This window comes from Falco rusticolus, chromosome 2, assembly GCF_015220075.1.
Source record: "Falco rusticolus isolate bFalRus1 chromosome 2, bFalRus1.pri, whole genome shotgun sequence".
NCBI classification, from domain to species: Eukaryota; Metazoa; Chordata; class Aves; order Falconiformes; family Falconidae; genus Falco; species Falco rusticolus.
In genome coordinates, this window is record NC_051188.1 from 117,415,974 (window position 1) to 117,560,152 (window position 144,179).

The following is a 144,179-nucleotide window of genomic DNA, read 5'->3' on the forward strand; positions in this document are numbered from 1 at the left end:
AAGGATGTTTTTGTAAGAGAACATTAATAGGCCAGAGTGTTAATGTTTAATTAAAAATAACATTAATATTTCTATACCAATCCTACGGGAACAGGGAAGGGTAAGGTTAACCCACAGAATAAAGCATACTTTGCAGCATCTACTGCCAGATATGAACAGTTAGATTAGTTTGATGGTTTAAGGTAATGAAAGAACATGTTGTGAGCTTGGAAGAGGTTACCCAGAACAAGATCCTGGGGAATCGGTCTGTTTTGCTGTTGTTCCCACGCTGTGTGGAACCAGGTCCTGTGTCTGCAGCCACAGGGCATAGATTTTTCTTTCCTGGAGCACTTAGCTGTTGTGAATCCAGTTTGTTAAAATTATCATTTATTTTCTTTTTTGGTTGTTTGGGTTTTTTTCTGTGCAAGCACACAATGTTTTCTAGAACTTCAGTGAGGCTGCGAGAATGCCAAACCTAATGAAAGCACATTTAATTAGGGAATGTAGCTTCGATGAAAGAACACTTCATTGGGGCATGGGCTTTCTTCTGCTGGGACATACCCTATTGCCACAGTCACAGATGCTGATGGAGAAGGAAGGGCAGGGGCTGCAGAAAGCGGCTGGGCTCAAGGGGTCTCAGTAAAGTGGCCTCTTCTGCCGCTGCTGGAGGCTGAGTGCTGGGCTGGATGGAGCCCTGCTCCAACCGGCAGCTCTGCCTGCTCTCCCGCGTCCGCCGTGCGAATGGCTGGGACCTGAATTTGCCCTGGTCCCCACCACTGGCTGCAAGGTCAGGGAGAAAATTTGGCAGAGAAGGGGGGCAGGTGATGCCACCACGTGGCATCAGGGATACAGAAAGTAACATACCCTGGGAACAAAATTGGCAGATGGCTCTTCAAAATGGTGTTTCCAGCGAGAAGGACATACAGAATGGGAATTCTGCAGCCAAAAGGATGGGGAGACCCAGGTGGCCAGGCTGAGGTCTGGCTCCTGCAGACTGTGTCCCCGTGCAGGGGGTGTGGGGTGACCTCTCAGACCTCTTACCTGCAAGGCAGCGCCTCCAGCTCCGCTCAGCCCACCGTGCTATCTGCTGGGGCTGGAGCTGTCTAATTTCTGTTGGGGAAGGCGTCTGCTGTTCACACTCACCACGGTGAAATTTCTGCTGGCAGTCATCTGTCTTCTCATCAGCCCTAATTGTCTTCATCAGCTTCTTTGCTTTTGGTAAGAAAAACTGCTGTTCTCTTCACATTGCACCTCGTGTAATATCTAGGGGGAAGTTACATTACTTTGCGCTGAGCTAACACCCCACCACGGCTGAAAGGTGAGCTCCTACCCCCGTGCGCCACCTGGGTGGTCGTCTGATCCTTTGCTAATTCACCTAAGTAATAGAAAAATAGCCCTGAACAGGTAGTAAACACCAAAACAAGTGCTTGACAAGAGCCCAGTGGAGGAGCCAAGATGCCCTGGCAGGTAGAGGAGGAGGTACAAGTGGGGGAAGGACCTTTGCAGTGGCAGCTGCTATAGATCCCCTCAGCCCCAACCATGTGAAGTGACCTTGATGTCACTCCTTGCTTGCTGTGCTCCACGGTGCTTCAGCAGAGGCAGGGAGGTGTTCTTCCCATCCTTCCCCTGACAGGGAGGATGGAGCTTCATCCGAGCTGGGGGAACCAGCCCTCCTTCCATTTATTTAGTGGAACTTAGAAACTTCTGAAGCCACATCAGTGTTTTGCTGTCTCCAGGGCTACTTAGTGGACAACTAGCTGCCACCATGTGCCACCGGGCTCCAATCTAGATAGAAGTCACCCTTACCTGCCCAGATATTACATTTTCAGGTCTTCTCTGGAGCCTGGCCTGAGTTGAAGACACCGCCCCACCCCGAGATCAATCGCTGCGTTTCTCTTCCCACTTGCCCGTGGGGAAGAAGCGATTGGGCTTTGGGGGTGAAGCCGGCAGAGATACTTAACGGCATGAAAACCCTGCAAAGAAAACGGCACAAATCCCTCAAGCGTACATGCCATGCAGCTGCAAGGCAACCTGCGCTCGGCTCTTCCACCGACCCTCCAGCGAAGCATCCCAAAACTACCAGCCGCATTTACAGCCCGTCACAGGTGAGCATAACGCTATTTGAACCTGAACTGTGGGCGTTTCTCAGGTCAGAAGCAGCATTCTGGCCCTTCTCTAGTTCTTCTTTTGCATTTAAAACACACCTTGGTTGGCATTTTGTTTGATACAGCATCAACGCTCACAAGGTAAAGCCTGTTCTCAGGTCTGTCTGACAGATTGTCCTTTTGCGGTGAGACACTCCCCGGGTCCGGAGACTTGAGTTTGGGATTTGTGACTGACAGTTGCCAAACGGTGCCTGCACAGCGTCAGGCTCTTCCCCTTTCCTCCTTCTGCCCCCACAGCTGGGACAGCTGACCCCAAGGATATCCCAGACCATATGGCGTCACGGGCGACAACAAAAGCTCAGAGAAAAGGAGGAGGAAGGGGATATGCCTGGGGCAACAAGTAACCACCACAGTGCTGAGGCCCCCGCTTTCTAGGAAGTGGCTAAACGGCTGCCTGCCACTGGGAAATAGGGAATTAATTCCTTATTTTCCTTTGTTTTTCACACACAGGTTCTGCTTTCCCTATTAAACTGATTTTAGCTCGATCCAAAAGTTTGCTGGCTGCAATCAAGCCAGCACACCAGGCCAAGGGAAATCTGAGCTAAACCGGGTGGGACTCCATGGATCAGTCAGCGGATAATGTATCTTTTCTTGTTGGGAAAATACACCGGGCGTGCCTTTAGACAAACACTAAACTGAACACGTAACACAGACTGTAAACACCACAGCAAGGAGCCACTCGGAGAGGGCTCTGGGCTAGAGACAGATCGACCTTCCAAAACATTTAACTCCTTGGCACTGTACCACGTGGTCGCTGGTTTTAATTGCTTTTACCTCTTTTAAATAACGAGTCTAAGAGGCGTCTTTTATTTCTCTTTATTCTTAGGTCAAACGATATCATCACTGAATCGAAGAACGAGGTTACTGGTTGAAATACAAGTGCAGCGTGAGACAAATACAGAAGATAACACTCTGCAAATAAATTAATACAGAATAATTGTCTTTGCATAGTTCAGAAGTGAAAAGTAGGAGGCAGCAGTGCGCACGTGCTGTGAACTGACACACACCACCACGAAAACCCAAGTTCCTAGATGAACTCTGGCAGCTGCAAATAAAACAAACCAAACCAAAAATACCCCAAAACCTTAGAGAGCGCTAACTATTAAAAACCAGGCAGAAAGGGAACTAATGAGCTTTTTTTTTTCTTTTTCTTATTTTTTCTTTTTTTAACAGACCATGCTGCAGAAGGAGTGCTTTCTCTACAGACAGAGATGCTTTTAGATAATCTGCCTTGGCATCCCATAGCCTGTCATACCCGACTGTGATGCTCCTTTGTTGCTGCCCATCTGAAGGCCTATTACGTTCTGTCCCTGACGAAGCTGCTCTTCTGAAAATCCTCGTCGATTCTGCTGTGCTTTCCTGTCCAGATGCACACAAAAAAAGCAATGTACACACATCCCATCATTCTGCGTACGCCCAGAAGATCATGAAAAGCAATCTGAAACTGGCTTATGTTAACAGACGTGCCCCCTGTAATGGAATATTTCATTTGCACCATCCCACGGGCTGGACAATACTGGCTGGGGTAATTCTTTCCTGCAGTTAGTTAGAAGTCACGCTCTAGTCAAACCTACAACACTTCAGGTTTTCACCGTACCGCTTCTTCCAGAACCCCAGGGGACCTCCCCAGCAGCCCTAACAGGTAAAATATTTATGTAGTGCTGCATATGACACACATGATAGGGTTAATTTGTGTTAAGCCCTGTATCTCTTAATAGCTGTAGTTCATGGGATCTTATCAATGAGACGCTTACCTGTGCTGTAATGCAAGTTGATGCCCATCTAGAGCAACAGTACAAATTGGTATAATTTAACTCAGTGGAGTAAATAAGAGCTGAAGGTACCCAGAGGAACAACGGGTCAGAGAAGTGACTTGCTCATTTTCCCAGGGCGAATGATGGTTGCCCGCAGCAAACAATTGCTCTGTTGCCACTTCTAGATGTCTCTCCTCTAAGCAATAGACTTTCCCTTTGCACCTGTGTCTTAACTGTCGGACAGTCCTTTATCTTCTGTCAAAACATACTGACCACTTTTGTTCGGTGTCCCTGGTCTCAAAAGCCCTTTGAATCAATGAACCTTTGTTGGAGTTTAAAAGGAGCCTCTTTTCCCTGAGAACAGCACTGAGGGCCAAAGCAGCGGTTAAGAAGCAGCACAAAAGTTTGTACCCTGCTGCCTTGCGAGAAACTGTTCACCCTGGATTAATCTTCAGTTACACAAGGTGGGAAACCCAAGTAATTTACAAGGGAGAAGGATCAGCCTGTGGCTACCAAATAAGCTGTAAGAGCTGGCGGAGCCCCTTACTGGGGGAGGCTTTCAGTCCACCGGACTCAGCTCCCACCCAGTGCCCATCTTTCTCCCTGCTGCATCTGTTTGTCCTGGGATCAGGTTTCCCTGCGATATGGCATCAGTTTCAGTTCCCCTTTTCCTCCCCACCCCACCGCTAGATGAGAATGCTAGATTAGGCGCCTGCTGTGATTGAAAACCATCAACACGATCCTCTCGGTGAGGGTCCGATCCTGTACTGTGCTGAGCATCCTGGCTCAAGTCCAAAAGAGCACTTCAACTCTTCACTAGGCTCAGGGTGTCCAGGACATCACAGAAGAACCCATGTTGGTATGAAAGCCCAGAAAAGCAGAAAAGTGAGAAAAATCCGCAGGAAACCAGTACCGACCTGTCATTTTTCTGGACGGGTCTCCAGGGTTAGTGTATAGACGAGCCGGGGGCTTACAGGAGCCCGTGGCAGCCTCTGAGGTGCCCCAGCGCTTGCCAGAAAGCACGAGGTTGGGAGGGGGCACGCAGAACCGGCGGGGGCTCAGACAGCAGCCCCCTCACACCGCTGCTTAATTTCTTCTCCAGAACACATACACAGGCACCCAACTACTGCCAGGATCTCCATCAGAGGATGTTTTCAGAACTACTCCTATTACCTAATTGAATCTCAGGTTCACTGTCTGCCTTTATTTTAATTAAAATCCCAGGAACACGGTCTATTATTTTGTTCTGTTTCCTGCTAGAATTTTCAGCTGCGTTGTGGAGTAATTCCACAGAAAGTTGAAAAGTAACTGAACAAAGGAAAAGAAAAAAAAAAAAAAGAAAGAAAAAAGAGAACTGCAAAGAAGAAATAAAAAGAGAGACTAAAGGAAAGCCTGGATATGCTAATACAAGTTGATTACATATACAGTTTGGATCACATGGTGTAATTTTTATCATTCTAAGGACGACATTTAGTACATGATGGTCAGACAGGCAGCACGCACTTACGTTTTGCTTTTAGACAGATGGAAATGGCCTTAACTGAGACTGCAGAAAAAGAGGTGAGGGCAAGTCTGTTCTCAGTATTCTCACTACATCAGGTTCTGTCTGGCCTGTCCGCCACCACCTGGCATCCCCCTGCCCACAAATCGAGCCCACCAGAGCTGTTAATTTTTTGTGCCGACTTTACAGCAGTGCTCACGGTTGCCAGCCCGCAAGGTAACAGCCGTGGCCCCAGGAACCTCACCAGGGTGTGCAAGGAGCAGGGGGTCGGGCCTGGTGGGACCGGGTATGGGAGACACTGGCAATGGAAAGTTAAACATTTTGGCTCAAGTGTGGGGGTATCTCAAGCACTGTAGGTCCCTCCATGGACATCCCTGTTCCCTTTAACTTTGCCTTCTTTCAGGAATCAGCCTGAAAGCCCTGACTCATTAACACTGGGTGGCAATGAGAGGGCTTGGTCTGCCTAGGGGGATGGGTAAGCTACTGAGAAAACAGCTCCTGGTACACAAGATGGTATTTCCTTATAGAAATAACCTCAGTTTTCCTTAAGGCGTTGGCTATAAAATGGTATTTCAGGGGCTGCAATAGTATGGACTGGCTATCCAAGCAGTACGGGCAGGACAAACAGCGAGAAAGGAGGTGATCACATCTTCATTTATGCCAACAAAAACTGTTCCCACCACAATTAAGGGTCCAGATGAAAATTAATTTTTCCATGTAGGCCTTTTGTTTTCATTACATAAAACAAATAAGCCTGTCTGGGTCATAGTGACTTCATGTCTGGTTTAGATTAAAGCATGTAACTAGATTTGAACCCAACTTTAAACCCAATTGTATTCTGCAAATACAAATCTATTTGTGCACTATACTAAGTTAATTTAAACTAATTCTGTATAAAGAATGCATAGGAGTTTGCACTTATTCACCTAAAATTCAAGTCTCCCTTAGCCTCGCTTAAACCAGCTCAAGGTTTAAGACAAACCAAGCAAAGTCGGCTTTACTTCTGCTGAGCCCCACCTAGAGCTCAGACAATTCAAGGAAAGCAAAGACAAGCAGCAGCACTCTCTTCGTTAACGTGCCTCAGACATTTTGGCAGATGGATGGCAGAATCCATGTCAGATGGATGGCAGAATCTCATGTCAATAATATGCCTGAGGGGCAGGAGGGCTAACTTAGGAGGATTTCCTTTTCTTCCTGTCCCTGCTTCTCAGCCTCCCTAGCCAAAATAAATGGAGTTTTAGAGCACATAAACAGCTTTGCCAAGACAGAAAATTCTTCACAGATAACTGGTACTCCCCAAGAAAAAAGGTGACTAGGAAATGAAATCATTTTTTGTTTGATGAACAATGGAAAGAGGCTCATGCCTCCTCTCTGCTCAGTAAAGGGGTCACTGTACGGGGTTTTGCAGACACCCGCGACGGGCTTGTCTTCATTAGTCTTTCTCTCTGTTATCTGACGTGAGGCAAAAGTACACTTTTCCTGCCAGCCACTCTTAGGACACACAAATCTGCATGGCTGCTGCCATTTTCGTTCCCTTTTCTTCGTAAATGGATATAGAGGATTAGCCGAAGCTGCTAAACAGATTACTGTCATCAGAACTGAATTTCCTAAGTATTGTTGCTCTCCTTCTAGTGAATAAAAGTCAGGGATAACATCAGTGGGCAAGAAAATCACGCCTTTTCTTCAGTGATCAGCGTGGGCCCCTCACACAGCAAGACGGATATACCACAAAGGTGCCTGGAGCAGGACGCTGCACTCCTCCCCGGGTGCTCTGCTGAAAGCCACCCACCCAGCAGGGTGCCCCCACACAGATGTCCACACCAACAGAACCTCTAAGAGCCTTGTTCAAAAGGGATGCCTCCAGGAGGCAGTCAGGGCTGGAGCCAGGGGCAACGTGCTCCTTCGTCCTGGTACCAGCAGTGCCGTCCTGGCGCTGGGGCAGGCAGGACACGTAAGGGTGGTGTGATGGGGCTACATAAGGAAAGGCTGCGCTGCGCAGCTCCCACGGGGCTCCTCCCCAGCAGCCCGGGGGCTGTAACTTTAGGCTGACAAGATATCATAAGACGTGCGCCTAGCAGTAATGCTGGTAACTGGGAACCAGCGAAGGGTAGAAAATGTTGCTGCCTGATTAGGTCTTTGCTTCCCTCCTCTAGACTCTGTAGAGAAACCCCCTCCATTACAAGGAAACTTTGGAAAGACTCTTCCCTTCCTTTTCCAATAAATTTCCTTAAAGCATAAAAGGCAGACGATATTACCAGTTTCCCGGGAAGACAGCTCTGAGCAGCTGTGCTTTGGACTTTACCTGTGAAACCAGGATGGGTCCCCTTTGTAGCAGCCGTCATCCTTGGTGACTGCCAAACTGCCTAGAGCCATTAAGGTTCTCTGCACTGCTGCCATGTCCTTCCCTAGAAAGCCAGACAGAGAAATTAATATAAGAAATCCTTGCACAACAAATTGCTTGGCACAATGATAAACAGTCTTATCCAACGTATTAATAAACTCCCTCAGCTGCTCTGCAAAAGTGCATTAATAACATTATAAACACTATTTTACTGTTGCTGAAATGGAGTTAACTGACATGCAAGATCTTATTAAAAGTCATCAAAGGGACAGCTTCAAATCAAAACTTAACAATTCAGACATTTCCAGGTTTCCAGGCCTCTGGCTATTTTAGTGCCTTCCCCCATACTATTTTAAATCCTTCTAGATAATCCTTTTGGCAAAATCCTCTCCTAAGAAGAGACGATTTTTGTGTACAAAGAAGGGTAATATACTCAGTAAAACGTGGCTGGAGGAGAACTGTGTGTTAAATAACAGTGCTGTGTCTCTAGTTTCTTCAGCTGTAAACTGGTAAAAATGATCCCATCATTTAACTCCTGGCAATTCCAGACAGTCCGTGTGCTAACAGAGCTCACAGCAGTCCTGGAGAGCTCCTGTGCAGGTAACTCGTATCAGTCCTTCCCAGTTTAACCATCAAACCACCTCCCAGATCCTTCCTACCAGCTTCCTTTCTCAGGCTGCCAAAAATGGATGCTCTGCAGCTTTGTACCTTCGGTTCCTGCCATCCAGGCCAATGTTCTTCCACTTCTCCCCTATGCTACCTCGCTTCATCTCGCGTTTCAAAAAGTTAGGGCTCATCTCATCTTTGGCTAAGTCAAAGTTACATGTTCGGCCATCACTAATTGTTTAGGTTCCCTCCATAAACAACTGTGAGAGAAAAGCTTCTGAGGGGATGATTTATCCCACCTGCACTCGGTGAGGTCGCCTGTCACTTGCTCAGAGACACGCCTTCCACACCGCTGAAACCTCACCAGGTTTGCAAGAGCGCACCTTACACCTTCGAAATATAAGGCTCATTTTCTATACAGCTTTGCATTTAAAAAATGGCATCCCCTCCTTCCAAAAGGAGGACAATAAATAAATTTTCCTTTTTGGACAACATCTTTTGCTGCTTCCTTCAGTGAATTAAAAAAAAATAAAAAGAACCAAGCAACACACACCCCCCCAAAAAAACCAACAAAGAAAACCCCATCAAAAAAACAAACAAGGAAGACATGGAGATTTTAAAAAAATTAAGGTAGCTCCTTTTTTTCTTGGTTCTTCCCTTGGCATTTTGTCACCTGGTGTAAAAAGGGCAGGGAACATAAAGACATCACAGTCAGACAGACTAACTCATTACCCAATCCAGACATATCAATTTTCGGAAAACTTTCTAGCAAAAATGAGTTGCAGCACGTATTTCCAATTGTGTAAGGTGGTAAGTTGCTGGAAATCTCTTTTTGCCTCTCCCTTTGTCTGAAATCCTTCCGTGTTTCTATGACTCCCCTCCTTTTCATTCTCTTCCAGTTCCTCCTCTTTCCTAAAATAATTTCTCTAGTTAACAGATCTGATTTCGACTGTAAGTTTTTCACATGGGAAAATAAGTAATTCATAAAAACATGAGATACTAGAGACATGATGATGATGATAACAGATTTCAAAAATACCTCCAGTGGACCAATACTAATGAAAATCACTGTAGGCCAGCTGAGTGTCTAGGGGAGCGAGCACTGCACATTTGGTGTTTATGTTTATGCATCACCCTGATTACGGGCAGATGCAGTTCAGGACTTTTGGTTCATACAAACCTAAACGTGTAACGCACCGGCTGAGGTGAGGAAGACACCCTAAAACTGAAAACATTTAGCAGCTTCCAACTGTAGCTGTCATACAGCCTATTAAAGCTTCTAGCAACCCTATCTGCAGGGGACCGTTTGCTCCGAAAACCAATTGTCAGCCATCCGGAATCCTCGTTTTCCTGTATTTGGTAACACAAACTGCATTAGATGGGGTCCTCGCTTAAGAGGGCAGCTGAAGACCCGACATCGCACACGCGCACGTACACAGGGGCACATGGAAGAGCGCGAGGCAGCAGCACTCCGAGCTCCCCAAAGCAGCAGATGTACCATATGCTGTAACAGATGCCACATACAACGTCCTTGGGATGCCTCCCATATAACGAGGAGCGCGGTGACTGCCTGGGATGAAGAGGGATGTGAAGAAGGATTTAAAAGCGAATGAGCTGAATAATGATGGCAAGCACAGAAAAAAAAAAAAAAAAAAGAAAAACGAAACAAAGGACGGGTAGCAAACTATGACGATCAGCCTCGCAGAGCCATCTGGCAGCTCCCCCCGCTCTGCACTCGGCTCTGCTTTATTTGTCAGTGGTGAGTGGGAGACGCTGGAGGGGAAAAACAGACCGAGTGGGAGCCAAGTGCCACGTGACAAAACAAAGCCACGGCTACGGCCCTGTGTCACACAGCCTCCTCGCTGCGTATGAGGGGTGCTGCGGGTGGGAGAAGACCCCAAAGCCATGTGGTCTTATGACATCTGCCCCCTCCCAGAGAAGGGTGCGAGGGGCTCGATGGTCAGCGGAAAAATTTTACATTTCCAGGGAGAAAGTCACCTAACGCTGCAGCCAGGTGACAGAAGGGATCATACACACTCCCCGAAGCCAGGCTTGACTCTGGCATTGCAGAAAATTGCGGTCAGTGCCTCTCCTCAGCTCCTTCATTGACAGCTACGTGGGCTGCCTGCCCGGCCCCCAGCCTCAGCCTCCCTGAATCACGCTGCAGGGACCCACGCCGACAGCGCTTCTCCTGCATCTTCAGTATCCTCTGCAGCGTGCTTTGAATAGCACAGCCTCGTAGAGGATCTTGGCACTGCCTGACCAAGGAGGAAGGGACCTCTGCTCGCTCCTTGTGCTAAGCCTTTCTCTTTGGGGGAAACCTGGCTGGAAGGCTGCCTTCTCCAGGTCAAGAAAGGGGAAGGTTCAAACCCAAAGATGGAGAATTGATCTGCGTCGTATTCCTGAAATGCCTTTCTGTAAAGGTTGAACAAGTACCCAGAGGTACAGCTGCCTCTTGCCTGCCTGGAAATATACAGGGGAGAGATTTGTAAAAACCACAGTGAACACAGTATCTTAGGCATGGATTAGGGAAAGCTGCTCAGCATTTATGTAAGAAAGGACCAAAAGAGAGGTGATACTTCTCCTGGACCAAGAAGTCACAGAGATGCAGAAAAATGCACCAGATGGACTGAGTGAGTTTGAAACAGCCAACAGCAGATTGCATCCTAAAACATTTTCATTAATCATTACTAAGAATTACAAAGCAAAAGCTCTAGGAAAACAATTAGTGCCAGAGAAAAGCTGTTTTTCAGTCACACATACTTTTCTTTCCCTATAAACATACGTTGACATCTCTTTCTAAAGAGGTTACGGTGTGAGGTATAGGAGTGCTGTAATTAGGAAACTGTGAAAAAGAGACTGTCCTTTCTGTCCAGCTAATGCATCCAGGTTCAGACAATTCAGCCCTGAAGCAGCACGGATGCCAGAGGTCAGAGCTATGGTTAGACATAAAAAGCTTGCAATGACTCACTGCTGGAGAGACATACTGTTTCATCTCAGCACTGAAATGAGCAGCAGGACGGATGAAAAGGGAGTGGGAAAGTGAGGAGACACAGATTAGTTTCGGGAAGTCCTAAAATAACAGCGGAGAAGAGTCTTGTATGTCTCCTTCCTAGGTTCCCGTCTTCTGGAAGTTACCAGCTTTTTTTCCTTACATCTGTTGAAAGAAGGTGATGAGTGAAAGGAAATGAGGAGAGAGCCACCATCATTAGGAGCTTTTTGTCTTCAAAGCAAGGCCTTTTCATTGTAAGGATCGTTGTACCATACTTGCATTTGCATGGTGTGAAGCCGTTATGAAATGCAAAAGACTGCAAAGAACAGCATCTGCAACGAGCTATTATCATCCCTTACAAGATAGATGGAGCTTCTCTTTCAACAATCTGCTAGGCTGCCGGCAGGAGGGTGTTACTCCAGGGAAGCAAAAATCCCTTAAATTTAAGACATTTAAAGGGAGAGCGGATGAAACACTAAAGACTGGATGGGAAGAAAAAATCCTGCCCTTGTGCCCAAAGGCAGGACTTGTCAAGCAAATCCTGAAAACCCTCAGAACATTACAGATCCCAGCAACTCTGGCAGTCAGCGTACCCTTCCCTTCTAACCCACGCATGAAGAGCTCCCCAGTCTCCCCCTCCTCGAGCTGTCCTCCAAAGCAGTAAGCTCTTCCACGTATCCTGACGAATAGACGCCACTATTTTTGCTCCGTGTGTGGTCCCACACAAACTACGCTGACCAGTTTTCCCAGTGGCTTGTTCTCTTCTCTCCACTGTTTCATGCTCACGGCAGATCCTGACCCTTTCACTACCCTGCAGCTGTCCCCGCTCTGAGCCTCCACACAAAGCGTTCTGCATCACCTTGCCCGGAGAGACGCAGGGTATACAGTGCCTTTGGTTAGAGCACCGGGAAGGGATGCAGCACCACAGAAGTGGGCAAAACCAGCCACTCAAATGCACAAATGACTCAGCTCTTCAGGAACTAGAACGCTCAGTTTCCATTTTGAGCACGGGATGGAGATGGCCTTCACCCGGCTTTAGTGCAAAACCCCAGGGGTACTCTGGATTTTTTTGCTGTTGCCATAGTGACCTTTCCTAAAAGACTGTATCCTTAGAGAGAGATGCTCAGCTAACATGGTGTTAGCAGTGAGTTTTGCTTCTTGCTAGTCATAAATGAGTCCTCATAAGCTTCACAGAGGCATAGATGCTCCTGGGAATGCATTTTATAGCTCTAATTTAAGCTTTGCTTATAATTTGAAAACAGCAATAAAATCTCCTCATCAGAAAATAAAGGGTTTCTATATTTGCTATTAGAAGCCATTTACTTGGAAATCATTAGCATTTGTTTTATTAGGTCTGTGGATTTCTATCAGAATGATGGGCTTTGGGGTAACACATGAGCCTGGAAAGGGCTCCGGCTGCCCTCAGGGTAGTATAAATCCCTCAGAGGAGATAACGCATCACCGGAAGAACATGGTAATGAGGTAAGGCAAACAGAAACAAAAGATGATTACATTAAGGAATATGCCTTAGACAAAATGCACTGTTGCAATACGTCAAAGCAAAATAAAATGAAGACTGCAAGCTGTCTTCCAGTTTATTACTTTTACCTTCCCATAAATCCACTGTCTGGAAAATATCTGTTGTTCGTACTCCGTAGATTTCAGCAGCTTTTAAGAACTGAGAAATTTGCTCCATCTGCTTGAAAGCCATTTTTGATTCAGAGATCTTTGCAATGGGCTCATTTCCCTTTGGATGCAAACTGTTTATTAACTTGCATAACAGCTGAGAGAGAAATTAGAGAGAGAAACAAAATTACAAAGCAGTTACCAAACTGGAAGTCAATTTCCACACGTGAAATGATGCTGCAAAATGCTTTTGACCAGGTCAGTTTCTGTCAGGGACATGATTTCTTCAGTTGAAAACAAAGAAGTGAACTGATAATAATAAAAGTGTATTATAAATGCATTAAAGCTTTCATTAACTGATGGCAATAGCCCGACCAGATAAATCCTAATCTGCTAGAAACAACAAAGCAATCACTGGTAAAGGTTATATAACAACTGACAGAGAAGAAGCCACAAGCCCGAGCCAAAAAAATAAGCAATATCAATTGAAATATTGTTAAAGTCACTTTGGCAGAGATTCAATGATTAGCGTATTCTTACAGCCCACTGCAAACAGCAGCATCTGCCTGTTGTTCAATAAACCAATGGAATATAATGTTTTAGCTACAGAATTATTCCGAAGAAGAAAACCGTTATGACATAACCCAATCCTTCAGATTTTCTGTCTCTCTTCGCCTTTCCCTGTAAAGACTGTTTGTTTCTTAAAGAGAAAAGTATACTTTTAAAACAGATCTCATTTAACTGTATCAGATGCTGAAGGAATGAGTCATACTCATATGTAACATGCATGACTCATAAGAATCAGAAGTACCGTGCACTCGTAAAATAATTATCTTCTGAGATTAGGACTCCTGGTCAAAGGGAAATAAATCAGATGCTGATATCTATTTCTGCACTGGCTATGAGTTCTGACCAGTTTAGCTGCATCAAGACAGAAAATAAGGACACTGTGCATATAGACACATGCAAGTACGTAACTGGACAAAACACTTACCGTTCCATCCATCAACCAAGTCTGAAAATGTTGCCTTCCAGGAGGAGGGTGCTCTATCTGCTCTCCACACTGTACAACAATCCAGTTCACCAGCCTAGACTCTAATTCCGGGTCATATTTCTGTTCAATCTTTTCCTGAACTTCTCGGCTTAAGCCATAGCTTGGTCCTCTGTTAGCCATCTCTGGAACGAAAGCAGAACTTACTTGGTGGGTAGAGTCCTGATCTGCGGCTTTGAAGTACGCACCGGAGAATTAAATATTAAAAGAGTGAGCAGCCTGCCCTATACGTTAGGCAGTTGAACAGATGTTCATCAACACTGAAAGTAACTGTATGGCACTGGTTATAACTGTTCTGCAGAACAGGGGAGGGATCAGCGAGGGAATATCCTTTTCCAAAAGCACAAATCAGCTACAACATTCTTTTAAAAAAAAAAAAGAAGGTAAAAAACAGCAGCCCCCCCCCCCAAAAAAAAACAAAAGCAGCAAAGCAAGATTTAAAACACAGCAGGTTTTAAAGAGAAGCTTCTGCTATGATGACAGAGAATACAATAAGAGTTCTCAGATCAATGTTAAAGCTGCCTGCAAATCCAAAAGCACTTTAAATTTGCCTACCTAATACTTGCTAATAAGGAGGAGGTTGTACATGGGCACTCGAGCAATCCGATTAAAGATGCAGTCAGGGTCTTCCTCAGCTGAGATGCAGGGATGGATATCCAGCGACCAGCAAACCGAAAAGCCTTGATGAATTTAAGAGACGGAGGCTGCCACAATGCCCTGCTGCTGCTGCAGCATCGTGGTTTGAAGAACAGTGTATTGATTTGATTTTCCTCACATATGAGGAGGGTCAAAGCAGGGGCGTTGCTAAGAGCCATTCAAGGGGCCTGCCTACTCAGTCACAGCCTGGGGATCCTGTTTATGTCACCCATCTGCAGTCTGTTTTCATGCATGTTTCCTCAGCCCCGTGCTGTTCACACTACAGCCTCAGTTTTACTCCACCTAGTCTGCATCAACCCAAACTGCAGCAAGCATCCCAGTGCCAGATAGTTAGAAACACAAACAGAGGCACTTCACCAGCTCTGTTAAAGGAAGGTAACAGAAATTACTACACATGTCGTTTGTTTTTAATCACAAAGCAGGAGCAAAACCTTTTTCTCCCTGTTCTGCATCACAATGCTAACAGGCTTAGAGCGTGAAAAACAACGTCTCCTCTTCCCTGTTCAAGTGCTGATAAAAAGTTTCAACAAGGGGGCAACAGGAGAAAAAGTCAAGGAAGAGAAGGCCGGTAGCAGAATATTATTATCACCCTATCATTAGTATATATTAGGCTATCAAATAGCGCAACAGCGTCCCAGGAAAGCCACTTGCACCACTAAAACAAAGGGGAAATCACCAAAAACTAGCAAACCTACAATAAAAGCACAAGGATCGTATTTTCTGCTGGGATGAGTCAGCATACCTTCAGTGACAGCAAGGGAGCTATGCCCATGTACGGCAGCTTAAATTTTGATTATACCACTGCAGTGGTGGGAGGGGAGAGAAGGCAAGTTAAGACAAGAGACTCTTCTTCTGGTCTGACTTGTACAGATTTCTCCTTTATGAAATAAAATCATTTTGCTCCTCTCCGAGTTGCACCAGACTTTCTCAAACATCTTTTGTCCATGCTGTATTATCCACCCTGCTACGAAACAGTTGCCTTTTGGCAAATGATTCATGTTCAGCTTAATATGACAGGAGGTTAATAAACCTGAGGTGGATTCACAATCAGCTTTGCCAACAAAAGGCCGCCTGCTGCATTTAAAAGGAAAAGGAAGAGGGAAAGGAATACAGCTCCTTGTGTATTTACCTGATAATGGTCTCTTCATCCATTACTTTTCCATTTTAAGACCATGAATTCTCAGATTTATATTGCTTTGGATGCTGCTGGGCTCGAGCAGACTCAAGAGATGAAAAATTTAATAGATGACCTCATTTATTGTTGTCCTCCACAGACATTTCATTTAGTGCTTTCTCTTCTCTGCACTGGTAGTTTAAAAACCCTATGAAACATCAGATTACATAACTCGGAGCATGCTACGTGACAGGGCCACCACTCGAGCACTTTCCGTCCCAGCGAACGCGCTGTTGAAGGCACAGCAAACGCACAAGGCACTGAGACTGCGAGCCAGGCCGAGGGGTCAGAGGAGGACTACGCTGCAGCTGCAACAGGGAAAGGCAGTACGTGAGCTGGACGTCCTTTCCATTCAAGCAACTGTTACGGGCCAGGCCTTACACTCTTCGGCCAGTGCCACAAAGAATAAGAAGCTTTATTTTGCACTTTCAGATCTTTTTGCGTTCTTCTGTTTGGAAGGGAGCTACCTGGGTTGCTTGGCTGTTTCTGGTCACACCAGGGCGTGCAGTGCTCACCGGCGATGAGATTTCATGAAAGCCACTTACCTTTGCATCAGCCTCTGACCCCCTTTCCTAACTTGGGGGCAGGAACAGGTAATTTAACTCTCCTAAACCGCAGAGCAGAGGTCTTACCCTTCACAGATGTTGGCTACACGACCTGTTCTCCAGGCACCATTCCATACTGTGAAAGCTGAAAGGCAAAGCTTGTCCAACGGTATCAATTTTTAATAAGTCTTCGAAAACCAGGAAAGCTGCAGAGGATTGGAAAGATGCCAGCTCCCCACCAATATTTCCAAAGTACCCGTAATCAAATCATAAGCCTGCCTCTGTGCCATCAATCCTGGGAAAAACAATGGAATGATTTTTTTTTTTTTTTAAAGTGATAGTGTTGATGCAATTTGCTAAAAGCTCTGTAATACATTAGAGTAGGCTACTGCACGACACATTAACCAGGGAACGAAACTGATTCTGAAACAACATGACATATTAAAGAGAATAAAGCTGGCTAACTAGTAGGTCCTACAGCATGACTGTAACTGAAAAAAATCATTAATGATTGTACATATTTTTATTCAGTTTGTACACAAATGTGTTCCCAGCCCCAAACCATTTAATATGTTATTAGGAGTCACAAAAGAGATGTTCAGACTCCTAAGAAGACTCCAGCTCATGCAAGCTGTGATGAGTAAACAACAAAGAAAACTCCTTGAAAGCAGGCAAAAACGTGTCTCATGGCAGCCAAAGCTAGCCACAAACAGAAAAGTGCTTTTTAGAACGTAGCACTCTGTCCTACAGAAAAGCAGATGTTAGAAAAAACCCGAGAGTGTGATGGAAGATAAGCAGGTGGGCACAGATGCTGGGTAAAACACTGCGACTGGGAGGCTAGGCTAAATAAAACGTGGGAGGTACAACAGCAACGGGACTATCACACCCAGTTCTGACAATCAGTCTCCACAAGAAAGTGGTGAAAGAATGACGGAAATTCAGATAGTCGCTCCAGTAACCGGAGGATTGAAAATGAGTCTTTACAGTAATCAATTCAGAAGAATTATCTGTTTAGCTCACCAAAACCAGAAGTTAAGAAATGGCAAGCCCGTGTGGCCACAAAGCCAAGAAGAACTGAAGAAACTCAAGCTTCTTCTGCTGGACACAAGCATATTAAAGCCTGATGGCTAGAAATGTGATGTGGGAGAAAGGGGCAGGTTTTCAGCAGCAAAGGTACTACCATTAGAACACTTTATCTACTTGCTTCCGAGGGGTTTTGTGCTCTTACTTTTCTTGATAACGCAAGATTGGAACTTATGACTAAAAATAAGAGATGAAGCTTGAATTCTTGAGGTAGGATTTCATGCTCGCAAGCACTATGGCTCATCTTAAGCTTTCAGATAACCACAACATTACCCTACAAATATAAAATTTTTGTAAATCTATAAACAAACGCTGCTTACAACAACAAAACCGGTATTAATTACCTCACTACCCATTTAGAGCCAGGGTAACTCGACAGCTTTCAATGTCTTCCAACTGGAACAGAGAGGGAAAAGTAAAACTTATCCTGCTACGGAGCAACCCTTAACCTTTTCATTCGCTGTTTGGCAATTCACTCCTTAGAAAGAGCCTGGCAATTCAGCCACCCCAAAGCACCATTTTTCAAAGTACGCTGCGTCAACTCCCATCAGACAAAGCTATCCAGCAATTAGAATAACTGGGAAGTCCAGGCTCCATTTCCATGGTCCACCACAGGGCAATAATGGACCTTTCATAATTAAATTTTTAAAAAATTACAACATTTTCTAAAGCCATAAAACTGTTCACAGCACCTCCCTTCACAAGGAAACTTCCGAAGGGCTCCTGAAAGGTACTCCCTGCACACAGGCCTGTGTCATGATGTCACATTTTCTAGAGCTGCACAGAGGACGCCAAGGTTCGACACAAGCTCAGCGCAAGTACAGGGCCTTCTTCAGGGAGCGGCAAGGCCATGTAAGTGCTCTGCAGACCCTTTGTTTTATTCACAGCCTTGCTCTGTCGTAAGATCCCTGGAGATGTTCTACGCAAGAGAACCAGTCAGACTAGGGGGAAAAAAGCAGCCAGTGGAACACTGCCATCTTTTAACTCTGCAAACCAGAGATATCAGAACCAGGAGACAACATGCATTTGAAAAATTCTAACTTCCCCATCGATTTGAAATCTAAAATCTAAAAAGACAGAAAGTGCTAACTGAAGCAGGTATCTTCTCTTCAACCTGCAAAAGGGTTTCTTTGCCAGCTCTGAAGATGTTAAACCCCAAGCAAGCACGTGGTTTGAACACCTCAAAATTAGGATTAAAAGCGAAGTAATTCACGAAGGACCTTCCCGTTTGTGGGACTGAACAGAATGCGCTGACACTGCGGTCTGCAGACCAAGGCAGCTCCTAAGGCTGCCATGACCAGAAGTGCTCCTGAGATGCCAAAGTCATTGACCACCTTCCAGGCAACCTGCCAGCAGAAGCAGTTACCACTCACCACTGGAAACCAATTCCTGTGGATATAATTGCCAGCATTCCTGATATTCAAGATGACCTTTGAGGTAAATTGTGCTTTTTAATTCTCAGGATCTTTTAAGTCTTGTGCTGAATTGACAGACTCATTGAAAGCAAACCAATGCATGTCATCGTATCAGGTTTTTTATCTGTCCCCAACAAAAACAATACCTTTTGAGAATTACTTTGGTTTGAAAATTACGCATTGCAATACACATTTACCAGCAGAACAGAAAAGTAGTAACACCATTATTTCACTGAAACATACATCAAAACAGATGGCAAGATTTACAAACAAACAAACAAACAAGATCAAACCCCCTAACTAAATGCTGCTTCTTATGACTAGGAAGTTAATTTTGCTGTCAGGGACTTTTTTCAATAGCTACTGTCCTTCGGGACTAGCACACTCCGGCACACTTTCTGCCAGTAAGCCATATTCAACACAGAACAAAATCTTCAACCAGGAAGATTCTCCTAAGGCCCAGACCCGATGCCAGGCAGCCCGTGTCCTTCAGGGATTGCTTTTCTAGGACCAAAGTCCAGGCAGGCCATTAACATCGCTCCAACCTTTAAGTGTGCTACTGTCGGCATACCTTTGCCACAGCTACGAGCACCTGCTTCCACCCTGACAGGCAGCAGTGACCTTCTCATGTTGCCACGTGGGAGGCAAGCGGACAACGTGGTACAGGTCAGAAGGCCCAAAAAGAACGCAACCTTCCACGTGCTAGCCTAAAAACATTTTAATTTTGTATTTCAGTTTCAGGACCAAGTCACTGGAAGTTTTAGCAGCTGTCATGTGCTTTTCATTCCAAATATAAATGCAGAGTGAGTTGCAGCTTCTTGCCAAAACCAAATCAAGACACTGCAGCCGGCTAAGAACATGTCCATTCCTCACCCGTGAGCAGATCACAAACTACAATTACTGTGTCGTATGGAGGATGCCCATTTCTCTGTAATGGAATAGAAGCATTGGACCATACAGCGTACATACGCAGGACGTGAAAGACAGAGTACAAGGTCAAGTCTGCAACTAGACTGCAGCAGGTCCTGTAATTTCGATTTATGCGTAACACGGCCAACGCTGTAACTAACGTTCTTCCGTTCAGGGCATATAGATAATGAAGGGAGATGAGGTCCTACAGTTACAAAGTAAATCTCAGCTATAAAAACTGACCTACGAGCAGTGAATCTGCGCAGTGTATTTTTTGACTGTCATCTCTGTCTCCTCTTCCCAACCATTACAGTAATCTCTTCCCCCAGAAAACACCTGCCAGGAGAAAAGCGACAGTGGCATTAAAACCATGTGCGTAGCAAGTTGCCTGCTACCAAACAGAATAGCTGAGCAGCCCCTGCCTTTCCTGTTCCTGCTTGGCAAGGGTGGAAGGGCAAGCATGTGCAATCATTTTGGTATTTCTGTATGCATTCCTTATGCAGCTGTTGAATTTTCACCAAGCTTTAGTGAAATTCTACATTCTCACACATCTGACTGAGTTTGCACATCAGCTCAAAGCAGAGATCGCTGATTTTAGAGACAGGTGAAACATGTAACTCTTCTAATTCCAGGGGAGCCTTTAACATAATTTTTTAGCATTATAAAAAAAGAAATAATATCTGAACGGGCCTCTCTAAAACAGCACAGCTGAGTAACTTAAAACCAAGGAAGTTCAAACCTCATTATTCCCCAGGACATTATTTTCTCTGCCACCTCCCCCCACCCCCCAGAGAAGGGGATAGCAGTCAAGAAGAAGCAACAAGCACAGACCTAATGCAGCGCTCTGACCAAGGCACTGGTTCAGAACACGTTGTCACTTTGTACTGCAGTACCACACTTCAGCAGCTGCTGACACACAGCTGCTTGAAAGTCTCTCTCTAAGCACGTTTTAATTTGGTATGAAAATATGGCACCATAAATCTTGTAGCCCCATTGAATAACAGTATGTCCAAGAGAGCACGTAATCAAAATTAACATAAAAATGAAACAGCAGGAGGCAGTTCTTGTAAGGCCTCTCCAGCTACTTTTCTTTGTGAACACTGCTTTGTTTGCATGTAGTGTTGAGGCAAGACAAAATAAGTTAGCTAAACTGAACCTACATGAAACACTTAATAGCATTTAACAAAAAAAAAAAACCCCAAAAAACCAAAGCCACCCAATCCAGCTGAAGTGTGTAATATAAAGCCAAATGAGAAGAGACAGAACAAGTAGAATACTTGGCAAGATAAAAATACCTGTCTATAAAACCATCTATAAAGTACAGCTTAATATACACAGAATAAGAGCACTTGTTTGTTAGGAAACAAGTTGAATAAACTTTAGAGACTCTTTCAGCGTATACTGGTCTATTGCAGAATTCAATCCCAAACACGGGAAAACATGCCTCATCATTTGCTTCCTTTTGAGAAGGCAAAATAGTTTGTTTCACAAGTTAAATCCCAAGTAGTTTGATTTCACAACAGATCTGAAATGAAAATGTTGGTAAGGACTAGTGACAGTCAAGGCCAGCTGGTAATGCTTTTGTTTCTTTTTAATGAAGACTATTATCTGCTTCTTTGGTATTATATGCTAATTAAGCTTCCTGCCTAGCTATAAATGTTTTTTGTTATTTACTTATGAAACTTGAATGACTAAAACTCCCCAGCAGGACACTATGTATTTTAAGCATTACATGTAAGACAAATACCTTGAGGTGCCTATTCAACTAGTATTGTTTGATCAAAAAATCAACAACACGAGGAGCAGAGTTGCTCGGTTAGTATCCAGAACTTACTTGCCAGCCCCAACACGTCCCTACTACACTCAGTGACAGATGAGCCCAGAGGTGATTTGCAGGCCTGCCAAAAGTGAGAGACAATGAGAACGCTAACAACTTAGAGCTAAGGGTGCTAGTGAAAATAATTAACTGTAAATTAAGGTATTCTGACAAAACCAACCCCCATAAGCAGCACAAGTAGAGCTGGTAAATTTGAAAGCATAAGAACACCGATCATTTCGTGTGAATCACGCTTACTGCTGAAGAAATGTACATTGTATATTCACAAAATACTTTGTATTTGGCAGCAAATTAGAAGTCCATAAAAAAAGGGAAAAAAATCCAGAACATGAGAATTCATTACAAAGGATTTTAAGAATTTGCACCATGCAGACCTTTCCAAATGTGTCATACCCTAGTAATACAGTATTTCTAGGGAGGAAAGAAATACTTGGTTTTAATCACGACTAATACTGACATTAATTCACTACTTGGTTTTAATCATGACTAATACTGACATTAATTCACTATAAGGCATCTACTGGCAAAGATGAAAGAGATGCCACAGGCATTAACTCAGGGGACAAAACATAGTACCGAATCGAATGGCACCATAATATGTATTACATTATTCAAGACTGTCAAAACTTCCTGAGAGGTCAAGAGCTAGTCGCTGGTAGGATGTAAATCTCTCCGGTTATCATCTATCCCTTCTTGCAGGCAACTGAACATGCAGAGTTGACAGCAATCAAAATGTTGCTGACTTCCAGCATGGACATAAGGAAAAAGCTATGCTTGCAAAGAGAAATACCAATGGAAGTACTGGGGCAAAGGTAGAGGAAAAAGTCTGACTACATAATGCCTACCTCAGAGCCACCTCTTCATATTTAAGGAATATAGACTGAATTTAGAAAATGGTAAGCAAACACAGAGAGAAGGGCACTAGGATTCACTGAAGCTCAAAACACTACCTGGAATACCGCCTCTATGAAGAAAGCATCATCTCTGCCTTTGCATTGACACTTTACGTAGCACATTTTGGGTACACCTGTAACATAAATGCTACCACTAATCTCCATTTACCAAGCAGAGAAGGAAAACAGAACTACAAAACAAGTGGCAAAAAACACCAAACCTCCCTGGGACAAAGTTTCAGTATGCTGTGGTAGGAGCAACCGACGATGCAGCTTTATATCCTCAACAATTGCATCAACCCTGCTGTGCTGCCTTTTCCCACCTAATGTTATTACAGTAGAATAATGGGGCGGGGGGGAAGCTCCCTCCCACCATAAAAAAAACAAACCCCAACCCTGAAAACTACTTGCCCAGCTGCTCCCCTTCACATTTATTTTCAGCTATCTTGCTCTACGGCATTGTAACAAAAAGACCTTACCCATAAAATATCAATTATTTAATAAAAGCTAAGGTGAAGCTCGCTAGTTTATGCAGGCATATAAAGACTTCTCCCTGTCTGAAGTATTACAGGTAAATCGAACGTTTATCAGTATAACTCCCAATTAAAAACAAAATAGCTCAAATCTTCTCCACTACTGAAATAACTTGAATAACCGTGAACAAAAAGTCTATCTATCACAAGTGGTAGCTTTGGGCCTTAATTAAAATTAATGACTTTGGAATTACTGCAGCCTGCTGTTTTCAGCTTTTCCTTCCATTAAAAGACAAAGCAATCTAAGACATGACAAAGGTGGATTAAAAAAAAATAATCACAGGTAAGCTAAGAGCAAAAAGTTTTGAAGTAACCTAATTTTGATTTGACTGTGTCTTTAAAAATCACAAAGTGTATTTTTCGGGCTTTATCAGATGTAAGTCACATGAATACGTAGAAAGATAACTGTTTAACATTAGATAAACATGAACACAGCTCAACCTTCAAGAAGTGGCTGAGTAATTTCCATAAATTATCTGAACTAATTTTTCTCAAAAGGAAAAGCTTTAGGAAGTAGTGAGTTGCATATTCATAGACAGAAAAGAGTCTACTCCATAAACAGAAATACTTTGGAAACAAGATTTCATGGAATGTTGCAATTCCTCGAACAAGTATCCTGAGCAAGACCGAGTTAGGGAACTGGTACACTTGAATTAGATGGTTTGCATTTAAACTAGAGCCACCTTTCTTTACTCTCATACCAGAATTCAAATTTTTGTGCATCACAGCTGCTTCTTTTTTTTGCTGTATCGAAGCCTAAATAAAATTGTACTTCACAGGAACTCATCTGAAATTTACGGGCTTTTTGGTTTGTTGCTGGTTTTCGGGGGGTTTTTTTGGGTAGTAGTTCGTGTTGGGTTTTTTTTAATTAAAAAACACTACCTCAGAGAAGCTCTATACAAGGTACTTCTACTGACAATGGTAACACTGAAAATTACAAACTCTGGAAATACTTTACCCCCGGAGCTTTAGTCTTTTAAGGCAACACTCGTGATGCCATTTACTACTTAAAACAGTAAAGCTAGAAACAACTTTTGACTGATGCTTTCTATGAAGGCCAGCCTGAACCAATTCTAGCCTCTCCCCTAACTTCCACTCTCTCTTTCAACTGTATGAATGGCACCATAATTCTGGACAAACCCTAGGTAGTTTTGCAATTAAATCATTTTACTATTAAATTCTATAGATCTACATTACAAGAATTATCCAACTATCAAGTTTCATTTACAAATTTTCAGAAATTTATTCTTCAGTTACTAGGAACTGGAAGACACCGTTCCTAGTAATCTACAGTTCTCAAGCCATAGAAAAGAGGCCGTGACGCCCTGTGCTGCTGTACTCCTCTCAATTTAAAGAAGTTCCTATAAAAGAGAGTCACTGTATTGATTCAGTTTCAGTTTCCACCAAGATTATATATTGTTCTCTAAATTGTAGGCCCAGAAATTATCTGTTACAAAAAGGTATCCTGCAGAAGAGGACATAAACCCTACGGATAAACATAGATAGAAGAGCTCCCCTGCATCCTTCGAGGTTAAGTTCTTCTTTATGTAGTAACCCAAGCACACCATCAGGGTGTGCCTTCCACTTTTCAATTTTAACAGTACTTAGGAACAGTATAATAATTTATCTGAAATCTGTTTATTATGCTTCATGGTATTCACTATTTCTAAGAACAATAGCTTCAGTAAACATTTGAGTTGTACTTTGCCTTGCACAGGTTGTTTCAGACATAAGATACAAGAATGTTACAGCAAAATGACAATACTGAAAAGTTGTCAAAGACACGGGAAATTGAAGGTTTACTGTACAGGCCAATAGTAACGAAAACGAATCAACGTTTCAGTACAAAAGCGTAGGAAGCTTGCAAAAAAAGGGTTAAATGAGGAAGGAGAGGTTCTGAACACAACAGCAGCACTCCTTCACATTTTGGATCATCTGGGCAAATGCAGCATTAATAAAATACCTGTATTTACGAAACAGAGGTAAGGAAACAGTAGATAAAGCTCAGTTCCTAATGTGATAGTCACAGGCCTGGCATCTTGCTATTTCTGCTACTCATTGGTTTCTACTACTCATGGAAAAGAGTCAGGTGTAGAGTTCAAGCACTTAATGCTACTCTGCAGCTTATGTTAGTGTTGCCAGCTTGTCAATTAAATCATCAACAGTATTCACAAGAAGTTTTGTATCCTCCTTCTCACTCATCCGATGTTGTCCAGTTTTGCGGAGGATGACATCCACATCTTTGCTCAAAACACGCTCTGCAACTTGCATAGAGATCTGCCAAGGGACAACATCATCCTTCATGCCATGAATAAGTCGTACGGGACAGGTTATAGGAATAGGACTATTTAGCACACAGTGATTTTCTGCTTCTCTGATAAAGTCATATGTCAAGGAGTAATATCCTTCCTCATTATGCTTGGTTGGAAACTTCCATTCACCTTTTTCTTCAATTTCTTTTTGTGCCTGTAAAAAAAAAAAAAAAAAAAAAAAAAGAGCAAAGGATAGACATGACCGATGTTAAAGAGTTTAGAATGCCTCAACTTATTCCTGTTTTAAATGCAGTAAAATTTCCCCAGGTGTAAAATTTCACTTTTTTCATTTTTATTAGCAGACAAGGTATATTCCGGTTTGCCTTCCAGCAGCTGAGAAGACAAATCCCCTCCCATGTCACAAAAGCTATTCTGCACATCTCTCCTGCATATTAATCCAGTTACGATTCATCAGTGAAATTAAGTTTCTGAGCCAGAATCTATCAGAAAGAAAAAGATGTACAGCCACCAAGAACAGCAGGCCTTTTTGGCTTCAATCAGTTCACTGAACCTCAAACAAGGAGAATCCTAGGAAAAAGGAATTGTCCAGTGATCGGTCTTTTCTGACTTTGCCACAACAATTGCCTAAATGCTGTACTTCCAGAATCTTACCTTAGCCTTAAGTAGTAACTACTGACACTACGAAATGCTGTAGGAAAAAAAACCAAAACAAACAAAAAGCAGGAAAATATTTTAATTATTCTAAAGTATGAGTTATTTATTGCCATATTCTTTTGTCACATTACAACACCTGATTTACTTTCCTGAAGACTGGATATTATCATCAAGAAGCAACTCGGGAGAATTCCCACCACCTAAACCTTACAGTCTTTAAAACACACTGATCTTAGAATTCCCTTTCTTCTACACACACAACCTGCCTCAGATTCATCTCGTCCAACGTCATCTCAATTACTTTAGCAGCTACTTCTCTGTTCTTGAAAGTGCAAGGACCCAATCTGAATGCAAATACAAGGTATTCAACACTGAAATCTAACGGACTGCCAACAGCAGGGATCTGACTTCACATCCTATATGCCACTAATATAAACGCATTCTAGTTAGTGTGCACCCTAGCTTCACACTAGAAGCAGAGTATTTTGCAGACTTTTAGACTGAGCTTACCTTCACCACAAACACAGAAAACTTACTAGAAGACGTGCAGGAAAAGTACAGCTTGAACAAGAGTTTCTTGAACACTTGAGAGGTTTTCAGATGGCACAAAAGCCAGGCATCAACATTTACCTCAATGGAAAGCTTCTTAAAAGTTGCTACAAGATGGTCTGCTGCTACAGCTACTCCAACTAGAGCAGCTACTTTATCTGGGCGTGCTATTGCAGCGTGAAGCATCAGCCATCCACCCAAGCTAGAGCCAACCAGAATCTGAAAAGGACAGAAAATAAGATATTATTTTACAGGAAATGGCTACTTTTTTTTTTTCTTTTACAAAGTATCAGTTTTCATTTTGTTTAACTAAAACCTTGGGCATAATCCTGCTGTCCTTACCCAGGCAGAACTGCTGTCACCTCCAGTGGAAATTTTGCCTGAGTAAGCACCATAGGATCTGGTATTTTATTATTCTTTTTGTTTGGCATGGCTGGTTATTGCTGTCTGAGACTGAAACACTGTAAACAAAATGAGAGTTGAAACAATTCAGTATCATGTGTGTATTTTATGTTTCCTTCTTAAAATAAACGCACATGGTAAATGCTCAGTGCAGTCAGAGGTCAACACAAGCAATTCATAACGATTCTTTTTTTTTAAAAAAGCCATTTTATCATCTAGAGTATCTTAACTTGTAACATTCCTGCAAATCCTCTAACTAATGCATCAGCACAGAACAGTGACACACTTTTTCAGGAAGATGGCTATGCTGCCCTCTAACAGTTCCCTGTTCCCTGTCAGGTGGACCCTCCACCATGAGGCTTTCTCAGATTCCCTGGGACGACAGACTTGCTCCGAGCAGGACACACTAACAAATGACCTCCAAGAGGTCCTATCAACCCATGTTTCCCAGATTTTGTGATCTACCAGCTTGCAAAAGTGGTCCTACGAATACAGCCTCTCCAATGATTCAGTGCGAAAGTCAGCAGGTGTCAATTGTGAAATAAAAGCTACTGTTGGCCAGAGGTATTACAGCATACTTTTGATTAATGTTCTACCTTGAGACAAAAAGCATTCTATATGTAAACATAAAATATAACCTGTGGTCCATCTGTAAGTTCATCCAGTATAGACAGAACATCTTTTCTCCACTTCCCAACCGTACACTCCTCAAATTTACCATCTGAACTTCCACATCCTGTATAGTCAAATCTGAAAAAGTAACCATCAGAATGAAAGTCACAGTACTGTCTACAGTAACACAGATGCTAACCACACAGTACCATTTAACTGAATTAAACAGGGGACAAGATAGCGTCCCGAGTAATTTCTTACTTGGTCCTGCGTATCACTAGCACCAGAAACCACACGAGAAGAGGTTTAAGCACAACATATACAATTAAGTGATGCAGCCTTCTCTTATCATTTGATATAACAATGTCCAAATTTATCACCTTATTTCCCAGAAAAAGAATTTCCCTTACAGACAAAAAAAAAATAAATATCCAAATACTTCGGTTTTAAAGGTATTTTTCAAATGTACAAACACTCTTTCAAACACTAAACCCAAACACAAAGACTTAGAAAACTCAGCATTCAACTTAGTCTATCAAAGGAGACGACCACTAAGCATGTGCATGCTTTCCTAAACCCACAGAAGGCACTGGGTAACTTAAAAAGATTTGACAGTTAAGAAGCGCGCTTACAGTGGTAACTTAAAAAATTATAACTCCAGGTCCTTTCTTTCCTATTTTTGTGCCTGTAGCCTTAATGTGGCACTGGCTAGACTATAGCAATTTATTGGAGAATTTCCTGCATTACTTTCAGAATACCTTCTCCTCATTCACCTCAGTCTCGCTACAGACTGAAATCCTGCATCTGAAATGGAAGGACACTTCTTTGCTTGTGTACAGCACAGCATACATTCCAATCCAAATCTAAAGTTTACGTATTTCTGTTAAAGCCCCTCCCCCCAACCCCTGCCACTAGTTTCATTTTCTGAAGCATAATGCCCTGAATGTACCTGACGAAGGCATGACCTAGAGAGTTGCAGAAATCTTCAAGGGCAGTTGCTTTCTGACCATTCATATTTGAATTCAAGCCTGGAAGGAAAACAACCCCTGGATTCCTGCCTTTTAGCTTATGATAAGCAAGACTTGGTCGATCTGGTCGAGCAAGAAAGCTGACTGATGATTTCAGCCTGCAAACTAATAAAAAGAGCTATTTAGTATAAGCATCATGATAAACTCGGCAGAAATACTAATATATTATAAAACTAGGATTCAGGAAATACGGGTATATTATGTGAAAAGAAGATACTCTGGCTCAAGAGAACAGATAAAAGTATCTCCTATATTCCTTACTTCTTTAACTAGCATTGATCAATCTAAAAGAGAAAGCTGATTGTGATTCATTCTCAAATCATTAAATGCCAACCTTGTAAGGAGTTCACTGAGCAGTTAGCAAAGTGGTTGACCGAAGCCAAATGCTAGCATTTCCTACACTTCATTTGATTTCACGTGTTACACCATCGTGAATATATGTGTACTCATTTCACAGAAACAGTTAAGATTTTTTTTTATCTGCTTAGTTTAACTTTTAATTCATCCTTTTTGGGTTTTTTTCCAGACTGAATTGCAAAAAAATATAATTTGGGGACTAAAATACTCTGTGCAATGGTAAGTTTACAAGTATATAGGGTGACAAATTTTTGATGGAAATCAAAACCAAAGGAAAAACCCACATCTGCATCAAAACGCCAGATCCACAAGATCTATGATGATGTACAATGGGGAAGTTCAAAGTAGGAACAGAGAAAGAATCTTGTGACTATCTTTTTCAACATAATGAACATAAAACATTTGCATTGTTTAAACCCAAATGAAATAAATAACATCTAGCCTTTCTCATCATATTATCAACAGCTATTTAAGTTAAAGATTATTGCCAGGAACACTGAAAAAGAGGCTGATTTTAATACTGTGCAATCTTAACGTCTGTCTTTTTCTTGGGTATGAAGCACAGAAGGTAAAACACAAAATAAAGCCACATTTTCTGTAAAAACTGAGCAATACATTAAACACATCCCATTAGAAGAAACAGAGCTGACCACTGCAGAACTATGATTTTCTTACGCATCTTCAAAAAAGGCACAGATCTGCCATTACATGGTTTGGTGTATTCTTGCTGGAGAGGTTACATTATTCCAGTACTCAGATGGTTTTGTTTATCTAGAATGAAAGAGCACTTAGCAAACCTAAATGTTCTACAAATATTGAAAAAATGAAAGATCATTTAGTGCAACACCTGTGAAAGTGACCTGCAACATACTACGTGACAGAGAAGCTTCCCTACCAGCATAAAAAAATAATTTTTGTTTTGTTTTCGTTCAAAATAACAAACCAGACATCTTTGGAAAGCAAACACTAGGTTGGAGTGTTATTCATATTAATAGCCTTAAAAAAATAAATCAGTTGGCTTCAAACATGGGAAAAAGATTAACAAAGGAAATTCTAACTAATTAATAGCTATGCTGCATCTCAACAGCTGCTACAGAATTTCATCTAAGTTTAGCAACCAATTGTACCTCTGCTGTGAGTGAGGGCAAGTGATTTGTGGAGAAGTGTTAGGGAGACTTTAATCGACTCCATTATCCCACTCAGCAAGATAATCTGTTACATGAAAGCTTGGTTGAGACGACTAAGATTTTGATACTCTTAATTCTTAAATTAGAAGATGACTGTTCCTCAACAGAAGGGTACAAAACCTATGCAACCCTAAATAATACATCAGGGCCTCCTAGTGATTAATAACTGGATCAACGCTGCAAGAACAGGCCATGACAGTATCACAGTACTTAACCGATCTGCTGCTATGACTTCTCTCGAAGCTTTCTCGCTATCAGAGAGATTACATTAAAGGGGTTTGTTTGTTTTTACACTTGTATGTACATGAGTAAATACGGATGTGTAACAGATGCAGGATGCAGCCAGTATCCAGCACTTTCCTACAGTCCAACATAAATTACACCATTTAAACTACAGATTAAAACTATTAAATCTTTCCTGAAATAATGGGACAGTTCTTTTTCCTATTGATGCATCAATTATTATAAAGGAGAATAAGTGCCGCAGTAAAGATACATTTACTCAGACGTATCCACACGATGGCTTTTGGTTTGTGTGTGTCTCTCAGTAAGGCAGTCACTTCTTCACCTGCCGGTAACAGAGGACACGCACCAAGAAGTGCTATGCTTGACAGAAAAAGAATTAGGAGGATTATTCTTCCCCTTAGCCCTGATAACCATCTCCGAAGTCACTAGTTTTCCATCCTTCAGCACTCTAGAAGTGCCCTCAACTGGTTTGACACTGGACAGGGTTTAAACTCCAGCTACTAGACACAAACATTAAGCTATTTCACAAATTAGCATTCCGCTTTTAACAAGTTACTGTAAGTGCACCAGCGGGAATCCTAACCCGAATCATGCAAAACCCTACAGCAGCCACGCCAGCCAAGCCAAAAACAAGCTTCACTGGAATCACGCTCGCAGGCTTCCCTTTAGGCAGACAAGATCAATAACTAAGCAGCTACCTTGTAACTTGTCATCTTTTTCTTTCAGTGAAAGACCTTGGCAAGAGCAGGGAAGCACTTCTGAAAGGTGTGAGATGGTACTCAGTATTTATAAAAGTTACAGACAGAAGGAACTAGCTATAGGAAGACCACAGGACCCATGCTTGGTGCTATGGAATTCTCTTCATATCAGAATCACTGTGCAATTTTAATTGTGTTATGACCAAGCGAAACCGTGACTGAGCCCAGTGCTACATGTCAAAGCCAAAGAAATCATCCAGCCAGCTTTGGGAATGCTCCAGCACTGTGACCTACCCGCTGTCAACAGTGGCAGATGAATGCAGCTCTGGTAGATCGTGGACTCAGTATTGTCCAAACCCCGTTTGATGCAGTCACCTACACTACAGCAGTAAGAAGGCCACCAGCTCCGCTGGCTGCTTAGCCCAGTCTCACAGCACCTACCAGCACACTCAGTAACCAGCTATTCTGAGCGGAATATCACTCTAAACATAGAGAAAGAAAGAAAAAAGATCAACAAAACCCCCACTGTATTCATGGGTTTATGCAGACAAAAACCGTGCATCCTTAACGGCAAGTTTTACTCACATCTACACCGAGCAGCCTCAGACAGAAGTTCATTACCTCAACAAGAACAGCTGTCTGGCAAATTCAATGCCATGAAAAACTCAACGAGTCAGTCAAGCACTGCGTCTGAAATAGCAAGGGGGGGGACAGGCTGTTCGGGCAGAGGATCATCTCACACAAAGGTGGATGCCAGCAGAGCTTCTCAGGTGCCTGGTGACGGAGCCTCCCACGCAGGCATGTCCCACACCGGGCCCGCCGCCCCCCATTCCCTACGGCTCCTCCGAGAGCAGCAGCGGCGGCGGGAGCGTCCGGCGAGCCGGACACAGGCGGGCAGCTGCGGACGGCACAGGCCTGGGCTGCCCCGGCACCGTGCCCAGGCGCCGCACCCCCGCCTGGCAGGGGAGGCAAAGCCCGTCACAAACCGCGTCCCCCGGGAGCAGCGGGGCGTAACACCCCACCCCCGCCCCAGGGGCCGCGCCCCGGCCCTCCCCCTCCGAGGCGGCGCTGAGGGGCGCCGCGGGGTGCCCCCCCGGGCGGCCGGCCCCGCCGACGGCAAACACGCGTCCCCACGGCCAGGACGCGCACGGGTGTCCCCTGCCCCCTGCCTGCCACCCCCTCACCCCCCAGGCTCGGCAGAGGAGGCGCAACGCCGAAGCGCCAGCAGACGTGACCCAGAACCATTCCCTTACCCGGCAGCCCCACAGCCGCCCTCGGCGGCGACAGCAATATCACCGTGGCCGAGGCGCGGCGGCGGCCGCCCCGCACCGAGCCCCGCACGAAGCCCCGCAGCGCGCCCGCCGCCGCCATGGCCGCTGCCCCGCCCGCCCCCGCGGCGGCCGCTCCCCCCGCGCACGCGCCGCGCCGCTTCCCGCCCCCGGCCGGGCGCGCAGGCGCCGCTGAGGGCGCGGCGGGCGGGGGGCGCCGGGGCCGCGTCCTGGGGGCGTTCGGTGGTGCGAGAAAATTCGGTGAAAACCCTAACACGCTGTAGGCAGGAGTTACACAGGTAACAGGGACCACCGACACAGGCGCGAGCCTCACGGCCCGCTAGAGCTGGCCCGCTCGGCACTCCAAAAGGGACAGTTAGTACAGATGGAGATGAGCTCCCCGAGAACGTAAATCAGTAGCTGATAGAAAGCTTAGAAATAACTAGATTAATAGAATATGGAAAAAGTAGAATAATTAAAACTCTCATTGTATGTACAAAGAGGAGCTTCACCGTGCGACTTTGTAAATGAGGCCCGGTCCTGGGGCCCTTTGTACTGCTAAGGTGAACCTGGGATGCTCTGTGCGCTGATCAGAAGACACCGGTATGCGAACCTCTGTGCCTTGAGATAGGAAAACTGGATCTGTCCTGTTTTTCGGTTTGGAAGAAACTCCAGACACGACTGAGTCTGCATGAAGAGTGAAGGTGAAAAGTTCAGAGCAAGGGAGACTTCTAACCCTTCATCCCCACATCCCCCACGACCACCACCAGGAGACAGTGGCCAAGCCAGAGGGAACTTATGTTAACGACTTCTCGGTAGACTAGTTATCCTAACCCAACCTATTCTCGGGCACCTACTGAGTATCTATGAATGTATACTTGAAATCACACATGCAGAAAGAAGTCGGAGCAGCAGGTGCTTTTGGAATTACCCGCCCTGATGCCCACCGGTGAATTAAACATACCTGCTTTATAACCTATCCTGAGTTACAAAGTTTTAATTCCACATGTCATTGTGAGGTAGAAAACTAAAATTTTGTGAAAAACACTTAATGAGCTTTCCCTAGGTATGTGTATTCAGGGGGGGACCTTCCTTGGAGGCTTTGCCAGTCAAAACCCCTGTTCCTCAGGTTGCCTGTATGTATATGGGTATAAACTGCTGTGAAGCATACATTTTGTAATATATGTATTACCTAATATAATGCATGTAATTACCTGGCCCTTACAGACGGCCAGAAGGGACGTTTCAAAACACACTGTCCTTCCTTCAGTCACCTCCCCAGCGGCGTCAGGCCTTGGCTGTTTGTGGCCTGCAGGCCCTCTGAACCGGCTCGCACCTCCTCCCCACCTCTGCTCGGCCTTGCTGTGGGTGCTGCAGCCCAAGCACGGCCATGGGCTGTGCCTTCTACGTACAGGCCGTGGCAGCCACCCAGAAAGGAAAGAAATAATGCCAAGAAAGGTCAGTGCCTGCAAAGGTAAGGTGTTTTCCTTGGCAAGCGCCAGGCCAGCACCTCTGGGAGCTGTTGGTCAAGGGGCACAGTGGCTGAGGTTTTTAAGACACAGCTTGCGTGGTTTGCAGGTGCCCGAGATCCTCCAGGGTAAGCGGGTTCTTGACTCCCATGGGGATAAGCTTGGAGATGGTGATGCGAGAAAATACAGTGAAAAACCTAGAACTGCTGCAGACAGGATTGCATAGATAACAGGAACCATCAACATGCAAAGAGCCTCACTGTCTGCGAGAGAAGGTCGGGAGCTCGGCCACTCGGCACTGCAAGAAGGGACAGTTAGTACAGGTGTAGATGAGCTCAACGAGAATGTAAATAAGGAGCCTTCTGACAGCGATGTGCTAACTGCTAAAAGAAAACAAACTACTGAAGTGGTAAGACTCAAGGACACTAGGGTAAAGTAACTGCGGATCCCCCGCTTGGGGAGCGTGCGTAGTGAATTTAAAATGAACTGTAACTTTAAATTGAGGCGAGAAAGCAACTAACCAGTAATTGGGAGGTGTAGACTTTGGGTGGAACTAACCAACTTCACGGTATAAATATGTATTACGAGTAAAATTAAGTGTGTAAGTTAGGAGGAGCGATCCCCCTTGCACCCAGCACAGCAATAAACATACCTGCTTTGTAACTCTCCTCAAGCCGTAGAGTACGATTCTGCACGTCAACAGATTGTACAAGATGGGGCACACTGCCATGCTTCGTGATGATGACAGCAAACTTAGTGAAAAAGAAATCATAAAACTGCATGAGCTTCTACAATGAGCTAATGCTTCCTGCAGTTCAAGTCATGTCTAAGTCAAATATTGGGAAAACTGGGAAACCCTTAAACTTCAGCAATTTCCGTTTTGTAGGTAAACAAAAAACCTGTCTATATCCAAGGATGGTGATAAATTTTTCAAACAAGGTCATAAAAAACGAGAAACATGTTACATTACGTACATGCAGCAAACAGACTATGCTCCTAATTTCACTGCCATCTGAAAGATGATTTTCCATAGCTCTTTTATGCGGGAACACATGGAATGGTTAGATTAAGCGTTCCTAAGAAATACAAAATTGCTTGTACAACTGGATACGACTTGTTTAAAAGACAAGCAGAAATGTCTCAAGATGGAAGCAGCAAGTGAATATTTAAGCAAGTGTATTTTTAAAAATGTTTATTGAAATGCCTTCATTGCATCATGCAGGATACAAAAATCATTATTAGAAAACCTTTATAACCATACTTAGGAGTAAAATCAAGATACATCAGGGAAAAGTAATAATTATATAAACCAAAGCAATTTATTTCTGATAGTGTTTTAAATCATTAGATTACAAGCCGTGATCTGCACAGATGATAACAATTATCTTGCAATAACAGTCCGTTCTTTCATGCTTCAAGTTGAAACTGATGTTCACCATGCTAGAGCAACCGTATCATCTGTGCATACCACAAAAAAATGCAACCTGTTCATTACAGACACTGGGTTTCAAATGTATAACAAAAATATTCTGTCAGCATACTTCTGTTCTGCTTTCTGGTTTTTTATTTGTTCCACAAAAGCCGTTTCCATCAAGAAAAAAAAAATAAAGGCTAATGTGCCCTCTTCTATTACACAAACCACATAGCACACAAGTTTTGATTACTGTAGTAGAGCCTCTTTAAAGTCATCTTATAATAGACTTCCTTGAAGTTCAGTTCAATTAAATAATTTATTTTTTTGCAAGATTACTCAAGGACTTGGAAGTGATTTTAAAATGGGAGAATACCACACCCTCGGTATTTTTGTTGTTTTAGGAATCTCAATCTAACTTGAAATTTTTAGGGGGTTTTATTCATACACGTCTTAGTGTAAACTCTTAGAACTTGCCTCTGTCTCTTTAGTCTATCTGACAGCATTATTCCGAGCAGATACGCATTTTGAAAAATAAACAACTCTGGGGCTGAAAACTTAGCTCCAAAGAATTTAGATAGGTAGAAATTTTGATGCTGGCTTCAAGGGGACCAGTGTTTGAGAGGTTTCAGTAGAGCGTTCACTTGGCACAGAGGAAGGTTAGAACCATGCTGGGATCTTACTATGTAGAAGAAAATTGCTGTAGGGTCTAGAATCAGCTCATCTTATTCAACGGGGAAGATTAAAAAAACCCTCCTTATGAGGAAGTTAATTTGTGTGTTTCCATTTGAATCCTTGTGGAAAAATGCTTCTTTATAAAGCTATCCTCTTTTTTTGTTGAGCTCCATAGATGCAGGCTTCAAACATAACAGCTGGTGTCACTGAGTGTTTGAACACACAGAATATCATAACAATTTAATTACACTAGAAGTCATCAAGAGTTTTGGCACTGTCCCCTTACAGAAGGTTAGGTATCAGTAACAATTATGAAAGCATTATGATAAGGGAGTCGTGTAACTCTTTGGCTCTGTTGTAATAGTTAACAACTAAGGCAGAACTGCATGTACCTTAGGGTTCCTTTTTTTTTTCTTCATATTTTTATAAAATACTTGACTAAAAGTTTTAAAAAGTCACCTAATCATCTACAAGTGTCAAATGCTGCATATTAAAATATATGCTTATTACTCCTTTTTGTTCCATTACTAGAATTTTTGCATACTGATGAGAACACACACATTTGTAAACTGTTTAGTATGAGTTTACGAAGACATTCTCCATAGAAGAGAATTTGTAGGAAATTGTCATCGAATCAAGATGCTGTAATTAAAATTGCCTGATTACCCATTTTGGAGCACTACAATTCTCTCAACAGCTTTAGCTCTTTCATTCCTATTAAGATGAACTAAAACAAGTAACAACTCCCCCCCCTTTTCAATGCATGTGTAAACCCCTCTCATTCTGAGGTTTCGGGTGCACATCATAAGGAGGATATTTCAGAGTATTCACTGGCTTTTCGGCTTTCACTACATATGGCTAACTTCATATGTTACGTTATTGCAGTATGCCCTATTGCCCTCTTTTACTATAACATGAAGTGGGTGTAGCCTTCTGCGCCGGTAACAATAACATCCATCCATATCCTCATGGCTTCTGGTGAAGGAGCAACCATATAGTATATCCGGTCATGAGTCTTAACACTGAAAGTGAGCAACGGGTTGGGACTCTACAATAAAACAGAAAGAAGGGTAGCAAACAATGAAATCCAAGCCATTTATTTATTTATTGGTACCAGAAGTGAAATTACTTACAGGGGGATTTACAGTAGGGTTAAGGAGAAAGATAAAATGCAAAATGCTGTACCACTGCATCCTACATCGCAAGTAGAGACGTGTTTAAAGAGTTTCTACCCACCATAAACGTGTTTTACATCATTTCCACTAGACTATTACTCAGCAGTACAGGGGTCCAAACTGTTGTTTCACGACCAAATAACCAACTCCCCTCTCCAGTGGTCAAAGCTACCTTAGCTTTCACACGTCCAGGTGCCGAGGATATATTCAGCTTGTTCCCGGCTCATTTAAATTACAGGTGAGCGGCAGGGGCTGCCGGCACCGGTTCACTCCCTCCCCGTGGCATCCAGCCATCCCTTCATTTGCCGAAGCCACTGATTTCGGTGGGCTCGTCCCAAGACTAAGGAATTCCTCACAGACATCCCACCTGGCAGGTAGGCACTCTTACCTCTGCTGTCATCAGTATGAAAACAACCCCCGGTGCTAATTGCTGGTCTGGCTTCATCTTCCTTTCCCTCCACTTCAGTTTTTTTTCTTTCTTTCTTTCTTTCTAATAATGTCAGCTCTCCCTTTGACTTTACAGCAGCTGCCATGCTTTGGGTGCTGCTATATGATATGCAAAAAACCAACATCAAAGTTTACCTTATATGCGTTCTTTAGGTGATCGTAATAGACTTCTTCAATAGCTTGAAAATATATTACACCTTTTAATTTAGTTTCGTGTTTGTCTAAAATGGAAAAGAGAGAATGACTTGAGAACTGAAACGAACACTACTTTGAGAAGGAAAAGCTTCATTTGCTCTTGCATACACGCTCAGCTGATAAGTAAATGGATTAACACTTCTGCTTGTGAAATCCCACAGAAACCTTCAAACTTCCTTACTAGTTGGTTGATTTTGTTGGAGTGTCTTCTCACTTAAGTTTTGGTCTGTCCAATGAAGACACAGCTAACGTAATCTCCCTTTCAAGGCAATGGTAAGAAGCAGACACTCACAGAGGGTCAATTCTAAACTATTTTAGACATCTGTCTATATTATTATATATATGTCTATATATATATGTCTATTCAGTATTAGCTACTGAATCATCAGGGCAAGGAGGATACAGACTGTGAACTTAACATCTTAACAGTCACAACCATAATGTTTCATAAGAAAAAGGAACAGGGCAGGTAGGTATCTACAGTACCCTCTGTTTTCCTGCAATGGAAGAGGAATGGGTCAATAAGCATCTGTCCTCATTTCAGCTGGGACAGAGTTAATTTTCTTCTTATTAGCTGGTGCAGTGCTGTGGTTTGGATTTAGTACGAGAACAATGTTGGTAACACGCTGATGTTTTAGTTGTTGCTAAGTAGGGCTTACTCTAAACCAAGGACTTTTCACATTTCCCAGCTCTGGCAGCGAGCAGGGGCACAAGAAGCTGGAGGGGCACAGCCAAGACAGCTGACATGAACCAGCCAAAGCGACGTTCCATACCATGGGACGGCATGCTCAGTGTGTAAACTGGGGGGTGACAGCCATGAGGGGCTGACTGCTGCTGGGGGGCTGGCTGGGTGGTGAGTGATTGTATTGTGCATCACTTGTTTCTTTTGGGTTTTATTCCTTTTTTGTTATCTGCCTTTTCATTACTATTATTATTACGATTATTTATTATTATCCTTTATTTCAATTATTAAACTGTTCTTATCTCCACTCATGGCTTTTACCTTTTTCTGACTCTCCTCCTCATCCCACTAGCAGGGAGCAAGCAAGCGACTGCGTGGTACTTAGTTGCTGGCTGGAGTTAAACCAGGAGAGCATCACGACTGCACGTGACACTGAAGGGCAAACTTCCTTCCACTCCCAGTACTTTTATTAGGGGAATATAATTCCTTCTGATGCCAAGTTAGTATCACCTTAACGTTCAACGGTCATGTGGAACATCTGCATCAGCCCCATCAGAGATCCTGCTATCATGTTGAACACTCATGAAACTTGGCTTACATCCTTGTCAGTGGCTGCAGGCAGTTTAAAAAGCTTCATATGACGGCAAAAAGAAATCCCAGAGACCAAACAACACAGCACTGGGAATCTCCCTACCAGCCCTCAGGGGACCAGTAGAAGTACTGAGGTATAACATTACGACATTATAGCACGCATTATATGAAGCTAAATGCAATCTGCGAGGTGTACAGTCTGTGCAGTCCAAGCAAACAGGGATCCACTCTCCTTTCAAGCCCCACCTGGGATCCTGGTTACTAGAGCATTTCAGGTACCCGCAAGCTCCCACCGCAATAGTCTTTGTAGAGTTCCCTGTATGCTTCAGGTCAGAAAGCGCAGATGCCTCGCTTAAGTGCACTGCACTAAACTGTCAGACTTTAGGGTAAGTTCTTTGTTCAGTACACTTGCAGAACTAAAACAATATACACATGTATTCACTTAAGAGTTCAATTACTCTGGATTTACAACATCAATATTTATTTTGGAAGTCTACTATATATTTAAAGATCTAGATGGATCCTTACTCATACAAGCAGCTGCATTTTTGTGCAGCTGGTACAAAATTCTCATCAAACTGTTTGTTGGCCAAACTTCTTGAGACATTATGAAAAGTTTTCTTTGGTAATTAAAATTGCATTATGGCAACTATGCTACACTCAAACCCAAAACTGTTAACTATTAACATAACTTCTAAAAAAACCCCAAAACCAACCAAGCCCCAAACCCCAAAAAATCAGTACCAGATGGGAACACTACTGTTTTCTACAGGCCTTGCTAACCAATAAGCCAGATGTGACAAACTTTTTTATTTTGTTCTTAACATTCTTCATAGTATTACTGTAAACGGGTAAGAAATATTCAGTGGGTCTGTAATGAATTAAAATATGTTTTTAAAAAAGATGGACTGAGCAATGTATAACCCTACCATCAATTTTAAGTTCCTTACAAGATGCTGGAAAGCAGTAATGTCATAAAAAGAAATGGAACTGTTTGGGTGTTTTTTGTCCTTGATGTTTTCCTCTGCTTCTCAGCAATGACCATCCCACATATGCCCCTGTCTAGCCTCTCCTGGCAATAAATATTCAGGACAGAAAGCCATTTTTCTGGCTTCCTCTGAAACTTCAAAGTCAAACCAGGCACAGCCACCAGAGAGACATACATGTTCCTAAATTCCAAATTTCTGGGTTTACTCCAAGATAACAAATTAGCATAATGCTTATAATGGATCCAGACATTGTATAACACAACTTAGGGTACAGAAACCTCTTTAGAGTATTGCATGTTGTTCATATGAAATTCCTTAAGACTCTCAAAATATGGCAAACTCAAAAAGTCTACTGCTGCATATTTAATTTCCTGAAAGACTTTTCAGCACATCAAGCAACAGGACTGCAGAAGCATTCCATTTAATTTTCATGGTAAGTATACAATTTATATAAATAATTATATAATAAATCATATCCTTGTATGAAGGGTACACGAAATCATTCTGTCATTGGGTGAAGTGTATAATATTTAAATATAAATCATGTGGAGCCATTACTCTGTGTACCAGGAGCCTGGTCATCTTCCATTTTTTTCCTCCTGCCTATCCACATCTCTCCCTTTGTCTGTTACGCTCATTTCTCTCTTACCTGGCATTAGGACTGAACACAGTAGGGAAGGGCCTGCACAAGCTCTAAGTGTACATGTAAAACACCTGATGAAATGGAAATAAGCTTTATTCGGGACTCCCTACATGTTCATAACTCAGCTGAGGCTGACTGGGAAAACAGAGGGACAGATATAACCTAGTAGTGATCTTGCAACCTACCTGCATAATAGGTAAAAGTTCTCTTGTTTCTGTCAAAAACAAACCATCGTTTTTTCCATGTTTTAATTTTTCCTCCCATTTTAATCAGAAAGCCCCGGCAGGTCTTCTCCGTGAGGGAGACATGGTAACAGGTCTCGATGTTGTGACCAGCTGTTTCAATGTGGCTCCGTAGGTCAAAGTCTTCCTTTCTAATGGGCAAGTAGCGGGTCAAGGGGCGGGCCTGAAGTAAAGAAAAGAAAATCAGATTATTTTTAACACAAGTCTTAAACTTTTTCTTCAGTCTTGCCACTGCAAGGACCTAACTGCAAACTGCCCATACATTCTAAGAACGAACGTGAGAAAAATAAGAGCTTTTGCTGCAGCCCTGATTTTCTTTAAAAGAAAAACCCTTAAAACTTGTAACTTTACAAAGTGTTGAATAACTTTATAAAAGCCAGATTAGAGCATAGGAGTTTCTTGAAATCATCACTTGATAAGCTGGTAAAACAGGGGCCACAGCACAGAAAGGTTGTTTGAGAATTAAAATATTAATTAAATGTAATGGTGTGTTGCTGCTTTAGATGAAGTGTAAAAACTTCATTTGCCTGATGTTGCAAGGACATGGACCTGTTGGAGCGAGTCCAGAGGAGGCCACAAAGATGCTGAGGGGGCTGGAGCCCCCCTGCTGTGGGGACAGGCTGGGAGAGCTGGGGTTGCTCAGCCTGGAGAAGGCTCCGGGGGGACCTTAGAGCAGCTTCCAGCACCCAACGGGGCCAACAAGAAAGCTGGGGAGAGGCTTATACAAGGGCATGTCGTGACAGGACAAAGGGGAACGGCTTTAAACTGACAGAGGGGAGACTTAGATTAGATATTGGGAGGAAATTCTTTACTGTGAGGGTGACAGGACACTGGCACAGGCTGCCCAGAGCAGCTGTGGGTGCCCCATCCCTGGCAGTGCCCAAGGCCAGGCTGGACGGGGCTGGGAGCAGCCGGGGCTGGGGGAAGGGGTCCCTGCCCGTGGCAGGGGTTGGAATGAGATGGGGTTTAAGGTCCCTCCCAACCCAAACCATTCTGTGACCCTACGTTAAGCAAACCCTTTACTTCTCTGGGCTACTCGCTACACATATCTCACCCATTAAGATTTTACTGCTACAGTTATTTTCATGCAAAGTATAATATAAACAGTAAGAGCATGCTACACAGACAGAACTAATCAGGAGAGTGAACTATAATTGCTAGTTAGTTTCATAGGAACTGCTCTGAACAGAACAGAATTCTAGTCTTCTGACCAAATCAAACGTGGTAGCCAGCTCGCAGCCAGCCGCACAGCGCGCTGCAGCACACCCTCTGCACAGGGCAGTGAAGCAGCACAGCCAACAGCCCCTCGCTCCTGGGTGCGGAACCAGACTGCATCGAGCCTGGGTAGTGTCAGCTGGGAGACGGAGCAGGAGGCAGCGACTGGGGACCTCTGCCAGCCGAGCGAGTGAGTATGCTTGTTCTCTGTGCCGGAAGGGTCCACGCACATCCCTCACCCCCTCGTCTGAAGCACAGAAGACGAGTCTCCCAAGGCTCCTGCTGCAGTCGAAGGCTGCATCGCTGGGTGATTCAGAACAGCTGAATTTAGGTGCTTTGAATGACCCAGGAAAGGAGCATCTCCCTCTCCCCCTGCTGACTCCAGAGAAGTCAGTGACGCGGAGAACCTCATCAACCCCTGCTCCATGCCTAAAGTTAGCCTGTGAAATCCCACTGGGAGTCACAAATCGAAGGGACTTTCCCTCACTGCATTCTCAGGAACCTCTTGGCACAGTGGGAGCTGTATTGCTCGCAAGAACTCTTAGCACCCTTCTAAAATTACGCAGTCCCGTATGATACAAGCTGGCACCAGCTTTGCCAAGTGCAAGGTGTAGTTCCTTCCCCCAGTTTACATTTCTGAATGTCAGGAAGTGCTACAAACCAATTAAAAATTAGGTTTCACTATACAAAGGAAAGAAAAAAGTTCACCAAAAATTCATTATTTTTGACAGATACGTTTTGTCTTCTTGCCAATTCCATCTCTCTGCCAAATTTGCCAATTAGCAGTAACTGATAGGGCATTCTATTACAACACATGCAGCTCCAGTTTGTGATGAAGATATGAGCATTGTATCATTGCTTACACCGTACTTGAGTTCTTAGAAAAAATGAAAGCATTCAGGTAAAATACATGTAAAATTTAACATTTCGTAATTACATTGTATATGTAAAAACAAAGGAATGGATATGTTTAACCAGAAACAGTTTAAACTTCCTCTGGGGTTGCCCTATTGTTCTGATTTGGTGTTATCAATTAGAAAGGTAAGTTTTTTAGGAATGTTCATAAAAACATATAATAGTAGCTCATGAAAAATTAGCAAAGGTAGCACAGATAAAAGCAGAAAGATATTCAAATATGATATGGAATCTTCTGCACTCAGATACATACATGAAGATGGAGACACTGTCTTGCAATGACTGCCTAGTCTGTTTGCTGTACCGTATAGATCTTACCTATTTATTCCACCACAAATACTAAGACCTCTAAGCCTAAAGAAAGCTCAAGATACATTTAAATCCTAACAAGAAGCAAGATGTAGTAGGTAACACTTTTAAATAAATAATGTTTCTCGTGTTGTCTAGTCCCAGTAACATTAGAAAAAATACTATTTCCTCTCTGCAGTAGACGTGGAAAAAAAACCTGGAAAAGCTTCTTAATCTGTTTTCAGTCAGATGTTTGGAAGAGACAATTCACATTCCAAGATGTTTTATGTATTGAAAGAAAGAAAAAACCACAAACCACCAATGGTGTACAAAATTAACACACTTAGAAATTTCTGTTGTTTGGGCTAAAAAATTCTGCTCTGCCCATACTAACAAACCTTTTAGGATTAATATTTGTAGCTGAGATATAAGATGTTAAATAGATACCTATGCTATTATTTAACTTTAAATGAATACCTGGGCATCTATCTAAGGCTCCAGGAGCCCAAACATACCTTTAGCAGCACAGTTACACCTCAGAAATATTAACTCCATCTATTCAACCAAAAGCAGGTCTGTTTACCATTGGCAGAAACACATTTAGTCGCTTCTGTATATCAAGGGAAAGTCTTGCACTTAAAAAACATTTCACGTCAACATATCTCACCTGTGCTCTTTGTTTCTCACGTATTTTGACTTCCTTTTCAATTAATTTTTGCCTCTGGCTAGTTTCTTCTTCCAGTCTTTTCTCCAGTTGCTCTCTGCGGCGCTTCTCTTCTTCCAGAGCTCGTTTTTTAGCTTCCATCTCCCGTTCCTAAATACCACAGCACATGCAGAACTTCAATTATATGTGAAACTATAGTTGGTAATGTCATTTCTAAGCTAGTATTAAATCCCTTTTTGCCTCTTAAGCAGTCAGAAATATGTATCCAGCAAAGGGGACCGAGAATTGGAATCAGAATTGCAAACACTACCGCTCTACAACTAAAGAAGGTTCTTCCTAAGCAGCTCTCCCAGCAGGTGTAGGAGCAATGCTGACCTAGCTGCTGGTGGCAATTTGCTACCAGCTCACCCAGAGACAGCAGCTATTGCCTAGGGGGTCAAAGATACAGTGTGAGGGTGAAACCAGACTAAACTAAGGGGGCAGAGGTAATTTTTTAAGTATCTACTAGGTGTAAACTATTTAGGGTCCAGTGTTGTGTTTAGGAGGGTATTACCTAACTAACAAGCCCACTCAATTTTACTCATAAAATTATGCTCACCCTGGTCTCGAGCAGCCTAGTCTTTTCAGCATGTGCTTGTTTCAGAAGTCTCTCCATCTCTTCTATTCTTGCAACATTTGAAGTGCTAGCACTGCACAAAAAAGGTCAAGAGTTATTTAAAAGAATATTTAGTATTTAAAGACGTATTTTACAGTCCAACGTTAGACAGCTTAAGAATGGAGTTGATACTGTTCTATCCAATTCAGTACACCAGGCACTAACAAAAAATGATGGATGAAGTATATGGTACACCCCCATGGTACGCATTCCCCATGCATACTTAGGAAAAAATCCAGACTCAAGTGCCTAATAATGCATCTCACCAGCTCCCTGTGATCTGTCATCTTCTCCCAGATAACAAATGATGGATGGAGGTGGTCACCATGTCCCAACAACACACCACAGACCCTCAGAGCTGGCATTAGCAGCCATCTGAATATACCAGTGTTTCTGGCTGTAGACTGTCTCTAGTTTGTGTCGCACTGAGCTCACCATCAAAAAATGCTCGAAAAAAATAAGGAGGACTAAGAGATATGCATAAAGGCCATTCAGTGACGGTGTCAGGAAGGATCTACTATTTCAAGTAACCAGCACGCCAAAGAAACAAGGGTAATCACAAAGAGCGCTAGCTCCTGGCCCAGCACAACGCAGCTATCACCTCTGCCTGTCCTTTTTTCTGTTGCTCCTTTTCTCCAATACAATGTCTTTGTCACATCTCAATTTAACAGCCATTTCAACTGTGGCATTTCCACGGCATGCTCTCCATTTTATTCTTCATCTTATGCTGTTCGAGAAAAACAGCTGGCGTTAAATATTACTGCATTACCATTACTAAGGCCATTAGACTAAAGCACAACACAAGGAAACAGAATGGATTCAGCTGTTTAGGGCAGAGAGAAACTTGACTTGGGATTGCACTGAAAACGCTACCTGACCACTCAAGTGGACGTGGGTGTCAAGCAGCAGATTTGTTCGTGCTACTTAACAGCATACAGACCAGTGTGAAGGGACACGGGTAGAATGGAAGTAGGCCAGATATGAGTCATGGACAAGGAAAAGAAAAAAAGTAAGAACAACATCCTTTACTTTCTGAGCATACCTCTAATGCTCATGCCTGTAAGATGAGCAGGTTTGTCAGAAGTGTGACAGTCTTCAGAAGACATTTCTCTGATACTGGGGATATGTTTCATGACAGGATACAAGACAATATAAAAATAACATATGTCATTTAACCCGAGCTTGCAGAAAAGGTATAATCCATCTGGAATTTGTTTGAGCTCTAAAAGCTTACTGGCTCTGAAAAAAATGAGGCCACTGACTTAGATGCCCAAGTCTAGTTTGACCAAAGTTTGTTTGCTGGGCCAAAAGAATGTACATCAAATAACTTCAATAAAAGCAACGGGGCCATAAATTAAGTCATTTGAGCAACCTGGAAGACATTTAATTGCAGTAGGTTTTCCCACATTAAACTGGTTAACACTTCAGCTTAGTTAAATTATTTCATCCTTCATTTGCTTATCCTTCTCCCAGAAATTAATGCACAGCAGGAGATCACAATCTCTGAAACCTCAGCCATGAAAAATAAGTTGGTAATGAACCTTGGAGCAGCTACTGTTTGGTGAATTGATGAATGACTACAGCAGTTCAGTCTCTTCTGTACTTTGAGCACAGACAGATTTTATGCATTTCCAGCAAAGAAAAGTCTCTCTCACCTTATAAGAGGTAAAATATATATTTTAAATATGTCAGAACAAAGCATCATAAAATGTTTTCCTTTCAAGTCTGATATGGCTAGAAAAGATTCTCAAACATCTAAATCAACATGAATTGGTTTTGCCTAAGGAAAGTTTTATCAAGGAAAGTTAACTGCCTATCTTCCAAGTTTTATCAACAAGATCAGTCGACACTTTTCTTCCCTCACTAAAGTTTGCCTTGTGAGAAACTGAAAGAGGTGTTGAAATGGGTCCTTTTCTGGTTTTTAGATTGGTTTGGGGTTTTTGTGTGTGGGTTGTGTTTGTTTTTTTTTTCTTCCAGCATTGGCTGGAAGCTACAGAAGAGCCAGAGGGAGGCAGAAGGGCAAACAGCATCAGTGAAATTCAACAGCTGTCCTGGGCTGAAGACTCCACTTACTGGATAGCCCCAAGGTAGCTCAGACACTTGCCATCTTCCTCCAAAATCATCAGAGCAGCACGCCAAAGAGAAACAGATTTCATACCACTGCAATGTTAGATCACTGCACAGATAAAGTTAATTCACAGCCTGATACCAGCTATCAGAAACTTGCCAACCATGCATGTATTTAAAACAGAAATCCCCCAAAACCTGAGCCCTAATGTTTTTACTTCAAAAAAACCCCAAAACTCAACCAACCAAAGGAAAAAAAAAAACAACCCAACACCCAAACAAAAACCAGCAAAAAAACCAGTCAGCAGAATGAGTGCCACTGGTATTTTCTGAAACCCCTAACACTGCAGTGATAACGGCTACAAGAGACAAATCAGTGGGTTGATACCCTGTTACAGGAATCAGATGCTTAATAAAGCACGACATGCTAGCCAAAAAAGCTGTCCTTGTGTTCACAAGGGATTCTTAATGCTGTGACAACGTTGTACTTAATTATCAGCCTCCACTTACGCTTGTGAAACTGCTGGGGCAGGGCTGCAAGGAGAAATGAAAGCGCTATCATTAAAACCAGGCTGTTGGAAGAAAATTGTTCGCACATGATTTTGAGCCTCTGCTGGACTTTTAACACAGATCACCGACGTTCCTTTTATCTGAGGAGTGGTGCATGAGCTGACAGCCTCTGAGGATGAGGAAAACATCTGAGGGCTCAAAGCCCTTCGGTGTCATCTCTCTATTTTTACTGACCCAGAACAGGGAGAGGAAAAAAAGACTGCCAGAGGAACCCGAAGTGTTTCAACATAAGGCTCCAGTAAGTTAACACGCTGGACTTGCGGAGCAAGTGTACTTCATTGCTGGCAGATGTCTTCTGAGACATTTCCTATCACAGGAAATTCCTTCCCCAGAGTGACCAGGGAAGGAAGCTCAGGTATTACCCACTCTGAGAAGAGCATCGACGATGCATCATCATTTCAGTTCAGGACTGACAACGATTTCTCTGTGGCTTTCAAGCATTACCACTCAGCCTCTCCGTATTTTTATTTTCCATTTTTAAATAAACAGGCGAGACGATAGTTAAACCTGATCCCAAAGGGCTACACAAATATGCCTGTCTAATGATTTCAGATTTTTCTTAACCAGTTAGCAGCACCCATATTACCATAGCATCAACACGTACATATTCTCTTTTTTCACCATAACCCTGTGACCATTACTACATCAAAAAGAAAGATGACTTACCTGGAAATGTTATCTGGTGAGCATGCCGATATGCTTGTCTCCATACTGTCAGAACTGTCTAAGCTTAATGTATCAAAGGCGTGGTCCTTGTAACTGCGGTCTGGGTAATGGAAACTATTCAGATACACATTTGATTCGGACGCTGTTCTGCTGTAGAACTCAGGGGACTTCTGCCTTTGGTTTTCACAGATACGCTGATGGTTATACCCTACACAGTACAGAGGAAACATTGGTTTTACACAGAACTTTTGTGACCCAAACATAACCTGTTAGCAGCACCAGCATGTTGAACACCACCACAGTCTTAACTGTGCTGTGACCAAGGTACTGCAATGTTATGGTTAATTTCACATGTTAATCATAACTGAAATGAAACCTTTAAATACTTGGTTTACCTTTGGCGGACACAAATAAATGCTGAACAGTATGGCTGATTTTTCAATATATATTCTTGTACGTGTATATATACTTAAATATATAAAAATTTAATTTGAATTAGTGAAATTTACATTTGAAAATGAAAATTAAGCCTAATCTGGAAAGTAATACAGCTAAACTCAGGGATCTAGAAAAACTAATAGTGATTAAAGAGAAAAAAAAAAAAAAGGTCCTGATATTTGACGGTCTTGAGTACTTGTTTGGTTGATGTTGCTGAATGTGTATTTAATACACATTAAGGAACTTTGCTTTCTGGTAACTGCAAGTTGGGCTTTTAGTTTCAGCTGAAATTACACAGGCTACTTGTTGCATCATCAAAGTTACTAGTGTAGAGGTACTTTGCTGGAGCTCTGAAGCTGCAGTTCGCCCTACATGATTGAAACAGACCCCTACAGTGCAATTACTGTAAAGAAAAATATGGTTGATGCAACATTTAAGGTCTTCACGCTGTTATTTTTCCACAAAATTATCCTTTCTGAAAGGTCATCCTTGAACACAGGGAACGTTGTTTGGCTACGTCTCCTTTAAAAATATTTCTTCAGAATTATTTTTATTTCATGTCTCCATTGCTCTTTATCAATAATGCAGCAGTATTTACACAGGCTTCCAGAGGTTGTTGAGCTTGCCTGATGAAGAGGAGAGTATAATGACAGTTGTCGTTTCAGCTGCTGAAGTTATTTTACAGCGCCCTTTTACGGTTTGTTTAATCTATGTGATTACAAATGCAAGTGGCCTGCTCGTCCTTTCCTTCAATGAATGCGAGAAGCGAGACCTTCTTACAGTGCTGATACTCACTGGCGTTTACAATACTCTCTCTGCACATTCCTGACCCAAAATCTGAGCTGGCGGCAGAGCTGGGAGATTAGGAAGGGCTGTTAGACTACACAGAAACCTCCCATCCATACGGGAAGGCAGCCACAGACATCCCGCACATTTAAGGTAAACAGACATAGGAAAAATGCAGACAACCGGACAAATTGCTGCAAAGTCAAGATAAAAATTTTTTACTAGACACCATTAAGACACTGATGTTAGGGGAAACATGCTTAAAGTGGGAATATCTTCCTGCCTTATTCTTATCATCTAGCTGCACATACGAGGTTACTGCCTGGTACTTTGTGCCATGCTGGAGTGGGGAGAGTCCCAGTTCAGGGAGCCAACAACCACAGCTCTACCTTGGAAAGGCCAGAATATTCTCCAAAAGGTATCTGAAAAGCGTGACTGAAGCAGAATAAATAAAGCCTATTATTAAGGTAATCATGCCCTACAAGCATTTCCAAGGTACATATGTTTCCTCCTCCCACCTCGCTTCCCTCTGTACTATACAAAGGTTTCTGGTAGACAATTAAAGCTGGTTTCCAAGGAACTAATAGGACTTTAATTGCCATTTGAAAGAACACTAAGTTTCAATAAAAGTTCAATTCCACCGATTAGTAAATGAGACAAAAGGGACACAAATCCACCCCGGCAGTCACAGGTAATAGCGTCACACAACACAGGTGTTACTGATTCACATGTGCGGTTTGGTTTATTCCCGTTGCTATGGCAAATGCTGCTGTTACTGCGGATAAGCAATTACCTTTCATACTCGAACCTTTGGAATGACTAATTGCTCCTGTGAAATCGTTATCAATTATTCATTATGGAAAGAGAGAGAAAAAAAAACAAACAAAAAAAAGCAAATTACTGAAAGAACTTTATTTAAATGCATGTTTTTCTATTGAGCCCTTGGCAAACACCTTGCCTGCTCAGAAGTCTCAACTCCACCTCTTATATTTCACTGAAAAATCAACTCATCTAAAAGGCACAGAGAAACACAGCAATATTACAAATACTCTCCTAAAGGAAAGTCAACGTTCCATGAAAATAAAGAACCCATTTTCACCTAAAGCATATTATCAGTTACATTTACATAATCATGCAAACGTAACTAAACACTGCAAGAAATACACATCCGTTAGATGGCAAAATGAGACGCACTCACATGAACAGAGCAGAACTCGACATTCTCTTGTTCTCCTCATGCCATAAGCAACAGGCAGTTCAAAGCTCAGGATCAGCTGCATCCCGACACGGAGCAGCCTCGCCACCAGCCCCACGGACACTGCGCAGGCACAATCTGTTGCTTAGGAATTTTTAGCTGCTCAGGTGCCTATTTACAGAACATGCACTTAAAAAAAATCGGACTCCTTGTAAGACCCAGCACTCCACTACAAGTTTCCCACAAGCCAAGACTTGTATCAGCCAAGTCTAAGCTGATACAAAAGCTAAAATGTTTCTTGTTGCGTTGCTTGCATTTTCTGTAGTAAAACAGTTGTTAACAGCCATACTGTTGAGTAAAATATTGCAAATATCCATAAAGCCGTATCATTAAAAAGATATCTCTATATATATTCCAAAGGAGTTATTGCAGAATCAGAAAAACCAGATATACCACCACAAGATTATGGTGAGGTCAGAACTATAGCTGAAAGCTGTTACTGAAAGCGGCACTGTCAAGTATGTTAAAAAAACCCTCAGTATTTCAGATCACAGTATGTTTTGGGGTTGTTTTTTGTTGTTGTTGTTGTGTTGTTTTTTTGGGTTTTTTTCCCCCCTTCCCAAAGATCGACATTAACATGACAAGAGACACTTTTTGTATGGAAACATGCCAAGGTAGGAAGCCCACATCTGTCTACCTTGTCATTGTCACCCACAGATCTGCAAAAATTTCTGTATTTTCTGTTCTACTTGTGCGGCTATAAGCAAAGAAGCAAAAAATTAGGCCTGCACAAAGCTGTAGCTCTGCAGATATTAGCATTAATCAGAAGTTTTGTTGTGACAGGTTATTTGACAGCGTGAAAAAAAGAATTTTTGAAGTGCTATCATTATTTAGCAATTATTTAAAATTTGTCCAAGATTTTGGGAAATACTTGACAGTGCTGATGCAACCGGTACATTTGCCAGAACATGACAGTGATAGATACAGCCAGGTAAAGGGATGTTTTCATACCTTTTCTGGCTTTTCCTGAGTTTGATAAGAGAAAGAATATAAAAAATAAAGAAAAAATAAAGCAAACTGCTTTGAAAAGCTTATCATTTGTACATATATATATACCTTGTCTTCAGTATATTGTTTTTTCTGTAGATCTTAGAAAGAATACAAATAATCATCTTGCTGGTACCCAACTTCTCTGTCCCAACAGTTTGCTCTCAGTGCTGTGTCTGGTCCTACATCTTAAGCATTCCCTCTTCCCTTCTGGATTCCATCCTGCTCTCACAGGGACTGAGCTGACAACCCCCCGCTCCTCGCTCCTGCCTCTCCTTGTGCAGGTTTTTGGTCCCCAGCACCCCACCGGGAGGTTCTGGGGTGCAGTTTCACATCTCTAGACTGTGCCAAATAGCAGCTTCTTCATTCTTTTGGGTTTTTTGCACATGGTTTGCTTGCAAAGGCATGTGCACGGGAGGTGAATTTATACAGTCCTTCAAAAAGACTTCATGAACGGCTGCTAAGAAATAGCTTTTTTCATTAATGATTTATATCGAAGACGCATCCTCTTAAACATTTTATAAGTTGTTCTTAACTCAGGCTATGCTTACTGACTGACTGTTTATTTCAAGAACAATTCTTGAACTACATGACTGACTAAACACAGTTTTGGTAATCCTGGAATAAAGACTGTTTAGTACTTCAAAATCTATGAAAATTTTCCTACTGAATCCAGACATTACTTGCTCCTGCACAAAAAAAATGAGATTGAAATCCATGTTCAAACTCAAGTGCCTGTTCTTCATTTCCTGACTGAATCTTCAACTTTTTCATCTCAAATTTTTACATTTACCTTCTTGGACTGCAAGAAGAAAAGCTGGAAAAAGCTTATTAGAGAAAACTCATTTTAGACCATTAGTAGTTTAGTGATAATTGTCAGGTATTATCTTTAAACTACGTGAGCTGCCACTTCCTCCAGGCACCACTGAACGTACTTGTTCTCACATCTATACATACACGCTGAAACATCTGGTCTGGAAGTTTGCTCAATGTTTTTAAGCCCTAATGAACGCAGCAAGCTACTAACACCGCTTCAGGAGCGCATCATCCTTTTTGCGTAGCAGTCTGTGGGACAGTGCATGACAGCCAGCGCTCCGAAGTGCGTAGATGAAGTGACGTTTATCATGTGAGACCCTAGCTTGCCACTGAGCTGGGCTACATCCAGCATCACCGCGCTTGGTGCAGGTGTATGTAAACCCCAGACCCCCGCACCATTTGCAATACATCACCTCGAACACAGAAAACTGGTGGAGTGAAAAACCTGCCAAGTGGGAAAAGAAACGCAAGGAAAGCAAGCAGTGGCTCAGTACACTTGACAAGTCCAGAACACTTTTTATCTATACATCACCTATTTTAAGTGAACAACTAATTTTTGGAGCAGGAAACGAAGCAAGAGCATATTTTTCAGTATAAGCCATTATCTATACATTTGCAGAGTTCCACTCCTTTGGTAGAAAATCTTACCTCTCCAAAATACTCGCTTAGGTCCAAGAAGGTAAACCTGATCTACCTCAAGAATGTTTTTTGTAAGAAATAAGTGTATTTATTATATAATAAACATTTATCACAGAGCGATGGAAAAAAAGATCATCCCCAAGGATGTCCACTGACATGACATATGCCTTGGTTTTGGCTTGGTTCTCAATGATGTACTTAAAGATGCCTGCTGAAATCAGTCTTAGTTACACAGACTGAAGCCCCACTGATTTTAGTGGAAGTCACATAAGGTTTCAGAATTTTAATTGACAATAGTATTCCATTTCACTTGTACTGGGTGGTACGTTTAAATACTACGTCATGTTCAAAACATTTCCCAAATCTCACTGTCCCACAGAAACGAACTTTCTTTACTCATGACTTTGAAGAAAAGCTTGGGTTTCCTCCGCGTGCTGCATGGGGGTAGGAGGTGCTAGGGGAAACCAGAAATCACACCGAGTGGAACTCGGTCCCTTCCCTGCTCATACGACGACATTCACTAAGGCTGCGGCTATAAGGCTGAATGAAAGGTGCCTGAAGCCTGTTGCTCTGGCCCTTCTGTAGAGCTGGATAGAAATACCCCAGGATCTGACTCTAGCCACCTGACTCGGATGTCTCCATCCTTGCCGAGTTCTGCAGTGCAGCGCAGAAAGAGCCCTTGACAAATTTTTGTAGTGTTGACAAGACAAAGGAGCGTTCCCCAACCTAGGAACACGACACTTCAGAGCAAGAGAAAGCAGTTATACCCCTGAAGCTCCTCCAACAGCCATAAATTCAGGGAGCTTCACGTCAGACAACCCTTCGTTAACTACTAGGAGAGGCAGTCAAGCCACAAACAATCCCTGCATTCCTGTATCCTTTGTGGTTTGACTCTGTCTCCTACTGTGCAAATCCTGTGACGGTTCAAGCAAAGCACCTGTCAGCAGTATTATTTCCCTTCGGCAGAGCTGATGCTTCAGAAAAGGACATGTAGAACCGTCCTCTTTCCCAGTAGAAATTAATCCCTTAAGACTCTCTTCGTAAGTTAGCATTTCCATTCAAACCAGCTCTTTCAAACAATAACGGTCAACTCGCACGGCAGGCAGTATAGCACACGATTCCTCATGACATATGACAAGTGCTGTGCCAAGTGCCTTAATGAATACATCTCTCTCACACTCTCCTACCTCTCTTCTTCGTCAGGCCACTGTTCAGTTTTGGTTTGTGAGCTTTCTTTCTTTCTCACCCTTAGGACAAGAAATCTGACACTACTCTTAAAATGATCTTCGTTGCATGGTGAGAAAAAAAATAAGTGTTAAAACTGGTTGATTTATTTTTAAAACTCTTATCTTTGCCTGTGTTAGGTTTGGTAACACTTCGTAATTGTGCTTTAGGTCACACACAAATTCCCTTTTGCAACCATTTTGCAGAAATATTTCTAATTTTAAACACTTGACCTCTTGTCAAAGTTTAGTCAAAACATCCTTAACTGATTTTCAAGCTGAAACAAAGTGTTTTCTGCACAACGGCACAAGGCCTGAACGTACTCGCAAGCCACTCCGCCCTTGCACACGCACTACATCCAAGCAGCTTTCCAAGCCGAGCACGAAGTTCCTTTTGTATGGCATCTGAAATACTTCAAGGTAAGTTAGCCAGACATGGCAGGCTTGTGGAAGGCTCGCCGCAGATCTGAGGCTCAAAACCAACAAATCCCAACAGGATCAGCTTTATAAAGCAAATGTAGTAAGTCACGATCCCTCCTCAGCGAGCTCTGTCTTTGTGTTGAGCCACCTCGGTGCGTGTGGCTGACCTCAGCCGCCCTCTCTGACCTTTCCCAGCTGGAAGCGCTGGAAGTCCCAGGGCAGCAGGATGGAGCCCACCTCAGCTCGGGCTTAGCGCAGCCCTGCGGAAGGGCCTCTGGCACTTCTACTGATAACAATGATGCAGATGCTGGAAAGCAAATAAACTGACAGATGGCACTGAAGAGCAACTCCATCTGAAGACAGGACACATGAATAATGCATCTCGATAAAGCAGAAATTATGTGTATGGACTCAAGCTGACAAACAACAGACACCGAATCCCATAGCCTACAACACCACGTTTCAAAGATGTAACTTTCTTTTGCATCCAGAATTGCCGTGTCCCTATTACAAAAATGCAGCTATCTAGCCACGATAGAACACACCTTTCCTATTTTGTAGCCCAAATATTTAAAACCACTTAAAATACCGCAGCTACAGATTCTCAAAAGGTATCTTTGTCCAGGCAAAAACATATGCCCATGAAAAACAGTTTTTAAGATTACAACATGAAAAGATTTTAAAAAGGAATAAAAAAAGAAAGCAATGCATAATATATTGCCCCAAAATCACTCACAGAAATTACCCAGTTAACCCAGTGTGTATTTTTTAATATGCTTTTCTTGTTTACTGGATTATATTTGGTGACCACATGCTTCAAAACTACATGTGCACCTACCTCATAAACTTAATATCTTATTTTGCCAGCATCTGAAAATTACATTTAAAGCTTGCTTTTTTCACCAAGAAGGGAACTTTTATTTTACAGCCCTGTTGATTACAGCAACACTGGTTTCAGGCTTAGTTCCTGCAAAACTGAACACTGACTTTGACCAGAAATGAACCAAATAAAAAGGTCTTACCTTTGTGCATTCTTCTTGACTCCGACTCTTTGGTCATGGTTGCCAGGCAGTGAGGAAGTACGCTGCCACAGCTGTTGCTCTGTCCTAATGGTAAGTGCCCCTGCGGAAATTTTGTAAATACATGCTTAAAACTACGCTTCAAGACGGTTTTTTGTATCAGCGACTAATGGTAAAATAAACTCGCTTCGTCATGGGTATTAGCATCACGTCAGATCAGTCAGCCATGGCTGTTTCTGTTGTGTGCAGCCTCTGTTAGGCCAAGATGTTCTCAAAGTAGTACCTCCACCCCCCTGCTGTTTGCTGATGTACCACATCACCAACAGAGTTATTTTCACTTCATACACAACCTTATCCTTACCATTTAGAGGTCTTAGGTAGGAAGGAAACCAACCTGTTGTGTCTCTAGAACCGATTTAAACTAGCTTGAAAATAAAGTCCTTGAAAGAATAATCGTGCATTTATGATTCATGTACTACAGCCCAGCATTTCCAGAGGTCAGAATAAAGGCTGGAAGTGCAGAGGGCTTCACAGATATATAGAGATATATATATATATTCCCATATGTCAATAAACCTGAAGTCCTTTCACAGCCAATTTCAGATCTGAATTTGCGGGATTACACATAGCTGACAGTGCTACCCATCCTCACCTCTAACATCATACAGGTTTTTGTATAGAGACTGGAAAGCTGTTAGTAACATGCAACTACGTACTTTAGATGCGACACTTCGCCCAAGCGTAGAGCTGTTGAAGTGCGGTGATACAGATGGAGTCGTTTTCTTGCGAGGTAAAGTATCGCTCATGTACATGCATTCCCTGTGCTGCTTCTTGCGCTCTTCCAGATTTCTGAAATGCTTCAAATGTAATTTGTTACAGTTTTGACAAAATGAATTGACCTACTTGGTCAGTTATGCTCTACATGGCATATACTGCAGGTGGTAAGCTGGGAACTTCACTGGAAAGAACGAAATCTAAAATACAGAGTACCTCCTGCTTCCCAGTGCTTTCAAGGATTTCTACAAAGATCACATTAAAATCATGCTGATTAAGAAAGCACCTTAAATGCATGTGCACATTTTGTGTACATGTCCTTGTACCTTGTATTTTTTTTATAAAACTCTAGTCTGGCGTACAAGTGGAACCCAATTACAAAGGAAAGCATTTATTTACAAGTTACTGTAATGAATTGGTGGCTTAAAACCAATACAGCTTTTGAGAGGCATTGTTCAAATGTATATGCAAAATTCATTTAGGATTTCAAATGTAGCCACTTGTACTTTATCGCTGCAAATCTTCTAGCAGTTACAAAGGCTCCTAAGTATTAGTATTTGCCTCTGGACTGTTTATATGAGGAGAAATTTGGTTCAGTAACATTCAATAAATACATTGTGTTGCTTTTTAAGTAGCAGTGCCTTTAAGTGCAACTTTCTGCCAGCACAATCAACTTATGATCTATCCTATCACTCTAAAAACTTCACACACAGATCAACTTCATGGCCACCATAACAAAACCAACCAACCAAAATAATCCCAACTGATCAGCTTTGAATCTGTTACCTGTTGTTGTCTGCGGTGTTTCTTAGCTGGCAGAGGTGGAGGTGTATCAGTTAAAGGAATAGGATCTACATGAGTAGCCATGACCTCAGGCCAATGGACTGATGGAAGTTGAGCAATAGAGCGAGGAGAAAGAGAGTGAGGAAACACAAATCCAGAACAGAGAGGTGATCTTAGCTTTATAGAAAAAAGAGAAATTACACACAGAGTTTTCTTTTTGGAATTGCTCAAAAGATATGGCACATACAAGCTGCAGTTTTAGCACTGTGTTTGTTGGAGCATTTAGCAGGAAAGGAGACGTGTTGTATTGCAACTCTCAAGGCATATAGAACTACCAGAAGCAGCACAGAAACACCAAACTCTAAACCAGTTGCTGCCTTATTGCAACACAAAGGCATTACATTCATAAAGTTATTACATTCCTTTAAAAGGGGATTTATTCAAAACTTGCTATGGTCACCACCAAAGGTAAAAAACATCACAAACAATGAGAAAAAGAGAGAATAAGCTAGAAGACAGACTGGACAGACTCCGTGGAATAGCTAAGATAAGTAGAAGCTACCCATCTCCCACAAATAATCAAGACACATTTCTACCACTTCACAGGAAAAAAAACCCAAAAGAGCAGCTACAGAACACATGAAATGAACACCTAAGCACCACTGATCAAGTCATCATTAATCATGTCCGCAGACCCTTCACCAAAGGTGCATTACACTGCAGTGTTTAACAGGCAAAGATTATCACTAATTGCTGCTTGGGTCATAAGCATTCGGGTTTTTTAGCCTTCAAAGTCCCACCTACATCATCAAAGACACTTTACAGCTGGAGCCATCCTCCAGCTCTACTATTAAACTGTTACCTGACTCAGTAACTGGCAGGCAGCAGCTTGCCTTAGGGTCCATTTGTTACAGGTTGAATTATGAAAAGAAAAAAAACAATGATAAAAAAAAAAAAAAAGGCAGCCATGAAAAGAACAGTGCAAACAAAGGGAAATGTCTCTCAAACAAACCTCTTTATTTTGTGGCTGGCTCGTCAGCACAGCCGTGGTAGGCTCAGTGGCAACTGCTTCAGCATCTGTGGGGGGCTGAGTGGAAGGGGATATATTCGTGGAATTGCCATACAGCTCACTAATTTCACTTACACTGATATAGCCCTAAAAGGAGGAATTCAGAGTTAAAAGGAGCAAAAGCCAAAAGACGTGCAAGAGTATTAATGTATCCAGTACGATGAAAGTTAGTTTAGAGTGATACAGCCAAATATGTTATCATTGAAATACTTCATCATAAATAAAATTATCATCAAGCTTTTTCAAATATTGAATATTTGGATTCCAAAAATTTTCTTCGTTTGTTTAATCAAAAAGCAAATGTACATTAAGTGACCAAAAGACTTTACTAAAATGTAAATACCCTTTAGAAATTATGTGGTGCTTGCTCGGGAAAGCAGATTGGGGAAAAGGAAGAACAAATCTTATTCACCCATCTTTTTTTTTTTTCTTCTTCCCCCCCCCGCCATGTTTAAATAAAGTAACTTACTCCAATTTATTGCTTGCCTAACTGTTAAGCTAGTTTGAGTAAACCACATGACTATCAGAACTGGGAAGAACTTACAAGCCATTGCTACTCTATAAATTATGCAGACACGACACCTTCCATCAGCATTTTCTGGAAGTTGTTTTTAATTTTTAGGTGTTACCAGGAGATCAGGTAAGATGCCGTTAGTGTTAGCCCCATATCTATTATAATTTGCCTTTTTAATTATTATTATTATTATTAAACAATCATACAGGATGTTACGGTCTGAGGAAGGGCACGGACATCAGTGCGCTTCTGCCTGCAGAGAAGATTCATGCAGGCAGATTTGAGATATAATGGCAGACCATAATTACTGCATGGTTTTGGCGTTAACTGAACAAATGTGGTTTAAAAACTAAAATACAGATTCTAATCCATGGTGTATAGGATGCCAGACTGTAAAAAGTCTAATGCCCTAACTTCTTATCCATAGAAAACAAAACTATGCAAAAGGAAGAATAAATCACTGTTGAAGCAATGTCATAAAAATGAGATAGAAATATGCTTATTTTTTAAATCAAGATGCTAAGCTGCTTTTAAATTAAGAAGGTTCGAAGGGGCTGGGTTTCTATTACATTCCAGCATGCAGACATGCCAGTATGTATACTTCAGCAATTCAGTAAAAGAAGCCACAGATGGCTATAGTATTTCTTCTTTTTAAAAAAGCATGAATTTAACCATGATCATAGACGGCACATTGAAAAATATACCAACTCTACTATCTATTAGCATAATTTTCTATGCATTTTATCAGTTATTTCAAGCAGATACACAGTAATGGAAAATTAAGTATCACACTGCAAACACAGCACTCTAGAAATAGTAGGCAAACCTTAACTGATATTATTTGATGAACTATTAAATGATTAGGAGACTGAGTAAGACACTAAAATTTACCTCTTGAAACATGTGGCCATACTACAGTAAAATAGATTCCAGTATGAACAAACAAAAAGCTTGCTTAAGCATCTTGTAGTGGCAGTGTATCAGTAACTGAAACTTGCCACGTCTATATTCAATAGAGGATAAAAGCACTTTCACCATTACATGGAAAACATCCAGTTCAGACTCAACACCCCAGTGGGGATTCACCATGGGGTTAAAAAAAAAAAAAAAAAAGCAAATAACTAATGACTGTGCTGTGCACGAGCTCATGCCCTTATTCTTATTAAACTAAATAAATGGTTTCAAGTCAGGTTAGGCATCCAAGTCATTTTGTCAACACTGAATTTTTTTTAGGCATTGATTTTCCTCACTTAATTAAGTACTGGGGTAAGCATCTTGCCTCTTGATGTGAGGTCACGTCACGCTGTTACTGTGCATGCAGGGAGTGAGCTTCACGATGGATGGAAGCGAGTTAGAAGTGTGTGCTCTGTGAAGGGGGGCTGGGAAATGCTGGACTGCAGACGCGACTGATACGTGAGCGACCGCAGGGTGAAATTAACTTCTGCGTGCAGGCGGCCTGCTTAAGCCTGGGTACCATTTGGTGCCTGGTTTTTAAAGGTGCCGGAACAGTCGGAGAAAAATTAAACTGGACTGAGACGAACATAACATCTGGCAAGGAAAGGCATTTCTTCTATAGGACAGAACCTATGGGGACACGGAGCATGAAACAGGTAACCCATGCTGCTCCATCTCTCCTTTGCCATGAAGGAAGTCCTGACTTCGCTGCAGCAAACAGAATGACACCGCTGAATAATCCATTTCAATAAAAAAAAAAAAGTGTCAGGCTCACTTAATGTAGTTGCATTTTGAAACATCTGTGATTAAGCAAACCATTACACGGATACAAAGACAAAAATCAGTGACAGCACCCACTCTCTAGAGAGCGAATTAAACAGATCCATCTCAAGATGAAAAAATGAAGCTTAGACTGGCCAGATATCTTGGTGGGAGGTCAGATGTCCAGGTCAGAACGCAGCCTAGGACACTGAAAGCCTAAGCAACTGCAACACGGCTCACGGTGAGGATGGGTGCTCAACCCCGCTGGCATGTGGGGCATCAGGAACTGGGGGGCCAATTAAGCAAAATCTCATTTCCCCGGTGCTGCAAGGACACGTGGTTGCTTTAGTCTTCAAAAGCCCAGCTTCCCACACCATTAGATGCAGCAGTCCTTGTTCAGGGCTTCGATATAAGCAGATCTAGCAAGTCCATCAGACCTCCTAAGCAGAAGTTAATGAAGCAGCCATAGATGCCTGTCGGTGTATTTTAAATGCTAGATTTTCTGCTTACTCTAGCTATTCAAAACAGTGAAATAAGTAGCTCAATAGGTATCTTACGACCACAATATTGTGAAGTCTTCAATTCAATGTTGTTTTTTTTTAAAAAAAAAAAATCAACATGTACACTTGTCATGCTTTACTGCAGAGCCTTAAAGGGTGGGGATGCAATGATAAAATCTACAGTGCAAAAATAAGACCGAACTATATTTGTACTTGAACAGAGTTATTCCTGGACCTCATTCTTCTTCCCTTCAATGAAGTTTAATTGTCTATTTTGAGAAAATTAGACACACACACATTAAAACGTTCCTTTTTCCAGAGCGAGAGATTAAGGCTATACCAGTCACATCTGGGAAAATGTCAGAGAAGCTATTTTTGCTCACCCATGCATTTGGACTTTCATGAATAGCTTTACAAAGTAATTTCATCACATCTCAAAAAACCCCGTATGAATAGGACCTCACTAAAGTGCTTTTGTATGAATTGTCATTAAAAGTTACTTACGGCAAAGTCGAAAGCAGTGAATCTCCTTACCTCTTTTAGACTATTGGGACTGACAGGAAATCCCTTTCCTCCAGAAAGTGCGGAATATTTCTTTTCCAGATTACAGAGATTCTCTTTTTCCTGTTAAAAACAGACTTTTTATATTAAACAACAAAACAGTCAGGTAGTGAAAATAAATGCTAGCCATTTTCTTAACCGTGTAAAGAAACATGCTGGGGTAGAAGGCTAGAAACTGCACAGCAGTGCTTCGACTTCATCCCTTTACAGCAGAACTGAACAAAAGAAAATGGGGGTACAGAATGAAAAGCCAGTGAAAGATTTTATTTAATAAATATTAACAGCCAAAACCAAGTAGGTATTACTGCAGCATTTTGAAGATGCTGGTTCAGCTTAGTGAGTTAACTATGATTTCTCTCATGATTAAAAGCAAAACATGAAGTGGATGCGAAGGGTTCACGCCAGCTGCTTATTAACCAGACGTTAGCTTATGTTCAGTAGCTCATCTCCTGGGCTAGTATGGGCCACCAGAAGCCAAAAATCTGAGCCCTCTCTGCACAGTTCCAGCAGCCACACAGGGAGCATGGGCTTCGAGCCTCAGCACCCGGCTGGGTGCCTCTGGTTAAGTCCTCTGGAAGGGGGACACCTCTAAAACCCTCTCGATTACCAAATACCACTAGCATTTTCTCTTAGGAAATCTGATTAATTACAAACGATCTCTTTTTTTTTAAAAAAAAAAAAAAGCTTTTAAGATACAAACAATGCCTATCACGTTATCACTTACTTGCTAGCTTCTGCAAAACTGGTGCTTTACTTGTGCTCTACGTTCTTTTATTCTGTGAAATGCTCTTCTATCGCACACTAAAGCTATCTGAAAGACAATAAAATACTTACCCTTTGCAGCATCATTATTAAGTTGTTTTTCTCTTTTACAAAATGATCTTGTTCTCTTTGTGCTTGTTGGACAATATGATTGGCTTGTTTTTTGAGAGCAGAAATCTTTTCCTAATACAAAAAGAAAATAATCACAATTTACATGTTTTATTTTCATAGCACAAGACAACCTGCAACAATGATCCTATTCATGAGAGTTCACCCATTCACACGAGTGAAGCAGTAGGAAAAGGAAGTTTTTACAAGACGGCTCACTGCTTAGAACCAGATAATTAAATGAGATTTAGACAGTAAAGAGACAATTTGTTTAAGAGACAAAGTAAAAGAACAATTGCACATGTTCTTTGATGATATGGTGATTAGCATCCATGTACTGAACAGAACTGGTGTAGAGATGCAACTTCTGATCTCTGAAAAACTGGTATTTAATTGGATAAGACAGAACCTTTAGAACAGATTTTAAAAATTAAGGGATTTTATTAATTTGGTGCTCTGTTATTATTTTAACAGGATCGTTTCATATCAACATCAATTACAAGCACAAAATAACTATACTTTTCTCCAGAGCGTACAAATCTCCTTTCTTAAAGAAGAAAAAACAACATCTTGGTACTTTCTGTAGCAAAATTAAAGGATTTAATTTTCATATGCAAATATACAACGAGGACGCGGAATTTCATTGATTTGTTTCCTTCTGGAGAAGTGCATGATTCGATCTTTGTGAGATGTGACTGGGCCATCATCTTTGCTCTTCCTCAAAAGCTTTTTCAAAGAGGAAAGTTGCATTACTTCTTACAGATGGGGCAGGCTGTAGATCCATTTCATCTATTTTATGCTCAACAACAAAGGACAAATGAATCGCGTGTTGGTGGTTTTACCTTTCTACTGACAATGCTGCGCTGATATTCAGCTACTTCATGCAGGAGCTGTTGTGTCAGATTTTCTTTCTCCTCATCTAACCTGCTTTCGTGTTCAAGCTGCTGAAATTCCAAATCTTCAAAGTGTTTGCTTTCTATGTCCAAAAGATCAGCATCCTTAAATAGAATAAAAGGAGGGGGGGGATAAAAAAAAGCAATTATGCTTTCACTGACACCAGAGTAGAGATACAAACACACACAAAAATCAGTCTAAAATGGTATTTCATACAACATATTCAAACAGAAATCGATGCTTTTAATGACCTACCGTCATAATCGGAGAGCAAATAGGGCTAATCATTATTTTTATGTTGCTTTCTCCATGGGGAGGAAGCTGTTTCACAGTGTTTGGAGCAAGCTGGAGCTTCCTAAGCACCGAGCACACCCTGGCTGGGCAGATCGCTCTGCTGTAGCCAAGCTGTGACACCACCAAAACCTGAACCCATTTGGTGTGGTTGTGAGATGCCAAACTGGGACAGCATCTGCTGACCAACCCAAAAGGAGAGAAGGTATCGTCCCTGTAGCACCGCATTAACGAACTATGGGAATACACACTCAAACGGAGGAGTCTGAACTGCAGTTGGAATTTCTTCAGGTCTAGCCCAAGTACCAGCACCGGTTTTATTAAGCAAACGTACAGTCAGACCGGACCAAAGACACTGGAGCTGCAACCAGCACGTTGCCATCACCTCAGCAGCGATGCCCAACCATGACGTGGCTCAGCCAGCAGCTGACCGTGGACCACCGGACTGGAGGTGGCAACTGCTCCCTGCACAAACACAGAATTAAGGACTCTAGTCATCCACCCTAGCCAGCAGATGCCTTACTTCAGAAAAGCTTATCAGCCCACTTTTACACATTCCCCTGGGCCAGCAGCAGGTGTTGGCAGGAAAAAGAGGTTGAATGCTGCAGAAAAGGCTCAAGAAGTAAGAGCATGCCTGCCTTCCGCTGAGGGATGACAAGATACAACTGATGGTGCCTTTCAGCACAAGGACTGAATGCTAATCTTTCTCCTGCAACATCTGTGTATTCATAATACCAATTCCTACTTACAAGTTCCACAGTTCTGAAGAAAAGGGTGTTTTTACTAATCTCAGTATTATTAAACGCTAAGGATCTCTAAAACAGGCACATCGTGCATAAATTGGTAAGCAAGAAAACCTACATCCTGTAAGCAATTTGTCATTCTAGGGGAATGCAAACTTACTCCTTTTCTTATTTTGACCTGAGGCAAAGGTCAGTGACTGGGAGAAGCAGGTAAGTCTCTATAAAGTCGTTCAAAACCAGCCTCAATGTACCAGGGAAAGACATGGGATGCAGAAACTGAAGAATCCAAGTTGCTATATGAAATACCAGCATCTTCCCAATATTCTCCAAGGATGAGCCTTTCACTTGCAGCAGACAGTAAAGAGGTCAAAGGCAAAGGTGCAGGCTAAAAATTACAAGAACGCGGTTACCTGCGATACAGAAACACTTCATGCAAACCAGTCAGCCACCTTCAGCATTCAAAACAAACAGCAGGGCTTTGCCTGGGCCATGAAAGTCAGCAAATTCAGCCTATTTCAGACCACATTAATTGCGACTGAGGCAAAAGAACAGACTTCAGAGAAGGCAACCAATAGCCAGAAAGGCAATTGGTAGCCAGCTGAGCTCACAACGCGCTGTACGGTTTGTGAAACGTGCTATGGAACGAGAATTTACCCACATTCCACACCACTGTGTCCACTGGGGAAAAATAAACATACCTAATTTGAAACCAAGGCCATTTTCTAATTAAAGACCCGCCAAAGGGTAAGCGGCAGTAGCTTAGCTCTACCAGTGGCTGCAAGCACACTGCAGTGAGAGCAGCAGCCATGCAGGTACATGGGGACCGAGACCCTGAGCAGCCCAGACACAGCAGCAGGGCCATGAGATCTGGCTCCGAGATGTGTCCCCACAGTCCTTGCCACAACCTTCACAGGGATCCTCCTCGGCAGCGCAGGATTTGTGGGAGGAGAACTGTTCTCGCTGTAGATAATGGCCTCCTGAGCCAAGCAGCAAATGTACTCTCTCCCTTTTATTAAAACAGTTGACATCCAAACATTGTAATTTATAATTATTAACAAATAACAGACACAACATTTCCATCTTGGATTTCCAAACCATAAAATTTCTCCTGCGTCTCTATTACTTCAGTAATGGCACTGGAGAAAATTCACTGGGAGGGAACCTGGCCCTTATTTCAGGATGTGGTGGGAGCTCCATGGGCCCAAATCTGTAAAAATTCGGAGAATTTTACCTGAAGAGTAAGGTATTTCCCAGCAACAGACACTGTTTTTTCAGACCTTTTCAGGTATCCAGGCTTATATTCTCATTCCCCATTTATGCATCTCTCTACAAACCCAGACACACGAGAACAAATAAGCGTTGGTGCCTTCATACTAACAGTGAAGGATGAAGCATACCAATTAACATTAAATAAGCCATCAGGAAGATCGACCCTTTCCCTCAGTGCCTTCCACAAGCCCTCAGGTTTCACCGGTCTCTGATGGAAGCGTCCTACCTGCCCAACGGGGAGAGCGTGTATGCATTACGGACACCGGGAAGCATGCAGAGTGTGCCAGGTACCCACTGCCAACCCCAACCCCAACTCCGGACCACGCTGCAGCCAGGTGATCCTGAGAAACTGGCTGCCTGCTCCTCTGGGCGCAGGTTATGAAGTTACTGAAGTCCCAGAGATGAAGCAAGAAGGGAATTCACCACCTTCACACCTTCCGCGTGGGCAGTAAAGCAGCACATCACCTGCTGCACTCTGATATTTAATCCTGTACCGGGCTTATTTTGTGGGAAGAAGGTATTTTCTCTCTTTTGGGTATGATACTTACAGTAATTCTGTAACTGCTGTCATGCCCCACACCTGTTTGAGCGCTACCATGAGCTAACTCAGTGATAACTGCTACTGCTTCGACCACAGGCAACTTTCCGTACAGTTGGCCTGGAATAACGTGCAATAGGGCTAACTGGACATTTAACCGAACCCCGCGTTTCAAGGATTGTCCCACCTGCAAATCTAAAATAGCTATTTAAACCAACTTGGAAGGAAGAAAAAAAAAAAATTTACAAAAATTTAACCAGCTTTCCAGAAGCCTCTTGGTGGTCCATAGTAAAAAAGGTTTTACTGCCATCCCACAGCAACAACACCGCGACTTCTCATGAATTAATAACTTCAAGTATGTGACTGCATAGGAGAGGCTGCCTTTTCTTTTAATATGTATAAGATATTATATAATACTACCTTTTCTTTGGTTGTTTTAAAGGTAACTTACAATAAGCCTTAAGCGTCTCAAAACCAGCAAACCTCTCATTTACTACAGAAGAATTTAGCATCTTTATCTCCAAAGATGGACTTTTTTACTTTTTGCTCTTTGAAAAAACAAAATAGAATTCTGCAAATAAACCATAACCTAAGGATTTTTGCCTACAAAGCAGAAAAACCCTTTTTGGTCACTGCTGTTACAGCCCTTATTTCTGATAGAAACGCTCAAGCCAGAAAAAAACCCCAAACCATTAAAAAAATCAAGTTTGACTTTCAGATGGCCTCTTGAGTTTGCCATACTGATGCTTTTAAAATTATTCCCCTCTCAAAAAAAGCTCTAGTTATATGTGCTGTAGAACCCACTTAGGATTAATGAATGCTAAAATCTTTCCACAGAAAGTAACTGTACCTTCACAGGCAATACTGTAGCATTTTTGGTTACAAATAACACAAAATAAAATCAAAATGCAATTAGGCTTTATGCAAAGGCTATTATACCGATGTGCAACTGTTGAAAATGTAGGAAAAAATAAAGCTGCTTTAATAAGTATTATCATCTTCAAAATGAATTTTTGAAGCACAGTTCAGGCTAACAGCTATGTTGTACACTGAAAAAAAAGAAATTATCCACGGCTTCCCTGAGACAGCCATTTACAGCACTGCAAAGGAGGAGTACGCAACAGGACCAGACAACAGCGGCAGGAAAATGCTGCTCAAATGGCTGATCCCACTGACTAAAGCTCAGTTCCCATCTTTGCGATGCTCCACCATCTAAATGTCACAACAGCTTTCACACCACCCAGCAAGCCTAAGGGGCTAGTTACAGGCAAGTAGCCCAAAGCTTTAAAAACATTCAACACAAAATGATTTCCAATCCGCCCATTTGCACTCTATGCCACTGTGGACATTACAGGCATTCCACAAAAACCCATAACCCTCGTGATTAGGAATTGCAAATATGTTCAGACGCTGGATACTTGAAACAGAATATGTTACACTTAACTCCAAAACAAAACAAAAAAAAATAGTGCAATCTTGAAACTTGCTACTGACCCTCTTCAGCTGCTGCTGTAATTGTTCCCTCATGGACTCAGGGCAATTATCAAGCTGCGTCTTCTGCTCGGAGTAAAGCTCCTGAAGCCTCTCTAGTTTTTCCCTCTCAGCATCAAGTTTTAATTTTTCCTGAAGCATGAACCAGAAAATAAACACAATTACCTTCAAACCCAAGCAGTTGTTAGTGATTATGACAGCGCGTGGCAAAACCTGAACGAACTGTTGAAGCACGTAGGGTCAAAGATGGAAAACTCTTGTTAGTTGAAATGCAACGGTGGGATGCCAATGATCAAACCAAAACATTAAGCATTTTAGTGCGGTGATTATTTCTCTCCCTCGTCACTGTGTTTTGTACCCGTGTCTGGATGATGCCGTTAAAGCCCACTGCCCAAACACTTGTCTCACCTAATTGAAAAAAAAAAAAAATAAAAAAAGGAAAAATAAAGAAAACAAAAGAGGAAATGGTAGCCATGTTAGTGAGGCAATTGATGAAGGAGAGAGAAAAGTGTAGCTTTTAGGAAGCAAAATGGATGGAAAATTACTGTAGTCTGGCAGTGAGGGGAAAATGGGTCCTCCCAGGAGAACGAATTACATGCCTACGTGCCTCTGTACAGATAACTACATTTAGCAAGCAGTGAAAAACCAGAACGAGACAGAGCTGTGTGAAGAAGTAACTCTGGGCCAGGAAATCCAGTTGCAGCAGAAACACAGAGTGATTTTTGCTTCAGGATACAGGAATGCCTGTTCTTGGGGATCAAAGTGGACTGCTCCAACTCCCTGGTCTCCTCCAACTAGTTCAGCTTTCCCCTCATCCACTTGAGTAGCAGTGCTTGGCACACTGCTTGCCATCCTCAAAAGCCTTTAACCTTGAAATGTTTGTAATAAAATACTGAATGACTTAGTGTGCAGCACTGCTCCAAAGACTGGCTGCGGATCACTTAAAGCTACCTTGTACACTATTATTTATCCATGGACCAAAGTCTGAAAACCGATAAATCAGAATGCAAAGAATTTTTTCAATGCCTTTTACTTGCACCTACACTGGCCAATGTAGCAGATGCATTTCCTTCGACTGAGCAATTAGTAACTGGAATAACCAATATGCTTGATAAGCCAGGCAGAAATAATCAAGTCAGTCCCTGAAGCCCAGCTCTCTGCTACCTTCTATTTCTCTTTTCCTCCTTGTTCTGTAGTTACACATCTCCCCTCAGATGGTCTCCAACTCTCCTTCATACTCAAAACAGTAGCAGCCCCGAAATTCCAGCTTCTTCTTTTGGATGCTCCAAGAACAGTTGAATTCTGACACAGCATCCACTCATGGTCCCAACTGTTATTTAAAATCAAATGCATGGCTCAGCAGGTGCTATATGATCAGACACTCCACAGCACCCTTATGCACATGCCATAGAGAAGGAACTTCTTTGGGCGTACCCTGCTTGCCATTTCAAACTGGGGGATGGTCTTTCCCCAAAACCTTCTCTTTGTGGATCCTGACAAGGTTCTCTAACCCTCACACATGGTGGAGGCACAACAACAACATCATGTATTAGCTGCCTGCTTTCTTTATGGTTTTATCTCTAAATCTGAGTGGGATCAGGGGCTGGGATTTCATTTTCCTAGTATTTAAAAAAAAACAACAAACAAAAAACCACAACAGGAAGCATTCTCATTCAAGCCCAATGTCAACCGAATTCGCAGCTTTGTTATTTCCATTTACACATTCAGCTTCTCAGCTCACACAATCTGACAAACAAAATGCTGAACACAGAAGATTATTTGACTTTTTTCTAAGCTTGTGAAAATGAGCAACTGAGCCAGCATATTCAGTTACCTGGACCTGCTGTACTAGCTTACAACAGCAGCAGCAAGGCTCAGAAATACGGAGGATGTAGCACGTGCAAGCTGCGCCACGAGGGAGAAGCGTGCAGCTCTTGAGAGGTCACCTCTAGACCTCCGTCCTCAAGCAACCCCATTTGCTGAATCATCCTTACTTCCAACATGGAAGGAAATCTATGAATAAGGTGGTAGCTCCGCTCCTCGCAAACCCTGCTGGTTAACATTCAGCCTATGGTCTGCCACGTTGTTTCTCGCTTTCCTTTTCTGCCCACCTAGCAATCTAAAGCAGCAAGGACTTCTCCCAACTTTGCGGCAGTATCGTGCCTCCAAAGCTATTCATAGCTCTCTAAATATCTATGTGCTGCAACAAGCATGCTCATTCATTAACAAGCAAGACAAATCTTGAGTGTGAGGAGACATCATCAGCGAGTGCAAAACTCCCTGAGAATCCTGCCAGAGATACTGTTACTTCCCTCAAGAAATTAGAAGCCTATTCCTTTGAGATTGAAAGTGATACTCATCTGGTCTATTTATAGCATAGGAAGTGATAACATCCCACCAGACCTGCTCCCTTCAAAATGTGCAGTCTTAACAGGAAATATCACTTTCAGCAATGAGGGCTATTATCTGTTTTGCAGCTGTGGAGTTCAGTTCGCTGACATCCCTGGCTGTGCATTGATGAAGTCCATCTAATTCACAAAAAGTAATTTGATAAAGAAATGAGTAATCAGAATTTTTTCATACAGTCTGTTCTATAAATGGATCAAGGCGAGTTCTTTGTGAAGGGGAAAGATTAATAACTTTGCAAGCCGTGTGCAAGATGCAGCTGAGGCAGGCGGGCAGCTGACTCCGCGAGCTGTTTGCTCGGCAGCGGCCAGCAGCAGAGCTGTGAACAGAACCCACGTGCTCCAGACGCTTATCCTCATTTAACCGCAGGAGCTCGTACTTGTTAAACATTTCTCTGCAGTCAATCGCTTCCCAGCCCCAGCACGGACTCCGGAGCCGCGTTAACTCCACTCTGGCTCAATTCTTAACATTCTGTTTCCAGAGAAATGAAGTACAGCTCAGTAAAGCGCAACATCTGGTCTTAGCCTACCGCCCGCCTCGCCCTATGGGCTGCCTTTAGGCAGCTGTTAAATGAACTTGGGGTCTGCCAGGACACAGGGCAGGACCGTCTTGGGTTTTGATGATGCTGGAGCACAGCCTGGATCAGTTTTGGAGGCTATCCAAACGTTGTGAAGGACGGCAGTAAAAAGAACTGATGCGTGACACTATCCCCCAAGTGTCACATCCTATGTATATGTGCCTGTACATATGGTATGAACACAGACCATAAGTGATCAACATGGATGACACAAGGAGATCAACCTACAGATCTGGTAGAACTGATTTCTGGGCAAAGAGAAAGAAAAAAAGAATATATATCCAAAGCATCTCATAGATGATGAGGACACAGAGGAGATAAAAGGTCAGTATTAAAGACAATCATCACCCCTAGAAGAATGGGAACAATGGAAGGAAAGAGAGAGACCAATTGCTTCCGTGTTGTCTGCTGCGGTTAAGGATGCCCTATGCCTGATCAATACCGCTATTTAAAACTCTAGCAGGTCCCCACACCCCTTCTGCAGAGAAGTTCTGCTTTTCGATTTGTCATTCATCACGTTCTGCTACTGCAGGCTAAAACTGTAGAGCAGCATGTGTCTGCATGTACATGTGCCTTCGGAGCCAAGCTTCCTGCACAAACCGGTAGACTCTGCAGAAATGAGTCAAGAGTAAACTGGGATGAAACAGAGAAAGCTTCTCAAAAATCCAGATAAAAAATGGAAAAAAACATAGCAAGAAACGTATAATTTTTACCAAGTTACTGTGCAATGATTGTACGGCTAAGTGAACTGGGCTCACTCTACAACATTCCAACCCTACCTCCTCCCCTGCCCCAGCCAAAAATCCCCAACAAAAAAAAAAAATAATTGGGTGTGTGTTATTTTCAGAAAGAGAAACTGCAAAGAAACCTAGAAGCCATAAACAAAGAAAAAATAATAATAATGACTGCCTTCCCATCCAACGGGCTCTTATACTGTACATGTTCCAGGCTGAAGTACTCCAGGACCTTCCTCAGTCCAACTCGCCTGCAAATCACCATGTTTTAAGGTAGCGACACCCCATTACCCCCCCCACGGTTCTGCCGTGCACTCCCTGTCTCTCAGTACGGAACCAGCTAGTTTTACAATCCTCACAGGTTTCTGAGAAATAAGAAGCACAGGCAGTTCTTTGTTCTGAAAAGCTCCTCCATCTCCATGCTTCCACCTCCAGGCAAACTTTATTCTTTTACTCCAAAAGAACATTCCTCCTCAAGAATCTACCGCAAATGCTAGAAGTGGAGGAGAAAGAGCAGACTACAGAAACGATTCCCTTCTCCTTGGAAGTGGTGTGATGCTACAGTTTGCCTATTCAGTAAAACATTCTGGAAGGTAAGTGGAAGAGCAAGAAAAACTGACTTTAACAACTCACTGATGAAATTGGCCTGACCCCTGCCATGAATTTGTAAGAAAATAAACTAGTCCTAACAGAAAGCAGGCTAGGAAACGTGACCTGCTCTTCAGTGGTTAGCGGCTGAAAAGGGCAAACGGTACGTTTGGGCAAAGTGTTAAACCTGAGGTCTGCTGACTCTTCCAGCACTCTTGCAAACTGGAAGTATTTCCAGTGCTACGACTGATACAGATCAGACTGCACACCTCTCTGATTAAAAAAAATATTGCTGAAATGAAACAGATACTCCTGTGCACAAACTACATGCTCCTTTTCTATATTGTTCAGACTACTCCTTCCTGCATTCCTTGATTGCTTCCAGGGCAGAAGCATAAAACTTGTCACGATTTTGTTGTTTGTCATTCAGTCCTGGTGGGTTTCATAAAAGAAACCGTTAAGAGGGTGGGGGGGGAGGGGGCGGGGAAGATGTCAGGCATATGAGGAGCATAATATGACAGAAGAAGGTATTTCACAACAGTTCTTTTCACTGCACAACTGGTAACTAATTTAATAACATGATAGACACTACACAGTGATGGCATCTGTATGAGAGATCTCCATGGTTTTGCTTCACATGCATGTACAAAGCCAACGGTAAAAAGCATTTTAAATCACAGTAAGCAATCTCTCTGCTGTAAGTAAAAACACAATAGTTGCACATATTAACTTGCTCCTAAGACAACTCAAGTTTTATGGAATTTCTCAGCTCATTCTCCAACCACTGCAATGCGTTGTCCTAGCAAACAGATGGGGAGGCAAAAGAAAACCCCTGTTCCTTCATGAATGTAGAAGAGGGAATAATCATCCAAACCATAAAAAAAAATGTCAAGTGAGAAAATTAAAATTTTGTATAGTCTTTGTCATCTAGATGACAATAAGAAGATTTCCCTTAGTGGTATAAGCCATTCTGCTATTTCCCTCCTGACTGTTTTAAAAGAAAGCTTCAGTTTTTCAGAGTTTTCTCCTCATTATCATCTTTTTCCTCATTAGTGTTCTCTCTAAAGGTTATCCTTACGTGGATAAATCCAGGGGATGCAAGTATTCCTCAAAAATACTTGATCTTGTATGTTGTGTCTTAAGGAGGTTAATATGTTAAAGGCATGATAACTCATTGATTTAAAACATTTGCTTACATCTTGCTGAACTGGAATCTGACCAGGAAAGATTTAAAAGGCTATGCTATGAGGCAGAAATTTTTCAGATTCATCAGAATAAAAAACAACAGCAGGAATTTTGAAGCCAGAAGAGAAAGGATTCAGGAGAGACCACCAGTATATTTAACGCTGCATGGTGGTGGCTCATCAGCCAGCCACTCTTTCCTTGACTCAGTTCTTGCAAATCTCTGCAGTACTAACTCAGCAAAGAGGCTGAGCTTCCAATGATTTGGAATGTCTGGGATATTCTGCTAATGACTGAAAAATATTTCCACAAAAGCATGTGGACCAATTCAAATGTATTCCAAAAAAAGACGAGTTATCCGCTGCCAGCTGCTCCTGCTTTCTGCTCTTGAGAAGGGACAGGAAACCCGGGCTGATAACAGAGTCCTGGAGTACGTATTTCCACCATGACATAAGGCAAAGGTCCTCCAGAAGAAAAGGAATAACCTCCCTCCTTTAAAACACAGTCTAAACTTTTGCATAAACAATTATTTTGAAGCTCTCTGCCAAAACTCCCACTTAGCTATGATTACCTCCCACAGCACTTCTGCTAAATTCATTACTCATTTGCAGTTATTCCTGTTTATTCGGCCTTTCTTTCCCCAGCTGTGTCATTACTTTCAACCTCATGCTTTAACTCAGAGACATCAGGCATGGCAAATCATTAAGCATCTTTTTCCACATATGCTGGACTGCACGTTTTAAAACTACACAGATTAAGGAAGCACTGTAGGAAAAGAAAGTACTTTGCAAATCTGGATAACATCCAATCGGGCAAAAATACAATTTTCTCCAGCTTCCTCACAGACAAACGTCAATACTGAACTAAGTCTCGGGAGCTAAGTCATCGGGAGGAAGCCGGAATTGTAAATAGCACCGTGGACCTGAGGTGGTATTCCACAGGGAACAACAGCATCATTATTGTACACCCACAGTGCAGCACCATGAGTGACTGCCACGGGAATTACAGGGAGCCAGGCCCGGATGGCAGGGAAAAGGGAGACTGGCTCACCCGATGGCACCTTCCCGGGTACCGCCCAGCTCAGCCCTCTCCAGAGCAGGCTGGGCTCAAAGTGATTTTTGCTACAGGGACTGTAGCAAAGCTTTCCTGGAGAGCTTCAAGCTGTATCTGTCAAATTGTGTTACTAGTGGCTTATCAGGGCCGTCTCTGCATAAGGAACTTGCAATGAATAGCTTAAACACTGCTATTCAAATACCTCGTTAGTCATTTTTTCTACAGATAAAACCAAATATTGCAGTTTAAAAAAAAATATTAAATCTGATGACTGTAAAGCTGTGATCAAGCAGCATGGCCACGGAGGCAAAGAAAGACCTTCCTCCACACACCTGCACCATTTCCAGCATAGCTGAAAGCACAGGCCATGCCAGACAGCCCTGCGAGTAGCTGCCCCGGCTGGGAGAGCTGAGCCCTGTCAGCAGTGGTTCCTGGCAGAGCTGCACCACAGCCAGAGCTACACAGAGTCCTGCAACGCTGCTGAAAGGCTCTCTCACCTTCTCTTCAAAACAGCAAGCGCTCAGAACTCTTATTTCTAAAACCTAAGCAAAGCAACACTAATTGCTTCACTCCTTACAATGTGTGTGGTGGCACACTCACAAAAGCAAGGGAAATGCTTTCAACTTACCGCAGGGTGTGCGGTATATTTTCCTCCCCACCAATTCATTTGTTCTTCCTCACAATTAGTCCTGCCATGTGTTCAGGTAGGGCTGAGCACAGGACTCAAACAAGATCAGGATGCAGCCTACCATATCACGCCCAAACCCACTTGCAAAATCCATTCCTGATTTGCAAGCAAGGTGCTGGGACACAGAGACGTTGTACCACGGCAAAGAGCACGCTGGCACAGCCCGAAACCGAACTCACAACTCTCCTGCCCCCGAGTATGTTTTCAACTCGACTCCCTTGCCTCCCAAGGGCTAGAAACTGTGGTTTTAGAACTGTGCAAAAGTTGGCAAAACTTTGTGTCCTGATCTAAACAAATTGTGCACAGGGTGTTAAAAATAAATAAAATAAAATTAGGTCAAAAGTAGTACAACAGTTTCCACCTACAGTCTATTTCAAGTACCTAACACGGCCCAATAATTAGGTTGTAGTTTATGATCTCTCTTTTTAAGAATTTCACAGGTTTTTCAAACAGGTGCATGGGTAAGGATGAAACACAACCAGGCAGGGTTTTCCTGTCAAACAGGTGCCGAGATCAGTGGCAAATTCCCGGAGATGCTCGTCGCTCCAGAGACAAGTGCCATCATGTATGGCACTAACACCCCACCATCGTTTCGTGACTTTCCCTCCCACCTGCGGTATATTCAGGTATCACCCTGGCAGAAACATAACCACCGTCCAAGCGATGGGACCTGACAGCTCCTTGCCAGGAAGCCCCACCAAAACCAAGACCACTGGTATCATTAGGGGTGAAATATTCAGGCAACTAGAAGAAAAGTGTGACCACTTTGTGGACACTGGGACACCTGTTCTTGCAAGAAACATAAAAAATACCATCAGCAGGGTGACAACTACTGGCCAAAACCCAAGCATTCATTCTGTTGAGGGAGTCATATGTTTGAAATTATTTGAGCCAAAAGGACCACCCTCCCATCTCTGCCCAAGTGCCCCTTTTTGGGGGTGCGTGTGACCCTGTACTACTACAGAGCCAAGATGTTGCCTGTCTTGTTGCGTAAAATCTGCAGGGCTGCAAGCTTAAACCTACAGACACGCAGATCAGGCTTTAAAAAATTGTTGTTGCTTCAAGTCAGCCAGAACTTTTATTTGTTGACATGATCAGTGCCATCTGTTTTGTTGGCTGACACTACTTTCTCCAGAACACTTCAGCTGTCACTTTCTATTTTGCCCATTTGCAGAAGCTTGTCTCCCATTTCTTTTTTAAACTTCCACTTTTACACAGTGCTTTCAGACATCTTCCAGAACAAAACCTGTGGGCTCTCTTAAAACTTCATTTTTACAAGGATAATTTCAGTATTAACTGAGCCATGGCTTTAAGTCCAGAGCACGCAGTCACCACTGGCTTTTTTGTTTGCTTGTTTAAAAGAAAAAGGACTACAAAAGAAAAGAGAACTAAAATATTGTAACTGATCTGACTAGTGGCTTGCTGCATACTGAAAAAAACGTTTTGAGTGAACTTCCCTTTTAAATAACAAAAGTGTTTTTTTGTAGGCTGCTTTTCATGTTTCAATTCAACAGAAAATCTAAACTAGACCTAGTGTTTTAATTTCCTGACTGCTACACACTAACGCTCCATCACACAACTGCAAGGAAATTTAAACAACTTACATGTTTTAAAGTAATTTCCATTAGTTTCACTGAACTTTGAGGCTACTAGAGAAAAAATACTCTTGAATTTCTGGGTATGTTATTTGTTACCACTTACCGAGCAAAACTTCTAGCAGCATCCTTTTGGAAGGTATCTGCTTGCACCACCCTATCTGTCGTTACCAACCTTAAACTCATCTTTAATACTAAAAAGCAAATATGAAACACACTCCAACAGGCAGCACCGAAAGCTGAAGGATCGCTGAGGGGTACACAAGACCAAGGAAAAGTGGAGGCAGGCAAGTTCACAAAAGTTCAAGCTCAAAGAGGACGTGCAGAGAGGTAGGACACCGTTCTCCTCAGACACAGGCTGGATGAGCACAGCTGCAAAACAGCATCCAGGGTTGTGACAGGGTAGGCAGAAACCGAGGACAAAAAGCTCAGAATAAAACAATGCGAACTGTAAGGTGTGAATTAAATGGGGACTGCGAAAGAGCTAAAAATGCGCAGCTTGTCTAAGCAAAAGCAAATAAAGCAGAAGACTTCCAGATATTTCTGGAAAGCTTAAAAAAAAAAAAAAAAAAAAGAGGGGGGAGAGACTAGCTAGGGTATTTCCACAAGTGACAGGTTTAAATTATGAGGTAGAGGATGAAATTTAAAAAGGAAACATTACTGGCTGAAAGGCCTGGAAAACATCCTGACCTTGAGATATTATTGGCCGTGGAGAAGCGAACTGCCAGCCTGGAGGGAGCCTGCTGGGGGGAGCCACCGCTCCCTGCTTGGAGGGGCACAGCTTCATCTTGCAGGCCCTTTCCATTCCTGAATTGAAAATATTACTATCCTATTTTGCAAATATATACTTATATATATATTTGGTGCGCATTTGAGAGCAATTAAGTATCTGACTGTATAGCAGAACTAATTAATTCCTTGCGCTTAGTCACAGAGAGAATGCTCTACAGTACAAAAACTGTCCATCAGTCAGCAAGCAAAATAAACCAACATAATTGCTTTAAAATTACATACTTGACAGATGTCTTGCATATCGTTCTACATAATAATAGATAAAGCCATTTTCTGGAACTGCAGCCTTCTTTCATTCCACTCCTTTGCTGAGAAAGGATTATTTATTTTTTTTTAATGCAAAATCTATAATCGACAATGGAAGGCGATGGAACAGTTCAATTAATACTGTTCTTTTAAATGACAGATAACCCAAGTCCAAGCCCTATATGGATTTTTTATTAATGAAAAATATCTTCACAGTAGGTCAGGTCTTTTTACTTAAACATACTAGATTTTGCTTGTCAAACATACCTTGGGAAACCAGATGGTTACAGGGAGATGATGGTGAGACAACCATTTTTTTTCTTCTATATTTATCAGCTAGATTTACTTACAGACAGTACTTCATAAAATAGCCTCCATCAATATGTTAATCATATAAATGTAGTTGGAAGATCAAGGGAAACAGAGCACACAGCTAGCCAAGATAACTCAGTTACCTTTGTCTTTTCACCAATAACATTTCTCTCGAGCTCAGCTATTTTTCTGTTTAGATGATCCAATATCTCCTTCTCTTTCAGCAGCTCTGTTGTTTCAGATTTCTGTTCCCCATCCAAAAGGGCACATTCCATATCCAACTAGGAACACAAAACATTTTTCAGAAGCAGTCCGGATTAAGAAGAAATCTTGACACACGTTATTTTCTGGGGGAAGGGGAGTGAGATGGTGATTATTCACAAGAGAGAAACATTTCAAAAAGTGGGGTGGGGGAGGGAAAAAAGATTTACTGCCACAAAAGTAAGATCACGAATCTGAAAAAAGTAAAACTGCAACATAAAATACTGCAAAATAAAAGTCCAAACCAAGTTCAGTTTGAAGATTCTTTTTTCCAAAAGTTTTTCTTTTCTATCTCTTCTCTGTGCTTTCTCCTGTTATGATACTGTACTGACCCTCTGTGCCCAGGCTCTGTAGGAAACCCTTCTGGAACAGCTGTTTCTTTCCTGTCACTGATAATTGGAGCAAGCACAACCCAAATGCCTGGCCAGCTTAGTCTGCAACCGTGAGATTCCAGAAGTCAAGAGGGTGCCAGCATGCCCCTGCCACCGTAAAGCCAAGGAGGTCTGAGAGGAAGTTGTCTCACTTCCTTTCTCTTTAAGCCGTCACAGGAGATACCACCATAAAACTCCCAAGTGACACAAGGTATTTAGATCAATTGAGTGGCCATTAAACAAGTAAGATTGTTCTAATTCCACTTAGGAGTATAATGGTTACAGCTGGGAAAGGTTAATCCGAGCATCACACCCATCTCTCAGCTGGGGAAAAACACCCTTCATAATAGCAGGCTGCCAGGTCCGTGATTCTGTGCCTGATCCTGGTGAAAAAGCACAGAATATGAAGCCTACGAACACCGTGGGTTCCCTGTGTACTTGCTGAACCCATCAAGTCTCATGCTATGTAGACCTGCCTAACAAGCAAGACACTTAAAACCAAAACATAGTTCATACCTCTCTCGAGGATTCATCCATCTGGTCATTTAAATCTTTGATCTTCTGCTCAAGTTCTTCCAAGTTATTCAGTATTACTATGCGCTCCTCCTCCAGTCGACCAAGCTCCTGCCCTCTTTGCTCGTCACTTGTGCATTCTGGTATCTGCAGTTGCACGTTACAAGAGTTAGAAAGAGTTAAACCTTGCCTTTCCTCCACCTTTCATACTGTGTTCATTTTAGACAAGTATGGTACTGCTGGGTTTGAACCCGTTCCATATTTCATATGTACTATATTGCTATTTCTATATTTAGAAGGTGTACAAGAGAAACAAACATGATACTTTACTTCCAGGCATTGGAAGTAAATACTATACTTAACAGTAAATACTATTCATTCTGCAGGAATTATTAAAACCTAACCTTTGAGAATTACTTTACATGCTGTACTATTTAGGTTGTAAAAATCCAATTTTTCCCCTTATAAAAAACAACATGGAGAGCTGAAGATGCTTTTTATGTAAATTTCAGCTGTTCATATAACAAAAGCCAGAAGGCAGAATAGGACATTTTTGTAACCAGCCACTGAGATGGGCGGCTTCTGTAGAATAAGGAGAAAAGTCGATTCTGTCTCCCCAATTAGCGCTGAGGAAGTAGGACCCTTAACACTGCTCTCCCCATTGCCATTTACTTACTAGGTAACTGTGCCAAGAATTAAACAGTGTTTTCAAGAAAATATCTGTGCTTTTATACCAGCAAAGGCTAGATCAAAGAGGATTGAGTTTCAAATGTATTCTTCATGTTGATTTGACCCCAGGGGCTTGTGATCCAATTACTCTGGTAAGGCTGCTCACTCATTGTCCCCAACCAGAATTAGAAGTGGGCTGCGTGCAGGGCTTCGTGTTAACCACTGGACCACACAGCCCTGCTCCAAGAGGCTCAGCTCAGCTACTGAACAGCTATTCTGAGAGCAGCCTTTTTAACCTGAACAAATCTGATCTCGTATTTTAAAACAATGAGCTGTGTTTCATTAAAACAGTTGCTTGTTATTGCTTTTCTCAGGGCTTTCGCAGAACACCCTTCACAATGAATGAATGAATGAATGAATGGTATTCCTTGATTAGCATTAGTAATCCTAGCAGGAAAGCCTCTTTTTGTCCGGTATCCTGTTTGGATAATGCTGACATAACATCTTCGATTTCAGCTTCCTAATAAGGATTTGAAATAGGATCTCTGACTTGCACGAAGAAAGCAACAAATGGGAAAGAAATGGAAGACCACAGCAACTTTTAAGTGAAATGTCTTATAACATTGTCAACACGGAAAGATCAAGTAAATTGATAATTTCACGCTGAAAGACTCAGCAGACAGATTTCCTGAGAGATACCCCTTCATAAGATAAAATGTTTTTCTATCACACCTCTCTCTTCTTCTATGCGTACACAGTTCCCTTGTGTGTAAGCTAGTCTAAGCAGAGGTCAACTACAATTCCTGTTAGTCATATAACCATGCTGAAGCTCATACGGTCTGTAAATAACAGTAAAAAGACGACACAAAGGTATGAATCTGTTAAATAGAAACTTGCTTTTATGGCTTTGCTTGGTCTTATTATGCTCCTGATTCTAACTCCTGAACAGTGTTATTTATCACACAGCCAGTCTCCAGGGGCTGCTGCACTGCTGGTCTGGCCCAGGATGACAAAAGGTCCCTGCCCCAGCCTGGAGGAGGCTGCTGGGGCTGCCCCTCCAGGAGCTAGGAGCCCTAGCTGAAGGAAATTGTTAGGAACGCTGTTAGCTCCTGTTGCTTAAAGGACGATTTCCCTTCAGGAGCAAAGCAGCAGTGTGAATTACACAGGAAAAAAGCTGCGGCTTTTTAAAGGCAGGAGCAGGAGGCAGGAGGCTGGCTGTCCCCGTGCTCCCCATCAGGCAACGGTTGATTTGACAAGTGGCTCAGGACAGTAAATTCGGCTCAGGCAACTCCTCTTCACCTCCCACACGGACCGTTCTGGTTTGCCCACATGAAAACATCCTCCACTTACAGAAGGCAGGAGCCTCAGGCCAGGGGAAGATAGCAGAGCTTGCCTTCCCTCCTACATCCCAGCATGGTGCTAAGCAGGGTTCCCGAAACCTTCCTTATTTAAGCAGCTATAATTGTTCAAGCAAATCCTTCTCCCTCAGAAAACCTTAAGTTTTTTTCTGAACAGCACACCCCTCTGAAAAAAAACCAACACCAACAAAACAACAACTTCCAGTACCAATAGCTTCCACAGAAAATGAAATAATCATTTGCTGGCTAAGCTGTATGAGCTCCGAGATGAATTCTCACACCCCAGCCATCCTAGCTGCGGCCCCTGCCGGGACAGCAGACTCCTAGAGAAGGATTTCAAGCAATCCAGGTTGGACAGCATTACCTTTGGTGTGATGCTTAGGTAGGATGATTCGGTGGCATCCTTCAGGAAGCCAGGAGCAGAGAAAGGTGGAGGCTTCGTGCTCTCATTGAAGTGCTCGTCGGCTCTTAACCCTCTAGAGGGGAGGAAAGCGGCAGTGCCGCGGCTGTGGCTGCTCAGCTCCGAGAAATCCGAATCACTTGCAGAAGATTTCAAGTGGCTTCTGAACCTTGTTTCCAGATTCATCTGGGAGTCCTCAAACACCGAATCCTCATCAGAGAGCTGAAGTTTTTCGAGTTCTTTGTTAATTTTCTGAACATCAGCAACGGTTGTAGCTGCAGCGGGGTCACTGTCAGATTTGGAGTATTCTGCACACAGATTGAGGATTGTCTCCAACCGCTGCCGTTCCTAGTTTAAAAAAAGATAATAGCACTAAGTGTCACATGTGAGCTAAAGTAAAGATGAAGTTTAAAAATGTTTGCTGCTTGGGGTTTTTTTTGTTTTGGTTTTTTTTGTTTGTTTGTTTGGTTTTTTTTTTAAGTGAGGGATTGATGTCCTCCAGTTCCATGTATATCTCTAGCACTTAAGAGATAACAAACAGATACACATAAAGAAATTACAGTACAAGATGAAGAATCAAAGTTAACACGGAAGAAGAACTTAAAAAATTAAAAGTACATTTCACAGTAACGAATAACTACTTACAAGTAAGATGTCCTAAGCTTCCTTATCTTTCCAATGTAGAAAATTTTAATATTGTTTATTCAGGTTGTTGTAACCATACCCCATTTGTATATACACATATCCAGTGAGCTCACTGTATAAATCACTAATTGTGCCACTTAACACTTACACCATACTCCTACCAAGCTGCAAAACATCGCACAGATTTTCCATGAACTCACTCATTCCTGACTTATTTGCATTTTCTATTTTGTTAACTTTCATTCCCTTTTGGGGAGAGAATTAATCCGCATTTTGAAACACACAGTTTTAGGAACATTAACAGGAAAATGAGGCATCTCATCTAAAATACAACAGATGTCAAACACACAGAAATGGGGGAAATCTTTATTTACCAGCTAACTCAAATTTCTTACAGATTCATACTAACATTTCAACCTTGAGCATCTGACTAGCTGTGCCAGTTTGACCTGATGTGCTTCAAGTTGCTATAAACATCTAATTCCCAAAGGATTTCTAGATCTCCATGATACTTTTTATAAAGTATTAGGAAGCTGTATTTGTTTTATTTGACTGTACGCATAACTTCCTGTAACTTCTACTTCAGACAAAACTTTTTTACCTTTTCATTTTTAAGAGGTAATGCATTTATGTAATTTCATGTTTCTTTTCCTAATGAAGAAAAATAATGTAAATAATAAATTGCTTACCATAACCCTATTGAAAATTCTGCTGGAAAAAAGAGCACTGTGAGAGTTCCATGCTTGGCATCAATACCTGCACTACGATCTCATTTGTGATTTCTAGGAAATCCTTATTATTTTTAGTAGGATTTAAAAAGAAAGCCAAAACCCCAAAATCCTCAGCCTCCTTCCCCAGGAACCACTGCAGACCTACTCGCTTTCCAAGTTCTAGCTGGCATTACATTTGCAAACAGGATTTGCAAAGCAGCTATTTCTGACAGTCCTAACACTGCCTGTGCCCAACAGCAAGTGATAACAAGGATCAAGCAAAGCAGTTCAGACCATGCATTGCCTGCCTTCTCGCTGCAGCAAGCCGCTGGAGTTCTCTGAACATTTAACACCGGTTTACAAACACCTAGCCTGTTGTACAGCTACCAAGAGGTTAGCTGGTTGTCTGCGCTACACGTCCACATCACCCCGCATCAGCTGCGGTTAAGAGCTGCAATTTCTGAGCTGGAGAACCCGTCTGAACCCACCCGTTTCCAAGGACTACCCAACCCAGAGCATGCCACGAGACAGAAATTTTGCCTTCAAGCTAGCTTCTTCTCAGGTTCCCACTGCAGGTTCCCCCGGAAGCCTCCTGTAACAGCACCGGCAGAGACAAGCCGCTGAGATAACGGAGCCTGGGGTAGCTGTGGGGCGGCAATCGCAAGCTTGTATTTTCCCCAAAATGGGTCCAGCAGACATCCTTCAACCCCAAACGAATGACATAATTATAACTCCCCAAAGCCTTCTTCCCTCCAGGCAACCACTGCCAGACCCTAAGGCTGCTCCCTTACCCCTCCAACGCCGCTATCTTCCCTCTTACTAAGGCTTTTGGCCACGCAACCCAATTCCTAAAGCGCTGTGCAAGTGCTGGCTGGGATCGCCGGTAATTATGCAGCTCTCCTGGTGTGACGGCACTGGGCCTGGCCCTTTCATACAGCCGTCGGAACGGTTATAGTTGGGAAACACGGCAGCAGGAGACGAGGTCCCATCCTTCCCTGCACCAACAGCCTATATCAGGTTACCCAATGCCAACCCTCCATCCCTGTAATAATAACAATAACAATAGGAAATGGCCAATTTCAAAGCACAGCTGCTGCTCATCCCAGCCTAAGCGTGCAGGTAAGGGGCTCTCATGCAAACCTGCCCTTTGCTGAGCAGTCAGGAAAAAAAAAAAAAAAACAACCACCAAAAAACCAGGATTCTTTTCCCCCCTCACGTCTCAGATGCTCAGAAAAGCTTAAAATTTGCAGGAAAACCTCTGCCAGTCTTCAAAAAATTCCTGATGAACTTCCACACACATTACAGAAATACTGATATCTCTCACTTCTATTTTGACGTTGCCGGGAGGCTTACGGACAGGAAGCTCTGGGGTTATTTTATACGCTCTATTCTCATCATTTCCTCTCAGCCAACTCATTCCAGCTCCAGCACACCTGCATTTAACTGTTTCCAGCATAAATTTCTGAGTCAAGCAGCGAGCGAGGAAAGCACCCCTCCAATGAAAAGCAGCACATGGAAAATCCAGTCAATCATTTTGCAAGAAATATCACCGAAGTTATTTGTGACGCTGATCACAACAGAGGGGGAAAAAAAGGTATGTCAGAAGAAGGAAATTTATTTAAAATTGGCTCTGGTGGGAGGGAGGAGGAATCAAGCCTTGGGAGTCTTTCAGTGTATTTCCCCATAAAATGTCCTTTCCAACAGATTAAGATATCGTGTGGTTTCTGTGGATCACTTACCTGCTGTGAAAAGGGTACACAGAGCTCTCGTGCACTTTCTGCCTGAGCAGTTTCACCACTCCTGGCTTTGACAAAGCCACACACCACCTATGGACGGCTGCAAACTTAAGTGCTGAAGAAGGGTGGGATAAGGGGATAATAACCTTCCTCTGTTACTGATTTACAATGACATTAAGAGACATCCCTAGCACACTGTCAAGAAGAATATCCCAAAATAGCAGAGATAAACGCCTCCCACTTCTTCAACAGCAACCATGTCAGTGATTCCTGGATTTGTTCATCTGCTGCATATCATGTTTATCAATTTTACAAATGCGTAGAGGTGATGCTCTACCTAGATTATCAAGGCAACGCTTGGTTAATCAGCTGTGGCAAGCAGGAAGCTTTTTAGCTAAGTGCCATTGGCAATTGGATAACCCTAGATTTCATTAAAAATACATGTGCAGTCTATCCTTTGTGACCAACGCTAATTATAATTATGGCTAGCCTGTGCAGCCAGGGCTCCCTTTGCCTGAAAAAAAGGCTGTTGCTCTTCTCAGCTACCAAAGAACAGCCCTTTTTTTACCGTTGCTCTCTAAAAACCTCATGGGCAGGCAAACAGCCAGCTCCACAGCAAAGCTTGGAGCAGCAGCTAGTCAAAAAGGATGGTGGGGAAAGAGAGAATGGGGAAGAGAGCAGCAGAAACTCCCAAAACTTACTTTCTTACAAATACATTCAGTACGCCACAGACAAAAGGCAGGAAAAAGGTTTCTCTTTCCTTCCTGCATTTCTAAGGAGCTGGTGATTTCACACCTGTCAGATACTGCGAAGTTGATTTCAAAGCTGGACTTTAACCCGGTCTGAGCACAGCTCGCCAACCGTTCTTCCCCTTTCCTCCACTTCGCACCAGTTTCCCACTCCAGCTTCATTTATTTTCTCATTTTCAGTCCTTGTTTTGCTATGGTTAAGACTAACGTCTTTTGGCTCTGAGGTTCCTGCCAGCAGCACATAATTCAGGAAAAGCACCCGTATTTCACGCCTGTCCCTCCCGGGCGATGCGCAGGCAGCCCTGCACAGCAGGGGCACCTGCAGAGACCACCTCGGCTGGGAGCGGAGGACCAGGGGCAGGGACCAGGCTGGCACGCCTCGTCCTCACCTTCCCAGTACCGCCACTGAAGAAACAGACTGGTAAAAGCAGAAGAGCTTGGTGGCACGGAGCAGAGCCAGCCTCCAGGGAGGAACGGAGCAGACTACTTTCTGCAGAATTAGTTCCTGTATCTGCAGGCACATGCTTGGCTCCCGAGTAAAAGCTGTCAGCTTCCAAAACAACAGGGCTGTTCATACCAGTGCCCTTTTGCCCCTACAGCACCTATGCAGACGCTGCTTTTCAAATCATCCTGAGAGCAGGAGCTTGAAGATTAGAGCTCCAGCACAGTACTTGATCTCTGTAAATGAGAACAGGTCTCCTCAAATCGATTTCTTCCTGGCCCATACTGTTCATCGGCATAAAACGTATAGCTTCAAAAATTAAATAATGTAAATCCACACTTTGGATTATGAAAGACCCTACATAAATGTTTTGGAACACAATTAAAATGGAACGTTCCTGAAAATTCACTGAGTCCTCAGTATCAGTTATATTCTGTGGTGGTTTTTATCCTATTATACGGCACTTGCTCATTTCCTAAACTAAACTGATGTTAAGAAGCTATTCTGTAACACTACAGAGACTGTCAGTTACTAGTTGTGGGGAAAATGCCCTTGATCTAGACTTTGTCTACTTGGCTGGAGCTCCTGCAAAAGGTAAGTCACTTGCAGCTTGGTTACTTTATGTTTAAAGGTTCTATAAAAAGACACAGAGCCCATATAAATTTATAAAATGTGTATATGAGGTTTTTCCAAGCTGTACGGGAGATAAGCTCTATTAACCATAATTTTAAATTTTAAATTAACCTTGAAAATTTCAAAATATTTTCATTTAATTTTTCACTCGTGAACACATCTTACTAAATTGTAATGTATCAATGCAAACTGGACACAGGGATATTCTGTATTATTTCCTACTTGCTGAACAAACTTAATGAAATTCAGCGCTCTTCTGACTGTAAGAAAGTGGACTATGGAATAAGCTCCTTAAATTTCACTATTGCTCATTCAGGCATTGGTCATATAAACTGAAATCTCTCCCAGCACACCTCCTGCAGCTAGTAAAACTTCATTAACAAGCATATACTTACAGATCCATACAGAGCCGAACTACGGAAGGTATGGAGCAGATCCTGCGTATCTAATTTTTAAGTACCTACCACCATCTAGAGGAAATACATTGTACTGCCTAAAAAGCAGCAGTAGAAAAATCAAGTTCAGTGCTATTCAACTGAGCAGGTATCAAATAAAACATATGGCCTTGATACCTATCTGACTATGTTGCCTGTGCTGTTCCACCACTGACCTCCTCACAGGCTGAAGAGGAAGACTGCCTTTGAGTTCCAGTGGCTATCACAGTTCAGCTTTTATCTCAGATAGGGGGAAAAAAAAAAAAGTTTAAAAAAAAAGTGAGATTTTTTCTTTAAAAAATCCCCAAAGATTCAATAGCTAACTGAATCTCACTGAATATTCTTAGATCACAGTGATAATTTTTTTCCTTATCAGACTCCTGGGCTAGCTTTAGCAATACTTAAATCTGAGTTGACTTCTACTTGTGCAAAGCTTGTATAAACATCCCCACAGCCAGACGCAATGTCTGGTTAGCTGGGCTGGAGAGGAAGCAGAAGCAGATTGAGACCCCCCAGCCCCCTGCAAGCTCCAGGAGCAACCTTGTGTAGTGCCACCAGCCCCGGGATGGCAGAAACCAGAACTCCAGGTCCTCCCGCTCCTCGAGTCACAGAGGGACAGGCTGGCAAGACAGAATTGGCACCAGCCGCCAGCTCTCGGGTGAACCCAGCCCTAAAAGGCGAAGCTAAAGAGAGTGGGAGAAACACCAAATCCTACGCAAGTACATACTTGTCTTTTCTGCTTGGTGCACAGGAACGAATTAAAACTCAGACATTCGATATTCCAAATAAAACCCTGCAATACATATTTTCATTATTTGTACCATAAAAAAAAAAATATAAATTCGTTGTTTATTTCTGCAGGCAATGAGAGCAGATCATTTGGTTTCACACACAGGCTGTGGCAGCAGCTCAAAATGCAAATTTCCAGAAGAGCTTCTGCCACTTAAAAAGCAAACTAAGCACAAGTAAAACTCATAGAATAATTCATACAGAAAAGAAAAAGGAAAAAAGTGAAAGTAAATAGAGGAGACCAAGGGCAGATACTAGATCAGATTACAATGCGTGCATACATTTTACTAAAAAAATAAGCCAGATGTGAACAGCAGCTATCAAACACAACACCCCAAACCGCTCTGTGCCAGTGCAAAAAAAGGTATTTTCTGCTTCGTATCTGGGCCATAGAGCAGTCTAATTCTTTAAGAAGGAGGCTTACGTATCTGATGAAGTTCTGCGAGTAGTCCCCCTGTTTTTTCTGCCTACCTTGCTTCAAAAACACAGCATGGAAGAGTCTGACCCTTGAGCACAGAGGCATGTTTTCCCTGCCACTTACCTACCAGCTACTCAATCTGAACTTTTTACTCAGCACCGAAAACCGAAAGCACACAGTTTTGCTACCTCCGGGTGCTTGATTAGTTGGGGTTTTTTACTCACACCTCCCCCCCAACCCCAGAAAGAGGACGCTGAGCAGAGCTGGATCTCTAACCTGCGTCCATCCCCCAGTACACAAGGTCAGACGGAGCTGCTCTTTGGAAGCTCAGGCTGGATATACAAACGCCCTCTTTGGACAGACCCATGGCTAGACTGACACAGGACAAAACCAAAACCAAACCATAACAGGACAGGTCCTAATATGCAAACAGCTGATGTGTGGGTTTTGGAATTTTTTAAAAAAAGAAAATGTGTGGATTTTTAATTTTTCCTATAAAATTTATTCCTTCTTCTGAGAGATCCAAAAACCTGTTTATGGCATTTTTCAGACTTTCAAACCACTGGAAGGAGGCACTCTCGATACTGTCCTCTTCCACCAGATAGCTCTAACAAGGAGATAAAAAATACTGAGCAGGGTCCCGAACAGAAGATGAACTCAAGGAGGCAGTTCCTTCACTTTCAAGTTACATGCAACACACAAAGCATCATCTTTTTGCAAAAACTTTTAACATGCTTGGAAAAGCAGTAGGCCAATTCTCTTTGTAAAGAATCAGGACTCGAAGCAAGTACTTGTCCAGCAAAAAAAGAAATAGTTTGGGCTTGAGGAAACAGAAGTCATTACCTTCAATAATAAAACCAGAACAGTTTTTAGCATTATCGCATACTGAAAACAACCCTGTATCCTCCATCCCTCACAAAGGGAAAAGAAAAAAAGAAAAAAAAAAAAACAAAACGAACTGTTCTCTTTAAAACACAAATATGCTTTATCATGTTGTCTTTTCTGACCAATTATCTCAGGTTTACCAGCATGCCTGTCAGGAAAACCCTTTGATTGGAAGCAAACACCACTTTGCACACACAAAACCCCAGGCCTAGGAAGAAGAGTGATTTCCAAAAGGAGTGGTGGCACGGCAGGGAGAAGGCAGCAAGAGGAGAGAGAAACAACCCACCAGCATTTCTGCTGATGCTTCCCACTTCTACGTGCCCACGTGTAACAACCCTTCCTAAGCCACCAGTCATCTCCACTCGCCGCTGGCCCTCCTCGCCCCCGGGAGCCCGGCCCCTGCTCCCCAGAAACCGCAGCTTCAAGGGGAGCTGGCAGAGCTATCAGGGGGCAAAGGGGGCAAGAGGGGGCAGAGACACCTCAATTCTACAGCCCTGGCTCTAAGCAGGCCAAGATTAATATTTTCACATCTTGCAAACCAACAGTGTGTACCTTACAGACCACAGCACTGTGTGCATTAGGGATGAAAAGGCAGCTCCAACAGGTTCCTCACCAGCTGGTGTCAAGGACATAGGTGAGATGGGAGGGAGACACCTGGACAGGTTACAATCCTTCAGCTCAACCTGCTCACAGGTGCAGCTTGGAACGGCAGTGGTGGCCCTGCACAGGCACTGGGCCATTGCTAGTGGTCCCTCATGGGCAGCCCCTACTCCCGCATCCCGCTTGTCCTGCCACCCCTGCTGCTCCTGCATCCCACCTTGCCACAGCTTTTCCCCCCAGCCTGCCCAGGAAGAGAACCCCCCTGCAGGCTCGCCGTCTGTGCGCACACTAGACAGGTTGAAGAGTATCCTGTGTCCATTTTCCTCAAATCCATAAAGATCTGAATTCAAGCACAAAAATGTAAAGTTAATGCCTCAAATCTAAGACTTGGTAATACAAATTGGCCCATCTAACAATCTCCGTTTCTATGTGGATGATAAAAATCAGTACAGTATGAATGTATCTTAATAGGGTCAGTGACTCTTGTAGAGACCAATAAAACTTTTTTCAAAGAAGTATTAGGCATCCTTTCAGAGACAGTTTCAATAAGAAACTGTTTCCACCATCTCTGTGTTCTGAAGACCTTTTTTTTGGTTTTTTTTTCCTACCCAAAAGTTGTTTCAATAATACGTAAATTACATTTTACTACCAAGTTGAATCCCAAGCTGAAGCAGTATGTACTGCTTTATGTTGACTTGAGACAGAGAGAGAAACTCTGCCCCTCTCTGCTACTCTCCATTTCAAGAGGGGGAGAACAAGGAAGGCTATATTTTAATGAAAATACTCAAAAGGAAAAACCACAATTCAGCAGAGAAAGCTCTGACGATGGATGTTGAACCCACACCAATGTATACCTGACTCCACAGCACGCACAGCTGAGTGGCTTATAGCAGAGCCATTTTTTTTTTACCCGCTTACCACAAAACAGTGCCATCATCTAGAACAAAAAAGCACTGGATCCCTGCAGTGTAATTTGTGGGTTTTACGTACATAGACATTTTAAGAGCCCGCAGGATGACTGAACGCAATTTACGTGGGTTCCAACATGTTTTTAAGATGGCTGCATCGTACCGCCCGTCCGAGCTGTTCCAGCAGCACGCTATTTAAGCATTAGCTTCATAGAGTGCAATAATAAACAAGGCATGCGAAGCAGGCAACACTTGAATTTCAAACCACGGCAGCTTATGCTTTGCTGTACCCTCCTGATGGCTAGATCTGGGATGGACATTCTGCACATGCTAACTGCCACAAAAAAGGAAGAGGAAGAGAAAAAATTACCAGCCGTTCCATCTCCTGCTCCCGAAGCCGCTCTTCCCTCTGCCTTCTGTGATAGTCCATGAGGTCTTCTCTTCCCGAAATGGAGCTGATGCTGTTCTTCCGCTCTTGCATGGATGTTTGCAGCGAGTTCGGTGTCTGTCTGTAACTTTCCAGATCTGGGTCGTCAAGTTCCACGGAACTGGTGGAAAGGTTTCTTCGGACAGAGAATGACCTGTCAAAATCCACTGGGGAGAAAGAACTACTGGGACTTGTTCCTGAGAGTCCAAGTCTATCAAAATCATCAGAAAGATATGGGGAAGAAGGTGCCAAAAGCATTTTTTTAGCAATTCGGGGGCTTGCAGGAACACTAAGAGTTGAACTGACATAAGGATTATTCCCAGAGACAGAGCTTGCATGTGGTGAAACCCCTGAGCTGCAAGAAGAAAAATTCAGATAATTATCAGCATCTAAAGCATTCTGAGGTAGATCTTTTTCTCCAAGTTTTTTCCTTTTAGTGTTACCCAGAGAACTTCTGGGGGGCAAACTTAATGGCACCAGCTGGCTTTCTGTTGATTTATAAAGTCTGGGTAGGGAACGACTGTACATTCCCATATGACTTAGAGATCCACCAGAGTATTTCCTAGGCCGTGAACCCAGAGTCTCCATCATCACATCCCTGTGCTTAACTGGTTTCATGTGAAGGGCCAGACTGTCAACATTCATCCTCCTGCCTTGCTTTGGGCTAGAAGGCATGCTGGCTGCCCCTGAATTGCTACCAGGTGAAAGCATCAGCTCATTCCCCGAGCTTCCATTCCACATGGTCAGAAGAGAGCCCGAGATCTTCTTCGTCTCCAGCATTCCTGGGAAGTAGACGTTGTCGTACGATTTGTTTTTCTGACTGTACTTTGAGTAGTGAAACTTATCCATGTGTCCAAGGGATTTTTCATTTTCTCTGCTGGCATGAATATCAAAGTCTGTCCTTCCTAAACTGTACCCGCTGAGGGATGAAGACGTGCCCGATACGGAACCCAAATGCTTTACAGAGATGCTTTTATCTGGAAGGTACGGGCTTTCACAGGGGAACTGCTTGCCCCCTTGAATTTTAGTGATAGAGTGTGTATTTTTAACACCGGAGGAAGGATTAGGTTTAAACCGGGCACAGGTTGTGAAAGGGTTAAATAAGAGCCAGCATAGTCCCCGTTTGTTTTAAATTTCAGACTTGATGAATATTTCTTTGGGTTGAGGTTTTCCATAATATCCTGGAGACCATTTTCAAGGGAATTCGCCACAGAACCCTTTCCCAAACTAGTATTTTGTAATTCCATCTGGTTTTGTGTGTGGCTATACTCTGCCATAATCTTACTGGAATCTGTAAGGAAGAGAAAACAAGAAAAAAAAATTTTAGCAAGTAAGTAGCCTCTTGTATGTGCATGCCTGCACATTAACTTGAAAAGAACACTTTTTGTAATAATTACTGCGCCTGTAATAAATGTGTCTCAGACCATTAAGTAAAGCAGGGGATGCACAACTTTCCCATCTCTGTTTTTGCAGAAGATGGAGACTACAAAAGAAGGGGTAGAGCGACATCACCAAACTCATACCACAAATCAGCAACACAGTTGGAAAGATGCTAGACTCTTTCTTTGGTGCTCTATCCACTGCAGGAGCCTGTGGCTCAGCCTTTATAATCCTGAGCCTCCTCAGTTGCCCATGAAGTAAGGAAGCATTACAGTCCTGCTGTTTTACAGCTGAGGAACTGAGATGCAGGGAGAAAACACAAAGCAGACAGCAGGGTACAGAACTGAACGCAGGTCTCCCAGGGCTCGGGATACAGAACATAAGATACTGCTCTGGATTACCTCTTCTTTTAGCCTGCGCAGCTAGCGCATCCGAGCCCCAATACACTGATGAGCTCACCTCAAAGCTCAGTAGGCGTTTTGTCACCTTTGTGCTTACTCTGTGGATTGCCGTGCAAAGCTTCATGGAAAAGTACAAAACCGAGGTCTGTTTTTCAAGGTTTCAGCTCAATCTGTTAACATACAAAGCTGTACCTACATCTGCGAAGAGCCCACTTCAGTTTAAAGATAGCCTTAAGGAAGTGTAATGCTGAGCTCCACGACTTCATTCAAAACAACAACAAAAACACATGACCATTAAAAACACTGAGAGCAGTTTAAGGTTCCAGGTCCTAATGCTTGTTAAGAATTGCAATTTATATTCTGGAAGAGGACACCGACCAAAAAAGCCTTTGCTGTGTTCAACCATGTGTCAACGATATGTCAAGCTCCAGCCTGCAGTTCTGAGCCCCACTTTGCCAAAAGCAAAGAAAGAAATTCAGCTCCTGACAGTGTCAGTCACTGCAGGAGATAAACAGGACCCCCAGCAGGCTTCCACTTAGACCTCAGCTGACGTAGAAATGGCACCATTAACATTTACAGCAGTTCTTGGGATGTTAGGCTGTGCTTCGAACTTACAACACAGTCTGTGGTGTCTGTTCCTGCAGTGCCAGTGAGTATTGCTTCTGAAAATAAGGGTCAAATCTGGGATTTACTCTTGGCTCAGACACATTTCACCTGTGACTTCAGCCACCTCATGAGAAACCTGATTTCAGCTTGTCACTCAGCAGGAAAACCTAACTTCTAAATGCATAAAGTGCCTTTAAAATCCTCAGAGGCAACACTTTAATCCTCTTCCAAGTACCACTTCAGATAATTATCTGAACCTAGACACAAAACTTGGATTCCTGCCCCCATCAGAGCTGATATGATCTGGTTTCACCAAGGGTAGCTAGGTTCAGATATCTAGTGAAGGTGGCAATGCATTCTTTGAGTGGGTCCTTGCTTCTGGGACCTTCCTCGCTAACAAGGCAAAAAAACCTGGAATTCATTACTGTCCAGGGCATCATTCAATAGGCCTCTGTTGCCCAGGCTTCCTCTAGGCAAGCTGTGCCAAGTCTGAGTGCGTAACACGGTCTCCTCAATTCTTAAGGAATAAACCCATAAGCTGAAGAACAAAAGGTAACCATCATTAATAATGGAATTGAATAGGCTGAAGATAAAAGGAATCAGCATCGTGGGGTGGGGGGAGTAAAAATCAAACACCTTCTTGAGCAAAGTGGACCTGGCTAAGCGTGTGCTAATTACAAGCTCTGGTAGTGGCCAAAGACATTAACTTTCAGCTTTAAAGCCAAGCCTCAGGTTTACTACTACACAGAATTTAATATTTTTATGCTGACTGTGATTTTATTTGCTGTAATTTTAACACATTTGTTACAATGATACAACTATCTAAGTTGCCTTTGAACCAGTAAGTTCACAGAGCTCTCCATCAGACCATCACCGCTGTGAGCAGTGAAACTGCAATTTCTTACAATTCGACATTTTACTTGACATTTCTTAGCTGTTTTCACAACTTTTGATCAACAGTAATGATGAAATTCAATTGAAAAAAAGGAGGAACGTGACCCATGTTCAACAGAACTCTTGTCAGGACAAGACAAAAGCATCTGAAAATGATCAAGCTTTTATCATATTAGCGGCGTTATGAGGAAGAACAAGATGTAAAAGTTATTGAAGAGCACAGATATAAAGCACGATGCATATGCCTTCTATACTTAGCCTTCCATTGTGAAACAGAACCTAATTTCCATCATCTCTCTCTTTCCTCCTTCCAAATCTCTTTTAAAATTGAAAGCCAATCTTGCATCAAAATTGTACTGTCCAAACCTCGACTCGAACACAGCAGAAGTTCAAGTGTTTTTGCATAAATTCCACTGGCTCCTACATTAATAGCTTAGCAGACACATTAATGGGACACTAATAATTGTTTATAACTCCCTTGCAACACCAGTAGGGCACATCTAATCCTACAAAGACTGGATGCTTTTGCCAAAAAACAAGTTAGCTCATGGAAACTTTCAGGCCTGTTCACCACAGCAATGAAGGGCTCATTGTACTTGAAATCCAAACAAGTACAGTAAGAAAAGGTCACGATACCTTCGTGCAGCCACTCGGATTCAGCTTTTCTCTACTATACCTTATGCCAGTTCTCCTGCATTTTTGGTTCCAGCACCACAATGCCCGCAATCATACGGTTAAATCCCAAGTGGACGACAGCGCATGTTTAGCTCAACCATCGCTGCTTCCCACAAACCAGATCTTGTTTGTTTTGTTTATTTTTAGGGTAATGTTTGGGATGAGACTTTATGAATATGACAGGACGCGTTACACATGCTGGCTGCCGCTGCCTTTGCATGCAGCTATAGGGACTGAGGCCAGGAGCTGCGGCACACGGCGTGCCCTGAACCCATCCTGCACCCAGGTCAGCCCCAGCTCTCGCGTGGTAACCTTCAGCGCACAACGCAAGGCTCCTCTGGTTACCAAAGTATTCGCTGCCCGCAGCTATACAGAAGGAAATTCTTCCCTTTTTTTTCCTCTCATTTTCTTTATTTTTTTTTTCCCCTTTCCCCTCATTCCTTTTCTTCCTTTCCAGAGTTATTTAGCTGGGGGTCACTGATATCTATTCCAGGCAGGCATTAAACTGATGGGGGAGGGCGGGCTGGCTGCAGCGTATCCAGCTGTGGCCTTGTTCTGGCTGGTAAATGGAGTCAGACATAGAATAAGAACAGAGCACTGTTATCCGTGTGTCAGGAGAATTAAAGGACCAAAATCAATGACAAATTCTGAAAGATCTCAGTACATTTACAAACAAACTTCATTTTTATTAATTGATTACCTGATCCAACATTCTGGAAGGAGGAGTGGTTACTTCTGTTTGGCATCATATTTGTCTTCTCAGGATGGTTAAAACAACGCTAATTTGAGTGAATCAAATTTTGACCTGCAAATAAAGTAACGAAAAAAACGTTAAGAGGTGTATTTCGAGAACATTTTTCAAGTATGTAATATAGACCAAAACTGGCTGTTTTTACAGTGAGATTTCCAGAGATGACTCAAAAAGAAACATGTTAAAAGAATACATTAAAAGGCATTTGGAAAGGGCACCCCATGTTCAATGTGGAGACAGCGGAAAAAACCCAAACCTGTCTGCAGTTGTTTTATCGGTTTAGAAGTCCATATATTTTGATTTGATAATCAGCTGTCATCTGTGACCCCGACTCTGTGCAGGCAGTTACTAGTCACAGCTCCCAAGTTTTGTTTGCGATCCTGTGGCTTCCTTAAGAAATCATTAACACGGTTGGACTTTTCTGCTGAAGATTTTATTTTTGAAAGCCCAGAGCCCAGTTTCAGCCTACACAACACCAGCATCCTGCAATCACGAAGAAACCTAAGCAAAAACAGGTATGTGATCCAAAACACAGAAAGTGTTTTGGCATGCAACGATTTCTGAGGTTCCAAAGAAGCCAGACTGGGAATGCAAATAGATTCCGCAAAGTTTATTAAAAAAAATACAAAAAAAATGATATGGCTACAAGACAGACTTGGCTTAAAAGAAACGCCAAAATTAAATCCCAGTCACTAACGACTAAAATTAAATCTAAGTCCAAACAGAAGAGCTCTAGTGAGTTGCTCTATTAAAAGATTTTTTTTTTAAAACACACATCTGTTTCTAAAAGGTCGACAAAAAGCTTTAAAAAAAATTGCATCAAGTGACAAAATTAATGGTGACCATCTGTAGGTCCTCTGGGCTTTAACTCTGGACAAGCAAATAGAAACGCAGCAGAAAAACAAGTGAAGAATAGAGACAGATGTCTGGGGCTGTCTAGAGACAAGCCACCTATTTAATTAACCGCAGTCGTCACAGCCGCAATGTTTCAGGTCTGTGTTGCACAGACTTTTTGTGCTATGCTTTTTCACATTATTCTCCCTAGAGGATGGCCCTGGGAGAGGGGAGCTGGCTGCTAATCCCTGCGGAGGGAGGCTCCTTCACCGTGACCTCTGGCTTCTCCCTCCCCTGGTCCCCCCAAGGTGCTCTTCCCCGGGGGACCTGGCCCTATCCCTCGCCACTGCTCCCCCAGGAATCCCCCCGGCCTCACTTCACAAGGCTTTTTCTCTCTCTGCAGAGGTCATTTCTCACCCCTAAAGAAAGAGTTTGCACCCCACCAGGCACATGTTCCCCCCCCTCGTCGCAAGAGCACGCACCCCAGCTTCACCCCAACAGCCTCTTCCAAGAGCACGCAATCTACCGCCCCCCCAAAACAGTGCTGCTCGCCAAGGAACCAGGGCGAGGAAGGAGACCATACCTCCCGGAGGGACTCAGCCACCATGTCTGCCCCCTCCAGCAGCACACGAATGAAGCTCTTCAGACAGGATGGTGGCAAACAGCCTGGACAGCAGATCACTTTTATACCCAAGTTTCATGCTCAACAGGTTATCTTGTTGACACGGAACATTTACCAGCCTTTTCACCCCGCCTGGTCTTCCATCCCATGGAGAGATTCCCTCCCTAGTTCCTTCCATCTTGCCTTGCATCTTCCAAACTCAAAGCCTGCGTAGCACCCCAAGCGCCTTCCTTGCCAGGAGCGGGGCTGGGGGGCTTCATGCCTGCGACCCCCCCGGCAGGGCTGCAGCCGACAGGCAGCTCACCCCGACAAGAGGTTCCCCCATTTGGCCAGTTGGCTCTCTGCCCTTTGCCTGCCTCCCAAACGGGAAGGACTGGGACACAAAACCCGTTCCAACTGCTGCTGTGTTGCCATCTTGGCATATTGCTTGTGTAATCTCTGTTTAAAATACAGCATGTCAAGCCCAGAGCTCCCCAGAAAAGAACCAAAAATTTAACTTCTCAGGGCATGTTCAACTCGACACAGAAAACTAGTGGCTCTCAACATTTCACACTGTTCTGTAACAAAAGTATAATTATATCATTGAACAGACACCTGAAGTATGGACAACTCGGAATTAAAAGGCAGAAGAAAGGGTTGGTTTAAAAGAAAGGAAAAAGTGTAACTAGATTTCTCATGTCTCTAACATTGCTGCTATATGGTTAAAATCATCGGTAAGAACACCAAAAATGCCATCCTTCCTATCTCATAAGATGATGGCTACCACTTAATCAATGTGACAGGCATTAAGGCGAGAACAGCTGAGAGGGAAGGGTTTCTGTGTAATTGAAAATTCAATCTTCAGTTTAGTGAATACCTGGGTTTGCTAATAGCTGAAAGGAAAAATGTCTTTAAGGTTAAATATTTATATGGTTTCAGTTCAAGTTTGAGAACTCATTACACATCTCTCTTCTTAGAGGATGGGAAAAATCAGAGAGGTCATCACCTAGCAGTAATTGAAATTTTGGGGGGAAGAATTTTCTAAAACTCTCCACTATGAGCATGAACAAGAAACAATTAATGCATTAATAAGCTAAGCAAATGAACAGCTCAAAATCCACATTTATCTGCTCTCATGAAATCATATTCTTTCAGATGAAGGTTATGCAGGGCCTCATAAAACAACCAGAGAGGCCGACTCTCGTTACAGAGCACATGCTGCGCTCTGGCTTGGCTGGAATGAAGCAAAATGATTTCATCTGGGATTTATAAAGTCATCTGAAGTGAATGTATACAGCATTACCAACCATGTTTCATCTCTACAGTACCCAGGCCAAATTAAGTTTTGTTTCACTAACGACCAAAAGAAACAGTGATTCATGACTCAAACAGGCGGCGAGTCAAACAAAAGATTCCAATTTTAAAATATTATAACACAGGGTGGCTTTACAGTAAAAACTTCTTTCCCTTGTATCATGGTTTAACCCCAGCTGGCAGCTCAGCCCGCCTGGTGGGAGGGGGGAGAGAATCAAGAGAGTAAAAGTGAGAAAATTTGTGGGTTGAGATAAAGACAGTTTAATAGGTAAAGCAAAAGCTGCACATGTGAGCAAAACAAAACAAGGAATTAATTCCGCACTTCCCATGGGCAGGCAGGCGTTCAGCCATTGCCAGTACAGCAGGGCTCCAGCACGCGGAACAGGGACTCGGTGTTCTGGTTTTGTCTGGGATAGAGTTAATTTTCTTTTCAGTGGCTGGTACAATACTGTGTTTTGGATTTAGTCTGAGAACAATGCTGATAGCAACAACTCAAAACATCAGTGTGTTAAGTAACTTTTTATATTAAGTCAAGGACTTTTTCTCTAGGCCTTCCCTGCCAGCGAGAGGGCTGGGGCGGGACACAAGAAGCCAGGAGGGGACACAGCCAGGACAGCTGACCCGAACCAGCCAAAGGGATGTTCCATCATGGAATGGCATGGTCAGCGTATAAACTGGGGGGAGATGGCTGGGGCTGCCCAGTGCTGCTGGGGCACTGGCTGGGCATCGCCCAGTGGGCGGTGAGCAATTGTAATCACTTGTTTAGTTGGGGTTTTTTTTCCCTTTTGGATTTTATTCCTCTCTCCCCCTCTCCCCTTTTTATTACAATTTTTGTTGTTATTATAACATTTCATTTTATTTCCATTATCAAATTGTTCTTTTTTCAACCCATGAGTTTTACCTTTTTCCCTGATCCTCCTCCCCATCCCACTGCGGGGGGGGGGGTGTGTGTGAGCAAGCGGCTGCCTGGTGCTTAGTTGCCAGCTGGGGTTAATCCACAACACTTGGGAAGACAAACACTGTAACTCCAACCATCCCCCCCCCCCAGCTCTATATGCTGAGCATGACATCGTATGGTGTGGAACATCTCTTTGGTCAGTTGGGGTCAGCTGTCCCAGCTGTGTCCCCTCCCAGTTTCTTGTGCCCCTCCAGCCTGCTCACTGGCAGGGCCTCAGAAGCTCAAAAGTCCTTGACTTAGTAGAAGCACTACTTAGCAACAACTAAAACATCAGCGTGTTATCAACATTATTCTCATACTAAATCCAAAACACAGCACTGCACCAGCCACTGAGGAGAAAATTAACCCAGCCCAGCCCAAACCAGCACGCCCTGGCATAGGAGCCCAGAGCTGCTGCTCAGCCAAGCTGCAGGAACAGCTCTAGCCAGCATTTCGTCCATAGATTTAGGATGACGTTTTCTCAGCACATAGCTTCTCGCCCCTTCTTTCTGCCTGGGCTGATACCCACCTTCCTTTAGCAGTCTGCTATGGCACCCACTTTGCTCTTACATTGCCAACCGAGTGGGTTGCGATGCCTGAGGCACTGCTAAAGTGCTTCTCTGACTGAAAATAAAGTCAATTTTAAATAAAGCTCTCAAATTTGGCCATCTCTCCTTTAAGGCTGTTTTGCTGTTCATTGTTTCTTCATTTTCAGTTTCTCACAAAATGTTACCAGTGGTTCCTGGCAGCTCCTGACCCCTCTCCTTGACACTTCCCTTCAGAAATTCCTACAGCTGTGCACAGCCACCCATGGGAACAGACGAAACCCCAAGTGATGGAGGGTGAGGACAAAACCCCATCATTGCCACCATCCACACAACGTCATCAGAGTTTAACTCATTCTGCAACAAGAAGGTTTTCAAATTATTAGGGTCAGTTTCAACTGTTCCAATAGAACACACGCTGTTTTGGAAACAAGAACGCCCCTTAAATTTTTACACCCTGAACATAACTTGGTGAATGAGTGCTGATGGCTTTGGTGCCTGGAGGTCTAACTTTCCCATGGTATAGCACACCTACGTGCCTGAACTGACTGTTCCATTACCAAGTTGATTTACTTTTTTCCTGCATAAACTGAGGACAGCGTACTTGCTCCTGATGAAATCAAACCTGTCTCCCACCCCCCGGATTTGCAAGTCTTGTTAGCCTCAATCTGATAGGAAAGTAAAACTCACTGGGATCTACAGTTTACCTCCAAAAACTTACACTTAAGTGTAAATCCATCTTGCCCCCAGCTCCTTAAAGCCTGCTGTCAGACTAAACCAATACATTCATAGAAAAGCACCTGCATAGTTTGGTGGAGATTTGGTACCCAACCAGCAAATGGACACATCCTTAAGAGCGAGCACAGACATCTCTGCCAAAAACTGGGCAGCTCAGCAAGGCTTGTTATCTAAAGGTCGCCTTCAACGTCCTTCTTCATTTCCTCCTCCTCCTCCCCCACAACACAATACACCAGACCTTAAGCTACAGCTAATTTCCTACCAGCATAGCCCTGAACTCTGCTCAGTCCCTGGCTCTTCATGATATAGGTCCCGCTATACACTGATCCCCACGGTGCAAGCGAGCACTAAGTCTGGTTACAGGCATAGGGTGGTTTAGTTCCCAAAGCTCCCAGCCTGGCACCTTCACCAGCAGTAAATAAATTAAAAATCAAATATCTGTGAATCAGGTTTGACTAAGTCACTCCCTCGCAACCCTGCAGGTTTCCGATGTGGAAAAGGGAGCGGCAGAGGAAGTCACTCTTACAGCTTATCTCTTCCTCTGAGAAATTATCATGTTGGATACTGGAGAAGGAGCAGAAAAAGGGCAAGGCAACAACAGAAAACACCCTAAATAACTTTATTCCCCTCATTAACCACACCTATTTTACTGGAATAACTCCTCCAACTACTCCAAAAAATTGCACCTAAATACGACATTTTCAGTTAATTCTGTCCTACTGTATAGGCAGGATTCTCTCCTACTTGATAAGGATTGATGTTGTAGGCATTGCCAAATCAATTCTCTTTCCAGTAGACAGGCGTAATCATTTTAATCAGGTCATGACAACTGACAATTCTAAATGTGCATCAAAAATGAAAACACCCATTACCATGTAAATACTATAGTTTGGTGGCTACAAACTGAGATTTAAACCATTGACAGAAGAGACATCGACTGCAGAGTGTGTCCAAACAAAAACGCCAGTGAAAATGCTGAAGCTTTATAACTCTTGTGCCGTAATAGCTACCTTTACCTGAAAGCAAAACTGCTAAAAGTACACATTTCAATGAATTTAATAGTATTCCTATGCATTTGGTAGGACAAGAGAGTAGACCACCTACTCAAACTGCATTATTTTAGTAGATATCACTGCCTTCTTATTTTGCAGTCACACAGATCACTGTTTCATCTGGACCAGTTCAATGGGATAAGCTGAAGTGAAAAGGAGAGTTAATTCTTCTCTGTTCAAACAAAAAAAGTCACTGACAGGTAGAAACATATTAGCAGAGATTTCTGTTAAAACAATGAACTCCTTTCTTCATGCAGAAAAACAGGGCAGCAGAGGACAAGCCAACCTCAAGTCGTGTTCCTCTCCTCTGCGTTGGTACCTCCCTGGCAGTTAAGCTTAAGAGTCAGTTATCTGACCTACGACTGATTCATCTCACACCAGTAACTACCAGCTCCCTGGTATTATTCTGACCCAATTTCATTAACTCCTTTCCTACTGAAAATCTGAGCATGCTCAAAAGATTTGCAAATCAAGACTTTAAAAAATTCACACAGACATGGCAAATAGAAAACTCTGCTGGTGGCTGGTAGACTGTGATTGCTTATACATCTCATTGTACACACTAACAAAACCCAAAACAAACAGCATAGCTGGTGTAGTAATAAGCGTACATAAATATTCTAGACCAATACAATTCTCACTCCTGAATCCCAGGAAATACAGGCTTTCTTCAACTAAAATTTCAGGAACGGGGTTGAGTGAAGAAACAATTATGAACCCAAATTCATGCTGTACAGGAGCAGAAATTCTCACTGTACAGGAGCAGAAAGATCCTAAATAAAAGTTTCTCCTTTACGTCCTACCTGACATGATAAACTTGCTTTTAGGATGCCCCTAACAAATTCAATGGAAGCTTGCCATACACAGCAGATAGGTATGTCCCAGAAAATCTAAGCAGCTAGAAAAACCAATCAGAACAGCTTCAAAGATCATTTACTCCCTTTTTTTTTTTTTCTTTTTGTCTCCTTGGATGTCTCTACCATTTTTCTTCCTGTCTATTGCATTGTGTCTCTCTCTCAGGCAACCATTGCCCACGATCCACTTTCCTCTGTGCCGATTTCTTTCACTGCCACTTTGTGCCTGTCACTTCCTTCCGTTAATCAGTTCCCTCCAGCGCCCACTTATTCTGACAGTTTCTGTCTCTCTTACTTCGTTTGTCCATTTCTCCTCAATTTGTCTCCTTCCCGAGATGCTTGCCCCATATTTCCAAACGTCCCCGCTAGCTCTTTAGCGCTTCTTCATTTCCCAGCGCTCTGAGGGCAGTGAGCATGCCCCCAGACTAAATGCTTCTCATCACACTTGCTTGGCAAACCACATCGTGACAGCGACAGCTCAAGTGGCGCCCGCCGTGGCTGCTGTGCTACCAAGCCATGGCTCTGCCCGCAGAAATACAGGGCAGCATTTATCAGCGAGTCCCTGGACCACATTCCCTCAAGAGAGGGATACACGTACTATACCTGCAGTTACACCCCCACTTAAGGTAATTAAGGAAGTTAAATGAAATGGTTCACTTAAAAACTGATCCCACCTGCGTGAGATTTGAGTAGAGAAAAAAACCAAGCCTGGTCACATTTATGGAGTTCACTCCTATAATACTGCAGCCTCTGGAGGACCTTCTAGAGGGGAAAACTGCCCCTGGATTTCTGTGGCATCTTGGATGTGCCCCACTGGTCTAAACCAAAACCTAGATGAACCGCATCTGCCCTGAACACCCAAAACAGGGCATCGCCTCGTAACTGGTTATTTCAGTGGGAAGCACTGTTTGCTACACTGGCAGTTACTACACATCAGAATTAACTGTTTGTTTTAACAAATGAAAATGGAGAGAATACACTCCACGTGCAGCAAACATAGCATTAATTCCTTCACAAAGGATCACCAGCACTTCCCCCTCCCCACCTTCATTATTTCAGGTTTTCTCTAGATCTTCAAGTGGAAAACAAACAAGATCTTCCCATCCAAACCCCTTCAAGTCCTTCTGATCCAACCCCACCCTCAGCCAAGGTGGACCTGCAATCTTTACCTCACCCATCCTCCGCTTCCTATCTAAGAACAGGATACTCCAAATTTTTCATGATGGACTTTGTTCCTTCCCAACAAGGGTCACCTGGCATCTTTGCATACTTTCAAGGAGCTGGTTGCTAATTTTATCTGATAAGCACAGACAGTAACTGATATGGAAAAAATGGAAAAAATTACTGTTCTTCCTGTCCTGGTTGCTGCCCAAGATTTCCATTCCCTCAGTAAAAACATGGACCCACAAAAGAGTCAATTTAGCATTTGTCAAAATTTCTGGTGTGGAAAGGGAATTGCACAAAACAAATAAAAATGGTACTATCAGCTCTGGAAAAGATTCGGCGTTAGTATTTGACTGTCCTAAAAGTATCTTTCTGTCACTCTCTTCGTTCAGCCCACCGCTCACCTTGCCAGCCAAGGTGGGCACTCACTCTCCCCATCTCTCGATTACTTCATCTCCTTTCTCTCCTACTGCTTCCTTCTGCTGTGGGAAAGCAAGCCCATCCTCGCCCTTCGCGATTCCGCGTGCCGCTGCCATGCCTCACCTCCTCCCACCTCTCTCCCTTTCCCACCTGAATACCTTATTCCCGGGGGACCTTAACTAGGAGAATATAGAGAAAGGAAAAAATCGAGTTCACCCAACACGCGGACTTGCAGAACTGGCTCTCTCGCCTGCCTCGTCCCCCCGAAGAGAGGGAGCAGGCAGCACAAAGATGAAATAATTCACCATGTTCCGACTGGCAACACGTCCACCCAGCTGCCCCGGAGATGCAGACGTGGAGGACTCGGGCAGGGGCAGAGTCAAGGCACACAGACAAGATGACACGCTGACACGATGAGCACTTGGGGGGGAAAGAAGGAACTGGTGACAAAAGCCATGTGTTTGAGCTCGCAGCAGCGCTCGGTGGCAGGAGCAGAATGCCCATCTCTCCAGCCTTTATGCAAGCGCCGCCGGTCTATTTGCACTTCTGCACATGGGGAAATTCCTCCGGCGGCTCTGGGGCAGGAGGAGCGGGGTCTGCTCCCAGCCCGTGCCTCCTCTGGCCGGCGGGCAGCAGGTACGGGGCGGCCCCGCGCCCCCCGCTGCCCCCGGGGCCGCGCACCGGGGCTGCACGGGAGGGGGAAAGCAGGGTGACCGCCGGGCTCCCAACCCGTCAGGGGTCCCCGAACCCAAACCCCTCCGTGTCACTGAACCACTCCGACGGAATACCGGCTTCCTATCGTTCAACTCCAGCGATGCCGAGGCGGTATCCATCACCGGGCTCAGCCCCGGCAGAAGCCCATCTCCAGCCGCGGGAGCCTTGAAAAGCCACCGGGCTAACAAAGAACGGGCGGACAAAGAGCCCCCTCCTCCCGTTACCCCCGCCACCAGGTAGATGGCTGGCGACGGACCCCCGAACCGGAGCAAGGCGAGCCCCGCCGGCCACCCCCGCCTCCCCCGCCCACGGACACGCGGGGCGGACGCCCCCGCCGGGGCCGGGCAGAGGCTTTGTTCAGCGGTGGGGCCGCGGCGGCGCCCGCCAGCACCGGAGCGGGGGGGCACCGGGACAAAGGGCTCGAGGCGACTTGCGCCCAAAGGGACACGGGGGGAGCCCCGTTCCTTTTTGCTGTGTCTGCCAAGGGGGGGGGCCCGAACCGCGAGGGGAGAGGGGTGGCACAAACTCCCCTCAAAGTAACCACAAACCGGAGCGCGGCTGAGCCGCCGTCAGGGAGGGACCCGCTCCCCATCCCCGCAGCGCTCCGCCACCGGGAGCGGAGCCGGGCGCGGCCCGGGAGGGCCGACCCCACCCCCGACCCCGCGGGACGGCGCTTCCCCCGGCCCCGCACTCACCGCCGCCTCCGGCCGCCGCTGCCCCCCGCGCATCCCGCTGCCCGCCCGGCCGCCGCTGCCAGCGCCGCCGCCGCCGCCCGCCTTCCCCCGCCCGCCGCCACCTCCCGCTGGAGCCGCCCCCGCCCGGCAGCCAGCGCCGCCCCGCGCAGGGGCGCTGCCCGCCCCCCCGTGGGGCACCCCCGCCGGCGGAATGGTTCGCTCCCCTCAGGCCGGGGCCGCGGGAGCGGGGCGGCCGAAGGACAGGCGGAATGGGGGGGGTGGGACACGCAACGACGCGCACAGAGATACCTGCAGCGGGGGCTGGCGGGGCCGCCCCGGGGGACAGCTGGCGGCCGCTTCGCGATCTTAAATATGAATCGCCAGGCAATTTCCTGTCCGCCAGATTAGCTGAGCAAACAGGGCGGCTCTGCGAGAGCGCGGGCTCGGTTTTCCTTGCCTGGGGCTGGGGGTGCGTTTACCTGCTCCCTCCTGCTGGGGAGGGGGCTGCCCGCGCCCTGCCAGCCCCGCAGGGGCGCCGCGTTGCCTCCATGCCCGGTGGGGTGGCCCTGCCGCCCGCCTCAGCCCGGGGGTCACGGCCCGGTGCAGCCCACCAGAGGCCTGCCCACAGCTGACCTGAACAGAACACGTGGGCATGTATGTGCGTATACATATATGTATGTGCCTACACACACCGGGCCTCCAAGGCCCCTGCGCAGGCCTCAGGCATCAGCGAAGGACGCGCCGGTGGCAGCAGCCGCCGTTTTGCTGTCCCAGAGTGGGGAGCAGGCCACTGAGGCCGGCCGGGCCTCCATGGCTGGGCTTCCAAAGCAAACCAAGCGTACAAACCAGCACCGGCCTGGCGTGTCTGCCCAAGCTGTGCCTCACCTGCCCCGTGTGTGGTGAGGGGCTGGGGGCATCGACGCCATCCCCTTCAGAGGTCCCCGCTCAGGAGGCTGTGAGGAGATGGCGGCAGTGAGGCGAACCGCTGGGTTGCAGCTGTCACCGAGGAAAACAAAAAGAGTGAAGATACCTCTGGGGAGGGTCGTGCCACCCCCAGGATCGGCGGGTGCTGGGAGCCAGGAGCATATAACAAACCTTCCCTTTCCGAGCGCACGTACAGCATCCTTGGTAAGGAAAACTCCACGGATGAGAGGCGCGAGCCAGCCTGGAGGACTGTGCTCAAGGCGGGGGATCCTGCGTAGGGACCTTGTTTCGTACTGTGTGGCCTCGTCACTACCTCTCCCCATTTATTTCTCCAAAGGGGACATTTGGGGGGCGTACCTGCTGGGCGGGGGTCCTGGGGGGAGCGGAGGCTCACACGGCTGCCACGATTGCCAACTGTTCCCATCTGCCGTGGGGACGTGGGGTTCATTGTGATCCGGTTCCAGCCTCGCATGTTCCAGGGGATATTTTACTTGGCTAAAACTGTTACTTTACCACAATATAAACTTTGTAGTAACTCATGAAAATCTGGAATCCGTATAGTAACATGCACAATACCAGAGGATATTAAAAGGAAAAAAAAGAAGGAAAAGAAAGTGGCCTTGGCTGTCGTAGTGTCTTTTGTAGTTTACATATAAAAAGACAAGCTTTTGAGATTAATTGGTAGGCCAGAACCCAGATAAGCTCTTCTGTGATGCCTCTGCTAAGGTCTGAGTGCTTCATTTACTACTAGTGTTGAACCTGGATCTTCTTTTTTGTTCACTGAACAAGCAAGAAAGAGTACACTCAGTTAAAAAAATAAAGGCATATACGTGTAAGGCATGCAGAGTTAAGGACATGCTCACAGCTGGAAGAGGCGAGTACGAATTTTAACCCTGCCACGGCCGGAGCCAAAGGCAGCCAGCCTTCCCTTCGTCTTAAGTGATCTTCTTTTTCCTTTTAAGTGGGAAAACTGGAAGCAACAGTTTGCAAAAGTCTCCCCAGGGAAAATGATGCCTAGTAGCTCGGAAAGGAGTAACTACTCTTGTGGTTAAACTGTAACTCTGAAGGACTTTTGATATGCTGGCTGAAATGTTCCTTTAGTTAGCTCCTACACAGTAGGTGACGTGACATCAAAGCTGGATCAGGCAGAGCACGTGTTTCCCCTCATATATGTATGCCGGGAAAATTTTATTCGAGTCAGTGTCATCTGTTTCTTGGCAGCAAAGGAGAGAAAAATAAGGAATAGAGCTTATTTCTAAAATAACAAGAGGTACTCAAAACCAGCCATAGCTGAGGCCCTAAAATAACTTGATAAGTTGGAATGTCTAACAGGAAAGCGTCTGGCAATTTAAGACAAAAGAAAATACTCTCTTGGACATTTTATGAGTAGGAAATACTTAAAAATTAGCAAACAAGCAAAACTCCAAAAACCTAAAGAGCTGAAAACTCTCGTTGGAACAAAAGCAATGCTACTACTATTAAAGAAAGTCAGGAAAAAGGGTATGGAAACTTGCACGAGAGCTACAAGTTGGTAGATGGGTTCAGCAGTCCACATAGCTGGCTTTAACTGTTTTCATGGCAGTTGCACAGCTACATCAACTGTACTGTATATCACAGAGGCTTTTAAAATTCTCCGCCCCTGAGTATGCAAACATGCCCAATAAAAGTTTAGTTTCCATGGCAATTCATATAAGTAGAAATCAAATGTTGGAATGTTTGCAAAAAGCATGCTTTAATCATGAGCATTGAAAATGGTAATAAAACACTTCAGCTCCTGTAACTGGGAGGGAGAGCGTTATTCAGCCACTTCAGAACCAAAGTCACCTCTGAGCAGGCACCGCAGCCACAACCTTTGCATTACCTGGTCCTTACCCTTACAGATTTTATCCACATCAGGTGTGGACATGACTGCATTTCTGTCAAATGAGCCAGAGCCCACAGCTGGGAGTCAGTTCAGGCTTTATGCTATCTGCAGGAGCAGAGACAATGCCTAGCCTGACAGAATCAGTCCGAGATAAAGCTACTCATTGATGACTGGGTGTAGTTACACCCAGTCTTTTCTTTGGTGGCAAAACTGGTCTGGTTTCTTCCCTTTCCTGCCTTAACTATTCATTTGGGTTCACAATCTATAGTTTGTGACCTTCTTGCGTGGGCTGATGCAGTTATTTGTGAAAACCAGACCAAGAAGGTGATCCAGATGAAAACTCTTCCTTCCCCTTCCTGAAAAAGGTCCAACAAGTACTTGCATTAGGGTGACTGATAAGAAGAGGAGCAACATAGATCTGAGCAGCTGTGCTTGAGACCGAGCCTCTGTTTCTTGAACCAGTGGCACCAATACATTGATGGATTATTAAATCCCACCTTTTTTGAACAAACGTGTTGCAACAAATGAAGTCAAAAGGATTCAGCACTTCCCAGCATGTAGCCAGAGCATTTTGAACTACTGCCTCAGTGAAGAAACCCAGCTGTTGCTTGCCGTTGCAGAATAAATCTACACAATTGTTTATAGCTTGAGAATAACAACGGCCACAACCAGAACTTCTGGTGAAACTTCAAAGCAAGCAGTGATTCTTCTGTTGTAACTTCCTCAAAGACATTTTGAGGCAGTGTAGAAGGCTGGACTCCAGGTACCGAAAGAAACTTGATTTTTAAGGCTCATCAGAAATCTCTGCAAAACAAAAAGGCAACCTGGAGCATGTCTGCATTCATCAGTACCATTCGGCTGAAAAACTCATGCCCAATAGTTAAATTGCTTGTCTGAGTTAAAAATCTAAACATCTGTTAATGCAGCACACCGTAGAGAGGTATATAAAGCAAAAATAAGATAATGTAAGCTGAGGTTCAACCAGTGGAGTGTTCTTGTGACTTGGCCCAAAACTTTTAAGTTGTCACACAAGAGCTATCCAGAAGAAACTGCCTGTTGAAAATAAGTTACAGGAGTAATCAAATCTTATGCTCCAGGGCACAAGTCAATTGCTGGAAGGGTCAGGAAAGGAATTTCCTCACTCTCTTCCTTTGCACAGTTGTACACAATTAACTAGGTTGTAATTGCAAGGCAAGAAAGCAGTTAGGTTTTACATTCCTCTGAATCATCAAGTGCTGGCTGCTTTTGCAGCGCAGTTCAGAGCTTAAGGGACAGGTCTGGGAGGTGGGTTTTGTTGCACTTCTGTGCAACAACTCTAGGCTTTGCCTAGATTTGCAGCGCAGTTTTGAAGTCTGCTCTTGCTTTGATGCTGACTAGCTCAGAGTGTGGCTGCACTGCAGAGCTACCATTAAAGTGAGGACTTGGCCAATTCAGGCAGTTAGCTTCCTGTTAATAACTAGTTACCTTATGTCTCTATTGATAATTGCACAACTCATAATGATTCATTTAAGTAGTAGCAATGTTGTAGCCATAATGGCCTAAAGATATAAACAAGGCAAGATTTGCTGGAAAGGTAACCATTTTTACTGAAGCAACTTGACCATTTAGTGCAATAAAAGATCATGCTATTTCTTCTTTAAATAGAACATTTTAGTAATCAAAAGGATTTTTGCCAACACAGGCCAGACATTACTCTGCTTCAAATCGTAAGAGCAGTACCCTATTAGCTTGTGTATGGCTGTCTTTGCCGCTGATTAATTGCTTCCCCTTGCTAGAATCGGCGTGCTTCTGTGAGTGGGGGTGGCTTAGGGCTTAATTAGCCAACTCTGTTACTGCAGCTAAGCTCACGACAGTGTTACTGGAGTTCCTCTGTACACAAGTGTATTTTTGATGTATGATCTGTGAGCAAACATCTTGAAAACTGCAAGCTGTGGTCTGCTGGCAAAACCTTGGTCCGTGCTCCTCTCATAGATGTGATGTCAGTAGGCAGAGGGTTGGCAGAAGACACGGTGCAAACGCCACAGCTACACTGGTTTACGCTTATAGTCACAGATTACAGCAGCTAATACTTTTGTACTCCGTAGTTGGATACAAGGGTGTCTTCATCCTACAGTTGCCCCTTTGAGACTTACCTTTTTCCCAGCGAGCAATAAAGCAATTCATAGGTTCCTATATAAACCTTAGTCTGGGGCCTTATGATTTGCCTCTGATGCCAAGCCAGGAAAGTTTTCTGTTCTCCTTTCGTCTCTATCTTTAACAAATCTGGATGCAAAAATATTTAATAATGTGGTGGGTCGTGTCAGTGAGAGAATAGTTTCTTTAGTAGGAAATGAGAAGAAATCTAAAAGCATTTAAGCCACTTGGCCAAGGTTACCCAAGAAATCTCAGTGGGAGCAAGGCGTGGAACGCAAGAACCCAAGATACTACTTTAATGTCACAGTTAAATCTGTGCAAAGATAGATCTCTCTGTGTTAAATTAAGTACTTGTTTGGTTTCTTCCTCCTGCAAAAAATATTCTTCCCCTTCAGGTGAAACTAGATTAATTAGTACAGAGTCAAAAGAGGTAAAACAATGCATTTCTACCAAAAAAGGAAAGATGGTTGCCAAAACTTACTTCATTCTCTTCAGTCATTTGGGCTGGAATTGATGTAGTGACTTTCATAAAGGAAAAAGCTCTGTCTAACACAATTTAGATAAAATATATCCTCACAACTGATTCATGAAGCTGCCTTTGCTGGCAAGTTTTTATATCTGCATTGAGAAGGGTGGTAGAGTGTTTTTCTCAGCAGATGGCCCCCAAATGTGGAATTAAGTCCCATTAGCAGCACAAAGGATGACACAGTATCGCTACTACTTTCCTGCACTAATAGGAGCAGAGTAAGATGTAGAGATATATTTTAGCCTCAGATTTCTGGGATTTTTCTCGAAACAGAGGCGGGATTAAAAGCAACTGAAAAATATAAATTCTAACCGTTTTCTCCCTATGTAGTCGCCCTTACTTAAAACTGCCTTACACACTTAGACAAAAATACACACAACACAAAGAGGTAAACCTACTGAAGATGCACTGATGCCCAAGGCAAAAGCAACCTGAACCAAAATAGTAGCCAGGTGACAAGCTACCATCTAACCTCCTCACTGCACTTGTACCCTCTTCAACAAAACCCCAAAAACACAGCAGGGTGGCGGAGAGTGTCGCAGAATACACTCAGCTCCTGTCAGAATGGGCAGGGGAAGGGGGAAGATGGACCAGTGGTTTATTTCCCCACAGGTTTTTAATTGATGGGTGCTGTAGGAATCCAGCTCCTGAGGCCAGGCCAGCTTCTATCCTAGGCAGCTTGCTGGCATGCAAGGCATGACACAGCACATACCCCTCGCGTGTGCCCCGTGCCAGATCAATCCCTACCCCGTTCTTCCCTTTCCTCGTGTCAGGCCCATTTTGGGTTACCCTGGGGAATAACGGGGGTCCGTGTCCAGCCATCCTACTGGCAATTCTGTTTCTCTGTGCCCACTGTTGGTTGTGCCACCTTCCTCGCCGGGTCTGTCGTTGTGCCAGTTACAGGACTGGGCTCCGGCCGGCAGGACTGGAACCATGGGAGGGCTGCGGATGACCTCACCTTCCACACAGGCTGCACACTGCTGCAAGAGCTTTTGGCACCGTGAGCTTAGTGTAAAGTAAAGCACTTGGCTCCTTCAGATTGAAAGCTCCGCATCTCTCCACCTGCCCAGCCTGCAGTGGCTAGGACCTCTGCGCTTGAACTTGAAGCCGAAGCTTTACGGGGCAGCTCCTTAGCTATGATGGTAAACTGAAAAGCAAACGCAGGTATTTGGGGAATACGAGTCATTTGGAAATGCCATTTTACAGGAGCTAGGCCGTGTGGGCCCTGCTGATCTATGCATGTATCCTTGCCTACGCTGCTCACCTGAGGGCATCCATCCCCGTCCCGCAGCGCTGCTCCCGGCCGCCTGGGAAGGGTGTTTGCCATCACGCCCGATACAGGCTCTCCGCCTGGGCCTGCACCGCTGTGGCCACGACACCACATGCCTCCCATGAAATTCCCACTGACTGATGTAGGATTAGGCCCACAGGAAGCAATAAAATATGCTTGCTGATCCCACAGTATCACAGGAAATTAACATATGACAATCTTTAACACATTGTTTTAATAAATTAGAATTTTGTACTGTAGTTTAAAGACCACTGTGAAATCTGAGATAGCACGCTGGGGGTGGTCTCGCTTCTTTTGCATAATGCCTTGTTTGCACGTTGCATTTTTTTTTACCCCCTTACTCTTTGCACTACTGAAACCTTAAAACAGTCAGGGAGGCATCCCAGCGTTCATCAGCAACAACACTCATTTTGGTTGCAAGCTCTCTGGACTGTCCTGTAAACTACAAACCCATTCTAACCAAGAAGAGAAATGCACTTAGTGATACACTTTGCTGGTGGGACATAAATTAGGCAGCAATATGCAATGGGGACACAAAAGTAGCCCACAGGAGCTGGGCAGTTACTGCATAAAGAGGGGAAAGGGCTGACAGCGGATCCTCATTAGACTTAGGAACAGCTTGCCATTAGCGTGCTTTTTTAAACCTCAGAAGTTTAACAGGAGAAAAATGTTTCTTTATGCCTCAGATCTCCTCTTCAGTTAACGGAGGTTTCAGGTTCCCCCTCCCCCCTTCATTTCTAGAGAGGCTGCCAAGTTTTCCCAGAGCTAAAAGCAACAACTTTCTGTTAAACGTTACTTCATGCTTCTGGTATTAATCTAATAGGAGGCTAGATGGGGAGGAGGGGGAGGCAGCAATGAAAGCCGATTTCCTGCCATGCAGTGGGAAACCCATAGAAAATTCAGATCTAGCACTAATTTTAACAGCTGGATGACTGCTTTGGCTTTTACTTGCCACAGGAACATGCAACTGCATGCTTTTTTTTTGTAATAAAAAGAAAATAGACGTCATGCAAAAGGCAAAATAAAAAGAAGGCTTGCAATTGTAAATACCCTGATTAAACCATCCTATTCAACTATGCGAGAAATATCAACACATTTTGCAAATTGCCTCTCATTTCTGTTAACATTTCTAATAAGAATGTTCATGGAAACAGAAAATATACAAGGAAATCGTCTTGCTAATAAGCACTTCGACAAATATTTACTTGGGAAGTGCTCCAGCAACCGCTTTGAAAGGAGTCTTAGCGGGTTTGAGAATCACGCAATTGGGACATTGAAATAAAACTCCCTGGTGGAAGTGAAAAAATTGTAGTGAAAAGAGCAGATTGCAAACACGCAACACACAAGCCAGAGACACCAGCCTTGTAGCAGGTCGTGGCCATACGTAGCATACACCGAAGCACTATTAGCAGCCCCTCTCTCAAGCGTGCAGCATGCCAATGAGTAACTTCTTATATTAAGCCTCCATTCTCTGGATAAGTTCTTTATTAGGAAGGGCTTGGCTGTTTATCCTGATAATAATTGTTTGGAGGGTGATGGCCGCAAGTGTAGTCCTTTACATTGACTATTAAAAATGTGGGTTTTTCCTCCTTTCGTGCTTTTTGCTCAGCCTTTGCTCCACCTGTTTCTCACATGCCATATGGCTCAAATCACGACATATTGCAGAAGATTTTTTTACATGGATGCAAAGAAAGCTTAATACAGTACACATGCTGAAATTGAACCCTGTTTTGTAGATAAAGCAGAGCTCTAGCTTGTTTGTGGGTGCTGTGTATACTAGGAAGAATCCTTACCACAGATTATCTTAATGTTAAGGCTTTACCTGCCCCCTGATGCGTGCGCTCAACGCATCATGGCAGCTGGTTTTTATGTCACTAGCTGCAGCCAGCTGTTAGACTGAAAGTGTTAATAACCATTTTCATCAGTCCCAGGCTTGCATTAACTCAAAGACTCTCAAGGGTAGTGATGGCAGAAAAACCCCAGAAGCTGACACCCAAAACACAAAGCAGAAGCTACGCTATGTGAGCTGGGAGGCTTCTCACGGGGCAGATAAACACAAGGCTGGAACATTTGATAGCTTAAAGTACTGATGGGCAGGAGAGACGAAAAATAAAAGCCTTGAAAACAAGGGAGAGAATGAGAAAAGTTGCTGTGGTTATTACATTAGAAAGAAGTTTAAAGAGATGGAGCTTCTTAAGCGTGCAGTACTGCTGAGAAGGCAGAGACATCTAAAAAAAATACTATTTCCAGTTTCTTTATTCTGTGTTTCTACAAAACAGGACGTTATGCACAGTTTTTAAGTCAACAGGACCATTGCCATCGCCCCCTCTGTACTCCAAAAATTCCAGCTGGTATCAGGTTTTCCTTGTAATGGAAACAAGCTGGCAGAACTTCAAAGACTTGATAACAGCTTACACCGAGAAAGGACAGCAAGAGTTAGTTATACTTCACTATTTAAAATGTTGGTTTCAACTTTCCCTTTTTTCTTCTTTTTTTCTTTTTTTTTTTTTTTAGAAAAGTTGGATAGAATTTGGCAATGCTTGGTGCCACTTGTATCTGGTCGCAGCTCAGGAAGAGAATGTGAAAAAGTAGCTGTACTGGAATTTGTTCAGGAAAGGCTATCTTACAGCTCAACTTTCACCAAATGTACCGTGGCCAGGGGCTACGAGCGCCATGAAATCACTGAGCTCAGTCAGACAGTTTTTAAATGACTGAAAAATTGAAATGGTGGTTTTGAACAATAGGGCTATATGAGTACCCTATTTATTTCTTTATTTGAAGGCACAGACATAGGCGGACCCCGATAAACATTGTCTTAAGAGCACAAACATTCTGAAGAACCTAGGATACTGAGTGAAAAATTGTTGAGTAAGTGGAAATATGCCTTTGATTTATAATGTTATATATCAAATTCACCTTTGATAGACAAATCTGGTTCAAGCAATTCCCCTTTTAGTCTTACTCGTGCATCTTTCTTTTCTAATTTTTGGCCACAGTAGGATTGTAGGTTCAGTTTCAAGATTGTCCTAACTTTCCATGTAGTGCCAAATGGCAGCTGTACTGCATTAAAGTGATGTGATCATGCCACTTTGCAGAACCACTTTTAAGAATCATGCTGGAACTTACAGAAACCAGAGGCTGAGTATCTATATAAATAAGACATTTTTTCTCCTGTGGAAAAAATGTTTCTCTTTTAAAAATATTACAGTCCCTCATTTGTTTTCTTCTCCCTCTGATTCTTCCAGGATCATATGCAACTGAAGAAATGGCCTTTGTTAGCTTTTTCTGGCCTGGCAAGAAGCCCAAAGATCCAGCTGACAAAAACCTCAAGTCAGCAAATCCAGTGAGAGGAACGTCCTTTTCAGAGCCCCCGTTTCACAGTCTCCCTGTCACGGAACATCTCAGTAGTGCCGCACAGAAGAGCCTTTCGAAGCCCTTCCTTGTGAATCATCCTTACTCTGTTCCTTGTGCTTAAGTAATTAGCTCTCATTACCCACCCGTTGCTGCCCAGCATTTGCACGCTGAGCGCTGGGGGAGGCTGATGGAACAGCATCGGTCCAAAAGCAAGCTCCCATCAGAGATGCTCAAGGGATGACTGCAAGGCGCCGTGGATGGGCTCCCGTCTCTCCCACCCCTCGCTACACCTGTATCGCGGCATGCCGAACTCAGAGGGCAGCCGCTCGAGAGGGCTGCGTTAACCTAGACAATGGATGGTCAGCGAAAGGTCCTCGAGGTAAATACACGTGTGCTGCTCTAAGTCCTAGCCCACCACCGAATCACTGAGTTCGCACCCAAATTTCTAACGTGTAAGAGTCAGGGACTTACTCCTTGAAGAGAAGCTGCCGGTTCACAGTGGTCGTAGTCAGAAAAAAAGGTGCTGCGAACAAACTTCGAGGGTCTATCTCATGCATGAGTTGGATAAGATGAATTTTGAAATTTTTTTCCCCAAAGGAATCCAGTGCTTTTTAAAGAGATAAAGAACACAGTAAATAAAGACTTCACCAGGCAGCAGAGCAATCTGCACCACGGCTTCACATCACGGAAGTGTTTCATCCTGCAATCAGAGCACTTCATGTAATGTCAAAATAAGCATTTATTTCTCACGCAGCTTTCTTTCCTAGCCTTTCCTTAGCTGACACAGCAGGCAAACACTGTTCTTTCAGCTCTTTCTCCTCCCCTTTCCTCAGCGGCCCTTTGGTATTTACCTCCTCTCATTTTGGATTTCCTGCCTGCACCCTAGGGAAAGGATTTTCCTGTGAGAAACAAGTGTGTCACACTGCTGATCTGCTTGGATGCCAGTAGATCAAGTCTATCCACCATGTGAAGCAAAGCTCTCATCTACCTCCCATCAGAATAGTACTGCCTTCAGGTTATTTTTTTTTTCTCCTTATCTTGACCCATTTTATTTGGAACTAGTTTTAGTAAATTGGCTTCCTGGTCCCTACCAAAGCTGCTGCCTCCGTGTATTAAATTAAGATGGGACGCAACTGCTTTGGGCAAATGAAGATCTAAACTACACTAAATCTCAAAATTAAAACCAAATGTCAAACATTTTGAACACACACCTACTTTTTCTAGGGTCCTGCATAGCACATATCTTTTTGGTGACTGTATTTGTCGTTTTACTCTGAGAGGGGGAGAAAAGCAAGTAAGAATACCCTGTGTCTCTGCACATGTACAGAGAGCAGGGCACAGCAACTCTGCCAGGAGCATCCAGATATGGTGACACTAAACACAGGCAGCTCTTTCTGAAATTACAGAAGGTGGTTTTTCATAAGGAGGGAAATCTTCCTGGCAATTCACACCTAATTATTCATGGAAATGAAAGCCACCAGCAGGACACAGGAGGAAAAAAAGCTCTGCATCTGAGCAGTGAAAGTCCCAGGAGGTATGTCATCTCAGATGGCTGGAGCCCCAAACTTGCTTCACCTCAAACACAGATTAGAGCTTTTGTCTTTCCCCAGTGACCAAAGAGACCAGGAAACCTTTAGCCTCTGGGCTGGGTCGCGGCCAAGGCTGCCGAGCCCTCGGGCAGCTTGCTGGCAGGCTTTGGAAGTGCTTGGGAAGGGGACAGAGGTGCCACCTTCTCTGTGCTGGCTCTGCAGAGGCCAGAAGACACAACATAATTGTGCTGTAAAGACAGAATAGTCCTTTCTGGAAGGTCACTGGGGGATGTGTTTACGCGCATGCACGCTCCAGTACGAGGTGTGCATGCTATACTGAGCGTATGTAATGCCAGCAGAGTAAAAACTCTGGCTAAAGAATGCGGTAGGATATATCGCTTAGTATGTTTTCATTTAGAGGTCTTCAGGGTGTTTTGTGCTTAGGATGTTGAAAGTGCCTTAGACCTCTTTGCTATCCTCTTGTGGTACCTTACAAGAGATGCTAGATCGCCACAATTGCAATAGCCCGGACTGTGGCAAACAACAGCCTGTGGCTTTCAATTGGTTGTACTATAGATCCTCAAACTATTATAGAGCATCAGGGGGTGTTTTGTGGCTTGTGGTATATGTCTAATGGGTGATTTGCAGACCTTTTGGGTCTAACCAGCTATTACCCCCGTGTTTGTGAGGCACGGGATTGGGTGACCCTGGTGGCTTATTCCATGGACAATGTGTGGTATCTCACACTGCTCGCTATTTTGTGAGAAATAAGGACTGGCCTTCGTTGTATTTTCACTTTGAAAGTTGACTGAAAAGTTCTTTATCACATACAAAAAGATTTTTGCATAAAGAAGTCTAGAGGCTGAGCTCTGGGTGATGCATTCTGGAAAGCTCCAGAAAAGGCAGTTCTCTGGCCAGTGCACCGCCAGAGCGCTAGCTGGGGTTCACAGAGTGTGGCAGAATTATGTACAGCCTTGCTTCAGCTTCACCCCAAGCCCATTCACTTTGCATTTTCTGCAATGTAAGCTTAAGAAGAACCTAAATCTACACTTGGTGATCATTCATGGGACTAATGAAAGTCAGATTCAGACAGTGTTTTAATAAAAGTCAGACTCACTTGTACGGGAAATTACGCGGAGCCTGCAGACACTTGAAAACCAGAGGAACTGTCTGTGGAAGGCACTGTTTAGATGGTCTTGAACTTTGTCTCAGTTGCAGCCCAAACTCATAATGCTAGAAATCTCTTAATGTCATGCTTATAAATAGACTGTCAAAAGTATTTTTCAAATAAAGACGTAAGGGACAACCTTTCTGTCACAGCCAGATAATGCATTCACATACTAAATCTAGTGAACAAAGCAGATATTGTGCAAAAAAAATGTTTTTTTCTAAGCGATGAGATAGGTGAATAATGAAGTTAAAGCTCATTCAAGAGAGAGAGCATGTGCGACACTGCAGTAATCAGAAAGATCAGTAAAGGTTAACTGTGATCAAGTTGATCATACAATATAGAGAAAAAGCAAACCTCCAAAACCAAGTGCAAGTCTCACTTAGGCAAATTTGACTCTGTAGCAAGTAAATATTCCTGCGTGGAAAGCTCCAGTAGATCCTACTTAGGCCAGTTTGTGTTTTATTCTGACCTGGCCTTTCCCTTCTAATTAATATTCATTTATATTTTCCACACTTAAATCTGACATTGCATTCCCTATAAAAAAGTTCACTTGCTTAACTACAGCTAGAAGCATAGATATCTGCTTCTTTGCCACTGCGATGAGATCCATGAGTGTTACCACATCCTGAGCTGGTCGGTACTTCTGCATCACTTCTCTCTGGCAGGTGGACAGATGTTGGAACCTGCTGCTGCACTTTTCTGATACAAACCATTCTGATTTCAGGGCAACTCCTTAAACGCATGTTCTCACATTACCAGTGAGAACTTTAGAGCAGGCAACACCTTGCTTGCTTGGAGCTGCAGGTGCCTGACTTCTGAAAACTCAGCTTTTATTCAGTCAGTCAGCAAGTATTTATTTTGCTGGGACTTTCTTGATGCCTTCTCTGCATGCTGCCCTGATGTCTTTCTGGTTTCTCTTCCACATGAACAATATTCAGCCACCTGCACGTTAACTCAGCCTGTTTATCAAACCCTCCACCTACACTACACATTCTTAAACAGCTTTGTATGTACCCTCGTTTTTTGGGTGGTGGCTCCTATTGTTTCAGCTATCCATTCCGTAAAGCTTAATTGCCCTTTGCAGTTGACTGAAACGAAGGGTGGTTGTTACACCCACTACCTTCAGCAAGACTTCATGCAACTGCCAGCATCACAAGATGTGCGTTTTTAGTACCCAGGCAAACCATTGCATTTATGTCCCTCAGGACTCCCCAACAGGATGCTGACCACTGACAAGTTTTCTCAGACACACAAATATCTTCCTGTAAAACTTCTGGAACTGCAGACCACCTTCTTCTATCTTCCTGCAGTAAAGCAGCCCTGTATTTAAATGCAGCAGCTCTCTATTCCTTGACAAATGTAGAATCTGAGTGCTAAGGAAAACAGCCTTTTCCACGCTTCCTCCTGCCCTTTAAATCGCTCCTCTCCCCAGCTAATTCACTTTTCCAATTAAATCTGCCAACGGGCTGTTCTTTTTGCTGCAAGGGCTGGATTTTCCCTTACTATAGATTCAGAACTTTGTGAAACAGAACTCTACACATTTCAAAATTAACCTGTATTGTCAGTTAGCCTCAACATGGTAAGACGCAGCATAGTCAGAATATCCTGGGCGGGGGGGAGAGGAAAGCTGGCTTTTTTGGCAATGAGTAAAAGCTGTTTTCATACTCTGGAGAGCTCTTGATAACGGGACACTCATATTCAAGTTCCTGCTGTGTTCATCTGACAAGGTCTGGAGTTAAATTAAAAACCTCTGCTCCACGTGAGGCAGAGCTACCACTTCCAAGCAGGCTGCATCCAGTGCCAGGTCAGTGCCTGATACCACAAAACAAATGTTCACAAATTAAAACATCCCATTAGCATCCAAAAGCAGACATGAACACAACTGAGTTAACAAGAAGAAAAAAAATATATATATATGTATATATAAAATAACATTTCAAACAGTCCTCTTTTCACTCCAGCATGGAATAAACACGTTTCAAACCCCCAGCGCTGCTGAGGAGTGAGCATCATAGTCCAGCAGTAACAGAACTGCAGCACTGGTAGCAATGGAGTTTCCAGCAGAAACCTTTAGGCTTCCACTGTTCATACAGTATTTCCAGACTTTTGGATGGAGCTTCAGAGATGAGTCTCCTAGGAACTGACCTGTGCCAACTTGGCACTCCCCAGCTGGTTCAGGATTTTTTTCCTGCCTTTGCTTCCTGGGCAGAGGCCGACGGGTGATGGAATGAGGACTGCTGCCCCTTGCAGAGCTTTGCAGAGGGCAGGATGGTGCTCTGTGCCCAGCGGCAAGCTCTCCTCCCTGGGCCACGGGCCCTTCTAGCATGGCTGATCCCCCGCCCGGATCCTGCCCTCCCTCAGCACAGCTTCCGAATGCTCGTGTCTACAGCGGGTCAGTTCCCAGGCTGAGGAACGATCCCCGATTACCTAACGACACCATCCTGGCCTAGAACAGGGATGTCCTTTCTCTGACCCATTTGCCACAGGAAATTTATCAGCTTTTGGAGCTTTTCCACTTAAAATACAGAGACTGGCGTGAACGCGCTTGCCAAGACCTGCTGCAGGGAGCACACAAAGGAGCACAGTGTCATGGAAATCAATGAGCCGGTCCCTGCACAAGCGCGGTGGTATCCTTCAGCCTGGCTGTCATGCCCTGGCAGGAACTTCACCTGGCACCTATTTTTGTCAACCAACAGGTCATAACCTGGAGGCAACATGCTGCTGAGAACAGACACAAGCTGTTCACAGGAACAAAGACAACCAAATGCACGGGCAGGCTTTGGAAATCCCATGAAGTTTTATCTGATAAGTGATGAACAGATTGCAAAAAACGCTTAAGGACTTCTGGGAAGTACCAGATCCCATAACTGCTCCATCCCAGGAAATTGCCTCATCATTAGGCAAAACAATCGTGCTACCTCTTGCTTTTTTTCTGTGTGCCTTGATGAGTCTTCCTTCCTTCCCTGGCCAGCTCATGACTCCACATCCACAGGTGAGGTGGAGAGTGTCTCTGTGCCAATTTGTTCATTGGAAAAGCCAATTAGCCTGCACACAAGGTGGAAATTTGAGCTGCCTCGGGCAGGGGAGGAAGCTCATGCTGGACTGATACCCCTCACATCCCAGATGAGAGGCGGGCCCTGCCACAACTCACAAGAGAACAGCAAATCCCCCGTGCATAAAGAGACAACGCAGGTGCCTAAGACCAAGCCACAAATCCCAATTTCAAATAATCCCTTATTTCGAAGCTGCGAGCATGCACTCAGCCTGGGAGAGCACAGGAAGTCTTGTCACATTTTTGCCCCTGACAACAGCCTTTCCTTGGCCTTTTGCTCTCTCCAGTGGGCTGTGAAGCTCCTTTTTAGGCACTTGGACCAGGACTAGGAATTGCCCTGGGTTTTTAAGTCAGGCATGTCACAGCTCAGCGTTCCCATGCCCGAGCTGCTGCTGTCTGGAATGGCTTGCGCTGCAGTGCAGACCCGCAAAGGAGTCACACAGGTGACTGCCAGCTAGGCATTTCCTAACTTTCAAGTGCTCAGTTCTCCCTTAACAAGGTTTTAAACCCACACCTTGATAGGTTTCTAAAAGAAAGTTTAAAAAGTAGGGAAATGGTATCACATAGAAACTTTAGAACATAGCGTGGACCTGTAATCCCTGGGGTTAATGGTAAAACACACTTGTGAGCCAATGTCACATCTTTGCTTTAAAGCATGAGGTATTAATACTTCCCTCTGAAGAATTTGTATCACAAGCATGTGCATTTCCCAGCCTAAGTCCCGTAGCCTTCAGTGAAACATTCCACAAAACTCAGCGTGAGGCATGCATCCATGTACTGAATAGGTCATCCTCAGCTTTTAAAATTCATAACATCCTCAACAATCAAATGGAGCCTTCAATGTATATATTTTAAAGTAGCCTCGAATGCATATATTTGTACCTGCTTATTCTATAACAATACAGTGCTCCGGAAGGGACGGCTGACAAAGCATGGATCCTTACCAGGCTTTAAAAATGGGCAGTCTAGAGGAGAGCGAGCTTTTGCCACCAGTCACGCACAAGCTGGCAGAGGAGAGGAGGCAACAAAACCGACTGTTTTACCTAGCTGGCTCGTCAACACGTCGTCCCCCTAATTAGCTGTGCCCTCTGCAACCTCTCGTTAGGCCAGCTGGCCTAAGGAATACCAGCATCACCTCAATGTGGAGCATCCCAGTCAAGAAATGGCTTGAGCTCACCTTCGCAGCGCTGCGGTAATCCTCGGTGCGAGTGACCCATGCTCCTCCCATTTCATCATCACTCTCTGAGAGCTGGGGTCAGGACGTAGGGCTTCATTGATGGAGACATACTAAACCCCGTGGGGCTCACAGCGCACACACCGAGGCTGCTGGAAGGCAGAATAACCATACAGCCGCTGCCAAGTCACACTGATATTGTATGGAGTCTGTTTGGAGGCTTGGCCTCAATTAGCATATAAATGAAGTGATACACGCAGTCGCAGCTTGCCAGAAAATGAGACAGAATAATCTCCCCAATTTGGCAGCTCTCTAGAGCATTTAGTTTGTGAATGAAGAGCCAGGCGCGCTTTGAAGCCAAGCTGGGTCCACAGCTTACAGCCAATTGACTTTACATGGCGAAAACGGGTCTCGAGAAGTCGCGAAGGAGACCAGCACTTCTGCCTCCAAACCAAGTTTCTATTATAGGAAAATGACTTTAAAGATACTCATTGCCGTTCCAGTAGACCGATAGCATTTCACGTATTGCATCCACAGGCCCAGATGAGCGGTGGTACAGCCCTCCGGCTGCAGGCTCCTGGCTATTAACAGAGTGCTTGATTTTATTCCAAGTAAAGCAGAAGGAACTGAAAGTTCACAGGAAAAGTGATACGGAGGAGATGTGACCACGTAGCTGCTAAGCTTAGACACAGACAGAAATTGTACTTACGGATCTTTATTAGGGCAAATAATGAGACAAAAATAGAAACAAAAACCTTAGGAACTGGCACACAAGAGCGCAGAGGGAATAAGTATATTTATTTGTATAGCCTACACAAGCCTTTTAAGGTATTTCAGTTAAGACAGAGGGGAGAAGGCTTGTGTTTTTGTGCAAATGCCTTTCACATTCATTAGGGTTTAAGTTTTCCTTCTTTAAAGTATTTTCAATTGTCAGGGGCTCAGCTCAGACGCAAAAGCATGGAAATCTAAGCACAAAGGCATGCGGATTTTTCCAAGAGCAGTGCAGTCTTGCTTCTACAGCTACATAGTCTACTTTGGGGAGGATTGCATTGCTCGGGGAGAATGCAAAACGGATTTAAACATAGGTAGAATGTAAAAGGAAAAACCAGTGCTAGGCAAGAATGGTCTTTTTTCTTCAGACATTTCAACTCTGGGTTAAATACACTGCCTTGAAAAAAACAATTCATACTCCATTTACAGGAGCAACCATAGTCAAGCCCAGCTTGACTATACATGTAGCTATATCTTGTTTGCCATCCTGGGATGAATGCTTCTCTTCATTAAAGCGTTGGAGCTACAAGAAAATCTTACAGGTCTCTCTTGACAGCCTCTCTGCATCCTTCAGCTAGCTTGTAGTATCCTTCTGCGCTGAGTTTGTCCCTTCCCCTTGTTTTTAAGCTCCCATTTACTGCTTTCCTGTGATGCTGTAGCAGCTGCAGTCTGGAACTGCACAGATGACTCATTTTTTGCAGATGCCCTGGGCCTCCTCCTCAGCTGGGGTGAGGTAGGTGCTGTGCTTCTGCACTCCTGCCCATTTTGCCCCGTAGGCATCGGAACACGTGGGTTCCTGTAAAAATCCACAGAATCACTTCCCGGTCCTGGACTTGCTCTAGCAGTCAGGTAGATACGATCCCATCTGCTGTTTGCAACTAGGAAAGCTATGATCCAAATAGCTACTTCTTCTGTGACATGAAATAGTCACACAACATTAATGAAAAGCAGGAATGACAGTCTGCTTGAGCAAGAGCTGGGAATTTTAACAACTTGGATCAAAGAAATGCGTGACATCCAACTTGATTTGGTGCAAAAAAAATTCAAGTCACAAGACAAGGAATGTTGAAACATAAATGCTCCTTGAAAAATCTCCCCCTTGCCCGTTTCATCAATGTTACCCACCCCTCGGCGATCTGCTTTCCTGGTAAGCCATTTCTGGCACAGCTATTGTGTGAAGGGTGGTTTCTGATCTTGCACTCTGGAAAATATCCCATTCAAGTTTCAACAAGGGAGAAGTATTTCATTGAGGAATTAGCATTTGTTTAACCCACCCTCATAAAAAAAAAAAAAAAAAAAAAAAAAAAGAGCAAAGAGTTCATCAAAACTGAATATAGCAGAACAAAATAATCCCATGACTCAGGGTTGAACCAGAGTTATGATGCAAAGCTACTAGTGATTCCAACTTGCATCTGTTCAAATTAAAGGGCAAAACTGCTCTAATCTTGTTAGGTCTTGCATATTCCGACGCCACCACCTGAACTGGAACAGCAACATGATTTTCCAGTTGTCTCCACACTTCGCTTTCTTGTGGTCAGGACCCGAGTGTAGCTCTGACAAAAAGAGAGGGCTGCTTCCCAAAATTTTCGCTTTGTAAATACATTTCTTATCTGTGCTTCTAGGCACATAACATCACCTCCAGGATCATGAACCTTTTATGACCGTGACCTGTAGCTTGGAAATTACAGTTTATTATGAAATGAAAGGTGAAATGAAGATGCCAGCTTTGGCCTGAACTCACCCACAAAAAGTCCTGCACACATCACTTCATTAAATCCTGTCTCTGTGTCTCTTCCTCTGCCTCAAAAACACAAAAAGCAAAGCAACATATCTTAGGAGAGCAGGAATAATGACAATTACGTGGAGATTCTCCTTGGTTTGTGTTATCTCTGGACTCCGCAGCCCCAGCTCCGTTCACAGGTGAGGACCATTCAGGGCACCAGCTCCCTGTGGCTGAACCCTTCTGCACGCTCCGTAGGAAAATGAGACCACGCGAGTATGGTTGTATGGGCTTGAGCTACTTGTCTCAAATGAGTTCAGCAAGAAGCTGCAGAGGAATTCTGGTGCTGAGCTATTGATGCTCCTTACGGGCTCCACTCCTGAGCACATGACTAATGACCTTCACTGCAGGAGACACAGCCTGGGGACACGTGCACCTCCTCGGCGTTACGCCACAGACCGGTGCCACATGCGTGTCTCTTGTCTGACGCGATTTCCAACCTCTGGCTCACCCCAGTTTTAATGGCTCCCTTTGCTGGCCAAGGGCAGGGAAGCAGCAGAGGCAGGCTGGCGGGACTCGCAGCGCCTTTCTGGGGACACCATGGGCACAGCCTGTCATGCAGTCATGTTGGTCATCACCTTCCCCTGCTCCCCTCGACGGCTGTCAGAGCTGCATCCAGCCCTGACACCACCTCCTGCCTCCACGTGTACGTGGGAAATGGTTTGCAAGCCTTCACAAAGCGCCAGCTATTTTTATTGAGCCTTCCCATACCTGCTGCCTGTAGAAATGAGCATTAAGAAAAGTCAGGAACGCGGCTGATTTCTCGTCCAAAAGGGACTGATGTGCAAAAGAAAGATCTCAGAGAAGCTAACAGCTTTCTGTGAGGTTCAGCTTCAACTACACAGACCAGCTGCAAAATAACAGTTGGATTTCAGCTATAAACAGACCAAGTTTTACAGGGGATTTATATATCTATTTTGGTGAAGTTATTTATTCTACAGGAAAAATGCCATTTGTAAGGCCCCGGGAAGGCAGGGATATGAGAGGAGAAAAGGAAGTCCTGCTTGTGTTGTTAGAAGCTTCACTTCTAGACTCGGAAAAGAATTCTAAAATAAACATTTCACAAAGCCACGAGAGTGGAGAGTCTTCAAGAAAATCATGCTGCTTTTGTTTTTGTTTTGAGTTTTTATAATGAAAAAACAAGGTCTCATAGCTCGTCCATCAGGATATTTAAAGCTAATTTCCTGCCTTTAAAAGCACACCCTGCTTTTGGTTTCCTGGCTGGGGGTGGGGAAAAAAAGTCCACAGGGATACAGAAATTACAGCCAAAGATAAATAAGAATAGTATGTGGTTTCGTATCTGCGTGAGGCAGTGAGGTAAATGGAATGAAAACTGGATTGAATATAAAGGAGGAGAAGAAAGAGATAGACTGCCCAGGTCAAAGACTCTTTGAAGATTCTGATTAAAAACTGTTTAGACAGGAAAATCTACTGAAGATGTAAATTCTGTGCAGCCTTAATACAAACCGTATATTTAAAATGAATCAATTTCAGACTGTAACTCGCTGTCTAAGGGTGAAGTCCATACCGAAACAAGGGTGGCTCTCACTGAAAGAAGCTTCTAAGCGAAAACAAGTGGTGTCTGTCATCTTTATCTAGTGTAAAACAAACAAATACTAAAATATGCCATTTCTCATGCTATCCTATTTTGTCCCTCAGAGGAGTCCAGCTTCTTCCATCGCTAAAAATAAAAAACAGGCTCTTTTGGTTTCTGTAAAAACATTTCAACTAAAAAACAAAAGATGAGGTATTTGGTTTTTAGTCTCAGATTTCCCCAAAACACAAATGATGACAAAGTGGTCTGGAAACCCAATCACAAGTAACAGACACCCAAACAGGACCAAGATGGGAAACATTTCCAGGGGAAACCAGCACAGCTTCACTCAAAGACCTTAATTGTTCCTTCCAAAGATGAGTTTGGGGCCTTCAGGAGCCATAGGTCATAAGTCTTAGGACTATGCCAGCCACCGATTTGTCAGTTACTTGGTTTCCTCTCCCACCATGATCTATTCCACACTTTTGCCATTATTTTTTTTAAAAACTTTTAATCAGATTCAACAGTGACACAATAGCAGCAAAGTCAGAATAATGAAAAAATCAGAGCATCCTTCACTCAACGCATCCTAAGAAGATGCTGTCACCTCAGCCACTCAAAAAAGCCAGCCTTCTATTCACAATGCAAGATGCACATGCCAACAAATGTGCATTCCTCCCTCTGAAAGTCATTATGAACCACCGCATTATTAACATATGTTGCCCCCAGGTGAAATTATACCAAAATTAAAACTATCAGCATGTCTTAGAGTTCACCCTACATGATACCAGGCATTCTGCTCATCTTGCTGCAAATAGTTACCTGGCCCTTAATGGAAAAGGCTAATATGTATTTCTTCCTCACGTCAGAGTTTTGCATCGTAATTGTGGCATTTAATTTACAGTGCATTCATTTACAGTTTTAAGTAGCGTATTTTTGCTTAAGATCCCATGATAGCCAGTGACCAGTACAAGTGCTATTAGCTTTTTGCTTTCAGGTCCCAGTTTTAACAAAGGCCCCATTATCCTGGCTGCAGCGAACAACAGCAGAAGAGCCTCTGCCAAGGCAGGAACACTCACAGCAAACCAGGCTCACAGAAGTTCTCCACTTCCCACATTCCCAGACTCTGCGCCGCAAGAAGAGGTCGAAACACAAAATCACATAAGTCCTGTGATTTTGAAAAGAAGGTGTATTGAGCTTCAGTGGCCAATAAAAACATTTCTCTTTATTCAGCACTGTAATTTCTTCTGCACAATTACATTACTTTTTACTCAAAGTAGGCTGTGATGTGTTTTCTGCCTTTAAAGTGCCCATGCAAAGGCGGCTTGGTCAGAAGAGCTCTACACCTTGTGCCTTGCAAGATAAGGTTTTATTGCTGAATTTTTCCCTTTGATTTTGTTGGGGACACACACAGACACAATTTAGGAGATAGCACTTGCATTTAGAGAATTTAATATCCCTATAACATTAATTTAAACTCATATTTAAATATCTAATCTTGTGTCCTTTTTTCCTTCTCATTCTTGATTTTATTCTCTCTCCTGTATTAATCATGACTGAAGTCTTTTTTTCTTGTTCAATAGACAATAAATACCATATATAAATTGCTTCACCCTGCTATTTCTGTCATTTGTATTATACACTATATTTAATAATTTAACCCTGGGCCATGCTCTGCACTCCTGCTTCATGAAATTTGATGCACAAAGATAGTTCTTTTCTTACTCAGTGTTAGAAATAAGTATTAGTGTCATGTAGTGCAAAATTTATTTGCAGAAATACACAGATCTGTGGGAACTAAAAGCCCAAATTCAGATCAAATTTGATAAACCATTTTAGGCTAAATACAAAAGAGCCCAAGGACCAACGAGTTAGTTTTGTGTGCTCCTCTTGATGGACTCTGCATGCATGCTGTTAGAAAGAAAGGCAAACCATGGAAATATTTTAGATTCACTTTCTAGAAGGCAAATGAATAACATTTTAACACTGCCTAGCTCATTCGGAGTCCGCTAGAGTGACACTTCAAAAGGATGCAGCTCCAGATGAGTATTTCCAGCAGCAAACCTCTCTGATTTTTATTACCTTCAAGCACAAACGGCATCGCCCAATGCCACCAAACAGCTGCGCTGCTGCTCAGGAAGGGGCCATCCACCAAGCGGGAATTCCGCCACCAAGGACTGGCCCCAGACGTTACCATTGACGGGGTACCTTCAGCTTGCACCTGCTGACATCCCACCTGCTTTAGGTGAATTTCAAATTTTATCTTTTATGGCGGCACGTGAGCTCATAGTGTATCCTGCCAGGTCTGGGAAATTCAGTAAAGTGCTAACAGGCCGATTCAGGGACTTCAAGTAAATAATTCCATTTTCTACATTTTCTAGGAACCCCTGAAAGGATTGTAAAGGGAGAAACATTGAGTATTTTTACCTGTCTTGGCTTCTGGTTTCTTTCCTTTTTCCTTTCTTTTTTTAGTAAAAGAATAGCACATTTTCTATTTGTTTTTAACTAGTAGGTTGTCCTTTTAGAGTTTAGTCCAAAATGAAACTTCACTATTACCATTTTATTTTAAAGTCTTCCTTCTCGCTGGTTAGCACTTCTAGTGCTCCATGCCTGCCACTAAGCGGTTAAAACAAATCTAATTAATGGTATATTATACATCCACCTATCTCCAGATAAGCAGCTTTTTTTTTTTTCTTTTTCTTAAATGTAGGTTCCCACTTACAGCTAAATTTCAGAAAATATTTTAGCTGGATGTAACCACTACCAATTAAAACATGGCTTTTTTTTTTTCCACAGACTGCTCTGTACCTCCCTTCCATTTGAAATGATGAAGCCATAAACATACATTTTAAGACTAATGTAAACCTTTTAAAAGCTTAATCTGAGGTGATTCATCTGAGAGAACAGGAATCTTTTATCAAAGTTGCAGAAAGTACCCGAGCAATATTCAGATCACTTGCCTGAGCAGCAGTGTAAATATGGGTTGGGTATTGATTTTGGAAGGAGTATTGCAAATCTGCATCAGTCTGAGTAGGGAATTTAGACCTTATCGTCAGTGTAACGGAAAGGAGTCAAAAAAATTTTATATCACTGCACAGAATGTGTTTCTTTTTCTCATTTAGTCTTTGGCAATTAACAAAATTTATTTTAATTCATCCCGAATGTCTTTGACATCTTGCTAGAAAGCCAAAAGCCTTTTCTTTGAACATATCGTGTTCAAGTGTCACATCTGGAAAAGCTAATATTTTCAAGTCTTGCTACATATACTTTGTTTCTTGAATATTGCAAATCAAAAACTATCTACATTTCCAGACAAAGACTGCCAAAAGTCACCATTTAACCAACCTTCAAATTATGATACCCAACCCAAATAAAGGCAAAGCCTAGGGTTTTCTGAGAATTCAGTCAGAGCAAAAAAGTCTTTTAAAAAAGGCTGGGGTTTTCTTTGCATTGGAAGAGTTGGAAGTATATAGTGCTCCCATTGCTATGGTACCTACAGCGGCAGTAACAAAATGGAAAAACTGACACTATGTCAGTGCTGATGTCAGCAGAATCATTCCTGGAAATTAAAAGATAAAGAATTCATTTTGAGTAGTGCATATTTTCTAAAGTAACGGTGAGTTTGGATCTCTCTGATTTGGCATACGCCACACACGGAGCAGCTCAGGCAGCCCTGGTTTTCAAACAGCACTGGAGGCTTCCCCTCTGAAAACCCAGATCCTACAACACGGTGGCTTTTAAGAAGACACCGGGAAGACAATGCCCATAGTCACTTTAGAAAACCACACTGTGCCATTTCAGCCTGTGCCTCCAGCAGGAACATCGTCACGGATCACCATGCTCCACATGCAAGTTTTGATCACAATACTCAAATTTTAAACAGCTCTTTTCATCACCTGGGGAAGGATGGGGTAGTTGCACCACCTGAGGGACCTACCATGGGAGGTTACATTACAGGACCAGTCTCCTCATGCACCCTCTTTCATCTTAGATCTTCCACATCAGAGATAGAGAAGCAAATGGTGACAGCAATAAGGACACAAAAAGGGACAACAGAGTATTGGGGAGCTGTGCCATGAGAATAATCCTTTTTGCTTCCTTCGTGAGCTGTCAGATCCCCATCCAACCGCCTCATGCCATGGCAGGGGGGCAGCTCTGGTCCAAGGGGAATTTTAATTCACTGGGGGAAGCAACAGCATGAGGTGGCCACCTCTGCAGGTCATCCATGGCGCAGGTTGCCTGGGGCAGCAACAGCATGAACCCTACCCTGGCTGCCTCGAGAGCACTCACCCCTAGCCAGCTGCCACAATTACTGACTGCCCATCCCTTCTAGGATGTAGAGAATGGCCAAGTCCTTCAGCAAAGCAATGCTCCTGCTCTGAGCTGCCTGAGGAAAGGCTTTACCAGCCATACCCCACTATTTAGGTGGGCTGAGTGCTCTTAGTACTCAGGTAGACGATATAAAACCCCTGCAGACATCCAGCCCAAGTCCCGGATTTTCTGGCCAGCTGTTCACCTTCAGGAATGTAGTCACTGACCTTCAAAGCATCCAACATGCACAGGGATTTACCAGCTGCCTCAGCCTCTCCCACACCTGTTCTACCTTCCTGTCCTTGCAGACAACTCTTGCGTGCCCGCATCCTTCAAAGGGACCGAGGAGCTGTAGAGAAGCCAGGCACGGACACAGATGTGCACGTGTCTGTGATATCTTCTCCCAGCTCCAGGCCATCCCTGCCACGTAAGCCAGGGTGAGAGGGGGCATTCTGCCACCTCCCTTTCTATTTCCCCCAGATGCCGGGGCTCCCCATGTTCACTGACATCAACTGGTAGCCCAAGTAATATGGTCAGACATGTTGAAAAGATCAGGAATATCTTCTAGAGGCACAGAGAAGGAAAGGAGGTAGAGTGAGAAGATTCAGATTAAGAAAATAAGTGTATAAGGAGTGTCAGTGTTTAAATAATGCTAAATAAATAAGCTAAATAAGCTAAATAGCTAAATAAGGCTAAAATAATGAGATTGAAAACTGATCTCGTATAAGCTAAGAACGGTTCCTATATAAAAATCATCTGTCAGCAGAAATAGCCTAAGGAACGTTCCTATCAGTTCAAACCTTAAGTTGGCTGCAGGCTTTATGCAGGTAGAACTTAAGTTCATGTAAAACTGAAAGACTGCTTTTCTGATTGTCTCTTTAATCACAACTAACAAATACATTTTTTAATTGACCAGAAGCAGCCACCCCTAGAAGCTGGGAGGCACCATGCAGAGGTTCTGCTCACACATGCTGGGGATCTCAACTTTTGAGGAGTCACAGGGAAGCCCCAGCTAGGCAGTGTGAGCAGGCCATACCTTGCAGTATCAGACTGAACTCAGCTATACTAGAGTCCATCCTCACTCTTTCCTTTAGATTTTGCTTTGTTAATGAAGAATGATGACAGATTTAACGTCCTCCTCCAGACCGCTTACTCCCCATGCCAGTCGCAGGGCTGTTTAAGCTCACAAACCAAATGGTCTCAGGAAACCATCATCAAATACTATCTAACAAAGCAAAACAACCACGTACCTATGCCGAATGAGTCAGCAAACACACAGAATCCTTTTCAAGCAGAAGTAATGGCTTGCCAAAAAGACATACTCCATTTTAAGTAAGCTCTACTACAACTTACAGACAGCCACATATTACCAAACCTGATGATACTGGAGGTCTGAGACAGTGATGTAATTATTTCTGGATACCAGTGACTCGGTGAGTGACAGAAGATTACTTTTTTCCCTAGTGCTAACATTTTTTCCTTCAACCGCATCATATACCTTAATGGAAAGACTGCTGCCGTCTGTACATCCCTGTGCCTTATTTACCACCTGGGGCTGCAGCAGTGTTCAGCACGAGACTGGAGCACTTGAACCCGTGCGCTCAATGGATCATCAGAATCTCTTTGCAAAATGATCCATTAAGACAAAGCGTCACTTCACGAGATGAAGAATCACAAGCTTAATTGCCGCCTCTGAACAAGCAGAGGTAATTGTGAAGTATCTCGTATTGATGACTCCTCTACACGTAGGCCCAGGAGGAGAAAGGAGTCCACGATGTATTTAGCATGGGACTACGGAAAGCAGTGACTCTGCAATCAGAGCTGTTTTTCTTGCATGAAAAAAAGATTACTCAACCAGTGCTGACTGTTTAACAAGCAAAAAAGAACTTGAAAGAGCAAATGAGCAACACATTCAGCTGAATATTGTTGCACTCCAGTGGGGAAGAGCAAAGTTTTTACTATTAATTGCCTGATCATACAATTTGCCCCTCAAGTATAGCAAAGCATTTGCATGGAACATTCAGAGACGGAGCCATTTGCCTACAGCTGAGGCACAGCAGGAGATTTATCACGCTCGTGTACATCACACATTCCCAAAACATCGTACAAAGTTGTACAAATATCCAAAGATGTCTCAGCTAGAGTAAAGTTTCATTATATTGCCTGGTATTATAAAGCTGTATTTTTCTCCCCAGGTTTGCAAGACCCAACAGCAAAATCATTTTGATTTTCATTGTCTACTAAGGGACTCATATAATTACATATCCTGCTTAGCTTGTATTTAAAATAAACCTAAATTTTAAAAGCCACACAAATGAAACATCCCAAGAAGCCACACAGTAAAAATTCCTGCAAAGTTTTGAGCCTGTGCATCTCTGTTGACTGTTTTACCCTTAAAGTCTCCTTTGGTGGTCATTAGACCCATTATTTGCATGCCAAGAAAGGATGTGCAAGACCTATCACTTGTTTCTTTTTTCAAGTTTCAAGAAAAGCAGAAAATATTTGGAGTCCTGGCACCAAGAGTGAGAGCTCGCAGCTGAGCCTCTACAGGCAGGTCCATGGCATCTCACCTCTCTACAACCAGCCACAGCTGACCAATGCTGCAGATCTGCATGGTCTTAATTAGGGTTTCCCAGACAAGCTACACGCCGGATACTTCACATGTTACTGAAACTCTGCTGAACACACGTCTGTCTGTCTCTACTCACGCACAGAGCCCAGAGCCGCTGCTGTTACCGGTGGCAATGCTGGTGTAAATTAATTTTGGGAACCATGCTTCTAAGTGAAGATCTAGCATCACTGATGAATGGTTAGGAGATGGTGGAGGGCAGAGGGAGTTCAAGCAGGAAGGTAAAGCACTTATGTGGGAAGACGGCGCTTGCTGATACCAGGCGAGAGCTGCCTGGAGGCACAGGAGCTTCCTCCGCTTTGTGCACCAGGCAGTGGGCACGAGGACCGTAAAGGCAACTGCCAATGCCAGAAAATACGTTTCTAGCACTGAGCTTATGCAGTGGGTTGGACCCCAGGTGCCCACCCAGCTGCTCCATCACTGCCCTCCTCAGCTGGGCGGGCGAGGGAAGGGGTACGGAACAGCTCGTGGGTCGGGATGGGGGCAGGGAGGTCACTCGGTGGTTACCGGCACGGGCAAACAGACTCAACCTGGGGAGTTTAATTTATTACCAGTAAAACCCCTTCCCCCCACCCTCCCGTCTCCCCAGGCCCACCCTCACCCCCGGCGCCTCTCCCCCTGCCCACAGCGGCGCGGGGCCGGGGTCAGTCCCTCACAGCTGTCCCTGCCGCCCCTGCCCCCCATGGGGGGCTCCTCGCCCCCTGCCCCAACCCGCCTGGCCGGGGGCTCCCCAGGGCTGCCGGGGGGGCTCTGCTCCGCGCCTGGAGCCCCCCAGCCTTCCCCTGCCCCGCCTGGTGCCCGGGGGCTGGGGCTCTCGCACGGCCTCCCCCCGCGCTCCGGCCGGGGCAGGGGGATTTTATTTCCCCCCTCGCACCCGCCGCCCCCGAGGCGCTGCCACCGCGGCTGCTGGGCTCGGCCCTGGCCAGCGCTGGGGCCGGCTGGGCTGGCACCGGTGACATCGGGCACGGGGGAAGCTTCCGGCACCTTCTGGCAGAGCCGCCCCGTAGCCCCCCGGCACTAACACCTTCCCGCAGACCCAGTGCAGTGCAGTTTGTGTAACGGCAACAGACAAGAAACCACCAAAGCCCTTGGGAGCACGGCCTCGCTCATGGCAGGGGCCGCCAGAGCCAAGTGCAGTGCCAAGAGCTCCCTGCATCACGGACCCAAAGGCTTTTAATTTCCCGTGGAAAATGAAGCTCTGAGACAAACTCCGGCCCCTGTGGCTAGTGGCAACTCCATCAAATACAGTAGCACGGAAGCAGAAAAGAAAGCTGAAAAGAAAGCACAGCTTTACAAAAAAATTAAACCCATAGCTTAATTTGTGTTCGTTTACCAGACTAGAATATTAATTGCTTGAAAATATTTAGAGATTGCCCAATATTTGTGGCTCCTAAAACACGGATCAATATTAACAAGATTATGAAATTGAGAATGCCCAAGCGCATTTTCCTTCTTCCCCTCATGCTCTCTCCAGCATGTTTCAGTCATGTAATGGGGGAATGGAAATAGCATCATCAGGATTACCAAACCAAGCCCAGAGTAAGAATAGCAAATAATATAAAAAAAATATTACGCAGACTATATATACCATACAAAAATGACTAATGCCACATACATCTGGAGGAAGTTAGAGTTAATTTGAAATAATGAACTAACCAAGCAGGGCCAGCTTCATAGTCACTACTATTTGTGGTGGCCAGCACTAGCAACAGCCTAAAGATACATCCATATTTGTATGCTCCATTTTTTAGCTGTCACTCACTGCAGCTCTACATAATTAATTCTATCACATCCCCCATCATCCAGACATATTGCCTAATATGTAAATATAAATTGCTACATTTCTCCTCTCTCTCCCATCCAAACCACAGATCTCTCCTGTATGCAGCGTATTATTAAAACTTCCACGAAGGCAAAAGTTAATAGCTAGCTTCTCCATAGGTAAACATTTGAGGCTACAAAAAGGATTTATTATCTGAAGTCAGGCAGGCTGCAAAGTTTGCTGATGAGAAACAACCCCTCTGCCATATTCAACTGTTTTGACAACTGTTAAGTACAAGCGATGACACACTTGAAATACCTAGTCTGAAACAAGATAAGATGAATGCTTCATATTAAAAGCTTTCTTGTACTAACGCCTGTTTTCGCATGTATTAGCGCCAATAGCAGAACAGCACTTGATACAGATGAAAGTAGAATTGGACGTGTAACCTTTAACGTGAGTCAGACGTGATTCATAGCTCAAGCTATGTCATTCCTATCTGTACTTGCTTATTTTATAATAAATAATGGACCTTTTAAATACTGCCTAAACGGCATGGGATCCACCGCTTTGCAGTTACGTGCTGGCGGTTCAAGCCTAGGACAGGGCATGAATGAAAAAAGCTGTGGCTGCTGACTAGGGCGGCATTGCTACAGGTACTGCAGGACCCCAGCCAAACCCAGTGAGCCAAACACAGGGACCTCAACACCTTCTCCTGGCTTCCAGCCTGAAGCCGCCCCGTTTCCTCCACTGTCTTTTCTTTTTGAGGAGGAAATCTGCTGAATTGGGTCAAGGAGGCAGGTCAGAGGCTTCAGCTCACGAGTGAAAATCCCTGTGCTCAATGGTGAGACTCACCCGGCGTGATGACAGCTCCCCAGCATCCCTCCGGAATTTCCTCAAGGACACAGCAGACTAAGAAAAAAAGCCCTGAAACATCTCAGTGCACAGACTTATGCTTGAAAAGATATTAATACATCAATAATGTGATAGAAAAGGGTGACGTGCAACCAGAATGGAATCTCTTTGCAGGTAGCTTGCCAATAGTCTACACAAAAGCTTGCACATGAAGAGAATATTGAAAAGATAAAAATAAGTTTGCTTTCCAAGGCCAGGGGAAAGTCTCCATGAACGAATAAAAGTAGAGACTGTTAGTCTTTACTAATCTAATGTATTTCTTCTTCTTTCTAAAATTGCATTTTATAGGCAGGTAGAGAACACCATTCTGTCCTCAGACAGACCAGCTGCACGTTAGCAGCCCACCAGACTAAAGCAGAGATTTTTTTGTGTGTGTGCACTGTGCAGATTTCTTTAAGTCTAGCTTCCAGGCTTGGCTAGCAAAATGGACTTTTTTTTTTTTTTCCTTTGATATAGACCATCAATGTCTCATCAATATTATAACATGTCCAAGCCCAAGCAACTACAAGCAGAGTCAAGTGCTTGCAAGCAGTCGATTACAGCAAACAGAGCTGTGAGTGCTGGTATTTATGGGATCCGTCTTTCTAAAGGCTGTCGCAGGATGCCAGTGCACTAAGATGAAACCACGCTGTTAAAATCATAACGTTTCACACGCAGCTGCTTCCAGAGCAAGGCAGCGACTCTTCTGACTCTAGAAGGCTACCATAGCCAGTTAGATAACCATGGAAATTCAGTCTAGAAGAGCAAAGCAAGTGAAGAAGTAATTGGAAATTTCACTCGGTGTTTCGACGGCAAATGCCACTAGTTTTCAGCTGTTGTCATTGACACATTCTAGCCTGGCATACGCAGTGTAGTGAATATCGTGGCTTCTCTGTGAAGCTAACAGCTGAAATGGCAACACAGACTCAAAAGTAAAGTTATCCAACCCCGAAGCAAATTTCCCAGCCTTATGGTGTGAAAAGCACCAGCGGTGTCAGATCGACAGCAAAGCACAGCAGGTTTTCTATTAAATAGCACTAGAAACCTCTGGGGGCAGGGTAGGGGAAGGGGCTTCAAGCCAGCGCCCTGCAAACTGAAGCCCACAGTCAGCACGATTTTCTGTACTCTTGTGGACGCACCCGTATCTGTTTCATTTAGACATGGTGTAAAATGCTTTTTGGGGCAAAACTGGCACCTACTTGCCAGTTCAAAGCATTGCCATAAGACATCCCCGATTCTGCTGCAGAGCAGGCAGAAGTGGCAGCGTTTCCACACCACTGCTCCTGCTCAGACACAGCAGTGTCACAACTGTGCCAAAGCAGACACGGTACCTCGTCAAGTGTTGAAAACCGAAACAAAGGTTCCCATCATCTTCTATCCTAATATAACCAGCAGACCCACTCAAAGTGGATGAGGTTACCTGGGGGGAGGGAAAAATAATCTGCAAATGCAGGTTGACAGGCAGCTGTAATCTGACTTTTGTGCCAACAAACAGATGTTCGGGTAAAGCAAAGGTAAGACGGTGACCACATCGATGGCAGAAGTGGTTACGATCTGCACGAAGCCTGACGCTAGCTAAATGTTCTTTTTCAAGTGTCTTGTTTTTCCCCAAGAACTGATTTCCAGTTTCTGGAGAAAGGCTAAGACATCATTCATTTGTCATCCGTAGCAGCTATTGTCCATACCAAAAAATCCGTATTAAATCCCTCCTGAGAGGATTTTAACGCTTCTATTTCATCACACTTAAATCTCGGGAAGTATGTGGAAGAGGGCTATCCCTGCCCCGCCTCAGAGACATGCAGAAGTGGCTCTCGGTCTTTGTGCCCGTTTTCCTTCCCTCGTGCAAGGCAAAGCAAATGAGCCTTTCCTTACAGCCCCCTAATTCAAACACTGGACAAGGGTAATCCCATTTCACACTTCATGGTTTAAACTGATCACCGTATGGATTAGGGAAAAAACGGTGTCTCACTGCATATGAAGCTATCATGCAAGTTCATAGCTCTGTTAGGAGTTTCTTTGCTGTAGTCTCAAGAATTGGGTATTTGCCATGGCTGGAGACGTGGATACTGGACGCGCACATCTTCTTGCTGCTTTATTTCGCTAGCTCTGTATTTTTGAAACTTGTCCAGAGCAGAAATCAAGACAACAGTTTCATCGCTCTGAGCTGAGCATACTTGGTAGCTATTTAACACATTGCACTTTCACATACTAATAATGACATGCTAGGAAATTCCCTTGCTGTGCTAGTTGAAATGCACTGGAAGAGCCGCTTTGATCATCTTCAGAGCTGTTCTCCTGCATTTAGGCTTTGGGGAAGATTTATCCTTTCAAATTAAGGCTTAACACAGGCCCCGTGAAGGCCTTTAGCCGTTGTGGGGGGCTGGGGGGTGGGGGCTGGTGGTTGGGGGGTTTTTTCTTTTTTTTTTTTTCTTTTTAAGCACAAATTTTGCATTTCAAAACTAGTTTTAGAGAAGCACAAATTTTTGTTTTAAGAATTTTTTTGCACAGTGCATCTGCCCTTAACAGCTCAGAGAGACCCATCAGGTAAAAAGGCCAGGGATCTCTGCAATTCCCACAATTTTGGTGAGGAACATCACCGCCATTTCCAGAGCCTGAATCCCCCATTCACGAGATGCTGCACCTCCAGCAGCAACAGCAGCAAAGCTGCCTGAAACAGGGCAGATAACATGAATCATTATGCCCTGTTTCTTTGCGCCAACCAAAAAGCAAGCAGGATTTGGCAGGAACGTTCGGAGGCACACAGGAGCAGAGCAGAGAAATGGAAGAAAAGGGCTCTTGGCCCATTTCAGGCAGCCGTGTATTCCTCAGTCCTTCGTTCAACCAAGCGCTCAGGCAAGGGCACTGCCACCCCTTTGCAGAACACCTCCGAAGGGAGTCACTCGGCTTCGCACCCTGCGTCTTTGGCCCCTACATCTGCCTCCCTCCCCAGCAATTATTGCTCGTGTCATCTCACTTTAGAGACTCCAAAGACGCTCTCTCTGGCTTCATCGCCCCTTTCTTCCCCGACAAACGCGCTCCCTCAGCCCTCTCCTTTCCCATGGCTGGAGTCTGTGCTGCCTTGCGGAAGGCGGCACATGCATTTCACACAATAGGTGCCATCTCCATGACACTGGGTGCTGTCTGCACAAGGAGGAACGGGCAAGTTTGCCACATAAATCCCACCATGTAATCGATTTTCATGCCAACATTTCTGGGTCACAGCATGCACTCCCACTCTGGGGAGCCTTTCATAACCAAATGACTTCAGATTGCTCGGCTCTGAATAATCTCTGACAATGGTTATTGTTTATGCTTGAAGCTCCAGTCAAGACTGGAGCCCCACCGATGCCAGATAAATAGGCAGGTAAACACAGCCCCTGCCTGAAAGGACTTGCGGCATAATTTATGTCAACAAGCAGGCAGAGCAAAGACAAGGAATTGGAAGCACGCGGTTGAAGGAAGCACCGGCCAAAACGCGGCATCACCACAAGTTAAGGGTTGCCCCCCTTGCCCCCCACTTGGTTGCAGAAGCACAAGATCGAGGGGGACCCCATGGATCCACCATGTGGCCATGCCCCCAGGCAGGACCAGCCACCCCAGGCCATGCCCGCAGATGCCACGGATGTGGTTGGCACAGGGCTTCTGCGGGTTGCCTGTCCCAAATGCTGTTACTGTTAGCAAAGTCACCTCGATGCCTGTTCTGGCCGCTGCGGCTCAGAGAACAGATCACTGCTTTTGTCTTTGCAAACAACCGACTCATCGATGTGAAAACTCTGATTTCTCTCAGCCTTATCTTCCCTAAATTACACGACCCCACGCCTTTCTCTTCACACTGTAGGACCCTGCTCTGTCTTTTTATTCCTTTCAAGCCCCTCCTGTTGCTTTTGCCAAGGAATTTGCACTATGACGGCATGGAATAGGGCCCCTTTGCACGCCCTGTCACCTCTGTCTGTCTAACCTTGTGGAATAACTGACTTTTTTGCTATAATATATTGTCCCAGTCACTGTCATTTTTGGATCTTTTTCTGCAGAAGCACAACCTATCAGTTTGTTTCCCACCTTGTAACCAAATGACCCGCTATTTCTTGTTACAATGTAGAAGTTCACAGTTGTCTTCCACAGACTACAACCTATTTTCAAATAATTTTTCCAGTTTCAGTTATTTTGAAACAGAAGCTTGCCACCTCAAACTCCCAAGCCCCACACCCAGCCCAAATTTTCCATCATCACATCTATTTAATCATGAATCACTGCTCCGTCATCCAGGTCATCAGGGAAAATACCGACTGACTTCAGGCCTCTCTGATGCATTCCTTCATTCGGATGGTGATCCCCTGGCTGCTACTTGAAAAGCACTTTTCTGATCCACTGTTTTATTATATCATATTTCCCTAGATTTATCATGCAAGACAATTCCGATGTTTAGTTAGAAGGTTTGATTAATAAAGGACACATTCTGAAGACTGATGTAAGCTACTCTGCTGCTGAAAAGGGACAGCCAAAATGCCTCCTTCAGCAGAGAACTGGCAGAAAACAAGCAGATTAAAACACTTTCAGCAAGCATGGCCTTACCAAGCAGAAAAGGGAGTGTGACGAGTGTCCCATGTTCCCTCTCTGAAGACGCAGCCACCTTTTGCCCTTGTCCAAAAACTGATCTCCTACTCTCTGCCCCCGAGCCCTCTCTGAAGCGAGCTGGGTTAGCTGTGGCTCAGCTGTTTCCACCACACCCTTGAAGAACAGGCCCTAAGATGCTCTTACAGAATCACAGAATGGTTTGGGTTGGGAGGGACCTTAAACCCCATCTCATTCCAACCCCTGCCACGGGCAGGGCCCCCTCCCCCCAGCCCCGGCTGCTCCCAGCCCCGTCCAGCCTGGCCTTGGGCACTGCCAGGGATGGGGCACCCACGGCTGCTCCGGGCAGCCTGTTCCCACGTCTCACCACCCTCATCTTAATCATCATTAAGAGGACCAGAAAGGTTTGATTTGCTGCTGCATCAAACAAAATCTTTTTTTTTTTCCCCCAGTTCAAGGGCTTTTATCTGACAAAGCCCACGCTGACTGCAGACCAAGGATGTGCCTGCAGTGCTCACGAGGAGCAAAGCACCCTCCCAGGCAGCCGCCGCTCCTTTGCACGCCAGATCCCGTTCCTCTTCACGCACACACAGCCAGGCTAGGGCTGGGGCTTGTGCTGGATGGCACAAAAATGTATTTTTGCTTGCTGCACCCTGCAGAAGGCAGAGTGAAAGAAGATTTGCACCTGAAAGTGTAAAGGGTTAGGGTCCAACTGGTTTCAACAAAGCCAGGATCCCAAAAGAACATGAAAAGAATTGGAAAGGAACAGTGCCAAAAAATATGGTGCAGCTTGATTTGAAAAATATCAGCTGACAGTGCCAAAAAGCAACACTGTCTGCACAATGCTCAGTTTTATTTCCCATTAGTTTCTAAGGGGAATACAATAGCATGATGAAACCAGAGATTTAAGAGTCTTGTATCTAAAAATTATTAGACTCAAAAAAAAAAAAAAAGAAATAAATTCCATCACCTAAGTCTTAGAGAAACTCAAAATCTGGATTTTCAAAACTGCTAAATTAAACCCTTTTGCAGCAAAATTCTGTTTTACTGCTCGCAGTTGTACTTTTCTCTTCTGCAGTCCAGCATGGCACTGCAGGAACTGTTCCTTGTTGGCTCTCTCAGCACCATTTCTCACTAACACTGGTCAGGGGATCCTTCGCTTTGAAGACCAAAGCAAGCATGGTTGTTTGATCTGTATGAAAAAACAATTATCTTCACCTTCAAAAGGCATTGAAAGCTAGAATTCAAGAGAGGCACCTTGTCATAATGAAAACTTTTAGAACATTACAGTTTCAAAGAGATTTTAAAACTGCCTACTGTGATTCTCTGTGATTTTTTCCTTCACTTAAACTTCAGTATTTTACAAATCTTAGTTTTGCTAAGCAAAACATTTAACACCGTTACATATTACTCCATAAAATAATATGGCTAGCACATCACTTTGACAACGCTGGAAACGAACCATAAAGCAGTAACTCAGTCTTTATGAGACTCCTTTAAGAGAGCACAGCTTTTCCACCGTCAGAAACCGTCAGCAGCAAAACTGCTATTTACACCATCCTGCTGCTTTAGCAGGATTTCCTGCCACAGCAAAATATTCCTATTTTGGCCAACATCAGGAACATGCAGGCTCTGCTTGCTAAAGAACAGGCTTTACACCCTTCCATAACTCAGCCACCACAGCACGGGATGCTTCAAGTTCACTCTTGTGCATCATCCCGGCACTATCGCATCCCACCCTCACACAGGCTACAGGACGCTTTGAAGCAGGTTTCTTCCTCGTAAGCCCAAAGATGAGCCTTGGATCAGCCATAAGGAAGGCTAAGTGCCAACACCGAGCCCACTCCACAAACCACCACAAGCTTGCAGGGCCCAAAGAACTGCCCTCTCCCACTGCAACTCTGCGGTCACACATGCCACCTGGAAGCAGCCACGGCCAGTCCCCGCAGCAAGAAGAAACGAGCCCTCTGAAAGCCATTGCTGCAAGGAGATGTTTGAGAGTTAAGTCAGGCAGGACCTCTAACCTGCAGCTCTCCTTAGCAGGTCCAGTGAACAACTCCACCACCTAATGCCGGGAAAGCAGCACGAGGAAAGAGCATGCAGCAACACGTTACTGTTTGCATCTGTGAAACACAGCCTCGTAAAAGGCACGTTCTCCTCTCCCCCTCTCCTTCCTATTTCTTACACATTTACAGAATTTCTACCTGCAGAGGTAGCCTTACATCTATCCTCTTCCCCAGAACACGGGCCGCAGAATTACTATTAATAATATTCGTTCACTTAATGTGGGCGTGAAATTGCACGCAGCAAGCAGCGGAGAGTCCGGCAGGTTCTCTACAGTTTAACGACCACTTCACACCCTAACGCAACAATCCCCAGGGTGGGGAATTTGCACATCACGACTTCACGTCTGTTGCTAGAGGCACAGTTTTTCCTCCCACCACGTTGCTGATAGGAACTCGGACAACTGAGCGGTCTTAGCTCTGTACTCATAGTGTTTGGGCACGTGCTACATTTCGGCTTGCACGGAGGGGACAGCGCCTGTCACCACTGCCACACTCTACCACCTCCATTCTCCAACCAGCAGGGCTCTGCCCAGCATGTCCTTGTGCCACCGTCCCACTACAAATATTTTCCATAAATATGCTAAAAAAATAGGAGCCTGCCCCCAGGAAAGAACCTTTGCAACCTCCCAAGGTGGCTTTCCCTGCAGCAGAAGCGTTCACAAGGGCTCCCCTGCACGGATTCCCTGGTGCCTATGGAGGGCTGCATCAACCCTAAGCTCTCTCTGTGGAACAGCAAATGGCTTCTCCACCCTTTTCTTGGCTTTTGAAAACCTTGGCAAAATTTAATTACGTTGAGTGCTTTCCTTGCTCTGTCACACTTAAGCAAGGTTGTCCAACAGATGCAAAGTTTTCAGGCAGAAAAAGACGTGTAGGCGCAGTAGCAGGTCTGATCGAACAGCTTAGAAACAATGTTCCTTTTTTTTGCCTTAATTCTCTTTTTGCTGCTAGTTTAACCTTTTAAATTTCTGTGTTATTTGATACTTCCATACAGCCTTTCCTATTTCTAGGTACAACGTGAGAATCAACGCTCGATTCTCATCTCTCTGCAGTGCCAAAACATGTTTAAAAATAACCGGGTACTACAGCATTTCCTTTTCCACAAAAGCTCCCTCAAAAACCATCCCTCCTATTTGAAAACCGAACCTAAATTTCAGATCTAAGCAGTTCTAAATCACACTGACAAATAGCTGGTACATGAAAAATATGCAACATTGGCTGCAACTGGCTACTGACTGGTGCCAGCGTAGAATATTTTTGCAAGACAAGAATAGACAGAGGGAAATAGCTCTCAAATGCCACCAAAGAACGTGCCCTTTCCCAGGCCCTGTGTTTGGCTTAATGCTCAGTCCGTAACCGTTTTCCAGCCTGCTGGAGGCCAGAGGCCCTGCTGCTGGGGAGGAGGTCTCTGCTGACTCCTTCTAGAGCAAGGTATGCTGGTCTGGGCATTGCTGCTCCTGCTTTGTCTCTCACACTTCATTTCCCCACCAAAAACATACTTGGAATCTTTTCATCTCATTTTTTTCCATCCGACTGTGGTATCTTCCCTGACCACTACAGCATAACAGAATACCAGCATCCTCGTTATCCTTCCTATATTTCTGAGGACAACGAACATGTCCAGTAGACAAGGCGGTGTCCACAAATGTGTTAATTTTTAATTACGTTCCCTTACGTTGC

The 144,179-nt window shown here is 43.8% G+C and overlaps 3 protein-coding genes and 1 long non-coding RNA gene across 6 annotated transcripts; 1 reads left to right on the forward strand and 3 right to left on the reverse strand.

Annotated features, from left to right (window-relative positions):
• Positions 1 to 3,278: 3,278 nt before the first annotated feature.
• TAGLN3 (transgelin 3) lies at positions 3,279 to 14,956 on the reverse strand. Its single transcript, XM_037378176.1, has 5 exons — positions 14,571 to 14,956; positions 13,959 to 14,140; positions 12,947 to 13,121; positions 7,702 to 7,804; positions 3,279 to 3,503 (listed from the first exon to the last, which is right to left on the reverse strand). Exons 2-5 carry the CDS (start codon positions 14,136 to 14,138, stop codon positions 3,362 to 3,364), a joined length of 600 nt encoding a protein of 199 aa, XP_037234073.1. The 5' UTR covers positions 14,139 to 14,140; positions 14,571 to 14,956; the 3' UTR covers positions 3,279 to 3,361.
• A 9,721-nt stretch (positions 14,957 to 24,677) lies between these two features.
• Positions 24,678 to 32,465, reverse strand: ABHD10 (abhydrolase domain containing 10, depalmitoylase). 3 transcript variants are annotated; one of them, XM_037378179.1, is made up of 5 exons: positions 32,321 to 32,465; positions 28,501 to 28,684; positions 27,578 to 27,689; positions 26,619 to 26,756; positions 24,678 to 25,527 (listed from the first exon to the last, which is right to left on the reverse strand). In XM_037378179.1, the coding sequence occupies exons 1-5, from the start codon at positions 32,436 to 32,438 to the stop codon at positions 25,186 to 25,188; spliced, it is 894 nt and encodes a 297-aa protein (XP_037234076.1). In that variant the 5' UTR covers positions 32,439 to 32,465; the 3' UTR covers positions 24,678 to 25,185. The 3 variants fall into 3 exon arrangements, with proteins under 3 accessions (XP_037234076.1, XP_037234077.1, XP_037234079.1); XM_037378180.1 differs by having other exon boundaries at positions 28,501 to 31,549; positions 32,321 to 32,431; XM_037378182.1 differs by lacking the exon at positions 32,321 to 32,465 and adding an exon at positions 31,362 to 31,521.
• A 2,516-nt stretch (positions 32,466 to 34,981) lies between these two features.
• Positions 34,982 to 105,234, reverse strand: PHLDB2 (pleckstrin homology like domain family B member 2). Its single transcript, XM_037378185.1, is given in 20 exon segments — positions 34,982 to 36,938; positions 37,648 to 37,733; positions 40,798 to 41,017; positions 43,940 to 44,086; positions 44,535 to 44,625; positions 47,895 to 48,102; positions 55,481 to 55,580; positions 56,194 to 56,334; positions 58,047 to 58,190; positions 61,368 to 61,457; positions 62,229 to 62,339; positions 63,107 to 63,262; positions 67,494 to 67,622; positions 77,807 to 77,944; positions 78,812 to 78,955; positions 81,200 to 81,583; positions 90,555 to 91,684; positions 91,687 to 91,902; positions 95,268 to 95,372; positions 105,187 to 105,234. Coding segments are annotated over 19 exon segments (3,825 nt in total). The 5' UTR covers positions 95,317 to 95,372; positions 105,187 to 105,234; the 3' UTR covers positions 34,982 to 36,797.
• LOC119143683 lies at positions 95,299 to 117,699 on the forward strand. Its single transcript, XR_005102764.1, has 3 exons — positions 95,299 to 95,383; positions 100,640 to 100,643; positions 117,689 to 117,699. It is a non-coding gene; the product is annotated as an uncharacterized LOC119143683 (long non-coding RNA).
• Positions 117,700 to 144,179: the final 26,480 nt, after the last annotated feature.

Coding starts and splice junctions, on each gene's coding strand:
- TAGLN3 (XM_037378176.1), bottom strand. CDS start 14,138: ATGGCTAACAGAGGACCAAGCTATGGCTTAAGCCGAGAAGTTCAGGAA. Junction 7,805..12,946: donor GACAGTGGATTTATGGGAAG/GTAAAAGTAATA, acceptor CTGGCTTTCTAG/GGAAGGACATGGCAGCAGTG. Junction 3,504..7,701: donor GACCCATCCTGGTTTCACAG/GTAAAGTCCAAA, acceptor GCATCTGGACAG/GAAAGCACAGCAGAATCGAC.
- ABHD10 (XM_037378179.1), bottom strand. CDS start 32,438: ATGGCGGCGGCGGGCGCGCTGCGGGGCTTCGTGCGGGGCTCGGTGCGG. Junction 28,685..32,320: donor GGCGGCTGTGGGGCTGCCGG/GTAAGGGAATGG, acceptor TCTTTTTATTAG/TTTGCAGGCTGAAATCATCA. Junction 26,757..27,577: donor AACTTACAGATGGACCACAG/GTTATATTTTAT, acceptor TGTCCTTTTCAG/ATTCTGGTTGGCTCTAGCTT.